The sequence below is a fragment of the Dermochelys coriacea genome, chromosome 21 (assembly GCF_009764565.3).
Source record: "Dermochelys coriacea isolate rDerCor1 chromosome 21, rDerCor1.pri.v4, whole genome shotgun sequence".
Taxonomy (NCBI): domain Eukaryota; kingdom Metazoa; phylum Chordata; order Testudines; family Dermochelyidae; genus Dermochelys; species Dermochelys coriacea.
Genome location: NC_050088.1, coordinates 8,763,491 through 8,900,363, shown reverse-complemented (window position 1 = coordinate 8,900,363; position 136,873 = coordinate 8,763,491). Strand labels below are relative to the sequence as shown.

The following is a 136,873-nucleotide window of genomic DNA, read 5'->3' as shown; positions in this document are numbered from 1 at the left end:
CAGCTCCACTGACCTTTCAATAAAGTATAGCCAGTTACAGTAGCATGAGGTGATTAGGATCTGATAAGGGGGAACAAACTTGCCAATAGATTAGGAAGAAAATTGGGGTGATCAAGAAGTCAAAAGACTCAGTTATTTTAGTCACCTCAGTCCAAAGTTTCAGAAAATAAAACGTCCATTAGATGGTGGGTGTGTTTATAAAATTAAGCAAAATGGATTTCATTTACGAGACACTTCACCAGAGTTTAAATATTTCAGTCCTTGTCCATGCTGTGAGGTGAATTCTGTTCTCATTTAAACCAAAATAAGTCTGGATAACGCCACTGAAGTCAACAGCATTACAGCCAGATTTACACCCTCAATCAGAGCATTCAGCTCCTGTGGCTTTTAAACCATGTAAATGAAAATAACATGTTTTTTAACGTGTTAATGTAAAATTTTTGTAAAATATGTGTCATGCCCTCTTCTAGTGGCTGGTTTACATACAGGATAACAGCCTACTTCTATTTGCTCACAGAGTTACTCCTTTAGCTCAAGTTGTGGTGGGAGTATGTACTTTGGTGCTGAAGTTTCCAGATTCTAAATACTGTTAAAGAAACACCTCTGACCTCTGCTGGTATTGATCTTGATTTGACTGAACAAGGTTAAAATAGGGTTAGAAACAACATGGTCTAAACTTTACAGGACTGTCTTAGTCAGTCCTCCAAGGCAATCCCACAATGTCATACAGAGCATGCTTTTCTAAACTAGAAAGTCAACCCAATGCCTGTCATCTGATTTCACGTACAAATAAGGTGACTGACATATTCATTTGAATGTCCAATGCTTTACATGTATATATGGTTTTGTAATTTGAATGCACAAGCATTCAATTCAATTGTATTTGGGTGCATTGCTGTATCCAGGCCGATATACCAGGGTACACGCATTGTTAATCCCATCTGGACTGGTATAGTTGAGTTTGCATGCTCTCAACATGGAGAAGGGTTATCCTAATGTAACCTGCGCACCTTCTGGATGTGGTGTTCTGTCCGACCTAGTGGCACCGAAACCACTTAAGAGAGAACGGTAAAATGAGTCTACTCTACAACCTTAGCTAACAGACTTTAGCTCATGCTGTAGACTCATGCACTAAGCTCCAGAGGCCCCAGGTTTGCTCCTGCCCGCTGATGACCAGGGTTTGTCAGCATTCTACTAACACATTTTAATCCACACTAAGTTATTAAAGGCAGTTTTGGAAATTGTGCTTATCAGTCCCCTGCTATTCAGTGGTAGCAGACAGATAAGATTTGTCCTCTTACTCACTCCAGGGAAAGTTATCAGTCACAAACTGAATAAACAGTGGCAAAGGTTCACCTCGACTTACCAGGTATGTTTTGCTTAAGAAAAATCCAAGAAGGTTTTTTAAGAGCTCATGAAACAGAAAACAGCAGGTATGGAGTCTACGGGGCCCAACAAACCCCTGCATCCTGAGGCACAAAAAAGTGGTAACTTGCTATTTTCATTTCAGCCTCTCCTCTTATTTCTTCATGTCCCCTTTCATTCGCCCTCTCAGCCTGCCTGTCTACCTGTATTACTGCTTACATGGTCAGATTTTTAAGGCTAGAAGGGATCACGATGAGCATCTAGTTTGACCTCCGCCATAACCCAAGCCATAGACTGTATGTCTTTTAGAAAGACATCCAGGCTTGATTTAAAGCCTTCAAGTGATGGAGCGCCCAGCACGTCCCTAGATAAATTAGCCCAGTGGTTCATTTAATCCTCATTTAAACATGTGCACCTTATTGCTAATCTAAATTCATCTAGTTCCAGTCCACCAATTGAATTTCATTATGTTTATGTTAAAGAGCTGTCTTGCATCTCTTCCCCCAACATGGTCTCCAATGCTATAGTACCTGAGCATTCCTCAAATATTGAAAAATAAAAATGTCTTAAGTTATTTCGATGGGCCTATGATGACTGCCAAGGCAGGCGCTCCAGGGACAGACTGAGGACTTGCAGGTTCCCCTGCCCAGTGTTGGTGACCAGTGATAAATTAACTCATCTGAAGGGAATTCAGTCCTTGGGCTCCCCAACTAAGACACTTCTTCAGTATAAAAGTTTGGTCAAGAGAAGAAAAGATGAGAGAAGAGAAAGAAGTACAATGTTTGCTCACCTGAGCAATTCATGAACCAGCTCCATTCCTGAAACAGGTTTGCCCTATTGGCTGCAACCGGGTCCTGCTCAGACCTCAAAAGCATCTCTTAAACCATCTTTTCCTGATACCCCAGCTACCTCCATTGATTAGGCATGGGAACCAGTTCAAAGGATTCTGGGAACACATCCCGAAAGGGCTGGCGAGTGGCTGAATGTGGAAGGGGTCAGGGGAATGAGAAATACTGAATTTGTCTGTAATTGTATCACATGGGAAACCCTACTATAGTAATGTGAGATGAAACCTTCCAGTACATGGTAATAACAATCACAAGTTATGCACAATAAACAGTTAGGCTGTTCCTGATGCCTTGAGCACATGATATGTCTCTCAAAGGACGTGATCAGTGAGCCAAAGCCAGCTTTCAGTTACACTCACGTAACACGCTGAAGTAGCAGAAGGGATAGGAGGACACCTGGGCACTGTTCCCCATTTTGTCACTGATTCACAGTGTAATCTCAGGCAAGTCAATTCCACGTTCCGTGCCACAGGTTTGCCCGCTATAAAATATTTACCTGCTTGCAGGGAAGAGGGGAATTATTTTGCCGTTGAGATCCAAAGATGAAAGGCCTCTGTATGTGAAAAGTATTAATAGAAACTTCACTTTCCCCCGTGGGTCTTTAGAGTTAACTTTTTAGAGTTAGTATTTGAAGACAGAACTCATTTTCCTTATCCTGTTGGACCCTAAGCAATCTTTACCGCAGTTTAGGTGAATATAGCCAGCTGCTGAGGCTGGAATTTTCAAAGGAGTGTAATGGAATTAGGAGCCCAGATCTTACTGGCTTTCACTGGGGTTTGGACATCTAGACCCTTTAGACTCCTTGGAAAATCCCACCCTGAATGCATAGGACCTAACGTTTATATGCTAAAAAGCACTGAGGTCTTAAGACAATAAAGGGATGATCATGTCACTGTCTGGCTGCACACCCAACACCTCCTAAGTTAGGCATCTTTCCATGTGGACGGGTTGCTGAGAATTCCCATGATAATGCTAAATGGTGTATAAGAAGGCTCACTCTGTTTCCTCTCTGCTGTAGTACCTAGCCAAATTAGCCTGCAACTCCTTATGTCTGATGCGCCAGGTCGGACAGGGATCGTAAAGCCCTGCACCCCACCGTGTGATTCTATGTTAGTAATAAAGAGATAGAATATGAGGACTGAAGATGAGTCATGGAGTGAGGCTAGCAGTTCAGAACCAAAGCCAACTTGTCCCAAAGTCTGGGTGGGTTAGAACTTTCCACTCCACACCCCTTCCCCCAATTCATCTCGAAGTGAGAGCAACTGTTCAGGATGAAGTTTTTCAAAAGACCTTCAGACAACCCCTAAAATTGTATCTGTACATTTTCACCTCTACATTTTTGTGTGTGCGCATGCAAACACCTGGACTTGTGTGTGCAGACTGCATTTACACATGAAAATCAAACAGTTCTGTATGTTGCACCCTGATCGGAACAGTCACATTGTAACAGTTGACATTTTTTCAGCCTCCTTCCAGCTGATAATCTCAATGCACCTACAAACATTAACTCATTTAAATCTCTCAATCCCCACAGGAGGTCAGTCAGTGTTATCCCTATTTTACAGTAGGGAAAATGAAGCCCTGATAAGTAATGGATCAAATCCTGAAAGGTGCTGAGCACCTGCAACTCCCATTGAATTCAATGTGGATTCAAGGTATTCAACAGGTTTAAGATGTGATCTCAAGTGGCTTCCTAAAGGTCACACAGGGATTCTGCAGCAGATCAGGGACCTACAGCCCAGTTGTCCCGTGCCCCAATCTTGTGCCTCAGCCACAAGGTTTCCCCTTCCCCAATCCAGTTTGTGTACAAAGATGCAAGGGCCAGATCCTCAGCGGATGTAAAGTGGCACAGCTCCACTGAAGTCAATGCACTTAGGTTGATTTACGCTAGCTGAAGCTCCAACCTGATATCTGTGCGTGTAGAAACATAGACCTGGAAATCTGCTAGTGCAATTTCAGAGGCTGCTTTGGCAAGTGTGGCCCTTAAAATTAAAAGTTGACTAGGAAGGACCATATTTTCCATAAAGCTCACTTCCCATTTAAGCATTTAAATGAAATGGCAGGAGTTTTACAAGTGCTCAGCACAGAGAAGTACCCATTATTCCCAAAAGGAATATAGTGGGGATTTTCCATTGTTCTCACTGGGAAGCTACTGAGGTCTCTGCTATTTTGAAAGCCTGTCCAGAAACATATGACAGGGATTAACTTGCTGCTTTATACCCACTTACTAGTTTGTATGCGACAAGAAGGCTGCGAGACCCACAAATAAACAGCTGTGCTAAATCTTTACTCAACAAAACGCCAAAGAAGACAAGAGACAATTTGACTCATTGCCGTTTTCTTGCAACGATAGATGTAGACAGCACTGATTAATATACAAAAGCAGAAGGCAGGTTCACACAGTGTCCATGTTACATTTAGAATGATAGAGTCTGTCCATATAAACTTAGTTTGATTCCATCAGCATCCAGGAAAGAGGATTTAGACAGGAGAGGGAATGACGTGGTTCTCTCCAGCTGACTCCTTGTTTGTCTAGGCTGATGGGGCAAAGCCCTCTCTGTTGATGGCCAGGTCATAGACAGAATAGTATTCCTTGAGGAGGACATCACCCAGGATCCAAAGAGGTCGTCTGTTCTGAAAAGGCAAGTAAGTGATCTCATCCTCAGCCATGTTTCTGTAAGAGAGAAAACAGACCGAGGCAGCTTCAATGCTATTGTTTGACTACATAGCCTAAACCCTGAAGCACTGGGAGATTTCAGTGGCTTTGATGGGAGCAGGAACAGGTACCTAGAAAGTCACATTGCTAGAAGACTAACCCCATCATTTAGAGTGCTGGTAGAAAGGACAGTTTAGCAGAGCTGCAGTGTGGGGGAAGGGTCTCTGAATCTGCAGAGAAACTGACACCCATGCTTGGTTCACTGTCTTAGTAAGATAAAAGTTGGTTATGTCATTAAGATAATCAAAAATTAAAGACATAGGCACAGGGGGGCAGAGGGAACTGGATCCATTAATGATGAAGGTGATGGTCGGCACATTTTGGACATTGCTGCAGAGAGCCATGTTCTCTGGAAGCAAAGAAACAGAGAGGTTAAGTATGTAACAAACGAGAGCAGAGGATGCCCTTGCAGTGCCTACCAACAGAGGAGAATGGCACTGCCAGGTATCGACCCTTCTGTCCAACAAAGGGGAGAAACCACCCTATTGCACTCTGCCATCACACGGGCAGCAGCTTCTTCAGTCTCACACCTGCTCCCCTGTCTCCTGTCTTGCATGGGAACAGCAGCAAGGTTACATTCACCAAGCCTGCTTCAGATCTCCTGCTGATTTTACACTGGGCCAGCTGAGGTTAGTCAACATAACTCCTCTGACTTCAGCAGAGCTATGTCGATGTATACCAGTCAGTGATAGGGCCCCCTGGCTTCAGTAGATTTATTTTTTATTTACAATGATGTAAGGGAGGTCAGGATCTCTCTCTCCAAAGTTAAACTCAGGGAAGGACTTGCTGTACTTACTTGCAAATGTAGTTAATGCTGTGACCAGCTTTAAGCCTCCAGCCCCTGAGCTCCTCTAGGAATCTTTGTCTGAACACACCACAGCCCACTTTATGGTCTTGGTGTCCTTGTATTATGCATTGCAAAAACCCTCACAGGACATCCTCAGCATCTGTGCAAAGTACTCGTAGCACATATATCCTGGTTGTTCTGCTGAGCACCCACAGCCTCCAGGAAGTCTCCCATGAACTGCTCTGGGACGGTGAGCAGAAATGTCCCGGTGTCCACAATGCCCTGGCAGCCTTGGCTGCTGTCCAATAGCAAACCTAAGGAGGGAAGCCCAAGATACTTCACTGTGCACGTCTGTCAGCCATGAGAATGCCTCTGATGCAGGCTGAGCCAAGAGTACAAGGCTTCTGATACTCGATAACCTGCAGTTCAGAGACCCTTATTCTATAGAGCCAAGCACTGTCACTGGCCCTGATTCAGCAACGGACAGAAGCACTCACTTAACTTTCAATGCATGCTCAACTCCCTCTCTGTTCATCAAAGCATGTAGCTAACTTTAAGGGCTTTCATGTATCTAAAGTCTAGATGCTGAAGAACTTTGTTAAACTGGGGCCTAGTATAGAAGCCTTTGTCATTACTTGAACGAAAACCCTGGCTCCAAGCGCCTTTTGAGAGTGTCTAAAATCCAGGGCCGGATGCCAAGTTCACCTTGGCCAAGTTCAGACCTCTCTTTAAGCAGTAATCCCTCCATCTTATCTTGAGGACAGCACAGAGGTTTCTTCCTTTGTTCTTCCTCCTGTCCAGAGAGGATGAGTTAACACAGGGCAGCTGACTCCACTGATGACATCTGGAGAGGTTACCTACGGACAATAAGAAGGAAAAGTTCATGCCCACATTGATAACAGGGGTTTGCCAACAGGATTTACTCCTCAATACTGAACTGCCAGTAATGGATGTCCATATAATCTGACCATGGAACAGCAGAGGATCAACGCCTCCAAACATGATGTCCCCTCCATAATTATACGTAGGCTGGCAGGAAACACAAATGGTAACAGATATCAGACAAGGATCAGATAGATTCATAGATATTAAGGTCAGAAGGGACTATCATGATCATCTAGTCTGACCTCCTGCACAACGCAGGCCACAGAATTTCACCCACCCACTCCTGCAATAAACCTCTCACCTATGTCTGAGCTATTGAAGTCCTCAAATCATGGTTTAAAGACTTCAAGGTGCAGAGAATCCTCCAGCAAGTGACCTGTGCCCCATGCTACAGAGGAAGGCGAAAAACCTCCAGAGCCTCCTCCAGTCTGCCCTGGAAGAAAATTCTTTCCCATTCCAGCTACCCTCCTGTGAGGCAGGGAACATAAAATACATGGGGATGGAGAGTTAGTTGATGGATGTGTGTGAGGGATGGACAGACACAGAGAAGACAGGCAAACAACATTTGGTGATATAGAGAATTATAGAAAGAGAGAGAGATCTTACCAGGAGAAATGGAATCTCTAGATGGGTTCAGTAAGATGGCCCTGCTTTGTACCATCTCCTGCAGAACTGTGTTGTGTCCTGTCATCACTAAACCAGGATAAACCATTCCCCAAATCCCACTGAAATAAGAATAGCAGAAGGGGCTGGTAGGCTCATCCTCATTCAGACCAAATGTCCGATGTTTGATGACAATGTTCTGGATCTAGAGGGGAAGAAAATAATTCCTCCACACTCAAATTTTATACAAAATTATGGTAATTTAATCAAATGACTGTATCATTATTAAGGGTAAGCAATGCTCAAAAAATTAAGATAAAGCACCTCACAAAGGTTAGATGCTGATCTGATGCCTTTCTTAATAGCTGCATATTCTTGATCTGGGGCTGGAGTTAGTGGAGAAAACACTGCCTCAGAGAAGAAAATTCAAGGCCACTATATAGATGAAAAACAGCAAATAAATATCTATAATCTCTCTCTCTCTATATATATATAGGCATGGAACTTATACCTAGTAATGGTCAGTGTAGCTAACATTATTCCTAACCAACCCACACCCTGGTTAATTCAGAGCTTGTCTACATGAAAAAGTTGCATTAGTTTAACTTATAAAGCTTTTAAAACCCATTTAATTAAACCACTGCAAACCCCTCTGTGAATGCTCGTTTTTATTTACAGTGAGTTTTATTTCAATGTAGTTTAAGCAAATTAAGCCAGGCTTATGGTTCTAAGATAGTGAGGTCAAATGATTATGATACAAACTGCTACTTGCAACAAAACAAGCTGCTATCAAAATGTCAAACCACTGGAGTGTTATCTCTTTGCTTCAGAGGGGCTAAATTGCTGCTCTGTACCTTATATATCTGTACAGCATCTAGCACAACAAGCCTCAGTTTCAATTCAGGCCTCTAAGTGCTTCTGTAATATCAATATTAAGTAATGATAATGACAACAAGGTCTCTAGGGCAAATCCTTCACCTTATGAAAGTTCCCTGGAATCAAACCACCCTGATTTTTAGGTCTCATCCAATGGACATTGAAGGGAACAGAATACCAGAAAAGCCACATTGTACCTTCTAGGAATTTCTTTTCTATAGAGATTCTTATCCCATGTTCGTCGTAATAGTGTCTGAACACCTTCTAGTAGTGCAATAAGTGATGACATGCTTTGGACACAAACTGAACCATGTTGTATACTGTGGTATCTAATCTCTCTCACGTTCTCCAGCCCAGACGCCCCTTTTCACTGGTGCCCAAAGGCCAATTAACTAATGCAGCATTCGTGGCTGATGGAGTTTTCTCGCCTGTCCACTGGTTTTAGTAGCCAGCTCCCACCACCAGCTTCATCACATAACGGAACCTTCCTCTGTCCTGAATCCTCAGCCACTCCGGCAGCTCATCGGAGCTGTCTGCTTCTGTCTGTCCGCGCTGCACCCCCAAATCCTGAGCGCATTGAAGTCAATAGCGGAACTCACACAGACTTCAATGGGCACAGGGTTTGCACAGCTGCTGCTCGTGGGTTCTTCTAGTCCAGGGGTGGGCAAACTTTTTGGCCCGAGGGCCACACCGGGGTTTCAAAACTGTATGGAGGGCCAGGTAGGGAAGGCTGTGCCTCCCCGAACAGCCTGGCCCCCCCACCCCCTATCTGCCCCCTCCCACTTCCCGCCCCCTGACTGCCCCCCTCAGAACTCCTGACCCAACCAAACCCCCCCACTCCTTGTCTCCTGACTGCCCCTTCCCTAGACCCCCATCCCTAACCAACTCCCCTATCCCAACTGCCCCGACCCCATCCACACCCCCACTGCCTGACAGTCCCCCCAAGACTCCCACGCCTATCCAACTCCCCTGTTCCCCATTTCCTGACTGCCCTCCCCAGAACCCTCGACCCATCCAACCCCCCCTGCTCCCTGTCCCCTGACCGCCCCGACCCCTATCCACAACCTTGCCACCGGGACTCCCACGCCTATCCAACCGCTCCCTGTCCCCTGACTGCTCCCCAGAACTCCTTGCCCCTTATCCAACCCCTCCCCCCATCCCCTTATCATGCCGCTCAGAGCACCAGGACTAGATTACCCAACAGGCAGACTAAGCACGTGCTTAGGGCACCAGCAAAGCAGGGGGCACCAAAAAAAAGAGGTTTTTTTTGAAAAAATTTGATATTTGATATTTCAAAAAAAGCATTGAAGTAGTCATCATGGGAAAAATCTTTTCTCAGCTGAAAAGAATAAAAAACCCTCAGAGAACAACGTGTCAGGACAGACTTGATTCACTTTCCCTATTGTGTATGGAAGCGGACATGCTTCGGCGTGTCAGCTTTGATAAACTTATCCAGAATTTTGTAATCAGAAAATCTAGAAAAAAGCTATTTTAATTTCAGTATACATGTAAATTTTGTGTCATTTCGAAAAATAAAATTTTATTTTAAGGTATAGTATTGTTTTTATTTTGAATTACCTATGGGGGCGCATCATAATCTTTTCAGTTCTTTGGGCCTCTAAAGGTCTTAATCTGGCCCTGGGCGTAAGTAGTACACAGTAAGTAGCACATTCCTACAGGGAGCAATTTAATACACTACACCAGGGGCTCTTGCTGTTGCTCTGCCCAGCAGGAGCTCGCAGCCCTGCCGCCCAGAGCGCTGGTGGCACTGCAAGCTGAGGCTGCAGGGGAGAGGCCGGGGGCTTGCCTCCCTGGCCGGGAGCTCAAGGGCCAGGCAGGACAGTCCCGAAGGCCAGATGTGGCCCACGGTCTGTAGTTTGCCCACCTCTGTTCTATTCCATCACCTCTTTAAGGCCAGCAACATGGAGGAGGTGCCTTTTTCAAGAGCTTTTGTGGCTTGCGCTTTCACTCCTGTGTCAGGAAATAGGCAGAGCTTCCATGACTCACCTGTGGACATTTTGACTGTGTTTCCTGACCCACCAAAGACACCTGGCAAACTTTATGGATGGATCAGGAGGAGGACACAGACACAGCAGATGTGAACTGGCTGATGCTGCTCAATACAGCCAGAATAACTGCTGACGTGGAGCAGGGCCACAAGCACAGTGTGGGGAGAATCACATTGTCATGCTGATCTTAAATGACCAGCAGTGGGTCCAGAACTTGCATATGAAGAAATCTACATTTCTGGAACTTTGTGAGCAGCTTGGCCTAACCCTCCAGTGTAACAATACATGCAAGGGGGCAGCCTTGCCAGTCCAGAAGCAGGTTGCTATAACTGTCTGGAAGCAGGCCCTCATAGACCACAGAGGTTGATTTATAATAGGAAAGTTGATGATAGGACCCTAGGTCCAGGCCTGAGTTTGAGGGATTTGTGTGTAGACAGAAAGGGGTTTGGGCTCAAGTCTGGGTCTGAGCCCAGGCTTACATTGCAGTGTAGACATACCCTAAGTGCCCAGTTCTTTCAAAAGTCTGGCCCAGGGTGGATAAGAGAGGATACGTAAATAAAAACCCCATGGCCTGGCTCAGCTGATTCGGGCTTGCGGGACTCAGGCTGTGGAGCTAAAAATTGCAGTGTAGACGTTCAGGCTCAAGCTGGAGCCCAGACTCTGAGACCACATGAGTGGAGAGGGTCTCAGAGCCCAAGCCTGAACCTCTACACTGTGATTTGTAGCCCTGCAGCCCCAGCCCAAGACAGCGGAGCCGGGCTCTGAAACTCCGTGCTGCAGGGTTTTTATGGCACTGTAGATGGACCCAAAGAGGTTAACTTGCTGCTTTGTGCCCCAGTGAGTAGTTTGTGTGCCATCATAAGGTTGTGGGACCCACAAACAAACAGCTGGGCTCAATCTTCACTCAACAAACTCCAAAGATGACACAAGACAATTTGATGCACTGCAGTTTAGTTGTAACGATACATTTGGAGAGCACTGCTTGTTGCAAGCAGGCCAAAGAAAAGCTGCGGAAGGCACATTAAGAAGGATGGAATCTGTCCATATAAATGTCGTCTGATTCCATCAGTGTCCAGCGGAAAAGGGGAATGGGAAAGGCTTTGTCTGGTTCAAGTCGATGAACTGCTTTTTCTAGGCTGATGGGGCGAAGCCCACTCTGTTACTAGACATGTCATAGACAGAATAATATTCCTTGAGGAAGACGTCTCCCAGGATCCAGAGCGGCTGCCCATTCTGGGAGGCCAGGTATGTGGGCTCAATCCCCACTGTGCAGTAGCCATTATTCTATCGGAGGGAAAAACAGAGAGAGGTCGCATCAGGGCTGTTGTTTGACGAGGCAGAGGGCTATGTAGGCTAGCCACGGGAACCCCAGCAGAATTAGTGGCAGTTTTGCAATGACTGATGGGAGCAAGAGCAGGCCCTACAATGGGGTGGGCAAACGTTTTGGCCCGAGGGCCACATTGGAGTGCGAAACTGTATGGAGGGCCGGGTAGGGAAGGCTGTGCCTCCCCAAATAGCCTGGCCCTGCCCCTATCCACCCCCTCCTACTTCCCACCCCCTCATAACCCCCAACCCATCCAACTCCCCCTGCTCCTTGTCCTCTGACCGCCCCTTCCCGGGACCCCACGCCCCAAACCGCCCCCCACCCCCTATCCAAATCCCCCGCTTCCCGCCCCCTTACCATGCTGCTCAGAGCGGCAGGAGCTCACAACCACGCCGCCGGTGGGCCAGAGTGCCAGCGGCGCAGCGAGGTGAGGCTGCGGGGGAGGAGGGACAGCAGGGGAGGGGCCGGGGGCTAGCCTCCCCAGCCAGGAACTCAGGGGCCAGGCAGGATGGTCCCACGGGCTGGATGTGGCCATAGTTTTCCCACCTCTGCCCTACAAGCTCACACTGTTGGAATGCAAACACCCGACCATTTACAGTGATGGTAAGAACAACAGGAAAACAGAGGGGCAGTGCAGGAGAAACATCTCAGCGTTTGCACAGAAACTCTGACTCCCTGCTGGGCCACTCTCTCTGTGAGATAAAGGTGTTTTATGCTGTTAAAATAATACATACGTTGAAGACATAGGCAAAGGGGGGCAGCGGGAACTGGGATCCGCTGATGACGAAGGTGATGGTTGGCATATTCTGAATATTGTTGCAGTTCACCACGTACTGTGGAAACAAAAGACAAATGTGGGTTACGAATGTGACAATCGAGAGCAGAAGCTGCCCTTACAGGGCCTCCAATATAGGCGAGTAGCATTGCCAGGTATTGACCCTTCTATCCAACAAAGGGGAGAAACCACCCCGCTGCACTCCGCCCTCACTTGGGCAGCAGCTTCACCAACCGCACACATGCTCCCCTGCCTTGCAAGCCTGCTTCAGATCTCCTGCTGATTTTACACTGGGCCAGCTCCTCAATTGGTGTAAATCAGCATAACTCCAGAGCTGTGCTGATGTACACTAGCCGGATCTGGCCCACAGACGTCGGTAGAGTTACTTCTGATTTACACTGGTGAAAGGGAGATCAGAAGCTCTCCCCCCAAACTGAGGAGAGACCTTCTGTTCCCCAGATGGAATTAGTGTTTAGCTTTAAGATTCCAGCCCCTGAGCTCCTCTCAAAACCCTTATCTGATCACCCAAAACCCATCATTCTCATCTTCTTGTGTCTTAAATTCCTCATGTCAGGCATTGCAAAATCCCTCACAGACCTCCTCAGCAGCATGGCAAGGCACCTGTTGCTCCTACCTCTCCATTGGATTCCTGAGCACCCACAGCCTGCAAGAAGTACCCCATGTACTGCTGTGGGATGGTGAGCAGAAACGTTCCAGTGTCCACAATAGCCTGGCAGCCTTGGCTGCACCAGCCAGTCGCCTGCTGTCCGATAGCAAACCTAAGGAAGGAAATACAAGAAACATCATTATAGCAACTTGTCTGCAAAAGGAACTGCCTCTGATGCAGGATGAGACAAGGTTTTGGATACACGATAATCTGCAGCTCAGGGACCCTTATTCTATACAGCCAAGCATTGTCGCTGGCCCCGATTCAGCAAAGCACAGACGCACATGCTTAACTCTTAGTACAAGCTTAAGCCCATCTCTTTCATCAAAGCACTTAAGCATACGCCTCACTTTAAGTAAACGCTTAAGTCCCATTAACATGAATGGGATTTCCTCATGTGTTTAAAGTTCAAATTGGTTTGCAGAATAGAGGCCTAGGTTAGGAGCTTTTATTATTACTAGAACCAAAAACCTGGATCCAAACTCCTTTTGAGGGTGCCTGAAATCCAGATCCGATCCAAATTCATCCTCCTCCACAGAGAGCTTGAGTTGATACAGGACAACTGAATCCACTCATTACAGCCAAAAAGGCTCCCTACAGACCGTAAGGAGGAAAGGAAAGGGTGGGAGGAGGAGTTGCAAACGAAACTTACTCCTGAATACCAATCTGCCAGTAAGCCTCTTGGGTCACGGGTGCCCATGTAATCTGGCCAGAGAACAGCTGGGTGTCAACGCCTCCGAAGATGATTTCTCCTCCATAATTATATGTTGGTTGGCTGGAAACACGCATGGTTACACATGTCAGACATATGTTACACAGAAACTACCCTCCTATGGAGCAGGAGCTGTAACATATATGTGGATGGGGAGTGGGATGGTATGTGTGGTGTGGGGGGGGAGGTCAATGGTTAGACAGAGAGAAAATAAATAGAGGGGTACTTATGGTAGTAGACAGACAGACAGACAGGACATAAGAACAGCCATACTGGGTCATACCGAATGTCCATCTAGTCCAGTATCCTGTCTCCCAACAGTGGCCAATGCCAGATGCTTCGGAGAGAATGAGCATAACAGGTAATCATCAAGGGATCCATCCCCTGTCACCCAATGGATGAAGAGACATAGCGGTGGGTGGGTGGGTGCGCAAGCAGATGTATAGATAAATAGAGTCAGATAAAGAGTGGGTGAATAAGTTGGTATATGATATAAATAGAGAGAGACAGACAGACAGATACAATGAGAAAGAGAAATGGAAAAATAGAGTGCTATATATGGTAACAGACACAGAGAGGTGGGTTTTGAGAGAGAGAGAGATCTTACCGGGAGAAATAGAAACTGAAGATGGGTTCAGTAAGCAGGCCCTGCTTCAACATGTCCTGCATAGGTGTATAAGACCCCCCTACTGCCAAGGCAGGATAAGCCATTCCCAAAATCCCATCGAAATGAGCATAATAGAAGGGGCTGGTAGGTTCATCTTCACTCAGACCAAATTCCTGATTGGTGATGGCAATGTTCTGGACCTAGCAGAGAAGAAAATAATTGCTGTCACCTGGAATCTTACACAAAATTAAGGAAACGAAATCAGATGTCTGTGCCATCTAATGTTTCTGATCAATTCAACTACACCCAAATAAGCCACTCTTAAACAGACATAGGACTGTCGACACTGGAGTTTGCACTGATTTAATTAAATCGGTTTAAGTTCACACCTTAACTTAAAACTGGTGCAAATTTCTCATGTACACAAGCCCTTATTATGTCCTCTATTAACAGGGCCCAATCAACAACTTAAAAATCAAATGTACAGGACCAAATTCATCCCTGGCGTCACAACGCTGAAACCAATGGAATCCAATCATGGATTCATTTAGCTCATAAAGTGCCCTCAGATAAATGTCCCATGCAGTAAAACTAGAGCAATGTATCACATATTCTAGAGAAAAGTTTTATCAATGACCTCTACTGTTTTTAATACTAATGCAGTCTGATGATTTTAGAGATGCAGCTCAAATAGATTAGAAAACATGCCTTATAGCAATAGACTCAAAGAGATCCATCTGTTTAGCTTAACAAAGAGAAAGTTAAGGGGTGCCTTGATTACACCCTAAAAGTATCTCCACGGGAACAAATATTTAATGATGGACGCTTCAAGCTAACAGAGGAAGGTCTAACACGATCGAATGGCTGGAAATTGAAGATAGACAAATTCAGACTGGAAATAAGACATACATTTTTAACCAGGAGGGTAATTAACCATTGTAACACATTACCAAGGGTTGTGGTGGATTCTCCATCACTGGCAATTTTGAAATCAAGGCAGGATGGTTTTCTAAAAGCTCTGCTCTAAGAAATATTTTGGGGATGTACTATGGGCTGTGTTATACAGGAAGTAAGACTCCATGATCATGATGGTGCCTTCTGGTCTTGGACTGTGTGAATGATGATGCAGGATAGGGCAGTGCGTATTTCACTTACTGTCACTGTATCGTAACCCAAAAGCACAGTCAGGCTGCCACTCCCGTAATTCAGGGTGTAGGTCTGTCCGTTGTTGGAAAAGGTGGATGACTGGTTGGGGTTGAATCTGGCATGATTGGCTAGATTAAAAACAAGATCATGGTGACTCTCTTGGATTTGGCTGCCTCCCATCCAGCTGCTGACTGAGAAGCCTGACAAGGCAGCACCTCCCAACAGCTGACTTCCCGGTGGGTGGAAGCACATATCCAAGAGTTAGCCCAGGAGTTTTTGCACAACAGAGAAGAGCACTAATGCAAATTGCGTCACCGCATTTTTTAAGGTCCGTCTTCTGTACCTACCTGTCTGTCAGGAGTTGGGGCCTATAGCAGAGCCAGCCAGCAGAGCGCAGCTGGCCTGTGGTAGGTGGCCTGATTGCTGTGAAGAGGCACCAAACTAGCTCCTAAGGCAGCTAGCTCCTCAGAAGAGGCAGTAAACTAGTTCCTAAGACTGCAGACTAGCTCCTTGGTTCTGGTATGGGGCCTCTAACTCTGGTTCAGAGCCTGAGCTCCAATTCCTGACTACCACCTCCTCCTCTAACCTTTAGGCCTGACCCCTGCGCTAGCGTCACCGACATTATCCATTTATTATCTCTATTGCACCCATCACCAGAGTAGCTAAGAAATTTGGGCAAGATCCTCTGTTGTTGTAAATCAGAGTAGCTCTTTTGAAATCAACACACCTATGTCAATTTACATCAGCTGAAGGCTGGCCAATAGTTATGCCATTCAAAGCAGTTGTTGTCTCCCAGTGTGACTCCTTGAACTTCAGAATACACTGCCACTGTATTTTCCACCGAATGCATCCGATGAAGTGAGCTGTAGCTCACAAAAACTTATGCTCAAATAAATTTGTTAGTCTCTAAGGTGCCACAAGTACTCCTTTTCTTTTTTGAGAATACACTGCAGCATCGCCGCTGACATTGTCGACAACGTCTTTAGAATACCATAATACCTTTTTATAAGGAAAGGGTGATCCATATTGTCGCCATAGCTTAGTGAAGAGCTCCAGAAAGGGACTAGCAGATGTGGGTGGATGACATTCCCAAGCCTGTTTGAGAGGACTAGTTCTTCTTGCCTGATTGGAATTTGACTATGCTTCTCAGGAACAATGCACCCAGGACATGCACCCACTGAATGCTAAGGAACTAAGCAGTACTCACTGCAGGCCTGGCTCTGGCAGTACGTAGAGGGCACCCACAGGTTGGAGGAGCCGGTGTCGAAGAGAACCAGGAAGTTCTGGGGCGGAGTTCCAATGCTGATCTGTCCAAAATAGAAGGACTGCAAAAGAGAGAAGACGTGTGGCCAGGTGGATTCCTTTGCACTATTAATCATTTTTAAACAACATTTTGCTCTTCTCTAACTACTTCCAGCTGAGGATCCAAAAGGTTTTTAGCGCCATTAATGAGCTAAGCTTCACAAGGGATGAGAGAAGACATTTACCATTATTCCCCTATTGCATACTGGACAAAGGAGTCATGGAGAGGGGAACTGACTTGTCCAAGCTCACCCAGAATTCAGTAGCACAGCCAGGAACAGACCCCAGATTTCTTGACTCCCAGCCCTGTACTACAATCCTAACACCATTCTCTGGAAAGGTCCCAGAGAACATACAGCAAATACTTGAGAGTAACAAAGCAGAAAATAAACAGCAGAAGCCAAGCGCTGCTTTTTCTACAAATACTTGCAGTTTTCCAAGGTCCGAGAAGAGGGATCAAAACCTTCTATTGACTTATCACCATAAAGAAGAAATAAGTACTACTCTAACGGGACCAGACGAGTACATAGATTTATTAGGTAATTATGTGGGTAGGAAGGTAATAAGGAAGGAATAGCTAGTTAAAGCTATAGAACAGCGAAGGAAGAGAAAGAGAGCCTTAATACTCACATCCAGGTAGTTAGCTATTGGTTCATCAGCAACATTGTAATTATTGAAGTGGTACTTTCTGGCTGGATCAACTTTGTGGTTCTTCAGGAAGTCCTCCAGCACTCCCTTCTCCTTCATTACCTCTCGAGCAGACTTGCCTTTCCTCAGTGTGACTCTGCACAGAGTGAAGAAGAGAACTCAGAAATCAGCAAGGAAAGTGTTCACCTTTCCGTCATCTGTCATGTTGTCCCTGCCATGATGCTGTTCCCTCATCTTGGTCAATGTTTTACCACCCAAAGTGAGGAAGCCCTTGCAGAGGCATAAGTATATTTGCCCATATCACAGAAATAGTGAAAGGTTTAAAGAAAGATAAGGGCATGGGCTTAACTGAATACAGAAATGCGGATGTCTGTCTATTACCTATCTAGGTACTTCTATGTCCTCATCACGCCAGAGCTGGCACTGGGATACTCACCTCACCAACCCCTCTGAGAGATGTAGGCAAACCAAGGCCAGGATGAACCACTTCATAGTGCTTGATTTCTCCACCAGCTAGTTCCTGTACAGAATGTGTCAGTCACCGGAGCAGAAGTGGGCTGAAGTCTGTGATATGGAGTCCCTACTTTTATACCGTGGGTATTGTACCCAGGATACTGCCCCGTGTTCCATTAATTGCTGACACCCAATTTCGTATATCACCGCACTAATCCAATGTGAACACCTGTGTATTTAAAAATTCATTTATTTTCTTGGGTGCTGAGATTATAAAGCAATTAATGCCTTTGATAACAAGATCAAATGACTGAGGTCCCATAAGAAGGAAACTTCTGCTTCTAACAAAGGAATGTCTTATCAAAAAATCAACACACTGGAATATTATCTGTTTGCTTCTAAAACCGGCTCATTCTTTTCAAAAACAAAGGAAAACGTTCTTTAGAATGAATGGAAATTGATAATACTAATGAAGGGGCAGTTATATAAAGTATATACATTTATATAAAATTTATTTTTTCCTACAAAAAATTTTAATGAAAGGGAAACATTTTAATTTGCATCAAATTTTCTTGACCTTCCATCAAAAAACAAAAACGTAAACAAAAAACAATGTAAAGTGTTTGCTTTGCTTTTCTTAAATTTTTTTTTTTTTAAATTAAAATATCAGAATTTTATCTGGAGCAAACTTCAATTTTTGTGAAAAAGCCATTTGCTCGTTAAAAAAAACAAAAAAACTTACGACAAAAACTTTTCAACCAGCTCTAATCTGAAGTTACTCCAACCCACCTACTGCTGGAAGGCCTTGTCGCCACTAGGGAAAAGGTATATGCTTACCTCAGAAAAGCTGACACATGAGATTAAGGGCTTGTCTACATGGCAAATTACTGAGCAGCCAGCCAGGGTGTGATGCTACAGGGCCCCAACTTGCTATGCACTAACATCCCACACGGACGCTGCTCCGGGACACTGAAAGTGCACGAGTGGGGCGTGGCGTTGTACTATTTGAAAGCATAGTACACCAAGCCAAACCCCAAGACTTTCTGTGCACTGTAGCAGTGGCAATTACTGCGTGGCAGAAAGATGCACTGTAGATCAACACCCTCGCTTGCTATGCAGTAATTTACCATGTAGATAAGCCCTAAATTCAGGTAAAATCTTGCAAAGAAAAGGTGGTGTGATTTTAACACATGACCAGGAAAAGGTAAACCATAGGCTCCACCCAAAAACCACAGTCTTAATCTTGAGCTGCTCCAACATGTGAATACTCCTAACTGTCTTGTTATCGTGAGGATTTTACCACCTATCAGCAAACACGAGGCAGGAAAACCCGGGCTTAGAATTCTGTGGAACTGTTTTCCCAGGACAGGATATGAGCTACTCCCACTGATTGCAGCTGAGGGCACCATGCCTGACAGCACAATCTGGCCCCAACTTCCTCAGGAATTACTTCAACATAGGTAAGTGCCATTGATACCAACTCACCTTCTGTAACATGAACTCAGGGGCCAAGAAGTCCCACAGTCCTAGATCTACGGAAGAGAAGAATGAGGGGGGATTTGATGGCTGCTTTCAACTATCTGAAAGGGGATTCCAAAGAGGATGGATCTAGACTGTTCTCAGTGGTAGCAGATGACAGAACAAGGACTAATGGTCTCAAGTTGCAGTGGGGGAGGTTTAGGTTGGATATTAGGAAAAAAATTTTCACTAGGAGGGTGGTGAAACTTTGGAATGCATTACCTAGGGAGGTGGTGGAATCTCCTTCCTTAGAAGTTTTTAAGATCAGGCTTGACAAAGCCCTGGCTGGGATGATTTAGTTGGGGATTGGTCCTGCTTTGAGCAGGGGGTTGGACTAGATGACCTCCTGATGTCCCTTCCAACCCTGATATTCTATGATTCTATGATCTGCACAGGGTCTCAGGACAAAGCTCATTGTGAGAATGTAAGAATGGCCATACTGGGTCAGACCAAAGGTCTATCTAGACCAGTATCCTGTCTTCTGACAGTGGCCAATGCCAGGTGCCCCAGAGGGAATGAACAGAACAGGTAAATCATCAAGGGATCCATCCCCTGTTGCCCATTCCCAACTTCTGGAAAACAGAGGCTAGAGATAACCAGTCCTGTCCATCCTAGCTAATAACCATTGATGGACCTATCCTCCATGAATTTATCTAGTTCAAAGAGTTCCACAGGTTGACTGTGTGTGGTGTAAGCCTTCCTCTTCTTGCCAATTGAAATAATAGGAAGGGTAAGGCTTCCAGGACCTCTCCAAGATATCACTGTAGCTACACATGTGGGCCTTTTTAACCCCTTCTTGGCTGCTGGATCCAACATGCCCTGACAACAGCTTTCTACCTGTCCTCTGTTTGAACAGATGTAACACAAGGAGGCCCCAGGGACATCGGAGAGCAACAGGGGCGCAGGCAGCAGTGCATTGGGAATAGTGTTACCCAGGGTTTTCAGAACCCAAAGCAGTGGTAACTTAATTGTTTCACGGCAGGCGGTGTCAGGAATAAATCAATGGGAACACAGCGCTTCCACCTGATGAAAATTGATACAAGTCAGCATGTTCTTATCTAAAACTATAATTTATTAGATTTATGCACACACAGACATAAACAATAGGTTTAGAACATCCCAAATTATTACCTAGAATCTGAGATGGTATGTTAGAGGGCTTTCCCTTCACTCTCTTCCCTGGTTCTTGTCACGTAGACAGAAAGCAGAAGACCAGAAGTCCGAAGGGCAGACAATGCAATATTTATTGGGGTTAGTTTCCAAGCAAGCATATTCCGAAGCCCTTCGCACCAGTCGGGCTTATCTCTATACGCTGATAGTGTCTGTTCCCCAGCATTCCCATCCCAGCAATGACACCGCAGAGCCTTTACTCCGTGTCCCCCTTCCCAGCTCTGACGCCACAGAGCCTTGCCTGTGTCCCTGTTCCCCGTTCCCTATTCCCGGTTCCCATTCCCCCCCCTTAGCAAACATGATTCCAATTTCCCTTTCCCCCACTTCCTGTTTGACCCCAGTTTATATAGTAATAGTCTCAGCTATACCTTAACCAATCACTTTACTGAAATTTAACTAACCAATCCTAACATATTGTAACATAATTCTCTAACCAATTATATCCTACTACCCTAATTAACTTACACCTAGCAAAATTAATTATACAGCAGACAGAAACAATTAGAGAACCAGACAGATTAACAATAGAAAAGTGGGGGCCATAAAGGTAAAACAATACAGAAATGAGGTTTTCACAACCACAACCATTGATGAGTGATTTCTTGCCAGACAGGATGCTATCAAACTAAGTTTTCTTTAACCATCTTAAGATCTGTTTCTTTATCTGGTGGTGATGGGCACTATCAGGACAGGATTGTCTTCCTAACAGCCCAATGCACCTTATTTCAACGTGACTGGTTTGAATGTGAGGATGTGACCGTTCGCTTCCCAGCTTATGGCTGCCCCTGCTGCTTACCCAAAGGCCTTAGCCGAAGAACAAGGCCTCCGACTATCCTAGTGAGAGAAGGCCCATACACAGGCAGACTGTGATTTTGATTCTTTGTTTTTACACCTCTGTAACTAGCTAAGTGATAAAAATACACCTAAGTTTTTAAGGTATAGGCTTTCACAGGCAGGCCTAAATATCTATATTCTAACATGGTATTGAGTAATTTGCGGCAGGGACATGATGGCCGGTTGCTTCCCCAGTGGGGAGTAAGGTGTCAGGAAAAAGTCTCTCAGGAGAGCTTCAGAGAACTGCTCCAAAGTACAGTCTTATCTAGTCTTTTTATAACTTAACAAAACACAGTGACCCTCTACTGGATCATCACCTCTCCTAACTTCATAAACTACTTATCAACACACATTCCTAACGATCTTAGTCATAATAAGCTTCTCTATCAAAGGCGTCCAAATTCAAGGTTTTCATCCACTTATTTTCTTTCAGGCTTAATTTGTTGACTCTTTTCTCCTCTCCTCCCATTCTAATTGGCAGAAACTGCAAACCTACAGGTAACTTTGACCTTGCTTCCAGGAGCTCTGCTTATTCAAATTAACCCTTAACAATGTGGTGTTCTGTTTTATTAATTCATGGTGGCTGAATGCACACAATACGGTTGCAATTAGTGTGACCAAAATCTGGGGTACACTCCCCCCTCCCCTCAAATCCAGGGCAACATTAGCACTCTTTCTCGGTTTTGCTTTGGCACATTCATGCCTTCTGGCTAGTTTATGAAGCACTTTCCTTTCCCAGCCTTCAGACAAGGGAGTTTCCAACTCTCTGCTCTCTATAGATACTGCCACAGCAACACATGTTCCTCAGCGTGCCAAGATGCTCCCTGGTGGCAAACAGTTGGATCTGAAATGAGGGGCATTGGGAATTGAAACAAAGAACCCCAGCTCACAGCCCTTGCCCTGGCACATTTCTACATCTAAAAGCTTTTCATTCCCTTCCTTGTGCCAAATATAGAGGCCCAGGGACATTTCTCAGTGGTAAAATGATGGGGCCAAATTGGGCTTTCTTGCATCTGTGAAAATTGTGAGTAAAGGAAACCCCACTAACATCTGTGGAATCTTGCTGGTTTTATGCCAGTGTAAATGAAGCAGGATTTGACCCTTTGGGTCCTTTATGCTGATTGTTTGCATTCAAGCCCTCAGGCTTTGAGGTCACCATGTGCTTCCCTTCCCTCAGACAGAGTGGGCTGAAGAAGAATGGGCTGGGAAAGCAACATTTAGAGATAGACTCCCAAAGCACTACTAGAATGCAGCTGCTTCTGGGGTGGATGGCAGCAGCTAATTAGCATAGAACACAATGCACAACTATGAGGAAAGAGGATATTTTGTCCAAGAGGCAGTGGCTAGTGCACCGGGCTGGGATTCAGGAGACCTGCACTATTGTCCCAGCTCTGCTGCTGATCTGCTGAAAAAATCAGTGTGCCTCTGTTTCCCCACCCCCCCTTGTGTATTTAGGGTCAGCTCTTTGGGGCAGGGACTCTCTCTTCTATGTCCGTACAGCACCTAGCACAATAAGACCTCAGTTTCAATTGAGGCCTCTAGATGCTACTGTAATATAAATATTAAATGATAATAAGCAAGTGCTCCAGGGTAAATCCTTAACCTTACAAAAGTGCTCTGGAATCCAATAACGATGGATTATAAAGTCTCATCTAATGGACCCACAGACATAGTAAAACACACACACACAATGCTGGAAGGGCTGCATTGCATCTTCCTGGAAATTCTAGTCTAGTCTAAACAGGTTCTTATACCATGCTCATCACCATAATATCAGAGCGCCTTCCAGTAGCACACTAAGCGACAACATGGTTTAGACACGAACTAAACTATGCTGTGGACTGTAGTATCTAATTTCTCTCACGCTTTCCTGCCCAGATTCCCCTTCTCCAGTGGTAGCCAAAGGCTGATTTGCAAACGCAGCATTCGCGAGCAAGGCAACCTCTGGTGAACGATGGCATTTCAGCGAACAGTTCCCCACACCCATCAGCTTCATCATATGAGAGAACCCCCATCCGTCCTGAGTCGTCAGCCATCCTGGCAGCTCTTCTGCCAGCCTGGGCTGCACCTCCGAATCCTGATCCCACTCAAGTCAATGGCAGAACTCCCACAGACTTCAGTGGGAGCAGGTTTCACACAGCTGCTGTCTGTGTTTTTTTCTAGTCCGTCACCTCTCTAAGGCTGAGCTTGTGTTTCCGTATTAGGTTCTGCACTGGCAATATGTGAAACAGTAACCAGCCTTAGGCAAAACTAAAGCTACTTAAGTGCAGTCATGGGAAATCAGGAACTCCATGTACTAGGGCTGTTGATTAATCGCAGTTAACTCATGTGGTTAACTCAAAAAAATTAATTGCGGTTAATCTTAGTTTTAAGCACATTGTTAAACAATAGAATACCATTTGAAATTTACTAAAAAAAATTTGGATGTTTTTCTACATTTTCAAATATACTGGTTTCAATTTCAGCACAGAATACAAAGTGTACACTGCTCACTTTATATTATTTTTTTTACAAATATTTGCACTGTAAAAATGATAAACAAACGAAATAGTATTTTTCAATTCACCTCATACAAATACTGTTGTGCAATCTCTCAGTCGTGAAAGTGCAACTTTCAAATATAGGTTTTTTTCTTACATAACTGCACTCAAAAACAAAACAATATAAAACTTTAGAGCCTACAAATCCACTCAGTCCTACTTCTCGTTCAGTCAATTGCTAAGACAAAACAAGTTTGTTTATATTTACGGGAGATAATGCAGCTCACTTCTTATTTAAAATGTCGCCAGAAAGCGAGAACAGGCATTTGCACGGGACTTTTGTAGACAGCATTGCAAAGTATTTATGTGCAAGATATGCTAAACATTCATATGTCCCTTCATGCTTTGGCCACCATTCCAGAGGACATGCTTCCATGCTGATGACGCTCATTAAAAAAATAACACATTAATTAAATTTGTGAATGAACTCCTTTGGGGAGAATTGTATGTCTCCAGCTCTATTTTACCACACTCTGCCACATATTTCATGTTATAGCAATCTCAGACGATGATTCAGCACACGTTCATTTTAAGAATACTTTCTCTGCAGATCTGACAAAACGCAAAGAAGGCACCAATGTGAGATTTCTAAAGATAGCTACAGCACTCAACCCAAGGTTTAAGAATCTGAAGTGCTTTCCAGAATCTGAGAGGGATGAGGTGTGGAGCATGCTCTCAGAAGTCTTAAAAGAGCAACACTCTGATGCAGAAACTACAGAACCCGAACCACCAAAAAAGAAAATCAACCTTCTGCAAGTGGCATCTGACTCAGATGATGAAAATGAACATGCATCAGTCCGCATTGCTTTGGATTGTTATCAAGCAGAACCCAGTCATCAGCATGGACGCATGTCCCCTGCAATGGTGGTTGAAGCATAAAGGGACATTTGAATCTTTAGCACATCTGGCATGTAAATATCTTGTGACTCTGGCTACAGCAGTGCCATGTGAATGCCTGTTCTTATTTTCAGGTGACATTGTAAACAAGAAATGGGCAGCATTATCTCCTGCAAATGTAAACAAACTTGATTGGCTGAATGAGAAGTAGAACTGAGTGGACTTGTAGGCTCTAAAGTTTTACATTATTTTGTTTTTGAATGCAGGGGTTTTTTTGTACATAATTCTACATTTGTAAGTTCAACTTTCATGATAGATTGCACCACAGTACTTGTATTAGGTGAATTGAAAAATACTATTTCTTTTGCTTTTTACTGTGCAAATATTTGTAATCAAAAATAAATATAAAGTGAGCACTGTACACTTTGTATTCTGTGTTGTAATTGAAATCAATATATTTGAAAATGTAGAAAACATCCAAAAATATTTATATAAATGATATTCTATTATTGTTTAACAGCACAATTAAGTGTTTTAATTGTGCGATTAATCACAATTAATTTTTTAATCGCTTGAGAGCCCTAACATGTACTTTTCCACTGGTTAGGGTAGTCTTGGATAGGAACAGAGCCAGCACCTCAGGACGTCTATGCGATGATAATAGCATGTAAATACAGAGCGCAAACAAGATCTTTACCTTCTTCACAGCAACCACATTTTGGACTGCTATCCCCATCCCATCTGAGAATCTCAAAGCCTATTGCAAACATTAGGGGATGAAGCTGCCCACATCCCCTTGCCAGCTAGTCAAGCATCAGCGTCTCCATTATAGCTGTGCAAAGAAAGGTCATTCTGGGCTACAGAAGATTTCCTAATAGAAACAAAAGGAGGATTTAATCCATTGTTCTCAATGGGAGCTGCTATGTGCTCAGCTGTTTTGAAATTGGGGCAGAAATGGATCACCAAGAGGTTAATTTCCTCCTTTATACCTAGGTAGCAATTGGTGTGTGTTAATAAGGTTGTGATACCACAAACAAACAGCTGGGCTCAGTCTTCACTCAACAAACTCCAAAGGCAACAAAAAGCAATTTGACTCTTTGCAGTTTATTCACAATAATACATTTGGAGAGCACTGATTGTTACCCACAAGCCAAAAGCAAGCTAAGGCTATATGCAAGGTACATTAAGAATGATTCAATTTATCCATATGAACTCAGTCTGATCCCAACAATGTCTGGGAGAGAAGATTTAGACAGGAAAGGGAATGCCTTCATCCGGTTCTGGTGAGGCCTGGTTTGGCTAGGCTGATGGGGCAAAGCCCACTCTGTTAGCCATATCAACGACAGAATAATATTCCCTAAGGAAGATGTTACCCAGGATCCTAATTGGCTGCTCATTCTGAGAAGATACATAAGTGGTCTCAACCGCAACTCTGCAGTAGCCATTGTTCTGTAAGGGGAAAAAAGAGATAGACACGTCTCTAGGGATGTATAGGGTGCACTCTAGGGATGTATAGGCTGCACTCTGACGCGCCAGTGGAATTTTTAGGAGCTTCGCAATGGTTTTGATGGGAGCAGCAGCAGGCCCCCATAAGCTCGCATTGTGGGAACACCAATACCCCATCGGTTTTTGAGTGCTGTTAGAAATGACAGGCAAACAGAGCTGCAGTGTGGTGGGATGGAGCAGGAAAGGTCTCCGTCTTTGCACAGAAGCTCTGTCTCCCTGTCTGACACCGGTGTATGTTTCATTGTCTCTGTAATACAGAAGTTGGTTTTGCCTTTAAAGTGATACATACATTAAGGACGTAGACGGAGGGGGGCAGCGGGAACTGAGATCCGTTAATGACAAAGGTGATGGTCGGCATGTTCTAGACGTTGCTGCAGCCAGCCATATACTGTGGAAGAAAAGAACAAGAGGGGGTTGAGACAGTTACAACCTAGAGCAGAGGCTGCTCCCAACATCTACCATTCACCCAACTGAGGGCAGAAATTAGAGCTGGGAGAATTGTTTTGCTGAAAAATGGAGCAAAACTATTCATGAACTTGATCTGATAGTTTCAGCTGGGGAAAGTTTTCTCAAGGCCAGGAAACCATGTGCCAGTGCTCACATGTGTTCCCTCTTTATAACCTTTGGTGAGGGCCCTTTCCTGGGAGGTGGGAAATCTACATTAAGATCCCCACTCTGTAGCAGGGACTTGAACTCAGATCTCCCCTGTGCCAAGTGAGTGCTCTAACCACTAGGCTATTGCAAAGTGCGTTTCTCTCAGTCTCTCCTGTTGAAGCTGTTCCATTTCAACATGAGAATCAGGCAGAGAATGATTTAAATCCACACCTCTTACCCATCAGGTGAGTGTCAGTAGAGAATTCGCACTCATTTACTCTCTCTCTCTCTCTCTCTCTGGCACTATAAATATTTAAGCATTTATACAAAGTGGAACAGCTTCAACAGAAGCGATTGAGAGCAACCCAGCCCTGTAAGCCTGTGACTTGACTCACCCCTATACTAAACTTGCCTTGAGTGAAACTCAGGGATTTCACCACTAAAATTGAGAAAAAATTACTCCAGTGTTTAAGGCATCCCTCAGGAATACCCCTAACAAGGGTTGTAACACCAAGGGCTGTAAAATAGAGAAACCCAGGTGTTGGGAAGTTTTAGGGGGGATACAGAGAGACCCCAACAAATGGTAAAATAGATCAGATAAGCTCTGACCAGAGAATTTATGCTGACCATCTGCACAAACAAATAAAGTCATAAATACGTTACAATTCGGGCATGAAAGATAAAGCACAAAAAAGATTTGAGCAGGGAGGAGGAAACATAGGTGCCAGTGCACAATAGGTTAAATTTTTCTGCCTAGGGGGATTGAATAATGTAATAGGGTTAGTGAAGTTAAAGGCGGTCGCTAGTTTTACCTATATAATGCGAATAAAAAGCAATGCTCTTTGGGAACCATCTCCAGAGCTAGAACTCGGACCCCTCTGCACGATCATGATGTGCAGAGGCATCAACCAGCACCCCCAGACGAGGGAATCCTGACGGGGTGAAGTTTGTCTCTATATTGGGAGTGGTGAGCATAAGAGATTGGCTTGGCATATGTGTTCTCTGTACGTTGCTAATAAATAGATGTTCAGAGCACAGCTGTGTAAGGCTCTTCACTGGGAAAAGATCCCGCAGACCCATATGGCCCTGAGCATCGTGGGTAAGGGCGGGTACTTAAATTGACCAGGTTTTCCTTGAGCCCCGTGAGTAAGGGTAGGTGCTTTACACCTTAAGCCCTTGGTAGGGAAAAGGTGGGCTACCTAAATTAACCGGGTCACGCCTTGAGCCCTCAGTAGCATATAGATGCAGTGCCCTAGATTTTTGCAGGTAACAGCCCAGAATAACCTGGCCCTGATGGTTAGAGCACTCCCCTGGGAGAGAGGAAGATCTGAATTCAAGTCCCTACTCCAGAGCAGCGATTCAGACCTGGGGCTCTCCCATTCCCTAACCATGGGACTATAGGTTATCAAGGGAAACGCTCACACCAGGTATGATGGCCTGACATGAACTCTTCCAATCTACTGAAAAAATGAACCTTTTTTGGAACAGAACCAAATATTTCCCCCAAATTTTTGGTTGGCTGAAGAAACTGCAAAACCAGTTATTCATACAGCTCTAGGAGAAACCCCTCTGCAGCACTCTGCCATTACATGGGCAGCAATTCACCAGCCTCACACACGCTCTTCTGCTTGACGTGTGGCCACCTGCAAGGTTACGCCCAACCAGCCTGCTTCAAATCTCATGCTGATTTTACACTGGGCCAGCTCTTCAGAGTGTGTAAGTCAACGTCGCTCCAGAGCTATGCCCATTTACACCAACTAATGATCTGGCCCACTGACTTGAGCAGAATTGCTTCTGATTTACACTGGGGAAAGGGAGATCAGAAGCTCTCCCCGCAAACTCAGGGGAGACTTTCTGTTCCCCAGATGGAGTTAGTGCTGTCACCAGCTTTAAACCTCTGGTTTAAACCCCTGAGCTCCTCTAGGAATCCTTGTCTGATCACCCAAAAACCCATCAGTCTCATCTTGTATCTTGGATTCCTCGTATCAGGCACTGCAAAATCCCTCACAGACCTCCTCGTCAGTGTGGCCAGGCACCTCTTGCTCCTCCCTCTCCGTTGGATTCCTGAGCACCCACAGTCTCCAGGAAGTCCCCCATGTACTGCTCTGAGATGGTGAGCAGAAGTGTCCCGGTGTCCACAATGGTCTGGCAGCCTTGGCTGCACCAGCCAGTCGCCTGCTGTCCAATAGTAAACCTAAGGAGGGAAGCCCAAGAGACTTCACTGGGCACGTCTGTCAGCCACGAGAATGCCTCTGATGCAGGCTGAGCCAAGAGTACAAGGCTTCTGATACTCGATAACCTGCAGTTCAGAGACCCTTATTCTATAGAGCCAAGCACTGCCATTGGCCCCGATTCAGCAAAGGATGGCAGCACATGCTTAACTTTCAGTGCGGGCTTAACTCCCTCTTTCTTCAGCAAAGCACTTAAGCATGCCCCTATCTCTAAGTAGCTGCTTCAGGACTTAGACATGTTTAAAGATAATACTTAAGACCTTTCCTGAATTGGGGCCTACAATAGGCGCTTTTAGCATTACTTGAACCAAAACCCTGGATCCAAAGTCTTTTGAGAGAGTGTCTAAAATCCAGACCCAACCTTTATCCTGGGCCAAGATCAGACCTTGTGTAAGTAATAATCTCTCTAGGCTAGCTAGAGAATGACACAGAATTCCTCCTTTTTTCAGTCTCCGGCACAGAAAATTTGAGTTCACGAAAGGCAGCTGACTTCATTAATTACAGCTGGAAAGACTGCCCATGGACAACCAGGATGAAAGGCTCATGCCCACATTAATAAAGGGGGAGATTGCAAGTGAAATTTACTCCTCAATACCAATCTTCCAGTAAACTTCCTGGGTAACAGGAACCCAGGTATTCTGGCCAGAGAACAGCTGGGTGTCAATGCCTCCCAAGATGACTTCCCCTCTGTAATCATACGTTGGTTGCCTGGAAACACAAATAGTTAAAATATCAGACAGCGATCAGATTCTGACCTCTGGAGCATGGGGCATAAAATACATGTGGATGGGGGGCTGGGTGATGGATTGACAGTAAGAAACCAGACTAAGGGGTAAATATATGGTGGGAGAGAGAGAGAGAGATGGAAATATAGACCGAAAATATATAGGAGAAGTGAGAGAGAGAGAGAGATCTTACCATGAGAAATAGAAATTGAAGATGGGTTCAGTAAGCTGGCCCTGCTGCAGCATCTCCTGCATAAGTGTGTTGTACCGCGGTATGGCTACAGGAGGATAAGCCATTCCCAAAATCCCCTCAAAATACGTGTAGTAGAAGGGGCTGCTAGGCTCATCCTGACTCAGACCAGATTCCTGGTGTTCAATGGTGATGTTCTGTATCTACCAGGGAAGAAAATCATTGCCTGCGGCTAGAATTTTATCCTAAATGTTGACAACGAAAACAAGTAACCATTTCATTCTCAAGGGTGGTTGACTCTCAAGACAGTCCAGATCTGATGCTTCTCTGAGCAGCTGCATATGCTCCATATGGGGTGGGAGTCAGCTGAAGACAGTGTCTCAATCAGAGAAGAAAATTCAAGGCACAGCAAAATCGGGAAAAAAACATAGCCAGAGAATTTGTGCCTAGTAATTGTCAGTATAGCTAGCGTTATTCCTAACTGACCTATGCACTGGTTAACTCAAGGCTTGTCTACTCAAGAAAGGTGCACGACTTTAACTTAAATCACTTTTTAAACCAGTTCAGCTAAACTGATGCAAACTCCTGTATAGCAGCTCTTCTCTCGGTTTAAGAGTGGCTTTATGTCACTTTGCTTAACGAAGCTAACCCATTCTTATGTTCCTGATCAACTTTAATGACACCAAAATAAGCCACTCAAAACAACACAAGGGCACCCACACTGGGGTTTGCACAGATTTAACTTAATCGGTTTAAACTCGCACCTTAAGTCAAAATTGGTGCAAGTTTCTCATGTACACAAGCCCTTATTATGTCCTGTATTAACAGGGTCTAATTAACAACATAAAAATCAAATGTACAGGACCAAATTCACTGCTGGTGTCACAACTCTGAGGCCAGTGGAATTTACCTCATAAAGTGTCCTCAGATAAATGTTTCCAAGCCCACTGCAGTTAAACTAAAAAGATGTATCACATATTCCCGCTGCTATGTGGGGTACACGCTTCAGTAAATTGCATTCAAGACAAGACATTACTAACCACAACCCCATTAATCCCAGTGACGTCTGATGATGCCAGAGACACAGCTCTAATGACAACGCGTGATGGGGGTGGTGGAAATTTCACTTACCGTCACTGTGTCATAACATAAAACCACAGTCAGGTTTCCAAACCCATAGTCCAGGGTGTAGGTCACTCCAATGTCAGAAAAAGTGGATGACTGGCTGGGGTTGAACCTTGCATGATTGGCTAGATTAAAAACAAGATTGCATCATCATGGTCATTCTCTTGGGTGGCTCCAATGTGATTTGAGCCAGTCCCATTCAACTGAGTGCCTTGTTGCATTTCCCAACAGCTGACTTCCCGTGGAGTGAAAGAACTAGGCTGACCAGACAGCAAATGTGAAAAATCGGGACGGGGGGGGGGGGGGTAATAGAAGCCTATATAAGAAAAAGACCCAAAAATCAGGACTGTCCCTATAAAATCGAGTCATCTGGTCACCCTAGAAAGAACAGGGCCAAGAGTCAGCCTGGGAGTTTTGATACGACTTTTTTTAATGCCCATCTTCTTTATTTACCTACCTTGTACCCGTAACCATAACATTTAAGAATTATGGGCCAGATCCTCAACTGGTGTAAATAAGTATAGCTCTACTAAAGCCAATTTATACCAGCTAAAGCTCTGGGTAATAGTTTTGCCATTCATAACATTTGTTGTCTCCCAGCATGACTGCTTAAACTTTAGTATACACACTACAGCATTCTACAGTGCAGTATCTCAGCTGTAGAGTTTTGGACTACTATTTTACAATACTGTAGTACCTTTTTATAAGGAAAGAGTGATCCATACCGTATTCAAGGCTTCGAAAAGAGCTCTAGGAGACTAGCTGATACCTTAGTATGACATTCACAAATACTGTCTGAGAGGATCATTTTTGGTTTGCAAGATGCTGTATCTTCTTGCCTAGTTGGAATTGGACCTTGGTTCTCAGGAGCCATGCACACAGGACATGCATCTACTGAATATTTAACAGCTGAGCAGTACTTACTGCAGGCCTGCTCTGGCAGTACGTAGAGGGCACCCACAGGTTGGAGGAGCCGGTGTCGAAGAGAACCAGGAAGTTTTGGGGCAGAGTTCCAATGCTGATCTCTCCAAAGTAGAAGGACTGCAAAAGAAAGACAACGTGTGGGCAGGTGGATTCCTTTGTGTTCTTAATCATTTTCCAACATTTTGACTTCTCTAGCATCTGACATTTGAAGATGCCAAAGGTCTTTACAGCCTTTAAGGAATTAAGCTCCACAGGAGTGGTCCATTATTTTGCATATGGGGGAATCGAGGTATGAAGAAGGGAAGTGACTTGCCCAATTCACCCAGCAAGTCAGTTGCAGAGCCAGGAACAGAACTGTGACTCCCAGTCCTGCACTATAACCATAAGCCCAGTCTCTGGAGAGACACACGATGTGTCCCAGGGAATACACAGCAAACATTTGGGAATGATAAATTAGGGGGGGGAAGCAGGGCAACCTAGTCTCTGCTTTTTCTCCAAACAGAAATACAATTGGAAGCAGAACTTGTGTGTTCATTGTATTCCATGAGATTTTTTTCATCCAAACCACTTCAAAATAGTTACAGATTTCCAAGGATTGAAAAGAGGGATCTATTGACTTGTGACCACAGAAGTACATTGATTGACTAGGTAATAAAGAAGGAAAGAAGGCTAGTAAGACTACATAAAGAAAGAAGAGAGATGGAAAGAGAGCCTTAATACTCACATCCAGATAGTTGGCTATTGGTACATCAGCAACATTGTAATTATTGAAGTGGTACTTCCTGGCAGGATTAACTTTGTGATGCTTCAGAAAATCCTCCAGAACTCCTTTCTCCTTCATCACCTCTTGCATAGACTTTCCTTTCTTCAGAGTGACTCTGCACAGAAAAAGAGCAGCTCAGGAAATGGTTCGTCCTCCCAAGTATCTCTCATGTTGTTCCCCTCTGTATCCTGCCATAATGCTGTTCCTTCCTCATACAGCTCGGTGTGTTACCACCCAAAGTGGGAATGCCTGAGCAGAGGCAGAAATAGATTTACAAATATCATACAATTAGTAGTACTTTGTAAGGAACATAAGGATATGACTTAAAGAATAAAGAAATGCTAATCTATTTACTATGTGGGCACTCCTCACTACAATATCCGTTCTGGAATACTGTACTCACTGCTCCATTATCTGCTGGCACCCAAATTCCTATATCATAGAGCTCACCCAGCGTCAACACTTGGTGTATTTTATTTCTCCATGAAGCATGAAGACATTTGTTTCTTTTGTCGGGTGCTGAGATTGTAAAGCTATTAGCATCATTGACTGCAAGATCAAACAATTAAGATCTGCTCAGAAGCAAACCTCTGCTCACAGCAAAAGAAAGGTTTTTGTCAAAATGTCGACACACTTGCGCATTATCTGTTTGCTTCAAAACTTCCTTGCCAAAAACGAAGAAATCCGCCGCTGGCTGCAATGAATGGAAATTTGATACAGTTATCTCTTTTTGACCCTAGTGGTTAGCCAAAATTCAAGGCCTAGCTGATTGTTTTGCTTAGGAGAAGAAAGTCATGTTGGAATCAGATATTTCTTTGATGCAATCTGGTTCACTTACAAAAACTGTACGAAGTCTTGTTTCCCTGAAAACAACAAGAATCAAACATCAGGAGACAGTTTCTTTGCTCACAGTTCCAAGCCCCTTTCTAGCTAGCACTTAGCCCCAAAATCTCTCTCTTTCTAGGCTCTGTCTCAGAGCCATGCTCCCAGGCCTTTTCTGAATTTGTTTCTGTGGTGTTTCTCTTCTTCCCTCACGCACACAGACACACCGCTCCAGTTCAATCGATCCCCTGGTCCTGAGTTTATCAGATTACAGTTAGAGCTGTGTGAATAACTGATTTTTTTTTTAATCATTGGATGTACCAAAAAAAATATATATTTTGGGCCAAAGTGCATTGGTCAACCCAAAACAAAGCCTTTGGTTTTGCTTTTGAGCTTTTAATAAATAAACAAACAAACTAGGAGTACATTTCTAAACAAAATTTGTTATGAATCACTCAAAAAGTTTCATTTATAAAATGTCAGAACTAAACACTCATTTGTTTTTTCAACTGAAACAATTTGGTGAGTTTGAAACAAATTTTCAAAACATTTTGGCTGAAACAAATCTGTATTTTTCATGGAAAATTTTCAGCCAAAAAATTCTGCCTGCTGTGATCGCAACAGAACTCCCTTTGGGCCTCCAAGCTGGCTCCTACTCCAGTCTTGCCTGTGGTTTTGCTTTGGGTGGAGGCTTCTATTGTTTCAGGTATTTATGCCTTTAAGGAGTTCCATCCTGATTTACATTTATCCTGAATGAACGGCCGCTGTTATGCCTACCAGCTTCAAGGAGGTTTAACCCAACCCATAGCAATCCTAATGGTGGAGCTGAGTAGTTATATGAGGTTACATTAGCTAGATTCTGCTCTCATTTACCCCAGTGTAAATCTAGGCCATCTCTATGCTACGACATCGGCAAAACTTATGTTGCTCAGGGGTGTGAAAAAAAAACCACAATCTTGGTGACATACGTTTCACCGGCATGAGTGGTAGTCCCACCAACATAGCTACCGCTGCTCATTGGAGGGGATTTAATTATGTTGATGGGGAAGCTCTCTCGCACTGGCATAGAGCAGCTACACAAGAAATCTTATAGCTGCATTGGTACAGCTCTGCCGCTGTAAAATCTTTCATATAGACATAGCCCTAGAATTAGAATTGGTCAGTTCGTTTTTTTTTTCCTGTAAAAAATTTCCATGTACATGGAAACATTTTATTTCCATCAACATTTCTTTGACTTTCTTAAAAAAACACCCAAACTTTTAAATATTTCAATTTAAAGGTGTGTTGGGGTTAAAACAAAAAAATTTCAAAGAAATCCAAATTTTTGAGGGAGATTTTGAGGTTTTCCATTTTTGTCAAACCACCATTTGTTATTATTAAAAAACAAGAGACAAAAAATTTTCAACCAGCTCTGATCTGGCGTAACAGATGTTGTCTTCACGGGAAGCCCTGGTCTTCACTAGGAGCGAAGGTGAGTTCTTAGCTCATCCTAGCTAGCACATGGTGACTAACTGAGGTAAAATCCCAGTGAAAATAGTTTTAACCCTTGGCTCCCCATAGCCTTCACCTTGAGACTTGCTCACTGTGACCGGAGTTTCAGGGGAGCCAACTGAGATCACTCAATTGGGGTGAACTGCAATGAATGGGGCAGGCAATCCCCAAAGCTGGTGGATATTCCAATACTTAGATTTACCAAACCAGCACAAAACAGCTTCTATAATACCCCATTGGTTACCCAGAAGCCAACAACACAGTTCCCTTGAAGTAACCCAGTGATCGGCCTCCACCCAGACACCCAAGTCAAATATGATGAGGATTACTGAAAATCTTATTCGTCATATAAAAAAGTTCTACCAATCCCAAAGGATCGGACACATGACCTCCCAGGTTAACGAATATTCCAGACCTTACCCAAATACACGCTTACAACCAATCCTTATTAACTAAACTAAAATTTATTTAAAAAGAAAAGAGCAAGAGTATTGGTTAATAGATCAGTATACATACAGACAAGAGTACAGTTCTGAGCTCAGATTCATAGAGCTTTGTAGTTGCAAAGAGTGCTTTCTGAAATAGTCCATAGGTTATAGCCCAATGTCCATATTCAGGGTGAAGGACTGCAGATCTCAGCCTTGTGGCTTAAGCTTCCCCTGCATGAAACATCAAGCAGATCTGAGAGAAAAAGAATTAGTACACAAGGCATCTTTATACAGTTTCAGGCCTTCTTGTGGCAGCTCCGAGTCCTTTGGTGAGCAACAGGCAATTATGGGGACTTTTGAAGTAGATCCATTTCCTAAGCATCACCGGTGATTAGCTATATGGATTAACAAAAGGCAATTGCCTGTTTTCCATCATTCTCAGGTGATTTGCTATACATTTCAAAGAGACAAACACTGTGATGTTACTATGTTTACAATTCATCTAAATATTAATATATCCTTTTGATCTCTGAATCAATAGCTTTAGTGACAGACAGGAACTGTCTGTTTACATGGCTAGCATCAAACAAAATATGAGTCCACACATACAATTAGTATCACCTCTAATTTCTAACAATATAGGTTTTCATTTCAAAGTTCTAGCCTATCTACCATGGAATGGTCTTAATTACCATTTACATACTGTTCTAACATCTCTCTAATGGTTGACTTTGGGTCAATTATCCTGCAGGATGCTTAACTCTTTCTGGCCATACATCACACTTTGTATAAGATTTCTTGCAATTATATAACAGCAGTGCAACAATGATTTGCATGATCATATTTTAATTAGATAACGTCACACTCCCACACATGAAAACCACACATTGCCTTGTCTCCACTAGGAATGTACCTCATGTTAGTTACCTTGTGTTAGCTAACCTGAGGTAAGAACATACCATTTTTTCAAGTGAGCAAAATCACAACAACTGGTGATGAAGATGGGTCCCTAATCCTGGCATGCCTGCAACACAGGTAGTGACCTGCTCATGGAGATAAAAATATTAGTTTAAAATGTTTGGATGTCTGGGGGACATTTATTTGTTTGATTGTTCAGTAGAGGGCTGAGCCAACTATATTGCAAGACCGGAACAGTGCACCATAGCCAACGATATCTAGGATGAAAAAAAGTTGGTGGTTTTACTGAGCGTAATGGCAGCTAAACCCATAACTTGCTGCATAGCCTTACTCCTGTTAAGCCAACCGATGAAAGATTTGCTGAGATCATGGAAATTCTGTTAAGTCGCTGCTCCTCAATGCTTCCGAAAGCAAATATAAAAGATATAAAGACAAAAATGGTGCTTAATGATGGGAGCTCATCCACTAACCTTTTGTGATACGGCCAAAAGGTAGAGGAAGAGCTGCGGCAGTTACAGGACACGGAAATTGTATCCAAGGTTAACTGCAGTGAATGGAGCACCCTTATAGTGTCTGTAGGAAAAAAATGGGGCTGTCCATATTTATGGTGATTTCAAGGAACACACATGAAAGTAAAACTTCACCAGGGGGCAATGCCTACATTTTTTTCAAGCTCATCCACTACCATTTGCAATACAGCTAGGGACAGAGACACACTTACTGGGCTCTGGAAATCTATCCAAGGTTAACTGGGGTGAATGCAGCACTCCTACAGTGGCCATTTCAAGGATCCCATAAAGCCAGTATTGCACATGGGATCAGCGTACTTTACGTGGGAGAGAGATTATTTTTGCCTCATCAGTGATGAAGAGCATTTCTTTGCGATCAACCTCTCCCAACCCTATCTCCAAATTAACCCACATGAAGGCTTACTCCAATATAACAGGGTAGTGTTTGGTATAGTTTATGCACCTGCTATTTGGCAGTGAGCCATGGGCTGGGTATGATAGGGCATTCCTGGCACTCGGTTTTACTAAGACGATATACTAGTCCTGGCGATAGTTATGAAGAGCATTTTGAGACTCTCCAAAAGGTACTTGTGAGGTTGGCTGTTCAGGGGCTTAGAGCAAACAAGGGGAAATGTGAACTTTTCAAAGAGTCACTTACATCTTGTGGCCACACCACTGACCAAGAAGTATTGCATAAATCACAAGAGAAAGCTGAAACTGTCCTTAGCACGACCCAGCCACAAAACGTGCCCTATGGTTACATTCCTTCTGGGGCCTGGTCATTTAGTACCATAGGTTCTTACTAGAGCTGGTGGGAAATTATTTGTCTGAACCATTTCCCAAGAAAAACATCCTTTTTGCAAAATCATAGGAAATTTTCAGGTTTTGCCAAAAAAAAAGTCAACTCCCTGTCAAGAAAATCAAAGTGACAGCTCCCCGGCAGGCAGGCAGACTGGGACACTCTTGTCAATTTTACTTCATCCTGCCTGCAGCTGGGAGGGGGCATGGAGGCTGAGCACCCAGGCTTTCTGCCCCTACAGTCCCAGAGCTGGGTGGGGAGGCGAAGCTGCAATCAGGATCCTTGTCTTCTATTGCTGAAGCCACTGGAATCCTGCCAGAGCAGCACCATACCCATGGAGCTTGTCTTTGTCTATCTGCATGCAGTTAGTAAACCTGGTTCTTCAGAACCCAATTGGGGCTGTGTGGTTTCCACATATTTTTAACATTGTGCAGAGAGCAAAGGCACAACCGCCATGTTCCAATGTGACTTAATTTTCCAGCAAGGAGCAGCCCGGTGTTAAATTATTCTAGGTTATGTGGGTGTAGCGGAGATAAAAATCCTCTCTTCAGAGTTCAAAGTGCTTTCACAAATGTCAAAAGAGGAAGAGGCAAGGTTGCCAACCCTCCAGGATCATCCCGGAGTCTCCAGGAATTAAAGATGAATCTTTAAGTAAAGATTATGTCATGTGATGAAGCCTCCAGGAAGATGTCCAGCCAAAACTGGCAACCCTAGGAGGCTGTGAAAGTAAATTAAGTAAGGAGGAAAGTGTTCCTATCCCCAAATGGCAGAGAGTGAAAGTGACTTTCCCTCTGTCACATCAAACGTCAGCAGTAGAACCGGGACTGGAATTCTGGGGCATCATTACCCCAAGACAGGATACGAGCGATTCCCACTGATTGCAGCTGAGAGCACTGTACCCGAGAGCAAAATTTGGCCCCTAGATTTGCCAATGCTTAGACTAGCTCATCAGGAGCAGCTAGATGTTTCTGCCCAAGAGTTCAATGTCCCATTGACATCAACTCAGATTCTGTAGCAGGAGATTAGGGGCCAATAAGCGCCCAATTCCAGGGTTTTGAAATGTGCTGGGTTCCCTTAAGTTCCACCTTCCTGGTTGCGTTGGCTCTTTGGTGAAATCAGGCCAGATTTGTGAAATGTTGTGGTTTTGCTGAATCCGCAAATTGTTGAATCAGAAGTTTTTCTGACCAGCTGTAGTCTTCAGTTAACAGATGGGTAAACTGAGGCCCACAGCGGGGCCTAAGTTCAGATAGGAATTCAGTGGCAGGGTCAGGAATGGAATCAGCACTCACGATTCTGAGGCCTTTGCCATAACCACCAAACATTCTTATCGACCTTATCTTAAAGGAGGGACAATCGTTTTCTAAGTGACCAGCGTTCTCCTTAAACCTCACCCTCCCTGGGCCTCTGTTTCCACCTGTCAGAGTGCTTTGAGATCTACAGATTCAAAGAGCTGCATATTATCAAGCCACTAGTCCCAACAAAGGAAATGAAGATGTAGTGAGCCAGGTAGCGTTTAAACTTGGAGACACAGCATGACTGAGGCCACTCTATCCTACACACCCTCTTAAGAGTGGGTGGTATTTAAATGGAATTCCTGTGGTTGGTTTAGCTTTAAATTCACCCCTGCTTAGAGCAGCTGCGTGTTTCTGCCCATGACATACCGTTTCAATGCCATGCTCCCTCAGCCATATGTTTATTTTGCACCAAGAGATCAAACCAAAACACATTTGCTTCATGGTTTTAATGCCTTTTATTTATTTGCAGTCACTTTTGAAGGGGAGCCCAGAATCTCATAGCACAGATTTCACCGGAGAGAGGCTTCAGAAATTTGCAAAAGTTCAGTACAGAGAGACGTTCAAAATCCTTGAAAAGAGGCATGTGGGGGCCACAGCGTCACACCCAGCAGGTTGGAGGAGAGGCAGGAGACAATTTGGAGCAGCATGGAAGACAGTTGGTGGCAGTTACACTGCTGGGGCGAAGCCCACCTTACTGTTGCCTACATCGTAAACAGAGTAATACGACCTGAGGAAGACGTCACCCAGGATCCAGCGGGGCTGCCCATTCTGGGATGGCAGGTAAGTGGGTGAGATGCCCACGACGCACTCCCTGCTATTGCTCTGTTGAGAAGATAGAAAGCTGAGTTAAAGCCCTTTGGTTTTGGAAGCTCTGGATGGATCACATGTTATCACATGGATAACACAAGTATGGATGTGCCCAGCAAACCCATATCAAATATACAGCTCTCTGGGAGCCCACCCAGAGGAGACTCCACAACTACCTGGAGCACGTAGGCAGAGGGGCTCAACGGGAAGCTAGTTCCACTGATGGTGAAGGAGATGGTAGGCATGCTGTCAATGCTGCTGCAGCTAACCACGTACTGTGGAGAGAGAAAGCAAGAGCAGGTTTACGTACTGTGCACAGCCACTGCAGACAAAATGCTATGTCCCGTATGCCTCTTGAACCCACACTTCTCCACACAGAGCCTCCTTCCATCAACCCGGGAAAGCTCTTTATAACAATCACATGGAAAAGGAAGGAAGTCACATGTTTTACTACATTTGAAAGGCCTCAACACCCTGAACAAGCAGAAATTATTAGGTCCAGCTTACAGATGGGCAAACAGGCACAAAAAGGTTAAATCAGTTGCCAAAGACCCAACTGAGAGTGAGTGACAGATCCAAGAATAGAATCTAAGAGTCCAGGCAACTAATCACCTGCTTTAACCACTAGCCCACACTTTCTCTGAGCTGTTTCACCTAACAGAAACCTGCTTAGAGGCAAGGTTCTTTCCCTCTTCCACTCCCTTCCTCTCCATACCTCACCGTAGCCGTTCTCCTGAGCACCAATATCCTCCATCAGCTGCACAAAGATTTCTTGTGGAGCAGTGAGGAGGGAAGTTCCAGTGTCCACAATCCCCTGGCAGCCACTTCTACACCAGCCAGTGGACTGTCCGTCAACAGAGAAACTAAGGGAACAGAACACAGGACACTTCAGCAGGAAAATTCAGCAGCAATGTACCCATCTCTGTTGCGTGATGAACCAAGAACATGGGGGTCCTGCCATTAGAGATGTTCGAGCCACTGTTTTGTGTTCTCGTGGTATCTCTGGAACTTGTTAAGTTTGGGTTATCTAGGGTCCCACAGAGACTCAGGGGCAGAGTCAGGAATAGAACCCAGGAGCCGAGTCAGGAGTAGAAGCCAGGAGTCCACGTCTTGACTTCCAGAGTCCTCTGTCTGATCCTGAAGGACAGGTTCATCAAAGGCTATTAGCCAAGACAGTCAGGGATGCAATCCCATGGTCTGAGTGTCCTTAGCTGCTGATTGCCATAAGCTGGGAGTGGACGACAGGGTATGGATCACTCAGTGATTGCCTGTTCTGTTCATTCCCGCTGAAGCACCTGGCATTGGCGACAGCTGGAAGACAGGCTACATGGACCATTCCTCTGATCCAGTATGGCCATTCTTATGTTTCTTATTATGATCAAAGCATGTTCCAAAGCCCATTGAAATTAATGGAAGGACTCCCACTGATTATGATGGGATCCAGATCAGGCCCTACATTCCTACAGAAAATACCAATGACAACAATCTTACCCTTCAATTCCAATTTGCCAATAAGCATCCTGGGTGACAGCCGTCCAGACAATCTGACCAGAGTACAAATTGGAGTCAACTCCTCCAAAGAGAAGTTCACCACCATCCTGAATGCCCTCTTGCCTAAACAAACGCACAGAAGAGAAAGCGCCTGGTTATTTATAGCCATCTACAAAGTCCAGAGACAGCCTGTGACTGGAACATCCAGGATCCTAGCTGGAGTTATAGCACAAAAACCTTCTCAGAGATAGACCAAGAACCCTTGTGGCAATGCGGGTGGGGGGGGGGGAAATCAAGCTTATGATCATCATGCACCAGACACTTTGGTGCTGTGACACCTGCACATTCATCCAGTGAGCTGAAAACCTGGGCAGACCCCAGATACCATGATGGCAGGTGGGTGCCATTCAGTTTGCAATGGGGTGTTTCAGAAAAGCCTCATCTACTGTTTGGAGGAAATGAATCATCTTAGAACAAGGGTGGAGTTGTCAATCTAGTGCCCGGCATTCAAAGGTGCCATGGAAGTAGCTATGAGTACTTGGCATCTGGGAGAAAGCTGGCACTGAGTGTCCAGCGCGAATCATAGAATCATAGGACTGAAAGGGACCTTGAGAGGTCATCGAGTCCAGTCCCCTGCACTCACGGCAGGACTTAGTATTATCTAGACCATCCCTGACAGGTGTTTGTCCAACCTACTCTTAAAAATCTCCAATGATGGAGATTTCCACAACCTTCCAAGGCAATTTATTCCAGTGCTTAAGCACCCTGACAGTTAGGAAGTTTTTCCTAAAGTCCAACCTAAACCTCCCTTGCTGCAATTTAAGCCATTGCTTCTTGTCCTATCCTCAGAGGTTAAGAAAAACAATTTTTCTTCCTCCTCCTTATAACAACCTTTTACATATTTGAAAACTGTTATCATGTCCCCTCTCAATCTTCTCTTCTCCAGACTAAACAAACCCAATTTTTTCAATCTTCCCTCACAGGTCACGTTTTCTAGACCTTTAATCATTTTTGTTGCTCTTCTCTGGACTCTCTCCAATTTGTCCACATTCTTCCTGAAATGTGGTGCCCAGAACTGGACACAATACTCCAGATGAGGCCTAATCAGAGTGGAAATGGTATAGTGAGGCCTAGAGACTGTAGCCCATGAGGAACATGCTATGTCTGATGCGGTAGAACCTTCACCCCAGGGAGGGGAAAGTGAATGACCTCAGTGAGCTTCCCCATACTGAGCGGTTTGCCCAGCTCTGAGTGGGAGAAGAAGGGGCTGCAGAGAAGGAGTACGCACTTCCAGGGGAAGGGATGAAGTCTGCTCCTAACCATTATTCTGCCATTGGCCCTCCTCAGGGTATGGGAGACCAGAGGAGCCGACACAAAGGGAGAAGGATCATGGGAAACAAAGACAGCACAAGGGCTTAAAGAGACAGGGGAATGGCCTCCTCCTACTTACCCGCTCAGGTAGAAGCTGAAGAGCGGGGAATCGATGAGGTTCTCCTGCATCAGACCTTGCATCACAGTGGTGGCACCACCAGCAGCAATGGCAGGGAAACCCAGACCGAGGATCCCATCGAACTGAGCATAGACAAAGCTGGTGCCAGGCTCGGTCTCACTCAGGCCAAATTCCTGTTTTGTGATGGAAATGTCCTGGATCTGCGGCACAAGAGATAGGAATAGCCATTACAACCAGACAGAGCAAGCAGGCCACTGGAACCTAGCAAACCCAGGAAGGAGAACTTTGGGTGCACTTATCTAACCAGCCAAAAAATCTCAGAGCACTTTCTGTGGGTATCATCACCTCCATTTTACAGATAGGGAAAGAGGCACAAACAGGTGAAGCTATTTACCCAGTCCATCAGAGGCAGAGTTGAGAGTAAAAACCAGGTCACCTGATTCCCACCACTAGACCACGCTGCCTCTTACAATATTACTGCATCGTTGTGTTGTTACTTCACTATCAGCAAGACCCACTGAGGCTCAGATATTCCTCCAAAGCTCTGCAATGAGTGGATGTCCAACTAAAGAAAGGCTTTCCAGCTACAGGTGCCTCTCCGTACACAGCCCGGGAGTCCGAAGGTTCATGGTGTTGAAAAAGGAATGCTGAGCACCTTGGAAATACTTAGACACCCAAACATCCTGTTCCTTTTCCCCAGCCACCTCATTTCTGAAAGCCCACTTCAAAAGCCCAGACTGGATCCTTATCATCTGGAGATTAAAAGTAGTATAGATGTCTCCGTTTTGGCTCTCGGAAAGGCACTGTTTAAACAGAAAACTCCCCAATAAGCGATGAGCCGTCTATTCACTAGCTAGAGTGAGTGATCTCAGCCCCCTTGTGGCAGGGCCTACAGGGGAAATCAGAGACTTTCCACCGCTGCCTGCTGAAGGAGTTCGGATGCCAGTGTCTGTCAGCCAATGCTAAGCTCCAATAACTATATGTCATCTCCTCGACTGATGCTATTACTTACTGTCACGGTGTCATAGCCAAAGACTCCAGTGAGGCTGCCACTGCCATATTGCAGAGAGAAGGTCTGTCCATCGGAAGAGTAAGTAGAGGAGGCGCTGGGGTTGAACAGAGTGTGGGTGGCTAGTGGTAAACACAGGTCAGCATCAGCTGTCAGCTCATGCGAATGACAGATTCAGACTCAGAGTTGAACCTCCCCACCCCCAGCCTGAATTGAGCCCGACATTAATCCCCTCTAGAAAGGTCCAAGAATGGCAAAACTTGACCTTTCTGTAGCACCTACCCCCTGCAGTTCTCAAACACTTTGCACCCATTACTAATCAATTAAGCCTCACTGCTTCCCTTCCAGGTAGGTCTAATCACCCATACTTTATAGGTGGGGGATGAAGGCACAAAACAGGGTAGTGACTGCCACATGACCGTCCTTCCCTGGCTTGCCTCTTTCTTCACATGCAGCCTTCTGAAACTTTCACATGTGCCTACACTGATTGAAGCAGCTTTTTGGGACTCCAGACACCTCAGCACGCCATTCAGTGGAGCCGTTATGGAACTGAAAGCATTTGAGTAGGAATTTCTCCCCTTTGTAATACACAGATTGATTTTATTTTTATAGACATATAAACAGGGCAAGAAATAATGCTGCTGCAGAAGATCCAAGAGAGACAACTGTGAAGGTCTGGACACGTGTCTAGAACAGACGCAGAAAGGATACCAGACAGGGTGAAAGATACCAAAGTGCAAGCAGACAGAAAGAGAGGAAGACCAAGGATGCGTTGGATGGACATGGTGAAGACTGACATACAACAAAAAGGTTTAAAGATGAACAAAGCCAAGAAGCTGGTACAAGATAGGAAGAGGTGGACAGACTTCGTTCGGCCTCAAGAGTCACAGCTGAGCTGACGGATGGGAACCAAAGAAGAAAAGAAGAATAATCTCTGTGTGTGTGTGTGTGTGTGTGTGTGTGTGTGTGTGTGTGTGTGTGTGTGTGTGTGTGTATTATATACTCAAACACAATCTATTTTAAATTATTGTGTGTGCGTGTATATCGATACATAAATCAATTATTATTTGAATTCCCCTAAGAGCCCAGGAGCCCCAGTCATGTACTAGCCCCCCACTGTGCTAGGCACTGTACAAACAGAACAAAAAGAGGGTCCTCACCCCACAGAGCTTCCAATCTACGTAAATGACATGCACTTCCATAGCCTGGGCTATCTTTCTGTTTGCAGCGGGACTTCAGAACACTCCTATCATATTGGGATTTGAAGGGTGTCTACATTATTCCTGACAACCAATCTGGATTAGGGCTCGGTCAGTGCCCACGATGGGATACTGTGATCGAGAACCTCCCTCCATGGTAGAGACATTTCCCTTGGCCCCTTGTGCATGGGGATTACTCACTGCAGGCCTGACTCTGGCAGTACGTAGAGGGCACCCACAGGTTGGATGAGCCAGTGTCGAAGAGAACCAGGAAGTTCTGGGGTGGGGTTCCAATGCTGATCTCCCCATAGTAGGACAGCTAGAGAAAAGGGGGCATTCTTTTCATCACAGGTTCTCCTCCTCATGATCCATGTCACTTGCCAACCAATAGTACTATTGAGCATGCTGGAGACAGTCATTGCCATCTGCACCACATATATAATCTCAAATCAATGGGGCTGCCATGTGGGCTGATGGTGACAAGAGACGGTGGAATCTCATGCAGTTAGAGGTTTTGCAAATGACTCCAACTCTGCTAGAGGGTTTCCAAAAAGGGGCAAACTTCCCCCCTTCCATTTTAACCCTTCCCTCTACCCCAGAGAGATTCAATTTCTTAAATATATATTCTAGCTAAGGGCAGCCTGTGCTCTTTATTAGGGCCGGGAGAACTGTTGGGTCTTTTACTCCTCATGGAATAAAAACTATATGGAGGAAACACCGGGTACAGCTGAGTCCCAAATAACTGTTTACTAGCTACAGCAGAACCTCAGAGTTACGAACAGCAGAGTTATGACCTGATTGGTCAGCCGCACACCTTATTTGGAACTGGAAGAACACAATCGGGCAGCAGAGACCAAAAATAAAACAACTACTGTACTGTACAGGACTGTGTTAAACGTAAACTACTAAAAAAATTAAGGGAAAGTTTAAAAAAAAGATTTGACAAGGTAAAGAAACTGCTCTGGCGCTTGTTTCAAAATGGCTAAAAGCGGCATTTTTCTTCTGCATCATAAAGTTTCCAAGTGGTGTTAAGTCAATGTTCAGTTGTAAACTTCAGAAAGAACAACCAAAACGTTTTGTTCAGAGTTACGAACAACCTCCAGTCCTCAGGTGTTCGTAACTCTGAGGTTCTACCGTATACATCAACACGCAAGCCTTAGCTATATACACGTGGCTGCTCTGGGTGGCTGCTCTAGAACATGGTGACCACCACGAGAGGGCCCACAAACTATTTAAAGGGATACTACCCGATTCCTGTACACTACAAGAACCAGTCCTACAGAAGATGGGCTGGTGCAAGTTGGGTATCATATTTTCCATTTGAATTTCTCTCCTCCCATCCCTGCTCCTCGGTTGACAGCCTCCATCATTTCCTCATCTCTGCTCCATTTTTGTCATTTTTTCTTCCAATCAGGCACATACTCACATCCAGGTCATTAGCCAGGGCCTCGTAGGCAATAGCGAAGTTGTTGAAGTACTTGCTGGCTGGGTCATACTTGTGGTTCTTCAGGTAGTCCTTGAGTACACCCTTCTCCTTCATCACCTGCCGCATGGATTTGAATTTCTTCAGGGGAATTCTGCACAGAATGAAAAGACAGCAATCAAGTCTCCCCTCTTCCTATTCCACCTCTCTCCTTTTTGGTCTCACTCTTCCTGCTTCTCTTCCATAGCTTCAATAGGTTTGGGATGGGGTAGTTTAGTGGTATGTTTTCCAGCCACTCAAAGAACCCAATGCACTAGGACTAATTAGTTAGGTTCCACAGGGACTGACTTCATTGTAATTATAGCAGGAATAAATTTGACCCAATCTCTTCCACAGTCTTGGCTCTCTTAAGCCCTCCTTGAAATACGGAAGTAGCACACTGGAAAGCTAAGAATGGGAGATGGACACTGGGGTAATCATGTCAATGTTCAATGTTAAGACCAACCCTGGACTATTGTTTCCTTGGTCTCTGGGAAAATGCAAAGCCATAGAAGAAAAAGCCAATCATTCTTAAGATTAGTACTTCACACTTGTACAAGCACTACTGATTCACCGATCTGCAAGTCTAGTAAGGTCAGTAGCATTGTCCCCATTTTACAGATAGGTAAACTAATGCTCAGAGAGATTAAGTGATTTGTTCAAGGTCATAGAGCTTGTCAGTAGCAAAGCCAAGGACAGAACCCGCGAGTCCACTCTCCTTCTCAAACCACTCCCCACAACATTCCTATTCTTTCTTTCACGCCAGCATAATCAGCCATCACCGTCATGTGGCCATGCTGTTATTCCATGCTCACCTCACCAGCCCCTCCGAGAGATGGAGACAAACCAAGGCGAGGATCAGCCACTTCATGATTCTCTTCTTTTACAAGCAGTTTCTAAACAGTCCACCAGTTCAGTCCTGGATACCAGGCTGAGGTTGGAGTCCCAGGCTCCCTGCCTATATATACCCAAAGGGTGCACTGTTGTTTTCACCTCCTTCTACCACCATCTCATTCACATATCAGAAGCTTATCAACTGTCAATAACACTTCATGCTGAGGCTTGTCCTAAGAGGGCTAAGGACCCTTTATCTCAAGAACAGCTGCCTAATCAGAAGACTAATTGCCATTTTATTTTTAAATTACTCCTTGAAGGGAAATGTTGGAATGATAAGAGAAATCAAAAGTTCTTAAACTCCCAAAACACCCAACAACCCACCAGCTTGTTCCACTTCATCTTCCACTTGCTTGCAGTCTGATAGCTCTATCGCATGTTTTTTCCAAAGGAGGAAAAGTTTAATTGCACACAGCAGCTGACTTATAATGGAAACTACAACAAGATTATAATAGTTTTGAGTGACCTGCATTGTTTCCGTCCCAGGATTCACCTGTAACTTTTCAAGAGGCCAGACCAGGACAAGGGTTCATAACGTCCTTCAGAGAACAAAACATGGTGGCGTGGGTTGCATATCGAAACACAGTCTCTGCAGATTAGGGGAGCTCCATTCACCTCGGAAGGCAGGAATGTCCCCATGGTGGCCTTTTAAAAACAACCAAAGGGTGAATTTTAGGGAAGGATTTTTATAACCCCAAGAGACCCGGTGTGTGTGCAACTGTATGCTTAATTTGCATTTGAAGTTACACTGAATGTGTGACAGTCAATCAAATCTTTGCACATAAGTACAGTAAAAATTGTAGTAGCGAGGCCAGCTAAGTACTTAAAAGAGATTACGCAAGGTTAGGTGAGACTCTTACATGAAAAAGACCAAACATTTAAGTCATCACTAGCTTCAGAAATTCCAATTTGCCATCAAACGTATTGCAGATGCAGTGGTAACTCTCAACCTTAACTCTGCCCAGTAGTTACACTCGTGGAGCAGTGGGAGTCATGCAAAAAGTGTCTTTAAACATCAGCTTTGTCTAAGATGGGATACCAAACCCTAAAATGCCTTAATCGTAACCTTATTACTATTAAATGGTGTCATTGCAGAGCAGAGTTAGTTATTTGGATTTCTTCACCATGCATTTCCGTTTCTTAATAAAAATCTTAACTCTCAATTTCTTGGGCTTGGAGATGATCACAGCATCACTGTCATGTTTTTCACCCTGGCCTTACTGAGACAGACTCTAAACCTTCATTCCATTTTAATCGTTTTTGGTTTTTTTTTGGTCTGGGACTTAATACAATACTTAGGGTTGCCAACATGGTATTTCAAAAATATAGGCCAGTTTTCATAGCGCGCACACACATCGATCCTGGGCTGACGCTGCAGAGAGGTATTAATTTGGGGCGGGATGGCAACTTGCCAAAATGTGGTGCCTGTAGTTTACATATTAATTATTATTATTAAGTATTTCTTGCTGCTTTTTGCAGCACTCAGCAGCTCCTGATCCTGGTGTGCAGTGAGGAAGAAATCTCTGCAGGGTGCCATTTCAGATTTCAATGTGGGATGAAGGGCCAACTTTCAGCAGGGGATCCAGAGGCCACTTTGGCATGACGGAGGAGCAGTCGGGACTAATTTGAGCAGCGTTGAGGCCCTGTATGGCCAGGTCAAGTTGCCAACTGGCGGCACTTCACAAAGTGCAATCCCGGAGGTGGAGCACAGTTCTGCCCCTGATTTCAGGTGCCAGAATGATGCCCCAGACCTCTCTGGCTACAGGCAGTGCTACATTCCTGGTTGAAATACTGGATAAAAGGCACTTGGTCCTGATTTTTTTTATTTAAATAAGGGGCATCACTTATAACATAGGACTGTTATTATCCCTGTGGAGGCACAGCCCAGCAGATCACCAGGGGAGGAGAGCTCTGATCATAAACTCAATCACCCTTGGATCTGCAAGGGAGACTTTATCAATGGCCTTGCTCAGCATTGGAGAACGAAGCCCCCCTGCGCACAGGACAGGAACAGCAACCCCTTCCCCACTCCTCAGCAGCATCTAGCTCAACTCCTGTGTCTGTGAGCAAGAGCCACCACTTCATCATCCAGTTCCCATCAATACCCTCCAGCATCAATCCCTGTCTTGGTCATTATCACTGTTTGCTCCTGAGCCCCAAGTAATGTGGATTCTGACACAAGCTGCTAGGGGAGCGAATTCCAGATGTGCATCACTCACTAGGAGAAAAACCCCTCAGGACATTTTGTCTAAACTTCAGAGGTTCCAGTTCCAGGGACATCCGTGTTGTCCTGTTGCTGCTAAGTTCAAAGGGAGCTTCATCTGCACCCGTATGATCAACTCTGATGGGTTTTGCAAAGATTTCACAGGGGGAAGGGCCAGAAGGGACCATTTTGATCATCTAGTCTGAACTCCTGCATAACACAGACCAGAGCATTTCACCCAGTCATTCCTGAATCAATTCCTGTGTCTGGATCAAACTGCCAATGTGTAACCCTGTTCTGAGCCCATTGTACCTACTTCTGGCAGATAACTGGGGGTGGGAGGTGTCTGTCTCCCCTCTTCCCCCACCCCATTTTTTTTTAAACTCACTTTGTCAACACTTGAACTTTTCATGCCAATCAAGTCTTATGGAATTGCTTCCTCCATAGTCTCTTTTCCAAACTGCAGATGGGTAAATTCTTCAGCCTATTGACCTAAGAGCAGTGCCATACTTTGCTGCAGTTTAGATGTATGATCACCTTGATATCTGTGTGAACAGGGGATGGTGAAGAGCAGCAAGGAGAAGGAAGACTCTCAAGCTTAGCTATGCAAGCAGCAGCCCTTACTCTCCACCCCCAAAGATTGTGACAGTTCTCAGCAGAGGTCTGTGCTACGTGGCCCATATCCTGGTCTCTGGATTGTCATTATCAAAGGGCAAATATAAAGATCAGCTCACTCAAGGGGAACTTTATCACCAGGGCCTAGATAAACAATGGAAACTGCTCGCCCCATGGGCCAAAATAACAGAAAAGCAAATAGAACGTGGGTGGGAAAGGGGCATGGAATAAACCCTGTTACCCCACCACACATACTCAAATCTGATTTGGTCTTGCAGAATGTTCCTTTCTCCTTCAAGCTTCATAAAAAGAGGGCAAGAGGCCAGGTGCCTGGTTGTATCAGCTAAAGTTATTTATTTATTTATCAGCTGATTTATTGCCAACACTAGAAATGTAAGAATTGTTACACTGGTTCAGAGCAATGATCTGTCTAAGTCCAGGATCCTGTGGCCATCATTACAAGATGCTTCACGGGATACTGCAATGAACATCATAGTGGACAATTATGGAGTAACCTGCTCCTAAAGAAACTTTATTCCTGACCCTAGGCAGCAGTGGTTGACCTATGCCCTGAAGCATGAAGGTTTATAGTCCTCATACATTTTCTATCCTGTCTGAACCAAACATGGATGTTCTTATTATTGATTTAAAAATCTACTCATCTGACAGCCTACCAGATTTTTTAGGTCCAGCGATCTTTTGTGGCAGAGTCTCAAACTTTAATTACATATGGTGTAAAAAATGTATTTTCGTCTCAGTTCTAAAATGCACTGTCTTTCAGTTTCATTGGATATTGATTTGGTTTTGTCTTAAGAAAGAGGTTACTAGGGTACATAGGAGCATCTGAGACGACTCCTCGATTGCATTCATTATTTCATATTCCTCTCTCATGACCCTTTTTATCCATCTCCTCTCCAAAACAGATAGTCCCTGATCTCTCTTCACACCGATGCCTTTCCAGGACTCATCATTCTATCACCCAGCTCTGCCCCTCTCTCTTTCTGCTAACATGCTTTTTGGAGATGGAGAGACCAGAACGGAACAAATCAGTGAACTTCAGAGCCATCTAGGCAATTTGGCTACACAGCACTCATTCATTTCAATGAGCGGGGGGTAGATGAATCATAGTCAGCTTTGACAATCTCAGCCAGAATCCCAGGTGAAGGTGTAGTGTTAATTGAGAAATTGGCATAACTCCACAGTACTATTTTCAAACTCTATCTTTAGAGCACATTGTTTAGTTTTCTGGCCACTACTATATACCAAGCCAGGGTTTTCATCAAGTTGCCCACTGTAACACCGGGGTCTTTTCCTTGCATTATTTCCACCCGTTTAGAACCTAGCAAGCTGAATTTTATCTGCCATCATTAGTTCTTTGCCAACTTCTCTGGTCTTAACTAACCTAAATAATCATTGTGTCTGCAAATGTTGCCACGGCTTCGTTCATCCCATCCCATCCCATCCCATCCCATCCCATATCATTAATATAACGAACACTAGCCTTAGCGTAGACTTTTGTGGCACAATGCAGTGTTAACCTTTCGACAGGTTGAAAATTGGCCATTGACTCCTCTTTCTTTTCTGTCTCTTAACCAGTTTCTGATCCATGAAAGAATTTTCTCTCTCCCTCCTGCGATCGTTCAGTTTTCTTAAGAACTTCTTTGTGTGGGACTTTGCCAAAGGCTTTTTGAAAGCCCAGATAAGTTCCATTAACCAGTCCTACTAATTCACTAGTTGGTCAAACAAGGTAAAAAAATTCCAGTAGATTAGAGAAGCATGATTTTCCCTAACTGGAACTGTCCCCAAGTCTTGTGATATTTGGTGGTTTCCTTAAAGGTCACACCACTGAGATCAAGGGACTCTCAGATTTAATTAAAATATATATATTTATAGCTCTCATGTTTGCAGAAAAACCCTGAAAGCACAACCCCTAAAGGCTCACACATCCGAAAGCACAAAGAAAGTCCCCCAAATACTAGTTATTTTTTTTAAAAGTTTATGATTTTAAACCTATCTCATGATTTTGGGGGGTCTGATGTGATTTTCAAATGCTTGAGATTGGCAATACTGCTACTGCCTGCAGTTTGATCTATTTTGGTACATTTCACAGCTGATAAGTTCAAACAGGAGCCTTCTATTAAGTCATAGCTCAGAGCTAAATAGATTGTAGCTAGTCAGCACTTTGGGATCTCTAGTCTCTTTCTCCATCTCCTCCCATTGTCCTTTTTATGCTTTGCTCAAGGGTGCCCCTTTGTGCTTGGCACAGCCCCTAAAATCCCACCAGCCAAGGAGCTCCCCACAAATAACTTGAAACACACCTCTCTTGTGATGCCCCTTCACTTCCCTTCATTGGAACCAGTGGCTCTGTATTGTATTATCCAGGTTAGATTTAAGCTCTTTTGGGCAGGAACTGTCATTCATATTCCACAAAGCAATATAAACAATGAGAGATTTTCAAGGGCACACATGGCAGGCAGGTACTTAAATTCTATTTTTCCTTTGAAAGTCTCCCCCAACACAGCGAATGTAGTGAATAACAAGGCAGAGGCCATTGCTGGAGGCAGGATACATGGAGCAATGGGCTGATCTCACATGGAAAAGCTTATGTTCCATTGCTCGGGAAAGGCACAGGACTGGAACAGCAGGTGGTCAGAATTGAAGTGCATTGATGTAACTGTTTGTGGGGAGCCCAGGACTGGTAAAACAGAGCGTAGTGGTGGTCATGACTAGGGTGCATTGGCACAGCTGTTCATGAGATCAAGGATAGAATAGCAAGTAGTGCTGCAGGCCATGATTGCAGGATACCGGCAGAGCTAGAGGTGGCATCCAGGACTGAAATAGCAGAGGTTACAGGAAGCTGGGATAGAGGTACGTTGGCAGACCTGTATGGGGAGGCCAAGATTGGCATAGCAGGTCAGGATTCGGAGCACTAGCAGAATTGCATGAAGGAAAGCACCTACTTACACTAGGATTGATTCTGGCCAGCACGCCAGGTCTCCAACTTAAACAAGCAACTAAAATTCATCTTTAAACTGGACAATTCTCTATTTAACACCAAACAAGCCACACCCTCCACCAGATAGTCATCAGATTCCATTTATTCTGTATACATTCTTAGTGCACATTAGAGTAAGACAGGAGCGCTCCTCAGCTCACACAGCACTAAGGCTCTTTGCCTTGAAGGTTACACCTGGATGAAATATAAACAGGGACTGAATGGATATCCATAGTAATAACCCATAGAAGTAATTACACAGAAAGACCGATCTCTATGGACAGAGCAGCTTTGAATCCCTGGTGACCAGAGCCCCGAAGTGCCTTTGCTTTTCCGCCATGTCAGGAATATTTAGTATCAAAGACACCAGTACAAGTAACAATGAGGAGAATCACACAGGATAAGAGCTTGAGGTCAACACAGATGTGCCTGGGCCTTTTGACTTTAGTCACACACACAAAGGAAGGAAACAAATAGGATCCCCTCTTTAGAACCGGCGTGTTCCCCACACCCACTGCCTGGCTTTCATTTCCCAACCTCCAGCCTACCCTATCCCTTAACTTCTTCCCTTTTGGTCCTGTTTCGTAGCAGGAGTCCACTCCCCTTCAGCTACCTACACACACAACACTCAGCTTCAGATGAGCCAAGCTTGGTGGGAAGACAAACTCTGCAGACAGACAGGCTGCAAGGATGCCATAACAGGTGAACTGAGATTACTACTAAGCAATTGATGAATGACGATGCACAGGAAGGGTGAAGTCAGATGGGGTTGGGTAGCATCATGCCTACGGAAAATGGGTAGGAAGTGGCTGTGGAGATGACTAAGAGAACTTATGTTAATAATACCTAGCTCTTGTGTATCACTTTTAATCCACAGATCTTGAAGTGCTTTACAAAGGAGATCACTACCATTATGCTCATTTCACAGATGGGGAAACTAAGGCATAGGGAGGTGACGTGATTTGCCCACTGTCATCCAGCAGCAAAGGTGAGAATAGAACCCAAGCCTCTTAAGGTCTAGCCAGTGGGCCACACTACACATAGGGATAAACAGAAACAACTGACTGTTCGAGACACACAAACCCTCACGTGTCCTAGTGTGAGGCATGGGGTCTCTGGTGTGAGAGGTACAGAAACAATCCCCTCCTAGTGTGGGAGAGAGGAGATTCTGAGGGTTAGAGGTATTTAGACAGCCACTTCCCACTGGAGGTAAAGACAGCAACAGCTGGGAATTTTTTCCAGTGGACACAGTGGCTTACATAACAATACTTTGTATTTGTGTAATTTTTTTTTGTGTTCAAACCACTTTGTAAACATCAATTAATCCTCACAATACCCTTGTAAGGCAGGTAACTACTTCTAGCATTCAGACCAAAGGCGTTACAGTTCCTCTCTATTCCTAGAGAGAAAAGTAGGCATCTAGACTGTACAAAACAAGCTAGAAATAGACACGGTTCTTAAGATGAGACCTATTCCCTGGCAATCACATAAATAGATGGCAAAGGAGAGGGAGTCCAACTGCCTAACTTCAAAACCCAAAGAAAAAACACTTCAAAGGTTAAGCCACTCAAAAACAAAGAAAATTTCCTCATGCCGAAAGCCTCCTGAGGACACATGGTCTTTTCCATGTTATCAGCCCCACACAGAACAGATTAGTGCAGGGATGATCCCAGAGGAAGCCCTCCATCCACAGGACAAGCCTGAAGAGATGATGTGCTGCTCATCATGGAGCCAATTCAGTTCGGGGGCTAATTCCTTTTTGTGTTAGCACATGCGAGGTCTCCGGGGTAGGTACTCACCCATTTACGATGCTGAGCTCCTTGTGTCCAGCGGTGTGGCATGAGCCAGATATATAATGCTTTGGAGAGCACCTTTGACTCTGAGACCAAGAAGGTTTATGAAGGCCACTACAAAAGATAAAACATTCTGGTTTTTGCCTATGTTGAATTAGCTGAGGTGGTCACAGCATGTCTGGAGTGGGGACACTGGGATCTGGATGATGGTTCCTAATTTAACCCACATCCAAGATACAGGAGCACAGGCATTTGTAAAGTCCAATAATCTGTTCCTTGCAAGGCTCACGGCAAGATGTGCAAGGAAAAGAAAGGCAACCATTAAAAGAACACAATATGGAATGAGAAATATAGTCTTATGGAATGAGATGTCCTGTTTTCTTGTCATGAACTAGAAGGTTTCTAATAAGGATAATTGGGGCCAAATTCATCTCCTGTGTGACCCCACTGAAGTCAGTGGAGTGACAGCAGGGCTGAATTTGCTCCACAGATTAACTCCTCAGGGCAGGGATCTGTGTCTTATTTTAGATCTGTAACAGTGCCAGGAATACCTATGGTGCTCCATAAATATAAATAATTCCAGACCAAAAGAGAATCATAGAATAAGAGATTCCAAAAGAATTACCACTGGATTACAGGCTACCTACCATCCATTATCCAAAGCAACTTCTAATCAAACAGATCAAGGAACTTAGTGGTGAGAAAAAGTCAAATAAAAAAGGTCCAAGCCTGTTCAACCTGCCACTGAAAACTCCCATCTTCTACCTGAGAATGTCCCACATCTGACCACTAGAGGAAGCTATGAGGGTGGATAACATCACACTACACTTATTAACATGGAAACCCTCATCAGCAGGGGCTTCCCTTCTGTTTCTGGTCCCAGAAGCTCTCATGCAGCAGAGCTCACACTGTGCTCCATGAAGTGTTCTCCTGGCTGTCGAAAACGAGGCAACAGGATGGAGACTGGAAAGGACCTTGTCCATGGAAGGAGATCTCACCCTTATGAAGCTGCCAGAGAATGGAAGAGCAGTGGAGCTACTGGTCTAATACATTCCTGGCTAACTCAAGACAGGTGACCATGGCTGTGTCTCCCTCAAGCCCATGAGATGACTGACTGCCTTAAGAAGCCTTTATCCATTCACAGTATGGCCAACTGGTTCTCCCGCTTTGCCTGCACAGATTCTCTCCATCCCCTGAAGTCTTCCCACCCAGCTCAAAATCTGAACTTGACCTTCTGTGCTATGGAGACATGGTTCCAATGAGCATTAAATTGTAAATTTAATTCTACTCAGCCATCCCCTAGAGCCAATCTGCCCCTGGCACTTCTCTCTTGAACCTCTTCATGAGATCAGCAGCTTCTCATGAACAAAGCCTGCTGAGTCAAACATTGCACTCCTCTTACATAGGGATGCCATAAGGAACGGAGAATTCGAGAGACAGTAAATCAAGACACAGCCAGACTGCAATTTGTAAAATCAAACTCCAAATCAAACCACAAATGTACTAAATCAGAACCACCCAGGATGGAATCAGAGGCTTCTTCTCTAACCTCAGTGATGAGAGAACTTCTAGCTACTTCATCTCCCACACTTAGCAGGTGCATCATCCATTATCAACCACTATAAACTGGATTATAGCTTTGATAAGGCAACCAAGTCAAAGTGTCATAATCTTTATGTACTTATATGGCCTTCATCGCCATAGTACCCCAATCACAAGTGCCTTACAACACCCGTGAGATAGGGAAGTATCATCTCCCTTCACAGATGGGAAACTGAGGCACAGGGTAGCGTGACTTGCCCAGGGTCAACCAGGAAGTCAGTGAAACTAGACCATCTGAATGGCATTCCAGACCGGGGCATATTAGGGGCTTCAGCCTGTGTGGGTGTACTGGGGGAAGCCCCACAGAGCCGTGTTGTTAACAAACAGCGCCTTGAAGAGACCAGTCTGATTGATTCCAGCCTCTTGGCTCATTTAGAGTTTTGGAAATACTCATTCAGGTATACTGGCTGTTCCCCACAACTCCCCCACTCTAGAGAGAGAACGCTATGACATCAAACTCTACAACATGGCCCCAGGCCTCACCTATTACATTACACCCCATTTGACTTTTCTCAAGACAGGTAAACTGTACAGATCTGTACTCAGATACAGTTTTACTGATGAGTGGCTTTGGATACACTTAAGGGAACCCAATGTTTCTGTCAAAAGGCAATGAAAGGCCCCTCCCCTTTCGATGGGAAAGGGCAGGGTCTGAGATATCTTACTCCAGTGCCAGGAACCATACTGATCTTGGGTGTAACCCTACCAAAGCTAAAGAGGCTGCAACCAGGAGGAATTTGGTCCAATGGTCAAGGAGTCCTCTTCTGCTATTGCAGTAGTGTCAAGAGTCCTTTGTGATCTTGCGGTAGTTCTAGCCAATAGCAAGTAGCAGGCCCACATAGGGCAGAATGAGGAAATTTACCTTTTTGTCTGGGACTAGATTAGCTTTGCCGTTAAACCTCCTAGACCCTGATCCTGCAAAGAAATGAGACTCAATGGGAGAGGAGGGTGCTCAGTGATTCATAGGCTTAGGCCCCACATTACCTGAGGTCATTTCCCATGATTTACTGAAAGAGAGAAAGAAAGAGAGAAAGAAAGAAAGAAAATGGCACAAGCCTTGTAAGTGCCTTAGCACCAGATCCCATCTGCCAAATGAGAGAGTGCATGACAAATAACTTACAGGATCCTCTTTCTTATCTCAATCCTTCTCACCCTTCCCTCTTAGTCTTTCATCTCCATCAGGAGATGATCTTGAAGTCCTAGGATTGCCACCACCAGGCCACTCCCAATTTTAATATATTACATGTTCTTAAAGAGAGGCACACATTCTAAATCTTATCAGAGTCACCAACAAATACAGGAAACTTCACAACAGAGTGGAGCTACCACAATACAACAGGGATAATGGCTCCTGTCACATACTGGTTTTTCCTCTCTCCCCTCCCCCCTTACTCTCAAAGGTGCTGAGACTGTCCACAGTATGACTTACAGCATGCTAGTAAGAGCTCCTCTTCAACATGGGTGTTGCTAGGACTGTTTCCCAAGCCAATGTGGACAGCGACTTTTCCATTTCATCTGCACTACAAATACAGCTGTAAACAGGGCACCAAACACAGGATAAAACCTCAGACATTTCCCATCTGCATTACAAGACCAACTCTGCTTTAACCGTGTGGGCGACAGGCATGTTGTAACCAGATCCCCTAATACTGTCATAGTGTAGATGGATGCAACGTCCGAGAACTATGTTATAAAATCATGCTACATACAACAACGGAGAGCTAGCCAGCTGGGGTATCTTGTGGGTGCATCCGAGCATGGTCTGACTAACCTAGTTCTCAGAAAACTATTGCTGATCAGAGGAATTGTGATAGGGCCCTGCTAAAGATGCTTGTTAGCACAACTGTAATGCGGACAAGGCCTGAAAGTCTGCAGTTCACGCAGGCTAAGCAAAATCCAGGACAGAGAGAAGTGAGAGAGCATGCTGTTTCTTTTATCCTGACGTTAAGAGCACTCATCTAGCAGCAGGCAACCACTTTCTACTTCGTGGTCATTTGTGATCAACATTATTTGTACTCAGCCCCGCTAATCACTTTTTAAAATCCACATTAGATGTGGGGAAATAAAAACGTTTTATCCTCTCCATTAACTGAATAAACCTGTTAAATCAATACATTTGCTACAGGCCAATGAGGAAGTGATCAAGGTATTAGAGGACTTGATTTACTGCTGTGGATTTGTGCCAGGCTCTCTACATACCTAATCATAACAACACTAAGCTAGATAGTTCGTCATGCCAAAAGCTAGCAACGAATTCTGAGAATACACTCTGATCCGGGCCGCAAGTGAATGGAATGGAAGGTCTCAGCAGACTTCAGTGAGTGCTGGATTGGTCCAATGAAGCACTGTAATAGGTAACAACATTTGCCCATAAAAGGGCAATTCAAAGCCCACCGAAGACAGTGGGAGTCTTTCCATTGACTTCGGATCAGGGCCTACATGAAGACAGATAAAACTTGGCATGGCTTAAGTGGGATGAAATTCATGCTCCAAGATTGGACTATGAAGGGGTCCATAAGTGCATCTGCAGCATCAGCTGCCATGTAATTCTAACACATTCGTATTGTGACATTTAAAGACATTCTGTCAAGATCAAGCACACATTTAACAAAACCTATATCCTGACTTGTTTTACAAATAATTTTATTTTGCCTGGATGTTTTGCACATCTCTCAGCTGGGTGAGCAAAACTAGACAAGTCAATTTAAATTCAGCAGTTAGTCAGTTTCAGCTAAAGATTCTCAGGCACTGTCCAGCGCTGTAATGTCCGAGATGCAAAAGCTGCAGGGGAGGGTGATATTTAAATGTTTAAAAAAAGCCTCTTGAGATTTTTCATGAAATATTTTTATACAGTTATTTAAAAAAAAAAATTCTTCTTTACCCCTAATGAAACCTAAGTTTGGGGCATAAACTACTTGACAGTTTCCCTATAAATAAAGTCAGTTCATAGATTAAAAATAATTAGCTTCTGTTATAGAACAAAAATAAGAGATGGAGGGAAGCATGGAAGACAAGAGGTCAAAGGCTTGCCAGAACTCACTCACTTCTGAAAGTGATGGTGGTGTGTTTGCTATTTGTAATGCAGACACCAAGCCAATGAGAAGAATCATACTTCTACAAATGATAGGGAGTTCCTGACCTGAGAGCAAAGAGCTTATATGGATATCCATCAATTTTACTTATTTGTAGGGCTGTGGCTACATTCCTTGCATTGCTCCTAGAAGGCTCACTTTTCAAGGCAGCACCACAGCCCCAAAAAGAAGCTGGAGCTGTTAGCACTGGAAAGAATCTCAGTAATCGACAGATTATGTTTGTGACCTCCAGGGCTGAAATATAAGCAGATGATCCTGCTTTTCCCTTTCACCGACTCTAGTCTGTTAACATACCAATGGCAAAGACATCATAGGAAGGTTTGGATGGCTCTGTTTGCCAACCCCGAGAGAGCTTTCAGAGAATCGGATGGCATGATTCAGATCCTGTGGAAGAGGGCGAGGAAGTTTCAAAGCGATAAGGCAGAAGTTAATATAATTCCAAGAGCTCTTTTATGTCTCTTAGAAATGAGAGGGAATAGCAAAGTGGAACCAATGAATGTCTCATGCTGCAGAGACTGGTGTGGCCTGTAGTAAGTGAAACCATATACAGAATGTTATCACTGGACCATCCCACAGTGGAAGAGAAGTAGAACGTCATGCGCAAGTTTGTTTGTTTTTTTACAGAAGGGCCTGATGGTTCACATCAAATTCAGCCCTGGGGTAACTGGTTACAACCACTCAAAGCCAATGGAGTCATAGTAAAGCTCAGTTTAGTACTTTGAGTCTACAATACAAGGAAAGAGCCATGCATTTAGCTAAAACACTAGTCAATTATTTCACACGGACTCAGCGAGGTGGTGTGGGAGTAGGCAATGTTCCTTAGATAGGACTCCAAGCTTGGTTGCCTCGCAGTTATGCTCACACTTCCATGTGTTCTGCACTCACTCCCACCAGTGCATTCCAGGTAACTGAGCTTTGAGTCACAGCTACTCTTTCCCCATTTGTGTTCCACAAAGCATCTGGATGTAATACATCACCCTTTTCACCATATCTCCCCCCCCGCCCCAAAAAAAGGAGTTGAACACCAAGCAGATCCATTGCATGATGCCATTGGCTTGGCACTTTTAACGTTGATGCAAAAGAACGTTGACAAAATAAAATAAATAGATAGAAAAATAAAATAAATAAATAAATGGGCAGCTGGAAAACATTTCTGAATATCTACAAAAAAAGACAGACAGAGACGTACACACCAAGGGCTCCCTGATCCCAAACCTCAAACTCCACTTGTATTCCCCGTCTTTCCCCCTGCTCCTATGGTTTTTTTAAAACGCTCCCAATATGCTCTCCACCCCCTGTGGTCTTCTCTACACAGGCTGCTGACACGGAGGCCATGAAAGCAGGGAGATTGACCCTGGTCCATGAATGACCTGTTCACGTTTATACTCCGCTTGGTGCCATTTCGAATGCTGGCCCCCTACAAAATAACTAAAAATAAATAAATAAATAAATAAAAAACAAACAAAAAACGTTTTCTGCTGCTCTGCAAGGCTTTAAAAACAAACGACACGGGAGGAACGGCGAGACGGAGAGAGGCAGGCAGACAGACATTTTTAAAGTCTGTGTGATGGAGCTATCCCAGGATGCTGTATTGAGCAATAAGGTTAACGGGGCATCAGGGCAATAAAGAACAAAAGTCACGCTACACGATACACTGAAAGGCAGGTACGAAAGCCACAATGCAGCGCTTGCATTCAGTGTTTCCCTTACACAGGCAAGTCGGTGCTGTTATGCCGAGTTTTCCTTGAAGTCCCATCGTCTCTGGGCAGCGCTCTCTGCAAGTTGGACATGGCTGCTGTCTTTTTAAGGTCAATGACCGCATACGAGTCCATCCTGCTGGCTGGATGGGTGGCAGAAAGCGGGGCGCAGGGCACCTGGTGGCTCTGGCGCCCCTTGTGGGGGTCACCCTCCAGCTCTACCTGGATGTAGTTGAGTTGCCGCTGTTGCTCCGGGCAGGGCCGGCGGAAGTCGAAGCTGAAGACACTGGGCGTGCAGTTGTGGCGGTGCTGCAAGAAGTCATCCCGACGCAGGCCGCTGTGCAGTGCAGTGTTTTCCGAGTTCATGTAGTTTTGCAGGGGGTCGTCTTCGTCCGGCTCGGGGTAGCCATTTGGAGAAGGAGTCAGCACGTCCCCAGAGTCCTCGTCCTGCCGCAGCGGCTGGCACTCCCACACAGGAGGCAAGGATGGCAGGTTCTCGTAGTGCAGCAGGGGCGTCCTGCGGTGAGAGCAGCTGTTTAAGCCCAGGTCCTCCCGGGTGAGTTTCAAGCGCCCGCCACGCCGGAGAGATGTGCCCCCAGCAGGCAGCAGGCCATTCACATTCTCGTACACACACCTAGGCACGAGGCACTCATCCTTGCACTCGTTGTTGTTGTTAGGGGCACAAATGTGTCCACCGCATTCCCGATGGTAACGGCAGGAGCTGTCACGTTTCACCATGTGCCTGTGAACTGGGGCAGGACCCAGCACAAACTTCACCTCCCCTGGCTGCAGGAAGACCTGGGGGTTTCGGTCCTCCAGAGAGCAGCTGTGGTTCCCGTGCAGGAAAGGAGGGTGGACTTCAGGCAGCGAATGCATGCAGTGCCGGCCCCTTATCTCCTCCTCGCCATTGGTTGTGTTCACATAGGTGTGGGACTGCAGGGAGAGAAGATGCGTTTTAGAGGCAGAGGGTGATGCTGGGGAGGGGGACAATGATAGGAAGAGATCAGAGCCCAAAATACAGGCGGTGGAGGTGGGATTGAGTGTAAATACAGCTGAGAATGTGAGTGAGAAGAGTGAGGGGTCTGACAGCTGATAAACCGGCGGGGTGGGGGGGGGTCTTGAAAAAACTTGGAGGGGCAGTGTGCCGAGAAAGTGGGGAGTGAAACTTGCCCGAAAGGGATGCAGCTTTAATAAAATTATGTTTACACATCAACTGTTGCAAACCAAACACCCAGCACCTGGAAACAGGAATGAGTTTTGTTTTCTCTCTTGGATGTGAATTTAGTTTCTAAGGGGCAGGATGAGCAGCAACTTATCAGATTTCAATTGTATTTCCTCTCACACTGCTCATCTAGAAACTGCCATGAAGAACTGCAGTTATAAAGGGGAAATAATATGGCTCTAAAGCTTCCCCATTAGTCTGGCCTGATTCAGTTCTGCTCCTCGCTCCCATAACTCCCCAGCTTCTCCCTTACGATCAGAGCCACTATTCATCAAGGGAGTGACATGTGGCTCTCCGGGGTCTGAGGCCAGATCTACGCTAGAAGTGCTTTGCTGGTATAGTTATACTGGTATATTACACCACCAAAGCGCTCCTAGTGTAGATGCAGCTTATACCAGCATAACTGTGCTTTTGCCAGTAAAGCTTATTCTAGCCCCCCCAAAAAATGAGCTATACCAGCAAAATTGCAGTTTTGCCAATACAACTACATCTAGAGTAGGGGCTTCTGCCAGTACAGCTTTGTCTGCCATGGATCACGAGTCATCACACCCCGACTGACATAGCCGTGGTGGCAAAAGTTTGTAGCACAGTCTTGCCCTCACACAGGCTCCTTTCAACATGAGCAACTTGTGCACATGAGATGGTTTAAAACAAAATATCGATGATACATTTTTAAACAGGTCTCAAGTTGAGTTCAAACTCTGATGTGGAGCATGTGAATTTCCGTCTACCCAAGGTGAGATATCTTCTTGAGCGGTCTATATAAAGTATCCTAGGACACAACAATGACATGAGGAAGGAGCCCACACCTGCCTAGGTTTGTGTGACTCTGAAACAGCAGCTATCAGACAATGATGGAGACAAGACACTGGGTCTAATGGACTGAGCTGGTATGATAAATCCATGAGCCTAAGCACAGAGAACGAAGATCAGCTGCCCCGGCAGTGTAGTGGTAGCACAACACCATGCAAGAATCTGAGTTTTGGTATCCAGCCTAGAGTTTAGCTTGGGGCTGGTAGGGATGTGGAAGCAGCACATACAGTCTCAGGAGGGAATTGCATGCTGCTGTCAAACAAGGGGCAGATCATTACTGATCGACCAGGGAAGCTACACCCAGCTCTCAATGCGAGCAGCTGTTTTAGCCAGTAGTCATGGGGGTACAAATTTGCAACAGTGAAACTAAGTAAAACAGCCAAGAAGGAGCAACTGATAAGGTAAGAGGGTCCCTGGGCTTCCTTAGCATTGAGCAGATGCGTGAGCCTGGAACCCCTCAAGAATCCTAGAAGAGAAGGAGCAGACATGCTACGAGTTCCCTGCAGCAATGGAGATCAGGAGACCTGGGCTTACCTGCTCATCCGGCCCAATGAGGCCATGTGTGGAGTCCTCCCCAATGGAGGAGTGTCTCAAGCTGTTCATGGAAGGGTGTCGGGCTGTGGAGTAGGATGGAGCTTCCCCAGGGAAGCTGTGGAATCCATTGGGGAACCCTGGAACAGTGTATCCCAGAGCTGGAGGGAGAATTCAGAGAGACATGCTTTAGAGGCAGAGTATCACACTGGCCCTGCATACAGATGCAGATGCATCTGCACCATGGGACAGCTTCTCAAAGGGCCTTATTAAACAGGCGTGCTGGAAAGGCAGAGCCTGCTTGGCTGGGGAAGGCTCCTACCATGTGTACACCTGTTGTAAATATGCAGGCTAGGCCCCCTGGGTTAAATTTACCAGCACTTAAGTCACGTTTATGAAAGTGGGAAACAAACACACATTCTTCTAGCTGAGGTTCCCCTCAGGAGCCCTCTGTTCCCTAAAGAGGCCACTTGGCAGGGCTCCTCCTGAAATCCGACTGGAGTCGGAGAACAAGGTTGATATTTGCAGTTTTTGTTCCCATTTCCTTGGGAACAAGGTATCACGTCTGCAAACAAGTGAGGCTTTAAGCACGCTGCACAGAACATACATGGACTCGAGGTCCCAGCTCAGAGGCCAGACAGATCACACCAGCTGCTTAGGGGAATGTAGCCTTGGCTTGGAGACCAGCACCCAACACAGAGATAAACTTAGAGAAACTTCTTCTACCCCTCCATTCCCCTGGACCTAGCACTTTGGAAGCCTTACTGTTGGGTGTCTGGGGTGTCCGGGATAGCTCCAGCTCAGTGGAGTGACCGCTCCTAGTCATGATGACTGGCTCCTCCACCACATTGATACTATTACACTGCATCAGGTCCTGCAGCAGGTTAAAGATCTCCTCCGCCCTTGAACACTTGAAGGCAAATATCCCTGTGCAAATACAAAGAAGGGAGGTGGGGAGAGACAAGTACAATCTTAGTTTAATCAGAATGTAGTCTCATCCTTGGAAAGCAACAAAACCTAAAATCTGATTGAAAAAGGTTTCTGTTTAACACAACACAATTAACCTGGGCAACTCACAGTCACAGGATAAGGTCACAAGCTTGGCAGGATTCAAAAAGAGATCAGACATTATATAGGTAATGGGATTATTCACCCTTCCATTAGAATTACACAAATATGTAAGAGGTATAAACCCTCATGCTTCAGGGTACAAACCAAATACTAAATGTCCGGGGTTAGGAAAAAATTTCCTCTATACACCGGTTGTTAAACAATTGCTCGTTATGAAGCTTCTTCCATTTTCCTCTAAAGCTCATGGTGGGAGCCAATATTTCAAACAGGATACTAAACTAAATTGACAACTCCTCTGACCTTGTTGGGCAAGTCCTGTATTTCTCTACACCCAAATTTATGATTTACAGGGAAATATTTTGTAAGATATTGTCAATATTAAAACACCCCCTAAGGTGATATTTCTGTATAGTGTATCCTGTTGTTACATCACTAGAAACATAACACCACAGTTGCTATTGATCAATTAATTGGTGCATCTAATGCCGCCTTCACATTAGTTAACTCATCTGGAGATAAGAATGGTATACTGGGTCACAGATGAGGCTCTTCACTTGTAATTTCCATTCTTTCATTTTACCTGGGGCCTGATCCAACTCCCATTGTCAATGAAGTCTAATGGGAACTGGATTGGGCACCTAGAATGTATGTGGAAGAGACGGGCAACTGCACCCCACTTTTAAAATGTATCAGATGACACGGTGGCTCCCCAGATAAATAGTTTGACCAATAGTCAGCATGCGCAGAACTAACCAATCACATGCTGGTGCGCACACGCATGAATGCACAAAAGCCATAGCAACAAGGACAACAGCATGGCAACAACTGCTGCTGCTCTGAAAAAAAATTTGAAAAAATATTCTTGCCAGAAAGTATATACATCCGTCTTATTCACTGGGTCTAGGGAGGAATGATCCAAACAAAATCAATTAAGTGCGAAAGTCTTCTATGAGCAGGAAAAGAACCAGAGGAAATGTACACAGATCAAAACACCATGGCTTCCATAAAATTTATCTTTGCATATAGAGGACATGGATGACTTAGCCTGTGCCCTCTGAAAGCTCTCTTTGTAGGTGAAGAGTGAATGTCTCTACCCTAGCTGTGCTATCTAGAGCTCCGTAAAAAACCCAAGTAAATGTAACAGCATTCCAACGACTGATCGGAATCCTGCAAAAGGCAAAGTAGACACACACAAAAAGACACAGGTCCCACCCTGCTGACAACCAATAAGCATGCAATTCCACTAAAGGCAAATCCTGTTTATATAAATATTATAAAAGAGTAGCACACAGCATTGTAAATACACACAGTACTTTATAAACAGTCGCAGAACAGGGATGTGGACTTCATTCAGATATTGGAGGACTTTTCAACACACATGATGCTAATTGGGGGACATAACCTGATTTTTTTTTTCTTTTGCTGTGTGCCAAGAATATGCTCATCTCTTTACAAGTAATATACAGATAGTCCTTATGCCAAGAAACTTATAGTTTAACAGGCAGCATGGTATAGTGTGAATCAGGAAACATAGGCTCTATTCCCAGCTCTGCCACTGACTGAATGGTGTATTCTTGGGTGAGTCACGTCATATCTATGCCTCCGTTTCCCCACATGTAAAAAATGGGGCACTTTTGGAACTACCCTCCCCCCACCTGGCAAAGTGCTGCAGGATCAATGGATAAAAAGCAGTAAAAGTAGTAGTACTGCTAAACAAGGCTGATAGAGAAGACAGAATACACTGGAAAGACTAGAACAGAGGAGGAGAGGGTTTTTTAAAAACTAACATTGACTCACTTTTTTGGGTCATTGTGCAACAAGCAAGCCTTTAGAAGAGACCTAAACGAAGACAGAGCAGAGGCTTGGCAGACAGTAGTACAGAGGACATAGATGATGACATGCATTCAAAAGCAAATATCTGAAGTTGAAATATGCTAGGAAACCAGAGCCAACAGCCTCACCCTTGCAAAAAGCACCTTGTGGGACCTTGGTTTCATATCCCATAGAAAGGTGGCATTTCTAGCACCTCCTCAGTGCCAACGCAGAAGAGTAAGCCTATAGAATCACTAACTTCTTCCTGGGTTTTCTTTAATGGTCTCTGATCCAACTGAAACTCCACTCCAAAACTGCTTACCTTAAGATACAATGAGAGCCAATTCTAGATGTGTTTCTCAATAGCCTAGTTACTTTAAGTCTATAAATATAAACAAGAGAGCCAAAATAGGCCACAAGAGTAAAAGCACATGATGTCTCTGTCCTCAAACACAAGCTTCCAACATTAATGTCTTAATTGGGAGTATTAAATGCACATGCAAACACACTACAGTACCCTAGGGGTGGGCTATCGCTTGTGAGCATGAAGCAGGGTATAAAGCAGGTTTCCGAAATGTAATAAGCAAGGGAGAAGTCAGCACCAAGCAGTTACAGCACTCTGCAGCTGAAAGCTTTAGATAGGTTTGTTCCCCCAAAAGACATGACACCTTGTCCCGTCTGGCAGCGGCGTCCGCTCTCGAAGGAGAAGAGGTTGGAGTCATAGCCATAGCGGCGCAGGCAAAGATACGGCCACCGGACAGCATCGCGCTTGTGTGTGTGCAAGATGAGCTCCATCTGCGTTAGCTCCATAAGCCCAGATCCCAGAGCGTTACCTTCATCATCCACGTTTGTTACCTGCAGGGGCACCAAAGCTCACATCAGGAGGCTCACACAAGGAGATGTGACAGATGTAAGTTTGCCTGGAAGCTACTGGAGCCCCAGCACTCTCTCCCTTGACTCATTAACATGCCTTGCTCTTGGATGATATGGGGGAGGTCATTTGAGTGTGAATTCATTGCTGGTGAAAGATGCCACATTGACAGCCCTGAAGACTGCAGCTCAGCGAATGTGCCTCAACACAGGCATTGGGGTGGAGGGTCAGGGGAGGGAGGACACCCTTGAGAGGGAAGAGGAGAGTTCAGTTTCTCTCCAGTTCGTGGCCTCTCTGCTAAGACTGTCAAACGGTTCAACTACTGCCAGCTGTGCTGGTGCTTTTACAACCTGGAGACCTGTTTACAGCCAATTAGGCTGAAATGCACTCACTCATTTCACACAAGCCACCAAATAGCTACCATATGGTGGTAACTTTTGAAGCCCACTGACTTGGGCCCAATTTGAAAGGTTGCATAACACATGAGCCATCCAATTTTCCCTTCCCATTGCATCTGTTTCTTCTCTGGCACTGGGAGATTGAATCTCGATGCCAATCCAAATCCTTCTACACGACAGAGGATGGAACCAGCAAGCAGGGGATTCCCTGCTTAAAAATCAGCAACACTGGTATATAGAAGAATTCCATATAGAAGAATTTCCCCATAAGAGAAGGGGCTTTAATGTGTAGGTTCCATGAAATTTGGCTTGTATTTTGCAGGCCTTGATTCCCATTGGTGCTGTCAATTGCAGAGCTTTCCCTCTAGGATAAAGGGTATTACCTTAAATTTGGTGGGGTGGTTATTCGGGACACTGTCTCTGCACAGGTAGCTGCAGCAGCTCCCCATGACGTTAGCATACCAGGTGAGCCCTAGAGGGATGGTGGGGGAGGAAAAAAAAACAGAGGATAAGGGCACAATTTCATTTGTGTTTTTGATCCATAATTATTGTTTCATCCCAACCAATGACCCAAGCTTTTAAAGTGGTGGAGCAAAGGCTGGAATGGCTCAGCGGAGCCCTGTAAGTGTACTGGAAGTTAAATGCCTTCAGTGAAGGGGGGAGTGGGATGCATGCCAGGGTGCAATGACACAGGCAGGCCACACAGTGCACATACTCATCACCCAGTGATTTTTCTAAGGGTATGTCTTCACTACCCGCCGGATTGATCTATTGGGGATTGATTTATCGCATCTCACCTAGACGCGATAAATCAATCCCCGAATCGACACCTGTACTCCACCTTGGCAGGAGGAGTAAGTGGAGTCGACAAGGGAGCCGCTGCGGTCGACTCACCGCTGTGAGGATGACCAGGTATGTCAAACTAAGATACTTCAACTTCAGCTACGTGACTAGCTGGACCCAATAGAAAAATATTTGGCCTAATAGAAAAATATTTTCATAGTTATGCACCAATGGAGCAACTAACAATGAATGTGACACAATGGGGCTATGGCAGCTGTTCGTAAAACAAAGTTACTCTGGAATTTTGGTATCAACTACCCTTTTTATGACTAACCACAACGAGGAAGAATTCCTTAGGCACTAGCCAGCTCCACACTAGGAGTGTTTCATCAGTATAGCTCTTCCCGGAGGGTATTGCAGCAAAGCACTCCTTGTGTGGAAACAGCTTGTACAAGCGAAAGTACAATCTTGCCACAATAACTGTGTCTAGGCTAGAGATCACAACCCTAACCAACAAAGCCATGCCAGCAAGAGTTTGTAGTGTAGACCAGTGGTTCTCACCTGTTTTGGGCTCAGGACCCATTTGTAAATGTTTATGGCCTGTTGTGACTCAGTAAATAGCCTGGGGTGGAGGCCCTGAGGGGTTTCGGTCAGGTCCTGGCCAGCACTCACCCCACAGCGACGACTCCTGCAGCTGCTGTGCTGTGGGGCTAGTTGGGCTTGGTTCTCAGCTCCGGACATTGCAACCTCCGGGGTTGCAGCGCCACTCAGGTTTGGCTCCACCCCCCTGACTTGACCAAATTTGTGCGAGTGGAGTTGTGACCTGACTCATGGGGTTGCAGTGCCACTCACTCAAATTTGTCCTATCCGGACTCCCGTCATCATAATGGCTGGGCCAAACCTGAGTGTCGCTCAGACAGCAGAGGCTGCAGTGTCTGAACCAGGGAGGCAAGCCCAGCCAGACCTGTGGGACAGGAGCCAAAGAAGCTGCCACGCAACCCTTTGAAACATTCTGGCGACTCAATTTTGTGTCTCAACCCCCAGGTTGAGAAACGCTGGTGTAGACCTAGCCCTAATGAGATAATCCATGAGGACAAAAGAAAGTTTGTAACTCTTTAGTCCTGCTTGATTCTTACCCAGTTGAGGCCATTAGGTGGTTTTTGAGGGCGGGGAGGGATTCCCACTTTATTCCCACAGTCCTCTGCTGAGTGTCATGGTAACCCGGATGTCAAGAAGTCACCTAGAGTTCCGTGGAAACTGTGCCATGTTTCACCTGACAAGAATACAATCAAAGAGATTGGCAGAGAAAAGAAAGACAGAGAGCTAAATTTTTTATCATCTCTCTATTAATCTTTCTAAAAAGTTAAGAAAAACATAAATTAAAGCAACAATTTATAAGTGTAAGTTTATGTAACACACTGCATGGACAAATCCAGTGAAGACCCAAGACCAAATCCAGTGGGGACCTGACAAATAACACACACTTTGGGGGTAAATTAGAACATAGGTGTAAGCAGACCAATCCAGAATTCACTGGGTGAGCAAAATGAGATGTACGTCAGCAGGAAATGCAACTAGCATTTGCTTACTCCCTCCTATTGGCTGCTTTTTTCCCCACATCCCTCTCTTGGTTTGCAAGTTACACTCCCTTTACCTGTTCAGCACAAGGTACCCTACTTTGCCACTTACATCCATTTTTCACCCAACAAACGTCACTATTGAACTTGGCACAGACATTCATGGGGGTTGCACCACACCACTTACAGCAGAACGAACAAGGCCTGCCAAGCATTTTCAAAGACACACCAAATGTGTGTGCAGCTATTAAGGAATTAGCTCAACACCATTCATAAATGAAGTGGGGCTGGAAACACAGACAGGCAAATAAAATTTCAGACAAAGAACACAAGCAACTTTCTTTTCACTGGGCAATACTGATCTCCAGAAATAAGACAAATTTTATCCTGATCCATTAGTGGGCCTCTGAGCACTACCTCAATATAAATAAATTATAATACTAGTAATTAGCATCCAAGATACTAAAAATCACATGTATCTGCTGCTTTTAGGAATCTATGCATCTGAATTAGACAGAAGGTTCCTAACAAGGTTCAGAGAGCAAGAAGCTATAGAAGCCAGGGGACAAACAACACAATAGCTATTCTATTTTGGATCATAACAGAAACAAATTCCAGATATACACAAAACTAAACAACTATTCAGTACTTGTCAGAGAATGCAAGTATCTAGTCCACAGGAAATGCACGTACTAGTAATAGGAAAAACGGGCATTACACATTTTAGTTTACTGAACGCAACATCAAACCAGGGGCACCAGAATCAGACCCAGTCACTACCAAAGGACGCCTTGTGTTAATTATCTACTAGTCCAAGAAGTGAGAGTGTAAATCTGTATGGACAACTAGCCTGAGATTACAAGAATTAAATGAAATGAAGATGCTATTGAAAATTTCAAGCTCTGGCACATAATCAGTTTCATCATCAGTCACTCCAGCTTAGCAAGAGTTCAGAGACAAAGATGATTCTCTTGGGCAAAAGTCATATCCTCAAGCCCACATGTATAGGTTGCGGCAGTGACCATGTACAGCTAGCACATTTTGACCATTACAGTAACAAATAATATCCCATTTGCCTCCGGTGTACATAATGGTCTGACTTGATTCTGCTCTTTTTTTCTCCTTCCCTATCCATACCTGGGTATCTCTCCATCCCACCTCTGAAACACTGCCTCGGCCTGCCACTGCCCCAATCCTACCTCTGATGAATCCTCATCCAGACCTTAAGCCTGATCTACACTTAAAACTTACGTTGACATAGCTACAGCACTGACACCCCTGAGTTCTGCAGTTCTACTGACCTAAACCCCCAGTGTAGATGCAGAAGCATTCTTCTGTCGACCTAGCTACTATTGCTCAAGGAGGTGGAGTTACTACAGGGACGGAAAAAACCCTTCTGTCACCACAGCGTACGTCTATGCTCCAGGATTGCAGCAGTATAGCTGCTGCACCAGTGATGCCACTGTAGAGCAGACAAGCCTTAAATCTCTTCTCAACTTCATTCTTGCAATGACCTTCTCAATGGCTTTTCTTTGTCCCAGCTTCCCCAACTCCAGAAAATGCAATATTCTGCAGCCTGCCTTCTTATAACCAATACAATCACATCATCCTCAACCCTGAATAACTCCATAGGTTCATGACTCAGTTCAAAATTGGCCTCCTTGTTTATAAAACCCTCCACAAACTTGCTCCAGCAGACCTCACAGACTTTGACCACTAATCTAGCATCAGCCTCCTCTCTGCCTTTCAACTAATCTGATCACTGCTGGCACAAGGAGCCTTCTCTTCTACAACTCCTGCCATTATCAACATCCTCCCACCCCACCTCCACCCAGCGTGCACCCACATACACACACACCTTATCAATTCTCCATCCTATTTTAAATCTCAGTAGAAAACTTCAACTTTTTCCTTTGCCTCTTTGTTTCTCTCTCCCTCTACTAGTACTTCTGTCACTCAGTTCTTTGGCTCTGTAAAACGTTTGGAATAGAGAGTTATGGCTTCCACTGAAAGGCTGTAAGGCTCAGAACTGAGAAAATGAGATGATAAAACTACCCATGTAACGATCTTTGCAGATTTCCTAGTCAACTAGTCATTGCAGACAATGCCTTGCTGCTGACTATTTTAGTTGTATCCATTTGATGAAGATACCTAGATTCTTAAGACTATATCTTCAAGGAGCAATCCTTTAAAAACATGCTGTTTTCTGACTATGCTACACGTCCAGAGCATATCCTAGCTACCCAAAACAACTTATCTGCAACTGAAAAAACCCACAAGCCAGCATATCCAAGTGGGACATTTTTAGGAAATGTTTCATATTGACGACAACATATTTTAAACATCACTTTCTACAAGACAGTGGAAAGAACTCAAGAACCCTCCTTATTTACTGTCTGCCTACATACTGTACACACACAAGTGCTTCAAAGCTCTTTCTGAGCTTCCATCATCCAGCTCCCTTTGCCTACACCAATTGCTCCAGCCATCTGTTAAAATCCCCCATAGCCTATACACAAGTGAAGCAAAATGCTGCTATCCTTTGTTAAAGACCTAGTCGTCAGTTGTGTCTTTGGCATATAACTATCTAGAATACCTTTTCTCATGGTTTCTTGCTCACCATGCTTAACTGGCTGTGCTTTCCGGGGAAGATGAAACCAGCGAGCACTCCTACCCCTATGCACCCCTGTGACTGCCTGGGGCAGTGACAGTGTCCCTACACTGTAGCTGGAAATGTGCCTCCCAACCCCTCCCAGCCAAGCTCTGCTTGAGTTACCATACTCAAGGTAGCAGGATGGACAGCTAGCCCCCCCAGCTCGTACCCCAGGGTCGGGAGGATTTGGACACGGGTAGCTCCCCAGAATTCCCGCCTCTGCTACAAAATTCCCATGGCTATTTTTAGCGCATGAGCTCAGCTGGGAGGCGCTCTGCCAGCTACATACCCTCCAGTGAGAACTGCTACAGCCAAGGGATGGGAGTATTCTCAAAAAGATACAAGGTTCCAAGGTTGTCAAAAAGGCAGGATCCCAAGGCAGGATTTATATCATTTTCCATCTTACTGTGAGGGACAGATTCTGAAATCACAGCTGGCAAATTTTCTTGTGATACTCCTGTCACCTTATCAATAAAGGCGGAGATTTTCAAAAGCACAAAATGGGGACTGGGCACCTAACTCCCATTAACTTTCCATGGAAGTTGGATGCTTAGCTCCTGCTTATACCTTAGAAAATATCCTCTAAGCATTTTTTTAAAAACTAAGGAAAGGAAAGTCATCCACATACAAAACTCCATCCTCTCCGTAATCCTCCCCAGCTCATATGTCGGTTTTTTTTATTGAGTGTCCCAATGCATAGCTCAACTCTTCGATTCCCTTTGGTGTGAATTTGGTGGTCAGATCAAAACTGTGACAGCACCAAACACCCTCCAGCACTATAATTCACAATAGTGTCATCACCTCCTCTTCTTGTAATCTCTTCCTGTGTTTTTAATATGTATGTTTTTGAGAAACGCGGGTTGAAAACAATCATGTGAAATGATGACATAGCTCCTTTTCCTGGGAGGATGGCAGATGAGAAATAATTTAATCTTCATTTTAGAATGACATTTTTTCAAGTTTTACACAACGATGACAATTTTAGGCAGAGGCCAATAATTTCTCCAAGGAACTTACAAATAAAAATGCACTTCTAACTCTAATGAGTTGATATGTACTGTGTATTGCATCTGCAAATGCTAATCTACTGCACGGCTTTGTTGTTTCCAAAATTATTATAGACCCTATGTTTATGTGCAACACACAGGTGGGGAGCTCCGGTCACTCCTCATTAGCAGCAGTGGATGCATAATGGCTAATTGAAAGCTTTTGGTTTGCAAGCCGATTGATAGCCAGCATTGAACATGTGAGCGAATACCCTTCCAATTGGCACAATACTACCAGCAGAGACCATGTTAAGACAGATACCAGCCCTGGAGCGAAATGTTAATAAGACACAGGCTTTCAGGAGTCTTTAACCCCTATTTATTGTGTCTTCAAATCCCAATCTGGAGATTGCCCACTCTGTGGGTATGTCTACATTGCAACCAGGAGGCGCGATTGCAGCATGGGTAGGCATAGCCGAGATAGCTTTGAAAATAGCTGTGTAGCTGCAGGGGCATAGGCTAGCCGCCAGGCAGGATCATACACAGGCAGCTAGCCCATGCTGCCTCAGGTACCCCACTATTTTGAGTGAGCTGGCTTGAACAAAGCTAGCTCGAGCATCCCAACACGTGCTGCAATCTTGCCTGTCTACTGCAGCGTGGATGAAGCCTGCGTGAAATGCAATGCCTAATCCAGCCATTTGTGTCTGGAAACAAGGCGCATATCACTCCCAAGCTCAAAAATTTTTACTGCCTTCCTATCCATTAGAATTCAGATCCAAACCTCCCGGTGAGTCTTCATGCTCCTCCATGGACTCCCCCAAACTTGAATTCATCTCTAATTGACAGTTTTCTCTCGCTCTCTAAATATCTCGCATGTGTGTCCAACATTCCCGGTCTCTCCAGTGCCGGGGGTGTCAGGGCAGGAGGTACTGAGGGGTCAGAGGGAGGGGATAATGGGGTGTCGGGGCAGGAGGTGCTGGGGGGGGTCAGGAGAAGGGATAACGGGGGTCAGTGCTGGGGGATCAGGAGAAGGGATAACGGGGGGGTCAGGGCAGGAGGTGCTGGAGGTCAGGGGAAGAGATAACGGGGGGTTAGCACTGGGGGGTCGGGGGAAGGGATAACAGGGAGTAGGTGCTGGGGGGGTCAGGAGAAGGGATAACGGGGGTCAGTGCTGGGGGGTCAGAAGAAGGGATAACGGGGGGTCAGGGCAGGAGGTGCTGGGGGTCAGGGGAAGAGATAACGGGGGGTCAGGGCAGGAGGTGCTGGAGGTCAGGGGAAGAGATAACGGGGGGTTAGCACTGGGGGGTCGGGGGAAGGGATAACAGGGAGTAGGTGCTGGGGGGGTCAGGAGAAGGGATAACGGGGGTCAGTGCTGGGGGGTCAGAAGAAGGGATAACGGGGGGTCAGGGCAGGAGGTGCTGGGGTCAGGGGAAGAGATAACGGGGGGTCAGGGCAGGAGGTGCTGGAGGTCAGGGGAAGAGATAACGGGGGGTTAGCACTGGGGGGTCGGGGGAAGGGATAACAGGGAGTAGGTGCTGGGGGGGTCAGGAGAAGGGATAACGGGGGTCAGTGCTGGGGGGTCAGGAGAAGGGATAACGGGGGGTCAGGGCAGGAGGTGCTGGGGGTCAGGGGAAGAGATAACGGGGGGTCAGGGCAGGAGGTGCTGGGGGTCAGGGGAAGAGATAACGGGGGTTAGCACTGGGGGGCTGGGGGAAGGGATAACAGGGGGTAGGTGCTGGGGGGCCAGGGGAGGGGATAACGGGGGGGGTCAGCGCTGGGGGGTGGGGCAGGGGGTGCTGGATAACGGGGGGTCGGGGCGGGCCGGGGCCCGGGGGGGGCAGGGGCGGTCCCATAGGGGTGGCGGGTCACAGGGAGAAGGGGGTGGGGCGGGGGGGGCCCTGAGAAGGTGCCGGGGGGCGGGGCGGGGCGGGGGGGCCCTGAGAAGGTGCCGGGGGGCGGGGCGGGGCGGGGGGGGCCCTGAGAAGGGGGCGGGGGTCTCTGTACCTGCGGCGCTGCCCGGCCTCTGCCGTGCGGGCGCTGAGGGCCGGGCCCGTCCCGCCGGCCGGCGCCGTGGGGCCCCCGTTCGGGCTCCGGGACCCGCCAGCGCCGCCTCCCTCCCCCCACCCCAGCTCGGGCCGGGGCCGGGGCCGGGGCCGGGCCCGGACTCGGAGCCGCCGGGAGCAGCGAGTCCGGCAGCCGTAGCCCAGAGCGTCTCTCGCTGGGAGGACCCGGGCGGGGAGGCGGTGCGGCCGCTAGGTGGCGCTGGGGACACGCGGCTCCGGTCCTCTGGCGGGGGGCGGGGCTCCGAAGGGGGCGGGACCTTGAGGCGAGCAGGGGGAGGAGCTTAGCTGCGGGGCGGGGACACAGGGCTCTCGGTGTGGGAGGGGGAGCTCTGGGACTGGGGGCCGAGTGAGGGGATTTGGGGCTCCGGGGGGCAAGGAAGGGGTTCTGGGGGCAGAGAGGGAGGGAGAGCTGGCCCTGGGGGCAAAGGGAGGGAGGGAAGCTGGGGCTCTGGGGGGCAGAGGGAGCAGCTCTGGGGGGCAGGGGAGGGGGAGCTGGGGTTCAGGCGGGCCAGGGAGGGGCTCTGGGGCAAGGGGGGGAGTTGGCCCTGGGGGCAGAGAGAGGGAGGGGGAGCTGGGAATCTGGGGGGCATGGAAGGAGGGGAGCTGGGGTATTTGGGGGGACGAGGGGAGCTGATGCTGAATTAAAAAATGTTGCACCAAAAGAGAGAAAGCAGCTGGAGGAAGGGGCCGTGCAATGTACAAACCCCGTCCCACCCACCCCACACTGCACACAACTCATGCCACAACAATGTACGTACAGCTCACACGCAGGCTCCCTCAACAGACAAAACCCCGTGTGCACTCCCACGCCGTATACACAAAACAACCTGTACTCCGCGCACACCATTTCAGATGGATCATCCCTTTCTTCTAGCAAACTATTACTATTACCAGTCAAAAACCTCCCTTTGTCCCCATGAATTTAGATGCAGTTAAAAGGTGTATCCCTGTTTTTCCTCTCCATATATCCTGTTTATAGCTTTCAAATACCTACACACTCCAGTAGCCGCCAGTAATGTTGCAATATTAACATAAAAGAATAATTCATATTAATAATAGGTCATCCACACACACCATAGTAAATGCCTAAACAGATTAGATAATATTAATTATATTTTTACAATATTCTTTACTTCCTGTAGTGTAGTATTGCTGTCTGCTATTAAAGAACTATCAGAAGCGGCTATATGTCCATGGGTGTCTAGTGATCCCTGGATTGTGTATTGGGGGCTCCTGTGTGATGAAAGATGCTGTAGAAATGCAAGGTGATGTCATGTATTAAATCCTAATTCAGTAGGACTGTTCCCTGTAGTGGCAAAGTGCCCACACCTGGTCCATTACCCATGTATCTTGCACCACACCCTTGCACCTACTGGATGGCCCAGAATTCAAACATGTGCTTTTTCCATTTTTTTGGTGGAAAGTTTGCACATGGCCAGAGAGATGCACACAACAGATTTCCCAAGACATTATGTCTCCTCCCCAGCCGTTTATCTGCCAAGTATAATATTCCCTGATTCAACTAAAGTAGCAAACGTAAACACGCCAGCCAACTGTTGCCCTGTACCTGCTCACAATTTTCCCATAACCTCTCAGAGTAGAATTACCATTGCATGCAGTCTGAATGCATGGGATACAAATAATAACCATAATTAATAATGCTGGTGACAATTAATTAAAGGTGGGCTTAAGATGTTTTCCCTGACTTATGGGCAGGGATAGTTTATGATTGTTCTAGCCAACCTACTCTATAACTTCAGAGTTAAATTCTCTTCTGAAGTCAACAGGTGTAACGGAGAAGCATTTAATCCTGACCTCTGAGAGATCAGGTGGGTTTATGTTTTAAACAGGTTTTGAACATGGCTCAGACAAAATATCCTTGTCCACACCAGTCAGGGGACCTAATGTGAGACTTCTGCTGGCAACGGCAGTGATGGAAATTGCCTGTACTTGGCATGCTTCTGATCCCCCAGTGAAATTCACCCCTGCAGAGGGGGCCGTCTGAAGGCATATGCGCTACATGTGTCTTCAGAATAGGGCATAATAAATCTGCAAATATGGTTCAAGACATACTACAGGGATGGTAGGGAGCTGCCTTGTGAGAAGGAAAGTAGGGAGGTCTGTACATCTGACAAATTACTTAACTACTTCTGTTTTCTCTATTAGGCTGTAACAATGCTATAGACAGAAACTGCCTTTCATGTTTTGTACAGCATTTACCACAACAGGGGCCTGGTTGCACTTGGAGCCTTCAAGCTCTACTGGGCTACAAATAATAGCAAACAGCACAGCGCAATGAAAGGGGCTGACTAAATGATTATATTTTCAGGGCTGTAGCACAGTTCCCTTAAAGTGCTTAGAACACAGACTGGTTCTGTCTAGCGAGGCAGAATCTTCCGCACTATGGTTGTGTTGTAATGTCTGCGCTTGTGGATGGGATCTTAGGTGTGACTGAAATGCTTCCCCTTCTGGGGGAATAGACACAAATGACAGTGAGTGAATGGACAAGGAAGACGTAAAGGAGGCAGCAATACTACAAATTGTGCGGAAAATACACAGGAAAAGTAAAGAAAGGCCCAGCAGCTCAATGGGATAAAGTCCGTAACAGCAAGCAGTCAAGATAAAGCTGACACCAAACCCAAACATAGTAGATTAACTTGCACTGGATACAAGTTGGTTGAATAGTTCCCTTTAGGATTCTGGTCTAGCTGAATGTGCCTGCTTGGAGCTTCTTTTAGAAAGTCACCCTGGGTGAATTGAGAGGGGGTAGTATTCTTTGATACACACCTAGAGACTGGCACAGGTCCCTTTTTGTTGTTGTTTTTGACAGGCAGACAGCGAAGGAAATAAAATGCTGTAGAACAGGCATGAACAGATGCGATGATACATATAGGGCACACTGGGGAGGGCTCTTCCCACCTCTGCTACTGCCTGGCTGCGTGACCCTGGGCAAGTCACTTCACAGTCAGCAGCATCATTTGAGTTATTTGTGTTGTAGTGGTTCTTAGAGGCCCCAGCCCTTCTGCTAGGTGCTGTAGAAATCAACACAAAGGCAATCTATGACCCAAAGACCTTACAATGTAAGTATGAGACAACAGTAATACAGCCAACAGAGGGGAACCCAAGGTATAAGTATCAGGGGGTAGTCGTGTTAGTCTGTATCCACAAAAACAACAAGGAGTCTGGTAGCACCTTAAAGACGAATAGATTTAAGGTATTAGTGAGACAATTATGATAAATGTGATTAACCATAGTCAGGGCTCTTCATCTGCTTAATCACTGTTCATTTAATTATTTTAGGCATCATGGCAGAAGCGAGTTTTAAGGAAGGAGTCGCTGATCCGTGCCTCAGTTTCCCCGTCTCTAAAAAGGGGATAATTATCTTGACCTTCTTTCCTGAGGCCTCAATAGAGTTTGCGATCTGTGTAGCATAATAATCATCACAGAGAGGAAAAGCAACACACCAGTAAAGGAAGGGGATTAGGCACCAGATGGAGGGAAGGAGAGAGGCAGAGGACAGAGAGGTGGTGAGCCGCAAAGCAGCGCCCCGATCTTTCCCCTGCAGGGTTAACAACAGTCTCCTCTCGCCTCTTCTGCTCGTTTCCCTCCCTGCCGGCTGCCATTGGCTGCCTCTGTAGGTTTAAGCTAAGAAGCCCCGTAATTAGGACCCCAGCTGACACAATGCCAGGTTCCTGGGCAGGCAGATTTTAAAAAAAAAGAAGAAAATCCCTGGTGGAGCCTGGGTGTTTTCCTTTCGCTTTGCTGCGCAACCTTTCCAGCCATTCCCCCTTTGCCTGCGGCCCTTTGAAGCAGGTGGAGAACGGGGTGACCAGCCATCCCAATGTTATGGGGCTGTCCCAGTATTAGGGGCGTTGTCTTGTATAAAGCCACTATCCTCCTCCCCTCCCTGGAAAAAAAAAAAGTGTCCCGATTTTTTCACCCTTGTTTTCTGGTCACCCCTCGCTGGGAAAAGGGCAGGAATACAAACCTCTTTGCGTCTGGGCGAAGCAGATCTGGGCTCCGGCGCTGGAAGGAGGGGACCCCAGGAAGCAGCAGGTATGTGATCTCTTGGGGTGCTGTGATTCCCGGCAGGCAGGTTCATTGGGGTGGCATGCTCGGTGCTGGAACAATTTATTATAGTGGGGGGCTGAGAGCCACTGAACCAAACTGTAAACCCTGCATATGATGGAAACCGCTTCAAGCCAGGGGGTGCAGGATCACCCCCAGTTTCAGGACCTATGGGCTTGCTGCACCAAGCTTTGGGAGCTGGGTAGGCATATGGGGCAAAGAACAGAAGGCAATATCCTAGAGTGGGGGAGATCTCTACACTCCCTTCCTGGGAAGTTACTGCTGTGTGACCGCACTGGCAGGGGAAGGGGGAAGGAATTGGGGAGGGGAGTTCCCCGTGTGAAAATAGCTTCAGGGGTATAATAGAGGCACCCCCTCGCTCTTGGGGAAGTTGAGGGAATTCCCACAGAACAAGCCTCAGGAATCCTGTATGGAAAAGGGGACTCCCCCTTACCTAAAACAGGAACAGGGTGGCTCAGCTGCTTAGTTGGGGGAGACAGAACTTTTTCACTTCCAGCTCACCCGTCTGTCTGTTTCTGAGTGGGACAGGAAACACCACTGCGACTGGCACTAATTGTCCCCCCTTGCCAGCAGGGAGACCGAGCACCGAATGGGCAGGGGTGGACAAAACACCGCCCTCCACAAGAGGTGGTGAGACAACAGGGGCCAGATATTCAACAGAGCTCAGTGCCCACAATGGGGGCCAGGGCTGTGTATTTGCAAAGAGCCCAGCTCCTATGTAGGGGTACTCAATTTTCAAAAGAGCCCAGCAAGTTGGGCAAATCTGGCTGTCATTGTCACAGCCGGGAAAGGCCGTCTGTGCGTGCTGAGTGCTTAAAATGGGCACCTAAATGAAGGGGGGAGCTAAGTGGGAAGGAAAATCTAGCCGAGTGTGTGAGAGAGACAGCGCTGGGTGGGAAAAGGCCATTCTGTCTTGCAGGGATTTTGATATTCTGAACATTTGCTTTCATTCGGAATGAAAACTAAGAAATTTGAAATATTTCTCCAAAGGGAAGGGAGCCCTGGCTCAGGTCTACCGGGTGGGCTGTCTTGGAGCCCTGGGGTCCTTCTTCCAATCCTGACCACCTAGTGGAATGCAGATCTTGAAAGATCCTGACCCCAAGGCAGTCCACCCCGTGGGCTGCCCCATAGTCACAACTTAGGGTCCCTGAGGCAGGCTGCCGAGAAGCCAGGTGAGAAAGCAGGGATGTGCCAAAACTTAGTGGAAATCGTTCCATGTCCACGGAACATTTTGATGAAACAGCAAATGTTGATTTTTTTATTTTTTTTTTTTTTTTTCCAAAAAAAGTTTCATTCAAATTTTTCTGACCAGCATCAGCCGACACCTGCTTGCACATTGCTATGGATTCGGGGCTGCCAGCCTGGATCCTTTCACCAGCACTCAACTCAGCAGATTGCTCAGCACAGCTACGAACAAATCTCTTGTTATAATGAATCACAGTCATCTCCCCTAGAGCTTTTAGTATAGTAGGCAGGTGACAGTAGGTGGTGAAAATGGAGCATAGATCTATATATTCAAAGGTGGCCTGGGATTTTGGGTGCCCAACTTGAGACACCAACGGTCTGATTTGCAGAGTGCTGAGTAGCTGCAACTCCTGCTGACATTGGGGGTGCTCAGCACTTCAGCAAATCAGACCCCAGATGCCTCAAGTTGGGCACCCCAAAATGCATGGGCATGTTTGAAAATGTGGGCTGTAGTGAGTTTGCAAGTGAGTTTGCAGTAGACAGTACGTAAGCCCCTTCATTTTCAGTTTAAACCAATTTTTACCAAAAAGATTCTGGGTTTTACAAAATGTATTATTCACCTTTTGCTGATTTTCACTCTATTTTTGTATCATTCAAATATATAAAAAATAACTTGTTTTATTAGGATAATACCATACATGGCATGAAATATATGTGTTATAATAATACATTAGTCCAGGGATTCTCAAACTGGGGGTCGGGACCCCTCAGGGGGGTCGCAAGGTTATTACATGGGGGGGGTCGCAAACTGTCAGCCTCCACCCCAAACCCTGCTTTTCTTCCAGCATTTATAATGGTGTTAAATATATAAAAATATTTTTAATTTATAAGGGGGTGGGTCGCACTCAGAGGCTTGCTATGTGAAAGGGGTCACCAGTACAAAAGTTTGAAAACCATTGCATTAGTCTGTGTGTGCATGCAAAGCTGCCTGTTGAAGTAAGAAGAAAAGGAGTACTTGTAGCACCTTAGAGACTAACAAATTTATTAGAGCATAAGCTTTCGTGAGCTACAGCTCACTTCATCGGATGCATTTGGTGCATTTGTTTGTTTTTTTTTTCCACCAAATGCATCCGATGAAGTGAGCTGTAGCTCACGAAAGCTTATGCTCTAATAAATTTGTTAATCTCTAATGTGCCACAAGTACTCCTTTTCTTTTTGCGAATACAGACTAACACAGCTGCTACTCTGAAACCTGTTGAAGTAAGGTTATGCATTAGTCTAGAAGATACACACAATAAACAAACAGGTACGCACGCAACCTCTGAAGTGCGTGTGCATCTGAACGTACTGACGAATCTCACGCCCACCATGTACACATTTTAAGCTGTTAGCAGATAACGGTTTAAAGAGCTGCCACACACTAAAATGGGAAGAAAATGAAAATCGGTCTCCGAATACATTTCAGAACACAAGGAAGTATTCGGAAGTTTTTAAAAAACAGGAGAAAAGGATGAAGTTGAGGGTATGCGTTGCAAATGGTGTGGCCCAATTATTAAACGTAAATATTTATAGGCCACTACTAAGTGTACAACAGTAAACTGTTTATTCAAATGAAAAGTTTTATTTGGGGATTAGAGAGCTATTGTTTTCTTAAACTCAGAGGTGGCGTTGTGTTTTGAGTTCTGTTTTCATTCTGCAGCAAACCACATTGATGAATGGAATTCAAAACATGAATCTACTGACTATTTTCCCCCGTCTTTCCGGCCACCAAAATAAACCCCCATATTTACCCAGAAAAAATTATTAATAGTTTTTTGCACTGATTTTCACCTGTTTTTGTTCTTGTGATAATAAACATTGATAAATCCCCCGGAAAAATTAAATAACAAAAACTGAAATGGAAGGGCCCTTAGATTGTGATGTGCACAGAAAGAGAATGATGAAAGATGAAGGTAAATCCTTATTGTTTTAGTCTTAAACTGCATTTGGACCCAAGGAAGGAGTAGGTTACCCTGAGCATGAGTTGAAAGTTAACGTACCGGTCTTGGCATAAGACAGATGGAAGGTAGCATGCGTGGCCCATGGGGAGCTAATGTAGGAAAGCAAGATACTGTTTCACATTCATGTAGTGCCTTTCATCTGAGGATCTCAAAGTGCTTCACAAAGGTTCATGTCACTATTGTTGTGCCCATTTTACAGCTAGGGAAACAAACTCCAAAGGGGGAAGTGACATTCCCAGGGTCACACAGCAAGTCAGAGCCAGGAACAGACCTTAGGAGTCCGGCCTCACCATTTTGGGTTCCAAGCCCTACGGGCAAATTCAGGCCTGGTGTAAGCAGGAGAAACTTGATGGTGGAGCTACCGCCTCACTGCAGCTCTGATTTGGGGACATAGCTGTTGAAAAGCCCCAGCGAGGAGTGTGTGTGGAGACAACAAGGTACTCTCCCACGGGATCCCATCGCCCAGCACCTCAAGTTCATGGCTAGCCTAGGCTCCCCCAGATATTTGTCACTTCTGTGCAAAGGAAAAAGCCTGCCAGCAAAGAGAACAACCTTGCACCAGAGGGGCGAGCCGGACAAGGTCATTAAATCCTTTCACATGGAAGAGCGAGCGCCAAAGCCAGTGATTAATGGGGCTGCCTTCAGAGCGGGATAGAGGACAGGACGGAAGAGGGACAAGGACATGGGGAAGGAAGGACTGAGCCAACAAACTGAGGAGGGGGAAGGAGCTGAAGAGAAACAAAGGAGATGAACCTGTGGTAGCTGCCCGCCTCTGCCTAGGGAGGTGCTAGCTATTGTTATTCCCTGCTAATTGTGGGGAATTGTCCAGATGGCCAAACTGATTAGTCACATAAAACCCAAACACAGGGTAGGACTCCAGGGACTGGATTAATCTCTAGCCTAACCCTCCCTGACGGCCTTACTCCAGCCAGGGATACCACCCTGTTATTTCTCGCTAAGCAACATTTACTGCTCTGATGGAAGGTCCAATCCTGCCAGCCCTGAAGTCCGACGTCTGTACAGTGTCAATGCCAGCTCCTCTTATGTTACCTTCACCCCTGAACTGAAGGAAGAGAAGACCTCAGCCTCTAGTCCATCCTTGGCCTCTCTGCTGAGACTTCCAGGAGGATACAACTGTGATGAACGGCCCAGTCCCTTGGAAACTGGCGTGAAATCACCAGTTGGAATTTCAGTATGATGGCAGCCCACACCCCAGTGAGAAGCCGCAGTAGCAGGAAGAGAACTAGGTATGGTGGCCAGGGTGCAGAGCCTGGGGAGTTTGCTATTTGGAAGGCCACAGTTGGAAATCAAGGGGAAAGGCTGTTCCTGAATCCTCAAAAAGAAAAGGAGGACTTGTGGCACCTTAGAGACTAACAAATTTATTTGAGCATAAGCTTTCGTGAGCTACAGCTCACTTCATCGGATGCATTTGAAGTGAGCTGTAGCTCACGAAAGCTTATGCTCAAATAAATTTGTTAGTCGCTAAGGTGCCACAAGTCCTCCTTTTCTTTTTGCGAATACAGACTAACATGGCTGCTACTCTGATTCCTGAATCCTGAAACTCTACAGAATTATTAAGAACATAAGAATGGCCATACTGGGACTGACCAAAGGTCCATCTAGCCCAGTATCCTGTCTTCTGACAGTGGCCAGTGTTGGGGCCCCAGAGGGAATGAACAGAACAGGTAATCATCAAGGGATCCATCCCCTGTCACCCATTCCCAGATTCTAGCAAACAGAGGCTGGGGCACCCTCCCTGCCCTATTGTTATTTGTATTTCAGTAGCACCTAGAGGACCCAATCAAGATCAAGTCCCATTGTGCTAAACACTGTAAAGAAACATAGATTCATAGATACTAAGGTCAGAAGGGACCATTCTGATCATCTAGTCCGACCTCCTGCACAGCGCAGGCCACAGAATCTCACCCACCCACTCCTATGAAAAACCTCACCCATGTCTGAGCTATTGAAGTCCTTAAATCATGGTTTAAAGACTTCAAGGAGCAGAGAAGCCTCCCTCAAGTCAACCATGCCCCATGCTACAGAGGAAGGCGAAAAACCTCCAGGGCCTCTCCAATCTGCCCTGGAGGAAAATTCCTTCCCGACCCCAAATATGGCAAATCAGCTAAACCCTGAGCATATGGGTAAGATTCACCAGCCAGATACTACAGAAAATTCTTTCCTGGGTAACTCAGATCCCATCCATCTAATATCCCATCTCAGGGGAATAGGCCTATTTACCCTGAATATTTAAAGATCAATTACTTACCAAAATCCCATTATCCCATCATACCATCTCCTCCATAAACTTATCAAGTAGAATCTTAAAACCAGATAGATCTTTTGCCCCCACTGCTTCCCTTGGAAGGCTATTCCAAAACTTCACTCATAGCAAGGCACAGACCCTGTCCTGCAAAGCTTATAGATAAGACAGACAAAACGTGTAAAGCATTATCACCATTTTATAGATAGGAAAACGGAAGCACAGAGGATGGCCCTAATCCTCTAGGCCAGTGAGACTCAAGACCTCAGTGGTTCAGGAGCCAAATTGGCGATCAACATTACCCAAAAAAGCCACAGGAGTGTGAATTCATGGTTTCATTTACTAGCTATACACATACATATATATTATTCTCACAGCAAAATGACCAAGTATTCTACAATTGGTTAATAACATAGTCAAAGCATCCTGTTTGGTTAATAATTAAAATCACACATTTTAATATCGTGTGCTGCAAAGAGCCGCAGGAGACACGTTAAAGAGCCACTTGCAGCTCCCAGGCCTCAGTCTGAGTATCCCTGCTCTAGGTATTTAGGTGCTCTTAACATTTTCAAAACTGCTGCTCAGCTACTGCCTAACCCTGTAGGTGCCCAAATCCCCATAACCGCTGCTGGACAGCATTCACAAAGCCCTAATGCTGCCCTGCAGCAAACCAGCGGCTTGGACCCCTGGAAGCCCTGAAGCAGGATTCTCAAACCAGGCAAGGGAATTCCTACTTGTTGGGGGCCTGATCCTCTAGGTGTGCACTGAACACACCTATGACCTGCTACCTGTCAAACCCCACAGTGGAAGGACTGGAGGCAGGCCACCGGTAGGACAGCACATGCAAAAGAGAGTTGGTGGCACAGGGAAACCAAAGGGCAAACAAGAGAGGTACTGAGTGTGAGCAAGAAACAGCAGAGACTGCTTCAGATGTCCAGGCATGGGCTACCTAAGCTGCTGAGCTGGCCTAGGTGCATAACTCCAGGATGGGGTTCGAGGCTGAGGAACCAGAGTAGGAGGCACCAATCTCTGGCCCAACAGCCCGGGGCATCAGGTTAGCCATTTAGGTTTCCAAATCCTTCTCCTCTCCCCAGCATTTCACTTCTGGCGACCATAGGCAGCTCCCCACTCAGCTTGTGGGCTTCTGAGGATGCCTTGCTTAGGTGCCTAATGCTGCCCAGGGGCTGCCACCGCCAAGATGCAAAAAACCCCCCAAAAAGCGGCCACTGGCCACCCAACAGCCACCAAAAAAGGCCCTAGTACCGCTGGTGGGCTTGGGGTCCATCCTGCTTCCCAGAGAGCTTGAGGGAGTCCCCCTACTCTATTCTCCCCACACATTGTATGGGGAGCTTGGGCACTGCAGGCTGGGAGCATTAGGCAGCATGGCCCCGAGGGCCTGGGCTAGGTGTTGCAATACTGAGCAGAAAATCTGGGCCAAAGTGGTTTGCCCAAGGTCATGTAGCAGGTCAGTGGCAGAGCAAGGAATAGTGTCCAGATCTCAATCCTAGTCCAGTGAAAGGCTTCTGTCCTCTGAGGCTCATGCACCGGAGATGGAGTTCTGAAGTGCAAAGCTCTCCCTTGCTGGCATTGCAACACCAGTGCCATAGTGATGCCAGCCCAGCCAGTCAGGGGTGCCATTTGGTCGACAAAATGCAGAGATTGGTCAGGCAAGTGTGTGTCTTTTCCCCCCTTTTTCCCCAGCGGTAATTATGGTCTCTCTGGAGGAACCACAGATCTCCCTTCCCTCCTCCAAGTTTGCAGTGAATTCTAGAGCCTGCCGCTTGCTGCTGCCTTCCTGGGAGCAGGGTGCTGGGAACAAGGCAATCAGTCCTTTTTGTTTTTTCCTCCTGGTCATTGGCCAATCTGCTAAGTTAATTATTGACCCAGGCACCCACCAGAGAAACCTGAGCTCCCTGTGCTAATTACCTTGGAGGAGCGGTCTCAGGCCCTGAGCGGCATGTGGATGAGACTCAGAAAAAGAGCCAATCCCTCATTAAAACCAAGAATTCCAAAAAGCTGCACCGATGGCTGGATTTAAAAGCCCCAGTGCACCCCTTGAGCTCTCCGTCCAAAGCTCGCTCTCCTAGGCACAGCTGGAGCACTCCGAATTCCAGGCTCTTCTGAATGGCATCACAAAAGAGGGATGGGGGGGGATCTATTTCACATGCCTTCTGTCAGGCTGATCCTACTCGTGGATGATATTTCTGTGCCTTAGAAAGGTGCAGGTTATCCTGGGCTGTGGGCAACAGGGTAGGGGAGTATGTTGCAGATACAAACATTAAAGTGCGGTGTATGTTGGAGTAGCATCTGTATTGCGGAAGGGAGAATGTTGCACGTGGTGCAACGGGATAGTGTAGCAGAGGGGCAGGCTGAAATGGCATTGCAGATGGGTACACACTGGTCATCGGGCAGATGCCAAAGGGACATTGCAGAAGGGGATAGAGAACAAGATAAGAACAGCCATGCTCGGTCATAGCAATGGCCCATCTAGCCCAGTATCCTGTCGTCCGCCAGTGGTCAATGCCAGGTGCCCAGAAGGAATGAACAGAACAGGCCATCATCAAGGGATCCATCCCATGTCGTCCACTCCCAGCCTCTGGCAGTCAGAGGCTAGGAACACCCAGAGCATGGGATTGCATCCCTGGTCACCTTGGCTAATAGCCATTGATGGACCTATCCTCCATGAACTTAGCTGATTGTTTTTTGAACCCCGTTATCATTCCAGCCTTCACAACATCCCCGGCAATGAGTTCCACAAGTTGACTGTGCATTGGATAGCTTGTTGGGAACGGCCTGGGAGCACAGAGAAGTGTGCATGCTGGAGAGGGGTACGCATTGGGAGTATAGACGGGTCTGCCCACTGCAGAGGGGTGCACATGGAGAACAGGTTGGGATTATGGTGTGCTACAGAGGTACATATCTCAGGCCGTGCAACTCAAGCACAGTTCATTGGAGTTGGGAGGATAGTGTGCTGGCTTTGAAAGTTACAGTGTGACTCCCGTCTATTAGCCAAGTCAAGGGAGTTAAGATGGACCCTTTGCTGGGCGCTGACACCAGGCATAAGTTACAGCAGCTTAGACCCCCTCTCTGACTTGGGCCTCATGAATGAACTGATTTTTTTGGTGGGGGGATCCAGGAAGTGCTAAAGGATCCCCACAACCTAAGAGGGGGGTCCACAGGACCTGGAAACCAAATAATCACGGGGGACAACTATTGAAAAAACAGGGACAGGAGTGCGGTCAAAGGGTCAAACGAAGGGAACCGGACGGGGACACTGAGCAGAGAACCCCGGACAGCGCCCACTGCTCCTCGAAGGCCTCAAGAGAGTCAGTGGACACCGCCCAGAGGAACTCTGCCCGGAGGCATGAACGGACGGAGGATCGGAAATAGGCCCCACAGTCACAGGAGACTCCATCGGCCAACCTCCTCACCCTGGTTTTATAAATGGCCACTTTAGCCAGGGCCAGGAGGAGGTTGACCAGGAGGTCCCGTGACTTAGTGGGCCACGGACAGGGAGTGCATAGATAAGGAGGTGAGGGGAAAAGTGCAACCAAAATCATAACAAAATATTCGTGAGGAGCTGGAATAGGGGCTGCAGCCTGGCGCACTCCACGTATACATGCGCCAGGGTTTCCCTCACGCCGCAAAAGGGGCAGGCGTCTGGGACGGGGTGAACCGTGCCAAGTACACGCCCGTGCTCACGGCCCCATGAAGGAGCCGCCAACTGATATCCCCAGCGGGCCTCGGGACCAGGGTGGAATATAGGCTGGCCCACCGGGGCTCCTCACCCTCTACAGGTGGCATTTTGTGTCGGGGTGGGACACGAGGGTGAGGATGTGATGGCGGTGAGATTTCTCACAGCAGCTCGCTTTGTCCAGCTCTGGACTCTCGCCCAGTGGGGTGACTGGCTTGATACAGCGTAGATCAAGAAATGCCTTACAACCCCCACATGCTGCAATCTGTGTCATATGGCTCGTAAATTCCTCAGCTCGTTCCCCTGGGCAGCGCTGCTGATCAGTCATGGCCCTGCAAACCCACAACCTCTGCTCTTCCTCAGCCCCAGGCTCTCTGGTTTCTCTCTGCTCAGCGCTAGGACAGGAAACCCAGCCGCGGAGCGTCGGCCTCTGGGAAGGCATCCAAGGAACTGCAGGAGTTGAACGAGCGAGCCATCACATTGACATCTCAGCTTTGTTTTGGAAACCGAAACGCGGAAGGAAGCCAGCAGCGGAACAGAGATGCAGGGGGGATGGGACCGGTTTCCACAGTGTAACCATTAGCCAGGAGAGGTGCCCGGTGTCCGCTGGGTTAGGTGGCTGCTTGGGCTGGAGGGAAGGATGATTAATAACAGGCCGGGGGGGGGGCTCACAGGGAAAAATAATCATTTTCCACTGAACTGGAATAGACAGATTAAAGCTGCTTCCTGCTGCTGCACTGAGTGACAGGATGCTAAATCATGGGATAACTATGGGAACATAGGACTCTCACCAGCTGGGGAACTCTCCCCTACCTGGCCTATATGCGCCACAGAGCCAGAGTCCATTCCAGCTGGGTACAGAAATCCAATTCAGGTTCCCTCCCACCTCAGGGGCCTCTCCCAGGGTCGGTCTGACTGTCACGGCTCCCTTTTAATTCCTTCCAGCCATGGCTCAGCACAGAATCCAACCCTCCTCCCCCGGCTTTTCAAAGCAACATGCACCCTTTCCACAGTCATTAGTTGAGCCAGAGGGCTCCTGTTATCTCCAGCTAACTTTCCAAGGTCTCTCTGAATAATCCTTCCTTCAGCTGAAAAATTCCCTTGCCTTTCACTAAAGGCTCGAGACATGTGAGGTTCGGTATACCCCCGCATTGCTTTGCCTGCTGCTGAAACGCAGCTACTTCTGGGGTGGAATTACTCATCTCCCCCCCACCAGTAAAGACGGAAGGTCCTCTGCTTTCTGTTAATGCCATATCTTTGTATATACAGTAGGCTCCATATCAGTTCTGTAAGGCAGTAAACATACATTACTAAGCACTCATTATACAGGTTCTACATAGGCACTCAAGTGTTCTGTATGGGTAAAGGCACCAGACCAATTCTGCAAGGCTACCAAGCACTATATAGGTTCTGTATGGGGAAAGAATCCAGGCACTATGTAGGTAACTATCCCATATAGACACCACAAGAGTTCTGGTTCCAGATAGGTTTTGTAGGACTAGCTGGGCCTGGCCTGGATAGAGGTACCATAACAAGACTTCAGGTCCCATCTGAAAGCCCTCCAAGCAGCACCAGCCTGCCTGGACATCCTGCATGCCCCATTAACAGCCCTGTCCCATCTCACTTTAGCTTTGTTTCAGTTCTTGCTTGCTGCTGATGTCCCTGCCAAGCCCTACATGGCCCCAGAGAGACACACCTCCCTGCAGTGGGACACTCGCCGGCCTCGCGCCCACCTCCTCTTCGGACAGTGACTCCGGCTGCGCCCTGGAAGAGTACCTGGAGCCCGCAGCAGACGCTGCCCCAGCAGAGGTAGGTAGGAGTCCTCCTTCGGCCCACTGCTGCTTTTCCTCTGCTCAGCATCCTATGAGATGGTATCGGGGGGCTCAGACTTTCCCCTAGGATCTGAGCCTGGGCTACTGCATGTGCCAAACAGAACACCTTTGCTGCGCCTCCCTCAATGAAGCATGCCTCTTCGCTGTTGCGCTCACCTCCGGTCCCCACTGGGTCACTGTTGTCAGTGCATCTGGGAGCCACCATGTCACTTACCCCCAGTCAGCTCTGCCACTGCTGGGCCCCCCACCCACTCATTCTACTCCCGTGCAAGCCCTACAGTGGCTCATGCCCAGTGGCAGCCAAGAGGGGAGAGGGCTGCAACCGGTCCCACTTAAACCTCCCATTCCATCACAGCGTCGGTCGATTGGCTTCCCGGGATCCCCACAACGCCGAGGACGGAGCAGGGCTAGTGTTGTGTTAGTGGGGTGCAGTCTCGCTGGGCTTCTTTAGGGGCTCCTGTCAGTGGGCGCCTGCAAATACAAGGGAGGGGGAATAGTGCTGATGGGGACTGTGCCGACTGCTCTCCGACAGCCCTGCCAACGCGTTTATTTCAGGCCCGGGTTTCTCCAGCAAGCAGGCTGCTACCATGAAAGAAACAAAACTTCCAGGCACATCCTGAGACAATCCAACTCCCTTTATTTGGGACCCAGCTCAGGTCCATGGCACGCCCAGATCTGCATTCTCCTTTTGCCTGTGAGAGATTAACCCAGCCATGGAGCTTAATAGCCTTGTCGATACTTAAACCAGGCCAAAGAATGAACCTGGGGTTTGCTTAGGAGCAAGATTCCCATCCTGCTTTGCAGTTAAGCTCATTTTAAGCAGGGGTTTTACTAAGCAATAACTTTAGACCAGCGGCTCTCAACCTTTCCAGGCTACTGTACCCTTTTCAGGAATCTGTTTTGTTTTGCATACCCCCAAGTTGCACCTCATTTAAAAACTTCTTGCTTACAAAACCAGACATAAACATGCAAAGGTGTCTAAATACACTAGAACTGAAACATGGCTGACATTCTCATTTTTACCATACAATTATAAAATAAAATCAATTAGAATGTAAATATTGGACTGACATTTCAGGGTATAGTATATAGAGCAGCATAAACAAATCACTGTATCAACTTTTAGTTTGTATTGATTGTGCTAGTGCTTTTTTATGTAGTCTGTTGTAAAACTAGGCAAATATCTAGATGAATTGATGTACCCCCTGGAAGACCTGTGTGTACCCCGGATTGAGAACCATCGTTTTAGAAAACTGCTGCAGCCGATAGTGTAGTGACAGTAACCACAAAATGTGTTCAGGTGGTATAATACAACATTACTACTAAAAAAAGAACAAACAATCTCTAATCAGATCTTGTTGAGGCAGCTGGAAAGGTGCAAGGGGACAGGGAACTTAGAAAATAACCTAAGTAAATGTATACACCAAAAGAGGGAAATAGATATGGATTGGAATGATAAACAATAAGAGGTAAGGTTATAATTAGCCTAAGAAATCACAGGGGAAGTAAGACCATCTGCAGAGTGGACGCAGGTTGTCAGCAACCGTCTGCAGCTGTTGGCAACTGTCGGCCTCTCTGGGTTTGTGCTGTCTTTACTAACTGTTAAATCAATGTATCCACTCAAAGCTGATCTTTGGAGGTTTGTTGTTATTGAGCTAATCCGGATTTGAGAGAGCTCCTCTCACTAAACGGATCATCACCATTAACATTTGCATCAATTATTGGTGATCGATTATTGACCAATTATTAATCCTTGATTTGTCATTAACAACACCCTGGAAATCTTTTCACGTCTCTCCTGTGTGAATTCCCCAGGTATCTTTGTGCTTTGACTCTCCCTCAGCGGACACGGTGCCTGCTGCCATCAGGAGCCAGCTCCGCATCAAATCTCTCCTTCAGCAGCTGCCCCCGCAGGACTGCAATGTAAGATGGGCAGTGCCTTTCCTGTGGGGATTCTTTATGCTGGCTATGGCTCATGCATCCATCACTCCACAGCATGAGCCAATCTCGCTCTTCCACACCCCACAGGCTTTGCCACCCTCTGCTACTCCAGCCTTAGCTCCCTCTCCCATATCATCCTATGCACTTCAATCCTGTCCTGGAGGAACCAGTCCTCCCACTCCAAAGACAGCTTGGATGCTTCTCAATCCTGCTTTGCAGCCTCTCTCTCTCTCTCTCTCTCCCCCTCACAAGTATTCCAGTTCTGGGATCCCCCATGTTCTGCTCTGCCAATGCCTCTTATCCCTGGCCTGCTGCTGCCCCTGCTATTCGCAGTCCTGACTCCTCCTGGGGCAGGGATAGCTCAGTGGTTTGAGCATTGGCCTGCTAAACCCAGGGTTGTGAGTTCAATCCTTGAGGGAGCCATTTAGGGATCTGGAGCAAAAATTGGGGATTGGTCCTGCTTTGAGCAGGGGGTTGGACTAGATGATTCCTGAGGTCCCTTCCAACCCTGATACTCTGTGATTCTCTTGAGTAGAAGCCAGTGATGCCAAATTCTGTACTGGCTCTGCAATGAAGACATGTGCCCATGGTGGCCAAAGCTGTGACTACTCCAACCAGGGCTGGTTCGAGGGGCAGGGGAGCAGGGCAGCACGCTGGCCCCCAACTGCTGCGCCGCTCGGCTTATTTCCTCCACTCCTGATTGGCCAGCCGGCCTTTTAGGTTTTTTAAAATTATTATTTTTTGCTCTGCCACCTGGGCTCCCAACTCCAACCAAACTCCTGACACTTGTGCCTATGCTCCAATGTGATGCCCATCACCACAGCATCCAAGCACTTCTTCCACATTTGAGCACTAGGTTGCAGGGGTGAAACCTCCAATGTTCCTGCTGCTGTGATGTCATCTTCTGGTTCCTTTCCAGGACAGATACTGCCCCGGCCTTGGGGGGGAGGACAGGAGGCGACTGCAAGCATTCAGCGCCCATCGCAGGCAGGAGTCACTGGGGCAGGGATTTGCATGCCTTGTGCCCTCTGCCCGCCTTTGTGAAAAGGTAAGACGTTGCCATGCCCATTCCAACCTCCTTTGTTTCCAGGACATGCCAGGCTGTAGCCCATCAGCACCTGCAGCTATGCCCCTTTCACTGGCCAGCTCACAGGTCCTGGGACGATTCTCGGGACTGATGATATCCATTTGCCTTGCAGTGCGGCAGGAGGTTGAACACAGGGGACCTGGGGGTTTTTGCATCCAGGCTGGGAGACCGGTCCTGCTGGCATCCCTCCTGCTTTGTCTGCCAGTCCTGCCACCAGCCTCTGGTTGACCTGATCTACTTCCACCAGGAGGGGAAGATCTACTGCGGCCGACACCACGCGGAGTTCTTCCGGCCACGCTGCGCCGCATGCGATCAGGTAGGCACACAAGCGACTGTGCAGGCACCGGGGGCTGTGTCCCACTTTGGGAAGTCACTGGAACTGCTATGCCACGCTAGGCCTCGGCTCCGTTTAGTCCGGTATCCCTGCCATACTGCACCAGCCCATTGGTCCATCTACTCCTGCTCCTGGCTCCAGCCAATGATGCTCAGAGGAAGCTGAAGATGCCCAGTTGTACAGTGCTGTCCATGGTGTGTACAGAGGCAGCGGGGGGGTTCCTTCCTGACCCTGGCAGCAACCCATTTATGCCCTGAAGCATGAAGTTTGATCATCCCCATCTTAGCATCAGAAATAAGCTCAAATCCCCCAAAATTTGCAGGAGGAGGGGTTCCAACCCAGATCCAAATGCTACCAGCTTGGGGGCTCCGTCTCCACCTTTGGTGTCCGGCTGAGGTCTCCCTTGTGCCTTCTCTCACCAGCTGATCTTCACAGACGAGTGCACAGAGGCCGAGGGCAGGCGCTGGCACCCGGGGCACTTCTGCTGCCTGGAGTGCGACCTGCCTCTTGAGGGGCAGAGGTACGTCATGAACGGCGGCAGACCCTGCTGCTGCAGCTGCTTCGAGCGCCTCTACGCAGAGCTCTGCCAGGCCTGCGGCGAGCTCATCGGTAGGTAGCAGGCAAACTGTGCATGGCTCTGAGCTGGCCGATCGCACCAGGCATCGAAGGGGGTACAGAGTAGGCTGAAGGGTTCTGTGGGGGGCTTGGAGCAGCCAGCATTCCCGGGCGGAGGGATTAGAGTGAATGGGAGGCAGTGGGCATGGGGTGGCCCAGCTGAGGCCTCCCTGGGAGAGGACGGGCACCACCTTGAGGAAGAGCATCCTACCCCTGTAACGGCTCTGGGTGGGCTGTCGCTCGCTGTGCTGTCCCTCAGGTGTCGACAGTGAGCAGGCCACTCACCAAGGCCAGCACTGGCACGCCCGGGCCTCTTGCTTCTGCTGCACCCTCTGCCAGGCACCGCTGCGAGGGCAGCCGGTCACGTCCCACCAAAGCCTCCTCTACTGCTCCGAGGCCTGCAGCTTGGAGAAGGCGGCAGTGACCTCCACAGCCTCCGACTCCTCTGACTCCGCCTTCGTCTCGGCTCCATCTCCCGACTCGACACCCATCTCCCGGGCCAGCAGCGAGGGCGGCAGGAGCGCCCCGGGGCCAGGGAGCGCCCCTCCGGCTCCAGCAATGGGTGGCGATTCCTGTCAACGGAGGGCAGAGGCGGAGGGTACAGTCATGCGCGAGCCGCTTTCGAAAGCTGGCGGGGGGGGGGGAATCAGGGGCAAGGAGAACATTGATCCCGAACAGCCAGGACAGGGAATTTTCCCTTAGCAGCTAGAGGCCAGGGCATGTCCTTCTGCCAGCACATAGTGTCCAGGCTGGCTCGAGCGTAGGACCATTCTGCTCTTGACCACACCAGTGAAATCACTGGAAGGCTGCATGATCTGCAGGATCAGAATCAGGCCCACAGGCTCTACCAGGACAGATCAGCCGGTTGGGCCTATCTCCAGCCGTGGCCAGCAGCTGATACCACAGCGTAAGATGTAGGGTGGGGAAAATCCTGCCCTGATTTATGCAGCCCCATCGGCTTCCATGTACATGTCAAGGCAGAACTCAGCTTGGGCTCCAACATTGTACAGCAGTTGTCAAAAAGCAGGGATGGGGGGCATGGTGGTGAGGGGCACATTCGGATCCTTTTCTTTCTCCTTCTCCCCTCGTTCAGAGATGGAGGACTCTCCAGATCAAGCCTCCACGCGCCCCGCATTCAGAAGCCAGGATGGCCACGGGACAGCATTCCAGGAGAGGAGTAAGGGAACTCCCTACCCCAGTGCCCTGGCACAAGCAGCTGCTGTTCCCCCGGGGCAGAAACAATCCTCCACCACCCTGCCCAGTGAACAGGGTCTGAATGGACCTGGGGCCTTGAGCGACCAGCTCCCAGGGAGCACACTTGCAGCGCTTCCCCCAGGCGGGGGAGCCCCGCACTTTAGAATCATTTCATCCACCGACCCCAGTCCGGCAGCACGACAGAGCCCGGGCCCATCACTCAAGGATGCTAGCCCACTGGATGTCATGGAGGAAGAAGATTCCTGGTGCCCGACCTGCTCTTCCTCCTCAGACTCGGAGCAGGAGGGCTTCTTCTTGGGGAAACCAATCCCAAAGGCTGGGCCAGCCCTCCCCGACAGGGAACGGAGTGGGCTTGGCAGGGCCGCAGGAAGGAGCAAGCACTTGGCCAGGCTGCGAGGAAGCCGCAAACACTGCAGCATTTCCTAGCACGGGGAAGGCTGGGCAAAGAGCAAGGGCTCCCCAGGCAGCATGGAAAGGACAGAAGGGGTGGACAGCAGGAGGAAGAACTTGTTACTTAGCCAAGTGTATTTAACCAGAGTCCCCCCAGCAGACAAGCCAGGGGACCAGAAGTAGCCTCATGATGAAGAACACATACATCAAGCCGGGGAGGGGAAGGCAGACAGCCCTCAGGGGGAGGCACAAGCATCTCCTCTCTTACCTCACACCCAGACATGGGAAAAAACAAACCAGCCAGCTCTGTTTGTTCTCCAGAGCCTGTTTCACTGTGAAATGCGGGGGTGGGGGTGGGGGGAAGGGGTTGTTAACACAGCAACGGTGCCTGCAATCCAAATCTCTCCGTTGCCCCATCGAAGGATTTTGCAAGCACTGGAGAGCTCCAAGGGGCAGGACACAGGTGGCTCAGTTTGGCTGCTCTACCAAAGGGGAACTCTTGCTCTGAGGACCTCCCTGCTGAGAATCCCGTTCAGACAGGTGCGCACATTCGGGGGTGGCCTGGCCCCTTTGGCCAGCCCACCGGGACCTATCGAAGATGGACACCGGATCCTTCAGCTCAGGGCCGGGTGTGGCTTTTTCCCCCACCGTGAAAGCTCTGAAGGAGGACGACTGGACTTTGGAGAGGGAAGGAGGGTTTTGAAATCCTAGAACCAAACTGTAAGCAACAAAGCGCCGCCAGCCCAGGGGTGGTGAGGGGCAGACTATGAATGTGCCGGGGTATTCGAGAGATCAGTTCCTAAGCTTCACCAAAAAATCTCAACATGGACCTGAAAGGGGTTGGCGTGTGAATAAGAGAAGCAGGTCTGAGTGGGACATGTTCTGCCACCTGCCTGACTGCTGCCTGCAGGAGGAAGAAGGAAAGGGCCTCACTGCATTACAGGGGGTCCAGTCGCTGCTCAAAGCCAAGCAAGGGGCTTTCCTTCCACTCAGGGTATGTCTACACTACAGCTGCTGTAGAAGCATAGCTATGTAGTGCTTCCCACAATCGCAGAAGGAATTTTTTCCATCCAAGCCGTTAATGCACTTCCCTGAGAGATGATAGCTGCCTCAATGGAAGAATCCTTCCGTTGGCCTGCCTGCGTCTACACAGGGGGTCGGGTTGGCCTAAATTTTAGGTGTGGACCAGATCTAAGCCATTGGCACGGAATATGCTGGTGGGATAGAGCACAGCTTTTAAACAGGAGGGGGTGGGAGTGCTGCAGGGCCGACATAAGGAGCCCAGATACGGAAGAGCAGGGGAGTTTCAAGTCAGGAGTGAGATGCATCAGCAGAGCTGGGTGGGGATCCAGGATTGCAATCACAGAGGAGCAGGGCAGCTATGCTTCTGTAGATCTGCCGTGGGACTGAGGATTATGCTGGCCTAGGGTCATATTTTTAGAAGAGTCCAGCTCCGATTTAGGCAGAAAATTAAGCGGACAGAGGAGCCCAGCACACTGGGTGCTGAGGGCTTGAAAATAATCCAGCCCTTAGCTCCTTTAAAAATCCCACCTCCTGTAGCTACCTGCATCACACCTTGCACCAAGCCGAGCCACCAGTTCCTCCTACAGGAGAAATGCCCCAAACTGAATGTTTCAAAACAAGCGTGTAACGGCCTGAACCGAACAGCTGCTGCCTTATTTACCAGCTTCCCCATTGACTCCCCTCAGAGGCTCCATCTGTGAGCGGCTGTATTCACACTCGAGCGGACTGACACAGGAACGCTGATGGCGCAGGGCAGCTGCAGGGGGTGCTCTGCCCTCTGCCTGCCATTTTATTTTTCAGAGATAAAACAATTTTCTCCAGAAACAAACAAACAAAAACATTTCAAAGTTCAAGGAAGCCAAGTGGGGACTTTCAGGGGACTACTCTCCATCAAGGAGACCATGAGGCTCAGGGGCCCCAATCCTGGCCGAGTGAAACGGCTGCAAGTGTTATCCCGAGGAGGCTGTCCCTCATCGCTCACAGCGTCGGCTTTCGTCAGCCCCACCCTAGAACCCTCCACCCATCCCCAGCCCCTCTGGCACCACTTATCCATCCCCACGGCTACTGACCCCTTCGGCCCTACCCCCAGGCAGTCCCCTCCCCTCCTAAATTACGAGCCCTCCCTGCCACTTCAAGCCAACGGCCCCTTTCCCGTTCCATGCCGTTGTCCAGCATCAGCACCATGATTGCAGCCCTCCATGCTGGGGGCTCTGCTCCACCCCGTCATCTCCAGCTGCAGCCGCACAAGTCCGCAGCTGCTGGTTTCTCATCCCAGCCAGGCCCACTGCTGGGGCTCCAGCCCCGGTCCCCAGCAGCACTCCTCCCTCCCCCCCCCATCGCTCTCACCCACCGCCCATCGGGCTCAGAGCCGGAGTAGACGTTGCCCGCTATGCCGCCTCTCACAAGCGGGCGGAGCCCGAATCGTAGCTGCGAATGAAGTGCTCCAGCTCCTGCAGGCAGTGGCCGCCGACCTGCCGCAGGTTGGCCCGCAGCGCAGAGCCCATCGCCGCCTCCATGGAAGGCTCCTTCTGCAGCAGCATGGTGGCCACCACAGCGAAGGCCAGGCTGGACTGCTGGTAGGACTGCAGGGAGGGGAGAAGGGGAGCTTGTCAGACGAGGCGGTGGGCAGGCAAGTCCCTAAACTCAACCTGGGTGCCTGAGATTCCCCCCAAATGTACTGAGGTTCAATGGGCATCCCCGTGAAAATGATCAGAGCTACCCTACGACTCAGGCCAGTGGCACCCCCTAGGGCTGGGGCAATAATTAGTGCTTTCGTTGATCCCTGCTGCTGTCATGACACATCTCTGCTGGGCAGCCCGAGGACCTCTCCCCGCTCCTATCTGGACGTTCCCTCCCTCCACCCAGAACATTTGCTACCACCAGAGCCTTGCAAGGGGTCAGGCTCTGATGCCTCAGCTACAGGCGTGGACAGATGGGCCAGCCAGCCAATCACCAGGAGTGTTAAGACAACAGGGCCAGCGCCCAGACTGCCCCCAGCCCCTGGCAGTTTAATTCACTCCCCAGCGGAGTGTGAATCCAGGATGAAGAATATTTTTCGCATGCCATGACGGTCCCAGGCACAAGGAAACAAAGCAAGGACGACCATGGGGCTAGGAGTGAGGTTGCTTTGACTTCCGGGCACCAAACTCACTCATCCTGAACTGCTCCTGGCTGGCAGTGGGGTTTTGCCTCCAACCTCATTCTTCCCAACCCAGGATCACGCTGGTCATTCATGGATAGCAGACTCATGAAGGTATGAGATGCCCCCCCCAGACCTATTGCACCTGCTTTGAAGCCCTCACAGCAGCTGTTGCAAGAGATTTGGGTCAAGCCATGCAGATGGCGGAGGTGGTTCGGGAGGGCAAGGGAAATCCAGATCCTGCACACATCAAGAGCCTCAATGCATCTAGGTCCTACCCTGTTCCTGGGTGAGCAAGAGGGGACAGTTAGAACTTACCAGCTCAATTTCTTCCTTTCTGGCCAGTATGGCAGCAGAACGAAGGTACTCCATGGTCTCCGACGGGGCAGCCAGAGCAGAGCAGGCTTGGTAAGGCTCCTCCTGATGAGCGGCCAGCTGCTCCTGTGTTGATTTCAGACAGGGTGAGGGAAGGAGGTTAATCTGCTCAGGAGGAAGACAGGGTTAGGCGTTTGCAGGTACATGAGCGAAGAGGGCTTCTGACAAACTAAATCGTCCCAAAGTCAAATCCAATAGCCATGAGTGGAGAAGCCATGGATAAACTCTTCCCCCTTATCGCTTGCTGAAAATGGGAGCATTAGAGGGATGGCTGCAGAATATTTTAAAGCATTTTTCTGAGCTTTACGCCACCTGCCCCAGCTTCCTGTCTGTGTAGCAAGGGGCAGTTTCCCTTTAAAAAAAGAACAGGAGATGGCTGAGACGGGCACCAGTCCAGGTCAGCTGCGATGAAAAATCGCTACAGTCGGATCGCTGTTCTTGTCCCTTGCGTGAAGGGAGGTTGTGATAAATGAAGCTCCCTTTTATGGGCACCCAGCCAGCCAGCTAGCTGTAAAATCCCTCTCAGTAGCTGTTCTCTACTTGCTTTACCTGTAAAGGGTTAAAAAGTCCACAGGTAAAAGGAAGGGAGTCGGCACCTAACCAATCCCCTTTGTCTGGTCTGTTGTTGTTCTCAGGAGAGAGGGGACAGAGCAGAGACAGGGCTGTAAAAAGCTTTTTGTCAGGTATGGAAATCATAGAATCATACCTAAAACCTACTCATGAACCAGAAAACGTCTAGAAAGACACAATTAGGTTTATTTCTTATTGGCTTGTGGACTCCTCCGTGCTAACCCCAAATCCTTTTGTTTGGCTTGTAACCTTGAAGCTGGACCTCAAGAAGGTTATTCTTGATGTTTAATTTTTATAAGTGGGTTTTTTAAATCTAGCAAAAGCCTAAGTTCCAGATGTATTTTAATTCTTCTGGTTTTTAATAAAATTTACCTTTTTTAAGAACAGGATTGGATTTTTGGTGTCCTAAGAGGTTTGTGCACATGTTGTTTAATTAGCTGGGGGCAACAGCTAATTTCCTTTGTTTTCTTTCTTAGCTCTTCCCCGGAGGCGGGGGTGAAAGGGCTTGAGGGTACCCCACACGAAGGAATTCCCAAGTGCGCCTTCCTGGGCTGCAAGGGGTTTTGCATTTGGGTGGTGGCAGCATCTACCCACCCAAGGTCAGAGAGAAGCTATAACCTTGGGAGTTTAATACAAGCCTGGGAGTATTCAAAACTGGGAGTTTCCAGTATTAATTTTTAAAATCCTGGCGGGCCCCCACCTTCTGCACTCGAAGTGCCAGAGTGGGGAATCAGCCTTGACAGAGGTTGACGGCTCTCAGCCCAGTTCACAGTGGGCAGGCATCCCTGGCAAAAAAGCCACCACCACTGGCAGCCCTAGCAGAGCTGCCAAGAAATTAATGGCTCACAGGGGATGCTTCCCAGAATCTACTGCCTTGGCACCTGCTTTGAAGCACCCATGCAAAGGATTCTGGGGGTGTTTTAGGAAACAAAAGTGGGCTGGGCAAGGACTTAATCCCTCCCAGGCCTAAGGTGCCAACCTGGGAGAATGGGGGCAAACTGGTCAGTTCATACCAGCTCAATTTCTTCCTTTCCCACTGGAGGCAGCTCCTCTGTGATCTCAGACCAGACTGGAGGTAAAGTAGCTAGAGCAGAGACAGCCTGGCTGAGAAGATCCGAGGCCTTCAGGTTGTCTTCCAGCTGGAGCTGTGGAGATTACAGAGGGGATGAGGGAGGTTATGCCATTCCAGAGCATGGGGGCTGTGGGTTTGCCAATGCACGGAGTGGAACGGCGGCAGCGAAGACACTGACAAATCAAAGCCAAAGGACTGGATGGGCCATGGGAACGTTCCCCAGAACCCTTCAGGTGGGTTAGTCTTGTTGCCTCCACTGATTCACGGTTGGGATAGTGCAGAGGATTCTGGGAACTACAAGCATCAATACCACAGGATGGGGCAGGCTAATGGAAGCAGATAATGTGTGGGAAGAGGGCATCAAACCCCACCTTATCCTAAGGCCCCAGAGCATCTGATCCAAGGTGAAGGAGAAGGGTCCGTTCATACCAGCTCAGTATCTTCTGTTCTGATAGGATGAAGCTCCTCTGTAGTTTCAGGTGGGGCTGGTGGCTCAGCAGCTAGATCAGAGCCGGCCTGGCTGGAACGGTCTGTGGCTTCGTGGCTGGCTTCCAACTGGACCTGAGGAGTTTTCAGATGGAGGGAGGAACAGTTAGCTTGTCCCAAGGGAGGACGGGGCTGTGCGTGCATGAGCAAAACAGGAGCACCAGAAGCTCCAACAGTGTAATCAAGCTTTGCAGCTTCAGGGGCGATTTGGCAGGAATAAAATCCCTCTGTTGTCTCACAGCAACTGGGAGACTACTGTAATAACAATCCTAGCGCTTAGCTAGTGCTTTTCATCCCTAGAGCTCATAGTGCTTGACAAAGGAGGTCAGTGTCACGAGTCCCATTTTACAGATGGGGAAACTGAGGCATGTGGAGGGGAACTGACGCGCCCAAGGTCACCCAGCAGGCCAGTGGCACAGCTGGGAACAGATTCCAGATCTCCCGAGTCCCGGTCCAGTGTTCTAACCATTAGACAACACTGCCTCCCGTTCCACACCATGGAACACATGAAACACACACTTGTGACCCAAGTGCCCTTTTATCCATTCGCTACATTAGCAGAGAGGGCAGACTCCTATCTCAGCAGCCTTGCCCCTCGACGTCACCAGCTATGTAACAGCGTGGCTGCTACTGCTGGACAAATGCCCACATCGTATTCCCCTTCATCCCTCTTGGCTGCACTTAGCTGTCTCCTGGACTGCCTTAGTGGAGTCCAAAGGACCGAATGGACCATGCAGATGCTACCCACAAACTTTTGCGCCAGCTGTCTTGGAAACTCCTTTGAAGCACTACTGCAGCTGGTGCCAAGGATTATGAGGTGTGTTTGGGAATTAACGGCGATCCATTGTCAATCAATGCCAGGTGGACATGAGGAAGGGACTTCAATCGCATCTCTCGCCAGAGCACTAACACGTCTGGCCTCGGGGAAGAGCTGAAAGTGGGGGATGGATTAGCTCATACCATCTCGATTTCTTCCTCAGGGAGACAAAGATCCTCCGGGGTGTCAGCCAGGACTGAGTCAGTTGCCAGAGTGCAGCCGGCCTGGCTGTGATTGTCTGCAACCTCCAGACTGGCCCCCAGCTGGACCTGGAGAGATTTCAGATGGATGAGGACTGTCCCAGGGCAGGACGGGACCTGTGGGTGCAGGACTGAACGGTGGCCCTGGAAATGGTGACAGTCAAATCAGGCCAAGGAGCTCTTTGGTTCGAGAGGAGATTCAGCAACCGGAGAAGCCCAGAATAAAATCCGCCCCCATCCCATTACTCTCTGCAATGGGGAGTGTTGCAGAGATGCACGCAGAACATTCTCTGTGTACAATTTCCAGCTTGCTGCTGCACTGGGAATTCAGGCTCCCCCTGAAAACCAGCCTATTGAAGCAGAGCCATCTGGTGGCCTGCGTGAAGCGAGTTTGGTGAGTTTCAGCCCGAACTGCCCCCGGACAGCTGCCCACGCCACAAAAAGCTGCCATCATAATTAGCCTCCTTTACAGTCAGTCTTGGCAAAGTGTCCAAAGATTAAAGGGGAAGACGCTCCCCAGAATCCTTCACACTGGCTACTTTGACACCCTCCTTGCTGCACTGCCACAGACATCACTAAGAATGCTGGGGTGCTTATGAGATCCAAAGGGGGGCCCTGCAGAAGTCAAGGTGGGAGAGTGAAAGGAAGCGGCGCATAGGGACAAGGAGAACCAAATTCCATCCTGTCCTCCTTAGACTGCAAATGCCTTTGGGCAGCAAGTGTCCCTTTGTTACAGGTACATACAGCGCCTAGCGTGAGGGAGCTATTGCAATGCTCTAGGGCACCAACACATCTGCTCCCAAGCAGAGTGAGAAGAGCTGGGTTAGTTCCTACCAGCTCAGTTCCTTCTGTTCTCATGGGATAAAGATCCTCTGTGGTTTCAGGTGACTCTGGGGGTTCAGTATCCAGCGCAGAGCCAGCCTGGCTGGAAGGGTCTGTGGCTGTCTGGCTAGCTTCCGCGTGGACCTACAGAGATTTCAGATGGGATGAGGAAAGGAGGTTAGATATCCAGAGGAGGACAACAAACGGGTGAGCTTGCGTTCCCTCTGCCCAGGCTACAGCTTCATGCCATGATGTTGGCCATGAGGCTGCCAGTCCAGCACCTTTCACCAGCACTTAATTCACACCCTCGCTATGGCAGAACAATCACCTGGGTCTAAGAAAGGGGAAACGAATCTCCCCCAGCTGGCTTCTGTACCTGAGGTTCACTCAGCATCTCCAAGAACTCGACTGAGCCCTCAGCAAGGAGATGAAAGGGGAAACCGCACCAGGGACTTCTCAGCTGGAACAGAGGGAGGTGCAGCCAGCAGCTGCCTTCTGAAAAACGGCCCTGGTAAGGTTACTGCTGCTTTGCCAAATATATTTGCCAAATATAGAGGGCCCATCCCAGTAAGGCATGCTGGGAAAAAGAAGGTCCAATAAGACAGTGACCTTGCTCTAAGAGAGTGAGTAGGCACCAAAAAGTCGCTAGGGGAAGGGGCTATGCCGGTTATCTTCTCCTATGGCCCCACCTTAGATTAGACGCTCTTTAGGCAGGGACAATACCTGCCTCTCTCCCCATACCCTGTAGCACACGAGTGTCACATAAATCCCCTTACATCCAAGGGACTTAGGACACAACCTCATCCTTGGGACCCATCCATTGCCCAGGAAACCCAGCTCGTTCCCGCCCTGCCCAGCTGCCCTTGACCTGGGGCAGTTTGGGTACTTCCACTGGAGCTGTGGAGTCTTTCTTGGATTTTCCAGGCTTCTTGGGCGCTGCTGTTTTCGCTTTCTCGGTCTTAGAAGAAACACTTTTCTTTCTACTCGACTGGAGGAAGGAAAAAGAGCAGAGGCTGGAATCTCTCTTTTTCTTATGTCTTCTTATGGCCCTCTATTACTGCTCTATCATAGCCCCTCAAATTCTTTACTGTATTTATCCTTGCCACACCTCTGTGAGGCCAGGCTAAACACAGAGAGACTACGTGACTTGCCTAAGGTCACACAGGGACACTGTGGCAGAGCAGGAATTGAACCCACATCTCTGAAATCCAAGGCTCAGGGCCTAACCACTGGGACAGCCTTCCCCTCCTTGGCTAGCAGCCTGCAGGCTTTTCTAGCTGTGGTTGGGGATTCCAGTGAGACTGTGGGCATCTCCCTTCCCCTCCCTGGCCCACGGACTGTCCTCGGCTGAAAGACAGCGGGTGAGACTTCCCAAAGCCACCTCCAGGGGTTGGCTGCCCAGTCCATATTCGATTGCCGCAGGAACCAGACATCCCAATCCCTCAGTCAGCTTTGGAAATGCCAGCTCGTCTTTCCAGGCTGCAGTTCACGGGGGGCAGCCAGGCTCTAGCTGTGTGGGGCTTACTGCTCTGGGGAATGCCCACCACGACCAACTCCACAGCAGCTAAGGGCCAAGTTCTCCTCTTGGTTACGCTGAGGCAGCCCCATTGACTGTGACATGCTCGTGTAAGGGGGGAGGATTTGGTCACGCATGGGGGGCGCCCACCCTATGTCTGCTCGCTGGGTCCCCACGGGCAGTCACCCTTAAGGGCTGGCCAGGCAGCGCAAGCAGGAACCCCAGCCACGAGCGGGTTGGGTAGAAGACCAATTCCTCCCCACCGGCCCCTCTGCCCCCTGCCTGGCTGGGGCGCAGAGAAGCATGAGGGGCTGGACTCCAGAACCTGGCTCATCCCCTCTGCCGCTCTCCTGGAGGGAAGCGGAGAGATGCTGCTCTCCTCTTACCGCCGAGCATCTCTCTGGGGAGCGGGAGGCCGATGACCTGGACGACTTGAACTTTTCTGCAAAAAGAGACCAACAGGGACAGAATGAGGCAGACAGAACCAGGGGGCAGCAGGGCCTATGGGGGCTGGGCTGGGCCACGTTCCTCCTCCTGACTGAGGGGCAGGAGCTCTGATTTTAACACTGCCCTCCAGTCCCAGCCCCATGCTGGGTGGAGAAAAATCAAACGGGTCCTCCTGGGCCACTCCTCAGCCCGGGCAGGTTCTGCCACCCAGCCTCTCCTATGGGCTTCAGGCTTCCTCCTTCCACCCCTGAATCCTTCTCCTAACAGAGCCACGTGCCAACAGTCAGCTGTGCTCCACACCGCCCTGCTTGCAGCTCTTCCTGGGACCCCTGCGATCGATCCCCGGGGATCCAGCCCCTGCTCCCCAGGTCAGAAAGACCTCCATGGCAGGCAGAACTGGCAGGACTTTCTCACTCAGTGCTGAGACACTGGAATGCACCTCGGGATGGGGCATTGCCACCCAGGAGCTGTTTCCGGGGCTAAGGAGCCCATATGGCGTATGGCCTAGGCCCCCCGCAAGGGACTGACCTCTGGAGGAGCAAGACTGAATGCGGTGGTAGTGAGGGTCGAATTTCCCCCAGTAGCCGCCTCGGAAAGGGCCACGGTGATGCTTCCAGCCGCGGCCATATTTCCTGGGGAAGAAGCCTTGCTCCCTGTGGAAGGAACAGGTGGCCCTGTGAGTAGCTTCTCTCATTCTGGTCAAAAGCAAGTGTTAGCCCTGGAGGCTCCATCCGGGGCTCCAGACAAAGGGCAGAGCCAGGTCCCCACTGGTATTCAGATCCCACCCTGGTGCTCCAACCTCCAGGGCTGGCCGGCTGCTTTGACCTTTCCCCAGGCCGGCACGCCCATTTCCTCCTTCACCTGATATCTGCCCCCTTGGCAATCCCACCCGTGTCCTTCCCCTTCTCCCTCCAGATGAGATTATCCCCCTTAGAGTGGTGCTGCTCGGACAGTCACAGCTGAAAAGTGGCAGCGGTGGGAACAGCCCAGCCAAGGATGAGCCTGGGAGCAGTGGGCTATCCTGGGATCACTTGACTTGAGTGCAGATTGGGGTTCACGCCAGCACCGCAGGGTGATTGGATGTGCTCTTTGGGCAACCCTCGCCTGGGATCCGGCCCACTCAGCAAACCTCTCCGTAGGGCCAGCCTTGGAATTTCAGAGCCTCGGCCCCAGGCAGTCGGCCCATCGCCACGCGCCAAAGCACCCTGCTCCCGCCGACACCTGCCTGTCCCAGGAGTTGCCATGTTCCTCCCTTGATACTGACTTCGGGCAGTGCTGGTTAGGTGGCGTGGCCTGAGAAAAGGGACACGTGTTACAGAGGTTGTGGAGATGGCGGGGTAACTCTGGGTGCTTTGCACAGGGTGCTTTGCAGAAGCTCAACAAGGCAGAGCAAGGGGAGACCTGCTTGCTCGCTCACTCCGCCTCCCTGAGCAAGGAACAGAGCCGAGGCGTCTTGGTTCCCAGTCACCTGATCTAAACACCAGGCAACGCTCCCCTCCCAAGGTCTGGGGATAGAACCCAGGTGTCCTGGTACCCAGTCCCCTGCTTTATATAGAGTTGACCGTGCTACTTCTCTGGAAGTGACTCTTCTGAAATTTGACGATGCAGAACAACAGCAGTGGGAGACAACGCGCCAGCTACAGTGCAGTATAAGAGGGGCGAGGGGGGGTGCACGCACACTGGGGACACATTTGCTCAGCTCCAGTCCCTCAGCAAAGAACCCTCAGGACATGGATGTACATGGGTCATGCTCCAGGGGTCAGTGCAGTGAGCTCGGAGCCGGGGTCAAGGCGGATCCAAGTGGCAGATGGATAGATCTGCAGGCTCAGACTTGCCAGATTCACCAACATACAGTGCGCCCCATGAGAGACTGTATACAGTGATAAAGAAATCAGCTCCTATAGGTCTCCTGCAGAACATGACAGAGGACATGTAGTCATATGGCGTTTCTCCCCGAGTTTGCAGGGTGGGAGCAGAACATCCCACTGGTTTGTCCAGCACAGGAAGGCTCCGTTCACTTGGGATCCCCAGCACTGTAACCAGCCCTGCAGGGATTATACTAGTGTTATCCTTTTCCCACCCCCCAATGCCAATCTGACCGCTGCCCACCTCTCGCTGTCATGGGCACAATGGTGCCCTGGGCACCAAAGCTCAACCCCACTTACCAAGTGCCACCCATCCCTGAAGCCTTCCTCGTGCCTCCCGGGTTGGTTCTCCCACCTGGCTGGCTGCGGATGGTCCTGGGGTGCCCAGCACCCACCGTTGTCACCCCCGTAAAAGTCAGCTGGATAAGGTTCAGTGTCTCGGGAAAAGGGCTGCAAAGACACAACACGTGGGGTGAGGGCAGTCCTGAGTGAGACACGCTCGGATGCACGACCTGCCCTTGTGTCACAGGGTCAGAGATCTCATTCGCAAAGATTGCCAGACTGGATCAGACCCGGGAGGGGGGGCCATCTACTCCAGCATCCCGTCTCCATCAATGACCAGCACCAGCTGCTTCAGAGGAAGGTGCAAGAACCCCTGCAGTGAACACTATGGAATAGCTGGCCCAAAGGGGAATTTTCTGCCTGACCCCAGTTAGTGGCGGTCTCCTACCCTGAAGCCTGAGGGTTTGTAGCCTTTACATGATATTTTTATCCTATGGACTACAACTGTGGAAGCTCTCACTGCCCCTATAAAGGTCTCATCCTATTGGAAATCCTACAGAGCTTTTGCCCTCAGTATGATACCTATTGGCAATGACTTGCACAGGTTAATTTATACACCCGGACTAAACAGTGTTTCCTTTTAGGAGCTTTCAGTTTCCTTCCAAGGTCATTGGCTTTCTCCTTGTTCTTGGACCGGGTGGGAAGGTCAGCAGACACCCCCTCCCCAAATCTCCCCCATTCATTATTTTACAACCCTCTCTCAGGGGTTAAATCCTCCTTGTTAAATCACAGAGGGAAGGTGGGCGGGGGTGGTTTCCAAAGGAGCTCCCAGGGCTGTCAGCTGGAGGAGTGCTATTCCACAGACGGGGACACCTAAGCACAAAGGTACAGTGACTTGCCAAAGGTCCCACAGTGAGTCAGTGGTAGAATCAGGAACAGAACCCAGGTGTCCTGACACCCAGGCCCCTACTCTAAACTCCAGACCAGAATGTGGAGTGAACTATACGAAACTAGATGGCTTGCAGCAGTAGCACTAAGAGGAACACCGTCAGTGGGGGCAGGGGTCTCGGGTCCAGATAGAAGCCTCCAGCCTTTTCCCTCCCACGCAGGTGGCAATCGTCTTTCTCTGCCCGCCCCCCTTCAACTGGGGGGCATTAGCACTTCAGGCCCTATCTAACCCCCAACAAGCCTGATCATCCCTCCCTCCCCCCTTGCTTTTGCTGGGAGAGAGTCATGCCTACACCAGTGTAACACGTTGGCCTGCTCCCAGACTTCATAGCCCTTGGGAGGCAGAGGCTGGTCAGGACTCCAACAAGAGGCAGTGCTGACCCTCAGACCCTGCCGGTGCTCCCCATTCTCTGCCCTTTGCTCCTGACCTGCCCCCCTTCCTCCGACGGTTAGTTCCTGACCCCCTTAATACTGTGGTCTCTGAATTCCTTGTTCATGGGCGTCCCTCCCCCGGAGCCGTGACCAGCTCAATCAGCCAAGCAGAGCTTGCGTTGGTCACTTACAGACAAACCAGGAATTCTGCCTGCTACCCACAGCCCTCGCACTGTCTGCATGAGCACAACAGTGCAGCAAGGCTCAGCCTGGACCCCACTTACCGAGTGCCAACCATCCCTGAAGCCTTCCTCATGCCTCCCGGGTTGGTTCTCCCACCTGGCTGGCTGCGGATGGTCCTGGGGCGCCCAGCACCCGCCCGTGTCATCCCCGTAAAAGTCAGTGGGGTAGGGTTCAATGTCTTGGGAAAAGGGTTGCAAAGACCCAACACATGGGATGAGGGCAGTCCTGAGTAAGACACGTGGGGATGACGACCTGCCCTTGTGTCACAGGGACTGAGGTCTCATTCATAGGGATTGCCAGACTGGATCAGATCTGGGACGGGGCAGGAGGGGGCATCTATGCCAGTATCCTGTCAGTGAGCAGCACCAGCTGCTTCAGAGGAAGGTGCAAGAACCCCGCAACGAACACAATGGAATAACTGGCCCAAAGGGGAATTTTCTGCCTGACCCCATCAATTAGCGGCTGTCTCCTACCCTGAAGCCTGAGGGTTTGTAGCCTTTACGTGGTCTTTTTAGCCTGTGAATGTAACTGCAAATATTCACATTATCCACATCAGTAAATGTCTATTCCCCTTTGAACCTGACTGAACTCTAGGCCCCAGGTTAATTACGGGTAGTGTAAATAAAAGGACCTACTCCAATCAGTTTAATCAATGTCCTCTTTTTCCTGGGCAATGAAGGAAGGTGAATAGGAGAGACCCATTTACCTTCTCTCAAACAGTCACTGTTTTGTGCCTCTCTGTTGCTGCTTCATCACAGCAGCAAGGCATGCATTTAGGGCACTCAACTGCGAGGTTGGTGGGCAAGCCCTGTTTGCTTGTGGTTAACTGCTGGGGAAACTGAGGCAAGAAAATGTCGAGTGACTTGCCAAGGGTCACACAGCAAGTCAGTGGCATGGCCAGGATTAGAGCCTAGGTGTCCAGCCACCCAGGCCCCTGCTAGGGCACTTGGGCTCTCTGGAAATGAGCAGCAGGAATGGCCTGGGTGGCCTTGAACAGCAGCAGCCAGAGGCAGGTGACACAGCTAAGATGTTCTCCTGGGATGCATTAGCAGGAAGGATTCTGGCTGGTCCTCAGGGGGTGAATCAAGCCCCGGGCATGGCACAGCTTGGCCTGTTCCCATGTCTTGGTGGGTTTGTGATCCCTGGGAAGCAGGGCCAGATCAGGACACCTGGCAGAGCCAGTCTGGACCCCCTAGCCCTCACAGGGCTCCCTCCCAGTCTTCCTGACCAGCCTAATGACCTCCCCGCCACTCAGGAAGGCTCCACTCATTTGCATGCGGGTCACAGAGCAGCGATTGCTTATGCCTGCCCCAAGAATTCTCCGCGGGACATCATCCTCTCTACCCACGTCCCCTGCTCCTGCCCTAGCCCCAGCTCACCTGCGGCCCACCTCCCACGCTCTGCCTGGGCACAACGCCCCTCCAGGCTCAGCCCAGACCCACTTACTGAGTGCCGCCTGTCCCTGAAGCCTTCCTCGCATCTCCTGTGTCGGTAATCCCAGTTGGCTGCCTGCTGATGGTCCTGGGGCACCCACCCCATGTCCTCGTCACCCCTGCGAAAGTCGGCAGGGTAGGCGGAGGGGTTGATGTCCTGAGGGCAGGGCTGCAAAGATGATACATGTGGCACAGGGGGGAGGGCAGCAATGAGCGTGACACATAGTGAGGTAGGATCTTCTCCTTTACCTCAGTGACAGTGGTCTCCTTGCTGCCTCTCAGCAGGTGGATCGCGGGGGGCACAGTTACATGGGTGGGAACAGGTACATTTTTAACCTACCCCTGGGAAATGATTCTTGAAGCAAAGGGGAGACTGAAACTCCTCTTATTCCACACGTTCTTCCCATTCCCAAAGCATCACAGCAAACATGAGATACAAGTCAGCAATGAGCCCCCTGAATCAGATGCAGCTTCTGATGGAGGCAGGCCAGAGCTGTTCCCAGTGCCATGACACAAGGCCTGGCTGAGACTTGGAGACAATGGATTTACACCAGACATGGAGCTTGCTGTGTAGCTCCATGGTTAGGAAAGAGGTGTGACTGGCCCCCCAAGTTCATCTCAACTGACCGTTAACTCTGGAGCCTAATGACAGGGATGTACAATATTTGACACCATCAGCCATTTCGCTGCTGGTTGTAGTGGTGGAAACAACCCAGCTATTCAGGGAGTCTGGGCAGGGACTGGGTGGAACATCACCATTTCCCTCCCCCATACACACTCCGACTCCCGCTTGAAAAGTGAGGAAAGTAGACTGAGAAGGGAGAAAACCAGGCGCCTCCCGTCACTGGTGACCTTATCGTTCTGTCCATGCTTACAACTCCCTCCTCTCCCCAGCCATGTCCAGGGCTCGCTGAACCATTTGGAAATTAACTCTTTTTCCCCTGGGGAACGAGCAGATTCTGCCACGGTCCCATCTCTTCCCCCAGCACCAGGTTACACCATCTCCTCCCCTCCAAAGCCACTTACATGGAAGAAACCATTTGGGTACCCTCTTCTGGGGAACATCCTGTTGCTCAAGGTGAAACCCCTCCTTGTTCAAGCCCTGGGAGAAAAGGGGCAGGGAGGAAAATGTTGTTGTGAGTTCAATTGATTAACAACTGAAACCCCACATAACTCAATCAATCAGCACAGACAGGCCACACATTCCCAGAGCAGAGAACAGTTCAGTGGCAGGGTTCCGCTATTCCCAAACTACCCTCCAGATCTCAGCCCTTCATACCCCACTTGTTTATCACCGCTGAAGCATAGCAGTTAGCTACACCGACTGCCTTCTCCATTTCGCTAACACCCCTCGCTTTGCCGTTAGTACATTTCCCTGCCCTTAGGGCATGTTTTATACAAGTCAGTAGGATCGCAGATCTGTCTGCCACACCAAAGTCAGCTGCTACTAATTTTCCATGATTTCTCTTACCCCAGTTTGTTGGTAAACCGTTCAGTTGCTTGACCGCACTTTGGCTTGTTATGAAATATACTCAAGAGAGTAAATAACCAAAGTAAGTCAGATTTACGGCTCAAAGTCAGTAATAACCGAGTAGAGGAAAAAAAGGTTCAATACAATACCAATTTCCAGGAAGCAGCATAGTTACAAAGAAGGCAGGGGTCCAAAGTTACAACCCTCAAGCTATCCTTTTTCTGTCCAACCCGTTCACAAGTAACAAGATACTGTATGCATCATCTGAGGCTAGATTTAACCAATCATCTTTCTACTTTGTTTTTCTGGTACCATGCTGTACCTGTTAGCTCTCTGTTCTGAACTCAGCCATTCCAGTTAGCAAGGGCATGAAGGCATGCCCTGGGCTTGTACCAGAGTAGAACGCTCATATATCTTGTCCTTATCTTTGAGACGTTCTGTTAGACTCACAAAAGAGTCTCCCTACGGGATGGGGAATAGGCAGATATAGGACACAGTGTTGGTATATAAAAAAGGAGGACTTGTGGCACCTTAGAGACTAACAAATTTATTAGAGCATAAGCTTTCATGAACTACAGCTCACTTCATCGGAAAGCTTATGCTCTAATAAATTTGTTAGTCTCTAAGGTGCCACAAGTACTCCTTTTCTTTTTGCGAATACAGACTAACATGGCTGCTACTCTGAAACCTGTCATAGTGTTGGTATATGATACTCTAAGGTTTGTTTTGTAATCCATAAAGAGCATTTTACTCGCTCAGCATTCACACCCCAAACATACTATACCAGAGTCCAAAGGTCAGAATGGTCCTGATGGCCAGTCGAGATTCCTTTTGATCATAAGATTATAAGATGCAGGGAGCCACTGAAAACCACATCTATATCCACATGGGACTCTAGATCAATAAACAACTCCGATTTGTAGAAATCGTAGGCAACCATTTATAGTCCATTCCATCGCATCATCGGTTCTTTACCTTTGTTTACTAGGCCTTCTACCCACACAATTCCAAAGAGACTATTCTGGGCGGGCCGCCATGATCCAAGACGTGCCATTTCCTCCAATTCTTATACCGTTTTATATCAGTCCAGCTGGTATTGGTTCCTTTTCTGCTGATTTTCCGTATTTTTCTCGGAACATAACAAGATTGTTTTTGCACCAATAGTTCTAATAGTCCTTGACCTTAAGTTCTTGCTTCGGTTGTCAACTTACAATGCATGTATTCATGTCAAGCACGCATCATTCATAGAATCATAGAATCATAGAATATCAGGGTTGGAAGGGACCCCAGAAGGTCATCTAGTCCAACCCCCTGCTCAAAGCAGGACCAAGTCCCAGTTAAATCATCCTAGCCAGGGCTTTGTCAAGCCTGACCTTAAAAACCTCTAAGGAAGGAGATTCTACCACCTCCCTAGGTAACGCATTCCAGTGTTTCACCACCCTCTTAGTGAAAAAGTTTTTCCTAATATCCAATCTAAACCTCCCCCATTGCAACTTGAGACCATTACTCCTCGTTCTGTCATCTGCTACCATTGAGAACAGTCTAGAGCCATCCTCTTTGAAACCCCCTTTCAGGTAGTTGAAAGCAGCTATCAAATCCCCCCTCATTCTTCTCTTCTGCAGACTAAACAATCCCACCTCCCTCAGCCTCTCCTCATAAGTCATGTGCTCTAGACCCCTAATCATTTTTGTTGCCCTTCGCTGTACTCTTTCCAATTTATCCACATCCTTCTTGTAGTGTGGGGCCCAAAACTGGACACAGTACTCCAGATGAGGCCTCACCAGTGTCGAATAGAGGGGAACGATCACGTCCCTCGATCTGCTCGCTATGCCCCTACTTATACATCCCAAAATGCCATTGGCCTTCTTGGCAACAAGGGCACACTGCTGACTCATATCCAGCTTCTCGTCCACTGTCACCCCTAGGTCCTTTTCCGCAGAACTGCTGCCGAGCCATTCGGTCCCTAGTCTGTAGCGGTGCATTGGATTCTTCCATCCTAAGTGCAGGACCCTGCACTTATCCTTATTGAACCTCATTAGATTTCTTTTGGCCCAATCTTCCAATTTGTCTAGGTCCTTCTGTATCCTATCCCTCCCCTCCAGCGTATCTACCACTCCTCCCAGTTTAGTATCATCCGCAAATTTGCTGAGAGTGCAATCCACACCATCCTCCAGATCATTTATGAAGATATTGAACAAAACGGGCCCCAGGACCGACCCCTGGGGCACTCCACTTGACACCGGCTGCCAACTAGACATGGAGCCATTGATCACTACCCGTTGAGCCCGACAATCTAGCCAGCTTTCTACCCACCTTATAGTGCATTCATCCAGCCCATACTTCCTTAACTTGCTGACAAGAATGCTGTGGGAGACCGTGTCAAAAGCTTTGCTAAAGTCAAGAAACAATACATCCACTGCTTTCCCTTCATCCACAGAACCAGTAATCTCATCATAAAAGGCGATTAGATTAGTCAGGCATGACCTTCCCTTGGTGAATCCATGCTGACTGTTCCTGATCACTTTCCTCTCCTCTAAGTGCTTCAGGATTGATTCTTTGAGGACCTGCTCCATGATTTTTCCAGGGACTGAGGTGAGGCTGACCGGCCTGTAGTTCCCAGGATCCTCCTTCTTCCCTTTTTTAAAGATGGGCACTACATTAGCCTTTTTCCAGTCATCCGGGACTTCCCCCGTTCGCCACGAGTTTTCAAAGATAATGGCCAAGGGCTCTGCAATCACAGCCGCCAATTCCCTCAGCACTCTCGGATGCAATTCGTCCGGCCCCATGGACTTGTGCACGTCCAGCTTTTCTAAATAGTCCCTAACCACCTCTATCTCTACAGAGGGCTGGCCATCTCTTCCCCATTTTGTGATGCCCAGCACAGCAGTCTGGGAGCTGACCTTGTTAGTGAAAACAGAGGCAAAAAAAGCATTGAGTACATTAGCTTTTTCCACATCCTCTGTCACTAGCTTGCCTCCCTCATTCAGTAAGGGGCCCACACTTTCCTTGGCTTTCTTCTTGTTGCCAACATACCTGAAGAAACCCTTCTTGTTACTCTTGACATCTCTTGCTAGCTGCAGCTCCAGGTGCGATTTGGCCCTCCTGATATCTTTCCTACATGCCCGAGCAATATTTTTATACTCTTCCCTGGTCATATGTCCAACCTTCCACTTCTTGTAAGCTTCTTTTTTATGTTTAAGATCCGCTAGGATTTCACCATTAAGCCAAGCTGGTCGCCTGCCATATTTACTATTCTTTCGACTCATCGGGATGGTTTGTCCCTGTAACCTCAACAGGGATTCCTTGAAATACAGCCAGCTCTCCTGGACTCCCTTCCCTTTCATGTTAGTCCCCCAGGGGATCCTGGCCATCTGTTCCCTGAGGGAGTCAAAGTCTGCTTTCCTGAAGTCCAGGGTCCGTATCCTGCTGCTTACCTTTCTTCCCTGCGTCAGGATCCTGAACTCAACCAACTCAATTCATACCAGGCCTCAATAACCTATAACATATTATGATTTATATCTTTATGTAGTAATCATATATCTATCTATATCTATATATACAGACACACACATACACCAACAATTCCAGGATTGGTCAGAGAGAGTAACTATTATGAATTATTCCAATTAGCACACGTACAGTTCGTTTCTAGGCTGAGGCAACCAAATAAAGACAAACTGCAGAGTATCTCAAAGTTTGTAGGTTTATTACGCTCGAGCGTGGTACTGCTCTGTTAAGCGGAACGGGACCCCGATTCCAGGTTACACAAAGATTATATACTGTTGGCAAAATATCCTGCCTGTGTGCCTTGGGGGGCCTAAACCAATAAACAGGCCTTCTCCTTATCTATTACCAATCCCCTGCAGCCACCTTCCCCATACAAAAAAGATGAAGTAGCAACTATTTCAGGCATGTTGGCTGGTTCCTGTCTCCTTTGTTTCCCTTATCTTGAAACTGTCCAGCTGTCCACCTTGAAGGATCCTTCCTTCCTTGGTACGTGATGTGCTCGCTTCTAGTTAATGGCCAAGAGGAAACCCAAAATGGAGTCATTATATGCTAACTAGGTTGATTTCCCCTAACAGTCCCTCCTTTTCTTATGTACATCAGTAAACTATAATCGGGGCAGAATAACCTCGATGCAAGATTAAAATTTGCCGGCAGCACATACTACAGCATTATAGGCATACAAAGAATAATACAAAAACAGAAACAGCCACAAGAATGAGGTACAAAATACGCCTTCCCCAAGCCCCCAAGTCTGGCACCAGGAGCTAAGCCAGCTCCAGGCCTCATAGAATCCGGTACTGGTGTCATCAAGGGTGACGCAGTGAAGCGAGGTGGCCTGCTGCATAAGGGCGTGGATATCGGTTTCCACCCTGTGGTGTTGATTCACAAAGACACAACAGCTTGAGTTAACAAGAGCACAATCCCCCCCCGGTTTGCAAGGAGATAGTCCAAGGCTAAGCGGTTCTGCAGTGCGGTCTGAGATAACTGAGTCACCTCAATTTGAAGGGTAGACAAAGCGCCTGCAGTGGCATTTGCCATTAATTCTAAGGCTGCAGAAATATTAACTATAGCCTTTTCCAATTCACTCACCCCCACCCAGGGCAAAAGCCAACAAACAAAGGAGTGAAAGCCTGTAGGCCGTTCAGAGAGAGGGTTTAATGGGACATTTTGTCGGTTCCTCCATACCAGGTTCCAAATTTCCCCTTGGGCCAGGGTCTGGTGTACTGCAACAGCGGGTACTATGGCTCCTAAGGTGCATGTACCATACCAACCTTCCGGGAGGACCTTATAAGCTGTGTGGTTGCACAACCAGAATCAGCCTGATCCCTCAGGGACCGGCCATGGTGCCCTGGAATACTTGGGGGGACTTGCCGCACCAGAGCTAACGCGGGTGGTAACATTGCACCCTACAAAGTTACCCACAAAAACTGTATTTTCAAAATTCTTACGTCGTGACACACACAAAGCATAACTACCCTGGGCCACCATATCAATAAACCAAGTTTGGATTGTAACATTCCAGTTAAATGGAGTGTCTGTCCATAATCTGGCCTGGAGGGTTCGATTGAGAGGGATAGGCACCCCTACCAACGGGATTCCCTGACCTATGTACGTGGGGGTACGAATACAGACCCAACACTGCGTTCGGTTAACCCCCAGTGCTATAGCATGGGTTAAATCTAGGAAACTGTTGCCTTCCCATCTGTCTATCGTACTCGAGAATAGAGAGGGGATTCCACAGGCCACCCATACCAGTATTTGCATCCTCCCGTATACCATGCAAAAAACAGGACAACAAATATAAGTCCAAGTAACAAGAAAACAAGAAGTTCTGATGGAGTCTCGAGATCCCAATAGTTGGGGAGTTCAACCCAGGGACTGCCAGTGGTGTTCATTTGTGGGGCGGCTCATCAGACAGCTCGTCGGGCCCAGGCGGGGGTCCCTGCGCCAATTTAGTGTATCTGTGATGGATCCAGGAACTTCTACTTGCAACTTTTAAAGCAGAATAAGTACATAACAGAACCTGGTACGGCCCCCTCCCATCGGGGTTCCCAGGGGTCTGTACGGGGGAATTTTTTTAACACCACCCAATCCCCTGGTTTGAAGGGATGCACCTGTAACCCCAATGATGTGGTTTGAAACAATTGAGCCGCAGACTGGTTGTTTTTGAGCTCTATTTGTAATCTGGCTACCTACCTGGCCAAGGTCTCATCTCCATCCAAAAGGCTAGTGTGAGCGGGAACATAGGTTCCCAGAACCAAAGCCGGCCTCCCAAACAATACCTCGAATGGGGACAAGCCCAGGGGCATGCGTGGGGCCCGCCTTACGTGCCACAGGACTATGGGCAAAACCTCTGGCCACTTCAGTCCAGTCTCTTTGCAAAACTTTGCTACCATCGTCTTCAGGGTTCGATTCATGCACTCCACCTGCCCTGCCGCCTGGGGGTGGTAAGGGGTGTGGAGTTGTCACGCAATCCCCAGGCACCGGTACAGCTCCTCTAAAATCTTTGCAGTGAAGTGTGATCCTCAGTCTGAGTAGATGACTTCAGGGACTCCAAATCTGGGCACAATGTCTTTCAGTAGAAATTTTACCACAGATCTGGCATCTGCTTTTCTGGCTGTCCAGAAAAGTTGATCCACTATTACAAAGAGGTGGCGAAACCCCGACCTTTTAGGCATTTCTGCATAGTCCATCTGTAATCATTGAAACGGGAAGTTAGCCCAAGGTCTCTCCCCTCTATTGTTGGCATTGAGCCAAGACCGAGCAGAGAAGGCCAGGCAAGTAGAGCAGGAGCCAAGAGCTTGCTTCACCACTGGATAGACATGAGGCGCTGCCCAACATTTAAGAATAGCAGCTGCAGTGGCCTGAACACCGGCATGACCCAAAGAACGAAAATAGTGGGCAGCCGAGAGCAGATAGCGACGGGCGAGAATAGGTTTGTTCCCGATTCGCCAAACCTTATCGACGCCTTCAGAGCCTTCCCAATGTTTCCAGTCCTGGAGCTCGTCAGGCGGCACATCAGCATACAAGTGCGTCCAGTCCATCGGCGCGAAGGACGTATCCAGAAGAAGAGTTGCTGACACCGGGAGGGCCTGAAGGGCAGCAGTCTTTGCGGCTGCATCAGCCAAGGCATTATCTTGAGAGACAAGATCCTCAGACTGCTGGTGAGCATAACAGTGGACAACAGCCAGTTCGAGAGGACCTTGAATGGCGCACAAAAGTGCAGAGATTAAAGGGCCGTTTGCAACCTTAGTGCCTGAGGAGGTTAAAAACCCTTATTTTTTCCAGAGCTGGCCCGTAGCACGGCAAACCCCGAAGGCATATTTAGAGTCTGTATAAACGGTAACAGATTTCCCAACAGACAACAAGCAAGCCCTAGTAAGAGCGTGCAATTCCGTGCCCTGAGCACTTAAGGAAGGTGGAAGGGGGGGCTGCTTCTACAACAGTTGTCTGAGTAGTGATGGAATAGCCAGATACCCGCTGGCCCTCCAAATAGAAGGAGGAGTCATTGGTAAAAAGGGAGAGGTCCGGGTTTTTCAGAGGGAGGTCGCGTAAATCCGGGCGAGGCTTACTGCTCTCAGTGACGACGTCCATACATACATGGTGAGGCATGCCATCCTCCGGAAGGGGTGTCAGTGTAGTGGGGTTGAGGACATTGCAGTGGCGAAGGGTGATGTTGCAGCGGCCAGCAGAATCAGCTCGTATTTGTGTGCCCACTGCGGAGACAGCGCCTGTGTTGTATGCTGTTTTAAGAGAATCTCAACCTCGTGGGGGATCCAGACAGTCAAAGGGTGCCCCAGAACAATAGGGCGTGACCGTTCCACCATAAGGGCTGAGCGGCAATGGACCGCACACCGGAGACTGATCCCCGAATGACAGGGTCTAACTGTACGGAATAGTAAGCTATGGGCCGTGGGCCATCCCCTAGGTACTGCAATAGGACACCGCTGGCCACTCCCCGCTGCTCGTGACTGAAGAGAAAAAATGGTTTACTGTAATCCGGGAATCCCAAGGCGGGTGAAGAGATCACGGCTTTCTTTGTGGACGCGAAAGCGGCTTCCATCTCCAGGGTCCAGAGAACAGGATCGGGGTTAGAAGTTGTGGTGGCCTGGACTAACGGTTTCACCAATTCCCCGAAGGCCACTATCCAGGGTCGGCAGAACCTTGCAGCCCCCAGGAAAGCCCAAACTGCTTTTTCGTAGTCGGGTGCAGGTAATCCTCGATTGCCTGCACCCTATCAGGGGAGAGTAAACGCTCTCCAGGCCGAATCACAAAACCTAAATAGATCACCTGGGTTTGGCACAGCTGCAGCTTGGATGGAGATGCATGGTGGCCCTTATTGGCTAATGCAGTAAGCAGAGTAACAGAATCAGCTAAACATGCATTATAATCAGAGCTAGCAATCAACAAATCATCCACATATTGGACTAGAACAGAGGAGCTAGGCAAAACAATGTCTTTCAAATCATCGGCTAGAATTCGGGAAAAAATAGTGGGGGAGCCTGAGAACCCCTGGGGGAGGAACGTCCAGGTTAGCTACTGACCCCGCCAAGTGAACGCAAACATATATTGGGAGTCGGGGTGCAAAGGAATACTGAAAAATGCAGCACACAAGTCTACAACCGTGAAACAAGTAGCCGACTGGGGAATCAGTGTCAGGATAGTACTCGGATCAGGAACCACTGAGTGGGGGGTTATAACATAACTATTTATCGTATGCAGATCTTGAATGAACCGATAAACTGGGTGCCCATCCGGGCCCGGTTTTGGCTTTTACACAGGAAGGATAGGAGTATTTCAAGGAACACTGCACGGAACCAAGACCTCCTGGGTAAGTAGCTAGAGATAAGAAGGGAAATACCTTCCTCTGTCTCCTTTGGCAAGGGATATTGTTTTACGGAGGGAGGCAGCCCATCCCTCACCTGCAGACTGACTGGAGTGGCTGATTTAAGGAGGCCCAAGTCGGTGGAACTCAGGCTCCACAAATTGGGTCGAACGCTGGACAATTCTGTGGGGAGATCGGGAATCGGGGTAACCGAGGCCATAAGAGAAGCAACTGCCGAGTCCGGGACGGACATGCGAAGCCCCTCGGGGGCACAATATATGTGGGCTCCCAGCTTGCTAAGCACGTCCTGCCCAAGAAGGTTAGCGGAGCCTTCTGGCATGACAACAAATCTATGTGACAACTTTAAAGAACCCAGCTCCACAGGGATGGGGCAGGATAGGGGAGCCGGGCACGGGTTGCCCTCAATACCCTGCACCCAGACCTTGGTATTAGAAAGAGAACCCGGAACAAAAGTTAAAGTGGGAAGGGTGGTTCCAGTATCCACCAAAAAGGGCATAAATCGTTCCCCAATTTTCAAGTAAATTTGCGACTGCAATCCAAGATCCCATTCCAACTCTCCCACGGCTCCCAAAATTTCTGCCTCTAGTCACTAGGGATTAGGGAGCATTAGAGGGAAAGGAAGAACCGGTCTCCATTTGATCCTGCCAAGGAGCCCCTCGTGGAAGCAGGGGGCATTCCCTCTTCCAGTGCCCCGGTTGCTTACAATAATTACAGTTCCCATTCCTTGTCCCACCCCAGCCTCCTCCCCGTCCTGTCCCGCGTCCGTGTCCCCTCCCCCTTGTATTCCCATGTCCCTGCCAGTGCTGATTCCCCAAGGGAACCTGCAATGCGGCTGCCAACATACTTACTTCCTCCTTCTTTTGCTTACGTTTTTCCTTAGCTTTCTCTAAGGCAGGTTAATTCATCCCGTCCAAAAGTTCCGTCGGGTGGCCATCCAAAGGGCGTCTGAATAGTCAGTGCTGGCCACTCGACTTTAAATAAAATTACAGCTCTCCTTTTACCTAACCCATGGGTGCCAGAAATATTTTTCCAATTCTCGAGAATCTCAGCCAAAGGGGTTCCCCTGATCACACTCTGCCCAGAGCCCATTCTAGGGCTACCAAAAGAACACCTAATGTGCTACCTTATCGCCTAAGCGACGGCCCACACTCCCGTTCCTCAGAGTTCTCGAAGGTGAACTCACCCGGTGCCGGCTGGAGTTGTCCGAGGGAAGGAGTGTGGCTTCGCTTACAAGGGCAAGCCTAGAGTCCCATCTGGGTCGCCAAAACTGTTATGAATTATTCCAGTTAGGACACATACAGTTCGTTTTTAGGCTGAGGCAACCAAATAAAGACAAACTGCAGAGTATCTCAAAGTTTGTAGGTTTATTATGCTCGAGCGTGGTACCGCTCTGTTAAGCGGAACGGGACCCCGATTCCAGGTTACACAAAGATTATATACTGTTGGCAAAACATCCTACCTGTGTGCCTTGGGGGGCCTAAACCAATAAACAGGCCTTCTCCTTATCTATTACCAATCCCCTGCAGCCACCTTCCCCATGCAAAAAAGCTGAAGTGGCAACTATTTCAGGCATGTCGGCTGGTTCCTGTCTCCTTTGTTTCCCTTATCTTGAAACTGTCCAGCTGTCCACCTTGAAGGATCCTTCCTTGGTACGTGATGTGCTCGCTTCTAGTTAATGGCCGAGAGGAAACCCAAAATGGAGTCACATATGCTAACTAGATTGATTTCCCCTAACAATAAAGATATAAATCACAATGTATATATGTATATCCCAACAATTCCAGGATTGGTCAGAGAGAGTAACTCCCTACCCGTTACTATGGTAAAACATCCACATGTTCTGTTCCTGACCATTTTACTATCTTCTTAAGCCGAAGTTTACTTCAGCTAATGCAAGGTGCTATAGGATACTTAGCACAAGTGTACAGGATTATAGAAAGACAGAGGCCAATTCAGACCGTGTAACTGCTTGAAATATATAATCTAATGGCACAGTAGAACCTCAGAGTTATGAACACCAGAGTTACGAACTGGCCAGTCAACCGCACACCTCATGTGGAACCGGAATTACACAATCAGGCAGCAGCAGAGACACCCGCCACCCCCACAAAAAAAACACCCCCCACCAATACAGTACAGTACTGTGTTAAATATAAACTACTAAACAAAATAAAGGGAAAGTTTTAAAAAAGATTTGACATGGTAAGGAAATTGTTTCTGTGCTTGCTTCATTTAAATTAAGATGGTTAAAAGCAGCATTTTTCTTCTGCATAGTAAAGTTTCAAAGCTGTATTAAGTCAACGTTCAGCTGTAAACTTTTGAAAGAAGAACCATAATGTTTTGTTCAGAGTCCCGAACAATCTCCATTCCCAAGGTGTTCATAACTCTGAGATTCTACTGTATGTTGATATTGTTACTCCTGGGGGAATTCTGCGCCACGCAGAATTTAAGGTTGTGTGTTCAGAATTTCCTTTCCCCCCCAGAAATGGGCTGCAGTGCTGCTAGCTGCCATTAACACATAGATGACACTGCTGTGGAGAGGGAGCTAGAAGGATCCTTGAGGGAAGGAGAGGGTGGCACACAGGAAACTCAGCCTGGGACTGAGCATCAGTCTGTTTCTCCTTCTGGATCCCTGGGCTCTTGGGGAAAGGGAGGGAGCGGGTGTCTGGGCAAGGGGGGGGCCCTGCGGCTGGGCTCTGGAGGGAAGGGCTCAGGGGTGAGAAACTGGCTTGTCATAGCGGTTTCTTTAACTCTCTACTCCTGGGGGAATTTTTGCGTGTGGGTCTGTATTGTTACAGACATACTTGCTGACAGGTATTTTGAAATAGATTACCAAAATAACTGAAACTGGCGTGATTATGTAGTATTATTTTGACAAATAAAATTTGCAGAATTTTAAAATATTGTGAGCAGAATTTTTAATTTTTTGGCACAGAATTCCCCCAGGAGTAAATTATTGTGTGTTTAATGCATATTGATATCCGTAGCCCAAACAGTACATATGGATCATGTGATATGTATTTATTAGACCAGCATATAATGGTCAACAGGGGAGTCATCTGTTAGTAGGTAGGCCAGAGTCACCAGATGACAGGGAGAAAGAGCACTACAGGGGGGTAGAGCACAGGGGGAGGTTGAGGTTGTATGTTAGGAAACACTTTTTCACTACGAGGGTGGTGAGACACTGGAATGAATTACCTAGGGAGGTGGTGGAATCTCCTTCTTTTGAAGTTTTTAAGATCAGGCTTGACAAAGCCCTGGCTGGGATGATTTAGTTGGGGATTGGTCCTGCTTTGAGCAGGGAGTTGGACTAGATGACCTCCTGAGGTCCCTTCCAACCCTGATATTCTATTATTCTATGTCCCCTTCCAGGCTCTGTCTTCACAGGTTCATAGGGGGTGGCTTTCAGCCCAGCTGGCTCAATGGAGTTGGAGGAACATGACTGAGAAGCCCCCTTACTGCTCATCGCGAGTTCACACCGGCTCAACTATCAGATAGTGGATGTGTGGAGCCTACATGACACTTGCCCTTAATGGAAATCCACCGCACGTGGTCAGAAACAGCTCCGGAGCACGTGCCCTAACTACCATTCCCAGTACGGATGAAAAGTACCGGTGACTGGCGACCAAACATCTGATACAAAGCCTACCGACACCAACTGTCCATTGATGGGGCCTTAGGGGCTTGATTGTACCACCTTCATTCACGTGAGCAGCCTTGCGAACTGGCCTGGGCAACTCCGGCAGTACAATCTATCATGTCGAGCGTCTGCAGTGAGAAATATGGAAAACCCTCCCTTGCCCCCCAGCACTGGTCTTAGGAGGTCACATGCGCTGAACACTCCAAAAAACCTCCATGGGCCCAGTCCTGGACCTGCGGCACACTGCAGATTGTTCTCACCCCCTACTAAAGGTGATAAGCGCTGAGCGTACTTAGCCCCAGGAGGGGCCTGTTATTTTTAGCAGCTCTCATTCATTACACTGCCCAGGACTATCCCCTGCAATTTTAAATGGATGCCTCAGATTTAAATTTGGCCTCAGCTAGACACACTGTAAATAGAAGCTTTTATAAAAGCTATGACCAGTAGGAAGGATATTGCACACAAAAATCCAGTGAAAGCTGTTTGAAATAGATAAACACTGCCCTGCCCTCTGCAGTCCAAACATTGGCCCATTAAGAGCCTGAAAGTGAAACTGACCATAAACAAAAATGAAACTGACGTCATCTATTTGCATTTTGAGAAATGGGACAGGAAACAAAACAAACTGGATGCAACAACAAACAGCAGGGCTTGGGAGTGAGAGGTTATGGTTCTATTCCAGCTCTGGCACTGGCTCACTTTGTGACCTCACATCCCCTCTCCAGGCCTCAGTTTCCCACCTGTAGAGTGGGCATGATGAAACTTCTGTGCCTTTACAAAGTGCTTTGAGAGCAGGGGTGGGGGGACTGGACATTCATTTTCACAAGACACATGCAGTACTGCTAACCCCAAATGTTCCAAAATCATGGAGTCAGGCCGCCCAAAATAATGAAATTTTTAAAAAAATAATATTTTGGGGGGTTCTTTCCATTTTCCTTCTGTTTTCTGGGCCTTCAGGGTGCATTCGGGTCATAATTTCACTTTTAATGAAAACTAAGATTCTCAGCTAATCATGCATCTCTGAGTGCTGGAGCTTTAAAGCAAACAGGAAATATTGAAATAAAACCACCAGAGCAGGCAACACTGCCTTGCCTCTCAAAATAGACCACTTGATTCTGGGATCAATTAACTTCAGTTTTGGAATAAGGAACTTGAAACAAGTAAAATGCCCAGGCAGTTTGAGCACAGGGACAAGGTCAGTTTTTATAAATGCCATTTTTATTCAAGATTGGTGGGGGAAGCCTTTTGTTTGAAACTTTCCCAATAAAAGTTGTGGACTTCCAAATTGTACACTTAGGGCTTGTCCACACTTGACTGTTAATTCAGATTAAGGTAAGGTTTGGAATGACAGCATCCACACATGGATTTTATCAGGAATATTTTATTGCTTTAAATTCACACGTTACCTTATACCGGATTAACTTTCATGTGTAGATAAGCCCGAGCGCCCAGGAATAACACTAGAACAGCAATTCCTCAATAACTGGCTCTCTCTTGTTTCCACACAGCACCCAGCATAATCAGGGTCTCTGGGCATTACTACAAGCCAAACCCTTGGTGCTAGTCCTATTGATCTCAGTCTGGCCTGCCCTTCCACAATGGTGTAATTAATAACAAGAATACCTGGCCCATATTCCAGCCAAGGAGCAAAATGTGCTTTATATACCGTGAAGCAGGGGTTCCCAAACTGTGGGCACAGTCCTGGGTGCTCTGCCATCATGGGCAGAGTTTTTTGGGGGGCCCAGCAGTGACGCCAACCACGCCTGTGCATCCAGGGCAGTTTCCCCATATGGGCTGGGTAACAGCCACCACACCCTCCAGGCTCAAATAGATGTAGGCTTGGTGCTACACCCCTCTCTGCACACACCCCTTAGCTATCCCCTGCCTGCACCCTGAGCTACACCCCGCTCTGCACACACCCCTTAGCTATCCCCTGCCTGCACCTGAGCTACACCCCGCTCTGCACACATCCCTTAGCTATCCCCTGCCTGCACCTGAGCTACACCCCTCTCTGCACACAACCCCTAGCTACCCCCTCCCTGCACCCTGAGCTACACCCCTCTCTGCACACACCCCTTGGCTATTCCCTGCCTGCACCCTGAGCTATTATACCCTGCTCTGCACACACCCCTTGGCTATCCCCTGCCTGCACCCCGCTCTGCATACACGCCTTGGCTATCCCCTGCCTGCACCCTGAGCTACACCCTGCTCTGCACACACCCCTTGGCTATCCCCTGCCTGCACCCCGCTCTGCACACACCCCTTGGCTATCCCCTGCCTGCACCCTGAGCTATCCCCCGACCTGCACACAGGCCCTAGCAACTCCCTGCCTGCATCTTGAGCTGGCTGAAAGGCTGAAAATGAAAGGGGAGATCAGCTTGAGTCTCACAAACATATGTCCCCAGCTGGAACACCTGTGCAAGGAGAAGTGGGCACGGCCACCCCATTAAGAGGGCTCCTGGTCTGCAAATTATTTTACATCTGGATTTACCCTATTTTTTTCTTCTCTAATTAGTAGAGAACAGGGTTGGGTCTTTACTCACACCGCACAAAAAAGTAGATATTATGCTAAAAAAAGTGCTGTTTTCAGCAATGCTGGTCACATGGTTGCGTGACTGAGCGTTCAGGTTTTACGTGGAAGGGTGCATTGACCACCACATTTGGCTCTCAGCATTTGTTCCACGTGGGGGTTTTACGAAACCCAGGTGGTTTCCAAGGTCTTGCAGCATTTCTCTGCGGGCAGCGTGCCAGGGATGTCAGGCATCGCAGCACACAGGTAATGGGCTCGGTGTTTCTGTGAAGTGGGATGGTGTGTATGGATGGAACGCCGAACCTTCACCGTTTCCCTCAAGAAGCATTAAGGCCGGGCCACAGGCTGCACAGGTAGGCCACGGGCAGGGTGGGGAAAGCTTGGCAACCCCCTGCCAGAGAGACACGAAGGGCCCCATCACCCTCCAGGAAGGGCGGCAAAGGGCATTTTGCTAACAAAAGCCAGGGCAGGCGAAACACTTTGCTAACCAACATTCTCACTAACCTTTGCAAGCCGGGAAAGCAGTTGCTATAGGGCAAGGGGGACCGGGGGGGGGGGGGGAGGGCGGAGCGGCCCTTCCCCAGATTTTTTTTCATAGGTCTATAGGCTCCACTTCGACACACGCGCGCACACATCCTTTGCAGGATACAACACAATCAGGATGCTGGCACAACTTTGCAAGCCTCCCCCCGACTTTTTTCTGCAATGATCCTCAAGGCTTTGCAATGCACTGAACACATCCAAAATACTAAGGCCACTCTGAATCTTGCATCCCGGCTTTATTCCCCCCTCCCCACACACACACCCCCACATCCAACCTCCAATTCACCCGAATTTTAGATCGGTCAAGAAATGCGGGATGGGGCCCACACAGTTCACTCACCCCAACTCCAATGCCCGTGGCTGGGCACCCGGGTACAAATCAGCTGAGCGAGAGTGGGTGGGGAGGGGCCAGGGGGGCTACTCCAGGCCCCACAGCAAAGGCGTGGGTCTAAGGCTGGACGGCAGAGCCCGGACTCCCCACTGCAAGGCTAACCTAGGGATAAAAAGCGCATCACGGGCCCTTGCCTTGCTTGCTCCTGGGCAGCTGGGGGGTAGCAGCCCCGGCTGCAAGCGGCACAGAGTGGAGGGAAAACGGGAAACGTGAGTTTCCTTCCAGCGCAGACAGCAGGAGGCTTGAAGTATTTCTGACTCCCCTGCAATGAGCCTGGCCTGGAGCGGGGGTGGGGGGACACGCAAGCCCTTGGCTGCTGCTGATTGCCCTTGATGGATGGATGGATGGATGTTGTGGTCCCACCCAGGAACTGGCTGGTACATTAACGTCTCAGGGAAGGGAGCTGCTGAGGTGTTAGGGGTTGCACCTTCGCAGCTGCTGGTGTGTGACACTGGAAACAACTTCCCCTGAGGACCAAGTACCAGGACAGCAGAAGGCATCTCCCTGAAGTAAACCCTTTGAAACTTTACTCCGGGTGTGTGGCCCTTCCGGGGTTTTAAATTCTGTGGAAAACAACATCGTTTTGAGCAGGGGGTTGGACTAGATGACCTCTCGAGGTCCCTTCCAAACCTGATCTTCTATGACATCTCTCTCTCTACAGAGCTATATCTATTGCACCCTTGGTGTCTGCACTGCCCTGCTTGAGAGCCTTTCGCTTGGGCAGAAGACATCAAAAAGCTGTGTCTTGATGCAAATATGCCAGCAATCGATGTAATGAGGAACTAAAGATCTGCTGCCCCCCCTCTTCTGGTTCCTGAGTGCCTACAGGGAGTATTGCCTAACGTTCGAACGTTGGCTTGTGAAGCTGAAGTTGTCGGTTCTGTTTTTGGCTATGACCCAAGGAGATGGGAACAGACAGGCACTTTCTATTCCAGTGTCCCAAATACAAGGGAGGGTGAGAAAGATACTTGCTTAGATGATCAGGACCCGTAAAAGACGTCTCACTGAAAAGCAACGAGGACAAACTGTACCCAGCTCTGGGCAATGGAGAGAAATGGCACAGACGGCATTGCCCTAAAAAGTCACCTGCCACCAGCTCAGGAATAGACATTGCTGACAAAGAGACACGCGGGATGGAATCCTGACCACAGCGCGTGACTCTATCCTGGGGGGACCAAACCGGCCTCTGACAGATACCTGAGGGGGGCTGTCCTATCCTTACACGCTGGCAACCCTTGTCTAGCTTGCCATTGAATAGAATTCACGATGCTGTGGGACCTTGGGCAAATTGTTTTGGTTCTCTGTAGCTCAGTTCTCCAGTTGTAAAAGAGGGATGAAAACTGATCTGGCCTCAGGGCTCTTTTCTGCTTTACAAATAATTAAGATTGACGTGGAGGCCTGTTGGGTGAAAAGCCCAGTCTCCATCAATTACTAACCTTCACTAGTTTAAAGCTTTAATAAGAAAACATCCGGCGTGTATATCACTGCCCGAATCATGCATAAGAGAGAAAGGGCAATGATCAGCTCCCCAGTCCTGGGCACAGGTAGGCTGTTTCTGTCATCATCAGGTCCGTGTTGGTCCAGGTGAGTGGGTGTCCTGTGTTACTCCACACCCCTTTGTTACACACACATCCTTTATGCTGGTGCAGATTATTAAAACGAGTTTAACTACAAACATTCTATTCTAAATATTGCTGGATGAGGCATGCCACACACGGGGCCGAGACCCTTGGGTTTATTAATTCAAACCTTTATTTGAACCAAAACCATGGCCTTGTGTTTACAATTAGAAAGCAACGGATGAGAGATACAGAAAAAGATATTGGCCAATTACCTTCTTCTGGGGCATAGGTGGGTCATGATGGATTTCTCCCACTGGTCTCCAACCATGTCCTTCCTCTCTAGCAGGTTTATGCCTTTTCCACAGCGTGACAATCCAATAAACCTTACAATACGCATGTGCATGCTACAGTTTACTTAATGTTTGCTGACCATGCTATTTTCATGTCAGCACATCACCTTCCTCCAGACAGGCACTTTCCTGTTTTTCCCAGTACAGTAACTTTTTGGCCACTATATTTGGTGTATGAAGAGGGTACTGATTAACTTCATTTTATCTCGGCCTTTCAACACCTTACCAAACATCACCTTTGTCCTAGCAGCGACATTTAAGCGAGCGCACACGAGGCGACACTTATGTCAAGCAAAGACCAGGCAGTGTTACTGAAGCCATATTGGTCCCAGGATATTAGAGAGACAAGGTGGGTTAGGTAATATCTTTTATTGGACCAACTTCTGTTGGTGAGAGAGACGAGTTTTCCTTTCCAAGACCTGAAGCAGGGCTCTGTGGAAGCTCAAAAGTTTGTCTCTTTCACCAACAAAGTTGGTGCAATAAAAACAAAGACTAGGCCAAAGTCAGTTAGCTGAGCAAGTGTATTACCCTGGCCTGTATCCATGACCCAGGCTTATGATCTTTCCAATAATATATTTTCATGCACACAACATAATAACTAACCCCAAATCCTTCTAATACATTTTTACTTATCCTGGTCGTGGTAAAATTTTAACTGGTACCCGCTTGTCTTTTTTTTTTTAAACCATTACCACCTTCCTCGTGACTCAATCCAGCTGTCTTTTCATTGCTTTTCTGTGTTCCATTATTTCTTACAACAGTCTTATTCTTACTTATCTGCTTCTTGTAGCCTGGGAGTTTCTGGATGGCTAGTTCTGATCAGTCACTGTCCTTCTATGACCTAGCTTGTCTTACTAGGGAGATCTGCATCTGGCTAGTAAATCATCCATTTGTCTGGGTTGCTTTGCCCTATTATCTACACAGACCAAGAATCCACTGTAGATAAGACCAGACAAACCAGCTTTCTGTTTTTTACAACCTCTGAAGTTGTCTTAGCAGAGTTTTGAGAGCTTTGTCAAAAAGACACACAAAGAAAACAGAAAAATTCCCTTTCACATTTTCTTATAACACTGTTAAATATATAGTAGCTACTTTGCTAACATTATTTAATATGCATTTATCTAACACAGTTAATTATACATTTTTTTTACAGAGGAAAGGCACCATAACCGCAAAATACAGCTGCAGTTGCCTCAGTGTTCAAGCTGTTAGTACACTGCCATCTGCTGCCTTTGGAGAGATTAACATCCCCACATCACTGAGGCTATGGTTAATCTGGCCAAACTTCCATTCATTTAAATATTATTGTTATTAATTATTATTATTATTCATGTTTATTATGGAAGTGCCTGGGGATCAAAGCCGGAGACCATTTTGCTAGGTAATACACAAACACTGCTCACAAATGCAAGTCCCTTATGCTTTTAATGGGACCTTGCCACTTTTACCAGTTCAGTGCAGGTTTATGAAGACCAAGAGAAAAACTACTTAAGTTTTCAGTAGAGTAAAATGTTGTTGCTTTTTAAAGCCCCCTCCCCACCTTTCAGAGACTTTTAAAGGAATCCATCTATGGCTATAATGATAAGCAATATATGCTCTGTATACCATAAAGCCTCAATCCTGCAAATATTTATGCAGGTGCTTAACTTTACTCCTGTGAGCGGTCTCCTGCCATGACTTTAATGGAAGTAAAGTTAAGCATCTGCATAAGTGTTTGCAGGATCAGGAGTTAAACCAGAAATGCCTGAGCTCTCCAACTATAGGTACCAGAGTAGCAGCCGTGTTAGTCTGTATTCGCAAAAATGCATCTGATGAAGTAAGCTGTAGCCATGAAAGCTTATGCTCAAATAAATTTGTTAGTCTCTAAGGTGCCACAAGTCCTCCTTTTCTTCATACAAACTGTGAGAGGCTAATTAGTCAAAGATGAGCTATTATCAGCAGGAGAAAAAAACTTTTGTAGTGATAATCACGATGGCCCATTTAGACAGTTGACAAGAAGGTGTGAGGATACTTAACATGGGGAAATAGATTCAATATGTGTAATGACCCAGCCACTCCCAGTCTCTAAGATGAAGTGAGCTGTAGCTCACGAAAGCTTATGCGCAAATAAATTTGTTAGTCTCCAAGGTGCCACAAGTGCTCCTTTTCCTTTTGCGAATACAGACTAACACGGCTGCTACTCTGAAACCCAAGTTAATGGTATCTAGTTTGAATATTAATTCAAGCTCAACAGTTTCTCATTGGAAAAAGAAAAGGAGTACTTGTGGCACCTTAGAGACTAACAAATTTATTTGAACATAAGCTTTCGTGAGCTACAGCTCATTGGAGTCTGTTTTGCAACAGAAAAGCTTCAAAAATTGCCACCCTTAAAACTATTATTGAGAGACTCGCAGGGAGGGATCCACGAAAGGACTTAGGCTCACAGCACTGAGCATCATAGCAACTAACTTTGGGGTGCCCAGAAAATCACAAGAACAGCACTGCAACCCACACAGCCGAGTTAGGCACTTAGGCTCCCTGTACAATGAATGGGGAGAGAGAAGCGCTTTAGAATGTGATCCACCAAGCAGCGTACTAGACAGAGAATCACCTGAGCTAACCAATGGGAGATGCTGAGTGTGTGTGTGTGTGCACACATGCATGCACACCCATGTACAAGCCAAGCTTTGCCTCTTTCTTTCGGAGACTAGGCTGCAGGGAGGCCCCAAACTCTGCTTAGCGATCAACGAATGGGAGCCTGCCATCTATGGTGTTTCTTGCAGGACTGAATTAGGCCCTCAAAACAAAATGGTCAGAAAAGGAGGTGGTGTCGGTGCACAACCGAGCAGCTTTGCAAGATCAGGACCTTCTCCTCTGCAAACCTGAGCTGCAAAATCCTGCAAATCCTTGCGCACTTACTCAACTACCGTGAGCCGTCCTACCAGAGAAGGCAGTGAAGTTAAGCACCTCCGTGTGTGCTGGATTGGGGCCTTATTGACGTCTTTGCTACTTCTGGATGTTTTTTGGTAGTGATTTTTTTTAAGGCACGCTCCTCTTGCTCCTCCTTGGAGCTGCTGCCCTCCATAAGTCTTTTCTAGAAGTTCTTAAAAACATGGCTGTATTTCCTTAGAGGGGCTGAATGGATTGAGAACTTGCTATTAGTATTCATTATTTATTATTAGGTATATGACAGTGATGCCTAAAAACCCCAACCAACCTCAGGGCTCCCTTATGCTGGGCACAGTACACACACGGAGTAAAAGACAGCCGTGGCCTTAAAGAGTTTGCAATCTACATAGACAAGGCAGACAAAGAGTGGAAGGGGAGACTTGAGGCACGGAGCAGGGAAGTGATTTGAGCATGGTCACCTGGAACCAGGCACAGAACCCAGTTCTCAAACCCTAATGCATGGCCTTGTTCAATGGACCATGCTACCTCTCCACATTCCCAAGGGCTGGACTACCTTGAAACTGTCTGTGAACTAGAGGTTTAGGCCCCAATAGTGAGTTCTACGGAGAAGTTTCCCTTACTGAAGTCCTTGCAGGCTCAGGGCTTATATCCCATTATCTAAATATGCTGGATGAGGCTTTGGCCCCAGTTAGTTCCTGTTTTATGCAGAGAAGGGGCATATTGACAAACATTTTCAAGTTAATTTCCGGGAGCATCCTGAAATCCAGCTCCAACCACACTACCCTCCTGTTAACCCCCCACTAGTACCCTCATTCAGTCCCTCCCCTCAATGCCTTGTAATCCCTGATGTTAGTAGATATTAAACCTCTATCATTCTCTTAGACCTATACTAACCACAACCTCTGAATGCAAACCAAAGGGTATTCTGCCTTCTAACCCAAAGCATTTTGTCCTTTCTCTGAACTAGGGTGTACGTCCAAACAAGTATATAGGATCAACAATAAAATCTCTTACCCTGACCCCACTGACCCATGGAGAATACATCCAGATTTTCAGGCACAGACCCCTGGCAACTAACAAAGGATGCCTGTTACTACAGATGTATGTTGTGATGAACAAGAAGGTATGATTGATGAGGGGTATTTATGATCTAAATATGTTCAGTTATTTTAAGAGGTATGTTTATTACATGTTATCTGTGATTTAGGAAATGATGACCTAGTGAAAGATGTTCTTAGCTCATTGGGAATGACTTGTTGCCACAGATGTTCTTAGTAATAACAACTAGGTTAGAAATCCCTTTAGTTGATCTCTCGTGTAATCTGAGATACCATAAAAGAAGTTCCATAAGCAATTAGGTAAACTGAGATATCGAAAACAGACCACAGAGTGGGATCAATTGTGAGAAAGTAGTTTCTCTTCCTCACAAAGGAATTTCTTTGTCCCACACACTATAGAAGGGAAGAGTTTGGGGGAGTTAAGCTGGAGGTGGACAAGCAGCTATCGCTCCCCTCATGCGGGGAGACTGGTAAAGGGTGCTTTTCTTTCTGTACTCTGCTGGATCCATAGCTGACTAGTAATCTCTGATTAAATAATTCCAACTGACATCACACATTATTATGAATCAGAACACGTACTGATAGAACACACAGCAAGGCAAGAAGATTTGCAGTCTCTGCAGCTGGGACCTGGACCTGGAGAAGCTTTAATAAGCTTGGCAGCATTCATGGAAGCAGGGCTGCAATTACACCCATGGACATAGACTGCTCTTTGCTGGATGTTTTGCAGCAGCAGAACAGAACCAACCCATGCAGGCTTGCCTCCCATCCCCACGTCCTCAGGGGGCTTTAACCTCACCCTTAGAAGGCCAGGATACACCCCTGCTCCTTACCTTTCCATTACTGACCTACCTCCACCTAGCCCAGGTGTCTTCAAATCTACCACCCTGCCCTGCCGTTGGATGCCGAGCTCAGACAAGCCCACCCCCTCCTGCAATCCCATTGGCAGAAGGGAGAGCAACTACATTACCTAAAAGTTTGTGCGTTAGCCACACATACACATCACTCTCTTTCCCTGGCTCAGGGAGAGAGGTCTTGGTGCGCACATGTGGCTTGACGCATGTAGTTCTGGGTAATGTAGTTTTTAAGGAGGGTGATAATAACATTACTAAATAGGGAGTTTGGGGGTTGTTGCAAATGGGAGTGTCCCTGACATGCCAGGAGTTGGGCAGTCTGAGCCCTGGTCTACATTACAGAGTTAGCTCAACGCAAAACAGCTTATGTCGACCTAACTACGTAAGCAGCTACATTAATATTTTGCTTCCGCTGATGTAACTCGCCCACTACACCGACTTAATAACTCCACCTCCATGAGAGGCGTTGAGACACAGTCAATGTAGTTAGGCCAAAGCAGAGTCAGTGTAGACAGTGCACTGCTCACATCAAGTGTTGCTGGCTTTCCAAAGCTGACCCACAATGCCCCACACTGACAGTTCAATCAGTGCAAGCACTCCTGCTAAGAACATGCCCCACCGACACAAGGAGCAAAATGCAGATGTGCAGAAGTGACGCAATTACTTCGGCGGAGGTATGCCATTGTAAATTAGGTCGCCTTAATTTTCTGGTGTAGACATGCTCTGAGAGAAGGTGCCTTGTTAATATGCTGTTCGTAGGAGGCATTTGGATCCATGAATAATCTTGGCCAACTTTCCAACAGGGATTGTCATTCTAACTCTCTCCATCACTCACATCTCAGTCCACGTCCTTTTCTTCTTTAGTCCCTAGTCTGCCCATATCCATGTTCTCAGAAAACCATATTCACGTCCTATCAAAGCTAGTGGTTATTTCTTTGGGTGTTCAGGGTTTGATCCTACCGACATTTCAGGATGCAACTTTGCTAACCAGAGCAGGGACTTCAGGATCAAGGCCTTGGCCTAGCATTATTTATATTAATTTTTCCCTATTTTATCTTTCAAGGGCTTGCACTTTGCACGTGGAGCGTTGCACGGGCCCTTGCACTCTGCACGCAGGGCTGGCATTCGCCCTTGCACTTTGCACACGGCCCTTGCACGTCACTCCGCCCTGTGCACACGGCCTGGCCCCAGGCGTGTGCTTTGCACACGGAATGAGGCTCGGGGTCTGCACGCTGGGATCGCAGGGGAACCTCGCCCTTTGCACACGCAGCGCTGCAGCAGGCCCCCCTATTGGTACGGGCACGTGGCCCCTGCGCACGCGCAAGGCGCACGGCTCCAGGCGGCCACGCGCTCGCACGCCGCTTCCCCGCGTCGGCCCCGCCACGGAAGTGACGGAATGGGGCCGAGCCATGAGCAGGATGTGACGCGTTAGCCGTTGGCCGCACGAGCGCGCGGAGCAGCCATGGCGTCGGGCGGGCAGGCGGGCGGCGGCGGCGGCGGCCCCGGGTCCCCCCCCGAGGGGCTGCGGGACTGGGTCCGGAGCGCCTGCCGCTTCGCCGCCGACAGGAGCGACTTCCGCAGGTGCCCGCTGGCCGGGCCCCCAGGGCTGAGCGCGCTGCTGTGGGCCGGGGAGCCTGGGGATCCCTCCCCCGGGGGCCGCGGCTCCGCCCCCTTCCCCCCCCCCGCCGGGGAGCCTGGGGATCCCTCCCCCGGGGGCCGCGGCTCCGCCCCCTTCCCCCCCCCCGCCGGGGAGCCTGGGGATCCCTCCCCCGGGGGCCGCGGCACCGCCCCCTTCCCCCCCCCGCCGGGGAGCCTGGGGATCCCTCCCCCGGGGGCCGCGGCACCGCCCCCTTCCCCCCCCCCCGCCGGGGAGCCTGGGGATCCCTCCCCCGGGGGCCGCGGCTCCGCCCCCTTCCCCCCCCGCCGGGGAGCCTGGGGATCCCTC

General features: G+C 47.7%; 6 protein-coding genes across 30 annotated transcripts in view; 2 read left to right on the top strand and 4 right to left on the bottom strand.

Annotated features, from left to right (window-relative positions):
- Positions 1-11,110: 11,110 nt before the first annotated feature.
- On the bottom strand, positions 11,111-17,762 carry LOC119846239 (pepsin B-like). The gene is made up of 9 exons (XM_038379631.2): positions 17,707-17,762; positions 17,253-17,406; positions 16,528-16,645; positions 15,330-15,448; positions 14,175-14,374; positions 13,508-13,630; positions 12,823-12,967; positions 12,148-12,246; positions 11,111-11,373 (listed from the first exon to the last, which is right to left on the bottom strand). The coding sequence occupies exons 1-9, from the start codon at positions 17,760-17,762 to the stop codon at positions 11,221-11,223; spliced, it is 1,167 nt and encodes a 388-aa protein (XP_038235559.1). The 3' UTR covers positions 11,111-11,220.
- Positions 17,763-25,823: 8,061 nt separating this feature from the next.
- Positions 25,824-34,483, bottom strand: LOC119846530 (pepsin B-like). The gene is given in 9 exon segments (XM_043500724.1): positions 25,824-26,071; positions 26,418-26,516; positions 28,766-28,916; positions 29,539-29,661; positions 29,872-30,071; positions 31,000-31,118; positions 31,914-32,034; positions 32,642-32,814; positions 34,471-34,483. Coding segments are annotated over 9 exon segments (1,149 nt in total). The 3' UTR covers positions 25,824-25,921.
- Positions 34,484-39,159: 4,676 nt separating this feature from the next.
- On the bottom strand, positions 39,160-76,144 carry LOC119846237 (gastricsin-like). Of its 5 annotated transcripts, XM_043500351.1 has the most exons (16): positions 75,973-76,144; positions 69,889-70,025; positions 68,353-68,441; positions 67,369-67,555; positions 64,583-64,744; positions 63,821-63,978; positions 61,886-62,184; positions 61,265-61,768; positions 46,325-46,475; positions 45,100-45,217; positions 43,703-43,821; positions 42,691-42,890; positions 41,241-41,363; positions 40,465-40,612; positions 39,926-40,024; positions 39,386-39,764 (listed from the first exon to the last, which is right to left on the bottom strand). In XM_043500351.1, exons 3-16 carry the CDS (start codon positions 68,416-68,418, stop codon positions 39,609-39,611), a joined length of 2,490 nt encoding a protein of 829 aa, XP_043356286.1. In that variant the 5' UTR covers positions 68,419-68,441; positions 69,889-70,025; positions 75,973-76,144; the 3' UTR covers positions 39,386-39,608. The 5 variants fall into 5 exon arrangements, with proteins under 5 accessions (XP_043356287.1, XP_043356286.1, XP_038235554.1 ...); XM_038379626.2 differs by having other exon boundaries at positions 39,388-39,764; positions 61,265-62,184; positions 75,973-76,143; XM_038379627.2 differs by lacking the exon at positions 75,973-76,144 and adding an exon at positions 74,750-74,938 and having other exon boundaries at positions 39,388-39,764; positions 61,265-62,184.
- Positions 76,145-79,963: 3,819 nt separating this feature from the next.
- Positions 79,964-98,338, top strand: PRICKLE4 (prickle planar cell polarity protein 4). Its single transcript, XM_038380169.2, has 8 exons — positions 79,964-80,087; positions 90,892-91,071; positions 92,910-93,017; positions 93,955-94,083; positions 94,235-94,438; positions 94,879-95,065; positions 95,331-95,669; positions 96,165-98,338. The coding sequence occupies exons 2-8, from the start codon at positions 90,919-90,921 to the stop codon at positions 96,710-96,712; spliced, it is 1,668 nt and encodes a 555-aa protein (XP_038236097.1). The 5' UTR covers positions 79,964-80,087; positions 90,892-90,918; the 3' UTR covers positions 96,713-98,338.
- A 761-nt stretch (positions 98,339-99,099) lies between these two features.
- Positions 99,100-128,384, bottom strand: LOC119846466 (periphilin-1-like). Of its 18 annotated transcripts, XM_043500537.1 has the most exons (15): positions 128,165-128,384; positions 113,081-113,220; positions 112,314-112,389; positions 111,301-111,456; positions 108,310-108,459; positions 107,370-107,437; positions 106,673-106,797; positions 106,084-106,139; positions 105,050-105,169; positions 104,194-104,325; positions 103,303-103,503; positions 102,286-102,417; positions 101,798-101,929; positions 100,158-100,319; positions 99,100-99,282 (listed from the first exon to the last, which is right to left on the bottom strand). In XM_043500537.1, exons 3-15 carry the CDS (start codon positions 112,350-112,352, stop codon positions 99,100-99,102), a joined length of 1,656 nt encoding a protein of 551 aa, XP_043356472.1. In that variant the 5' UTR covers positions 112,353-112,389; positions 113,081-113,220; positions 128,165-128,384. The 18 variants fall into 18 exon arrangements, with proteins under 18 accessions (XP_043356472.1, XP_043356479.1, XP_043356471.1 ...); XM_043500544.1 differs by lacking the exon at positions 107,370-107,437; XM_043500536.1 differs by lacking the exon at positions 113,081-113,220.
- Positions 128,385-136,345: 7,961 nt separating this feature from the next.
- The window catches only part of TOMM6 (translocase of outer mitochondrial membrane 6), a 3,736-nt gene continuing 3,208 nt past the window's right edge, over positions 136,346-136,873 (top strand). For all 4 annotated transcript variants that reach the window (XR_005289899.2, XR_005289900.2, XM_038380287.2 and 1 more), the window contains exon 1: positions 136,346-136,509. Coding sequence is in view for 2 of the 4 variants with exons in the window: in XM_038380287.2 (XP_038236215.1) it covers positions 136,391-136,509 (119 nt within the window). In the remaining 2 variants the exon portion in view is untranslated. The remainder of the gene's footprint in view (positions 136,510-136,873) is intronic.

Bases quoted from the DNA above. Each gene is read 5' to 3' on its own strand.
- LOC119846239 (XM_038379631.2), bottom strand. From the start codon at position 17,762: ATGAAGTGGTTCATCCTGGCCTTGGTTTGCCTACATCTCTCAGAGGGG. The intron at 12,968-13,507 runs GTAAGTTTCGTT...TTCCTTCCTTAG, and splicing joins TGGCAGATTGGTATTCAGGA to GTTTGCTATCGGACAGCAGG. The intron at 12,247-12,822 runs GTAGGAGCAACA...TTGTTTCCACAG, and splicing joins CTCAGGAATCCAATGGAGAG to TACGTGGTGAACTGCAACAA.
- LOC119846237 (XM_038379626.2), bottom strand. From the start codon at position 68,418: ATGGGGAGCTGCTGCAGCTACCTGTGCAGAGACAGTGTCCCGAATAAC. The intron at 64,745-67,368 runs GTGTCATGTCTT...GTATTTGCACAG, and splicing joins CCGCTGCCAGACGGGACAAG to GGATATTTGCCTTCAAGTGT. The intron at 40,025-40,464 runs GTATGGAGAGGA...CTCTCTCCACAG, and splicing joins AGGAGAACGGCTACGGTGAG to TACGTGGTTAGCTGCAGCAG.
- PRICKLE4 (XM_038380169.2), top strand. From the start codon at position 90,919: ATGTCCCTGCCAAGCCCTACATGGCCCCAGAGAGACACACCTCCCTGC. The intron at 93,018-93,954 runs GTAAGATGGGCA...GTTCCTTTCCAG, and splicing joins TGCCCCCGCAGGACTGCAAT to GACAGATACTGCCCCGGCCT. The intron at 94,439-94,878 runs GTAGGCACACAA...TTCTCTCACCAG, and splicing joins GCTGCGCCGCATGCGATCAG to CTGATCTTCACAGACGAGTG.
- LOC119846466 (XM_043500537.1), bottom strand. From the start codon at position 112,352: ATGTTCCCCAGAAGAGGGTACCCAAATGGTTTCTTCCAT. The intron at 107,438-108,309 runs GTAAGTGGGGTT...CCCTTTTCTCAG, and splicing joins TCAGGGATGGGTGGCACTTG to GCCACGCCACCTAACCAGCA. The intron at 102,418-103,302 runs GTATGAGCTAAT...AAAACTCCTCAG, and splicing joins CTGAGGAAGAAATCGAGATG to GTCCAGTTGGAAGCCAGCCA.